Source organism: Anopheles ziemanni, chromosome 2 (genome assembly GCF_943734765.1).
Source record: "Anopheles ziemanni chromosome 2, idAnoZiCoDA_A2_x.2, whole genome shotgun sequence".
NCBI lineage: Eukaryota > Metazoa > Arthropoda > Insecta > Diptera > Culicidae > Anopheles > Anopheles ziemanni.
This window is the reverse complement of record NC_080705.1, coordinates 78,880,439-78,984,966: the sequence shown is the minus strand read 5'-3', so window position 1 is coordinate 78,984,966 and position 104,528 is coordinate 78,880,439. Positions and strand designations below refer to the sequence as shown.

The following is a 104,528-nucleotide window of genomic DNA, read 5'->3' as shown; positions in this document are numbered from 1 at the left end:
TTAAAATTTTCAAATATCCTCCATTGTGTTACCGGCTGATGTTGAAGGGTTAGCAGCAGTTAGTATTAGTTTTAATATAATAGTTGTTAGGTTAATGAATGGTTGCGTTTTCTTGTCTCGTTTTAGTTTCCTGCGCAGCACATTTGCTGTTGCTGCGCGTGGTAAGATCATTCATCGTACGCTAGCCTACAGAGGAGGATGAAAAACAACGTCTTCGATGTTACCTCGGCAGACCGACTTCCTACGATCATAGGATTTCGTTTGTGTCTATTCCCTATCGTCTAGTTTACCTATCAGCTCGAGCTTTGTCCAACAATAGCTACACCTATATGAAATATGTACAAACAAATGTTTTCCTTTTCCATTTTCAACAAATTACCTACGGGAACAACGGAACCGGAATACTGCTTGCTTCGACTCTAAATCCTTTCCAAAACCACTACTGCAAATGCAATTCATCCGTCATTGTAGGACCTACACACGTCGGGGATTAGTAGCACGTTGGTACGGGTTTTACGGTTGATAATTTGTTAGTTCGTCTGATTTCGTCTGCTCTACACGTGGCTTATTTCCTTTCGTGTCTTTGTCAAACCGTTCATGTATCGTGTACTTGCCCGGCGCATGTAATATAATTTACCTAGTTTTTGTTTTTGTTTTAGTGTTAGTTATTTAATTCCAGGTTTGTTCATAATACTTTTGCAGATACCATACATCTTGCCAGGGGGTACTTAATTTTCTTATGTACTCTATCATTACTATGGTGTCTCGGATCGCTTGCTATGGTGTATGGTCATACAATTTTCGTTTGTTTGTTTGTTTGTTTACTTTGCTTTGCTATCAACATCCTGTTATGGTTTGTTCAAAGTTAAAGAAACCCTAATTTTATATGTATGTATTTATGGCTTACTGTACTGTATGAAACGGTTTAGTGAAGCAGAGACCCGATCCGTTGGCTTCCACTGACTGCAATCGTAGTAAAATATACATAATTTCCGTTTTCTTCGAATATTTTTTTTTCTTTACGTGAATCCCTTTCCGACACTTGCTGTTTATTCGCTATTTGAAGACAGGTAGATTTTCGATTTCATTGTTTGCGCTAGATGCTAGGTTCTTTTTGTTATAATTTTGCAATCACTTGCAGTATTTATAAATTTCACATTTGATCTCTAGTAAGAAGATTGTTGGAAAGGTAAGTAGCATTGTGTTTGTGTCTGTTTGTGTGTATGTGCGTGGGAGTGTCCATCATGCCCTATAATGAGATTTGTTTAGTAAGTTTAAATACTGGAGAGGATTAGTTCTCTATGCAAAGGAGTGTACGAGTTTAGAACGGGCATTTTTTGCACCCAACTGCCCCGTTTTCCTGCACCTTCTTCCTGTGAACGCCGTGATCGGTCGATTGTTTGCTCGTGTTTTCAGTTTGCAGGTAAATTGGCACTTGATATAGGTTTTTCTCTTCCTCTCCTCATCGCCAGTATCCGTTCAATACTCGCTTGCAGCGTACGGCATCTTGAATACCTTTTGACGTAAGATTGTAGAAGAGCTTAAGAGGTTGAGGAAGTAAAGAATCGTACACATTATCAGTTCTTTTGCTAGCTAAAGGTAGGGAAGGCAAAGGCAAACCGGCGTTTTTTGTTATCATCCGGGAAACGTTTCTAAACAATCAACACGCGGCAAATAGGGGTGAGATATGTGAGTGGTTAGGGGGTGCAGATTATTTCCTAGGCGGAAGCCAATTTAAAGTACTTCAAAGATGCTACCAGGAGATGCAGAAACAGTGAAGGAACTCTAGCACTAGTAGTAGGATTAAAGTGTGGAATGCAGCTTCGTTTGGAGGCGATTAATTCTATACAAGCTTTCAATCTGATCTTTCAATCCAAACAAAGAACGCACCTCAATGAATATGAGGTAAGCTCTAATGAAACGAGTGATAAGAAGGGGAAGGGTCGACCTTAGTGTTTGTGTGTGTACGTGTGTCTGTTTGTATGTACGGCAACGCTACCTTCTACACCGCCATTTCACTAAACATTCCGATAACTGCGATTTATATTTAAGTAGATTTAAAAATGGCTCTAAAAAGGATTCCCAAACGATTTATCAAATTGCTTTTTGCCTGGATACCTAAACCAATTGTGTGTGGTGGACACAATTGTTTCCGGTGGCTCCGTCAGTCGCGCTTCGGTTGGTCATATTTAACGATAGGTTTTACATTTGTAGTTTTTGCAACGCGATTTCACTCTTGATCGGTAGTTTGTTTTTTATGCCACCTTTTTTTCTCTCGTCGATTAGCATTATTTATGGAGATGATTTTTAAACAGTTTTAAATACAGAGGTAAATACTAGTGCACTAGCTAGTGGAAAGCTTAGAGGAGAGGGTTTTTCATTTTTTTTCCCAAGAGAATTGGATACGTTAACGAGATCGTAACGAAAAACTTAACGGTTATTCGAAGGCTTATTTAATATCAATTATGTTAGAGCATCCTCAAACACGCGTGAGCTGCAAACAAGAGTAAGCAGAGCAGAGTGGTATTGGATAGCGCTAGCCGCTTGTTAGCGAAAGATTTTGTCGACCTTGTAAGTTTCATATTTTGATCGCATCCAAAGAGAAGCTCGTTCTTTAGTTTATTAAAGCATGCCCGCATGGATCTAATGATCGGTTCAGTTTTGCTAGTAAAGTCCAACAAATGAAAACTACAAACAAACAAGGGCAAGGCTACCCCCGAGCTGTAGTAATAAGAACACAATTTGAAGCCCGACGATATACTGCGGTGCAGAATTAGTTTGGGGTGAGAATTGGAGTGTAAAAATGTTGAAATATGTTTGAGGCGCGTATTTGAACCTCCCGGCATAGTCGAAGATGATGAGGGTTTTTTTTTTCTTTAGTGGTCACGTCACTCGTAGCATGTTCTCACTATCCTCTATAACAATATTTATTTTTTTTTACTTCAAAAGTTTACGTTAACTGTTTTTCACGGTTCACGAGCGCAGTTTTTAAGACCCTATCAGACACAACTGAAAAACTCCCCCGAGGTTTCTTATATACTATCTTATGTTTTGTTATTAGCGATTCTTAAAAGAGAAACTTAAAGGTTTATTTAAATAATTCCCTAAAAATAAAAGGATATTGAAAATGAAAAAAAAACCTCAAGAAATAATATTTGAAAAAAATAGAAAAATAATGATTATAATATCGTTTATTTGCAACCATCTGAAAATGATAACATACAATTTAACACACACTGACCTGAAGGTATACAGAAGCATAAGCAAACTAGAGTAATGATTGATGTCCTCCCAATAGAACACACCATGTTTACTTCTGTTGGTGAGGGTAACTTATTTGGGCTTTGTGAGAGCCTTCTGCTGTGTTCTTACAAACTAAACACAAAATAAAAGACATTAGTAAAACAGAAAAATAAACCTTTCACAAAACACACACATGACATTCCTGCAGGGCGAGATGAGATTCCTTATTAAAAAGTAAACAGTTGCATACCGTTGCAAAAACTTATTTTTCGCGAACGTTTTGGCGGCAAAGAAAATGCACTTGTGCCCGGGCTCGGATAAACGTTTTTAAAAAACGATAACAACACATCATTGAGAACGTAAATTTCCATTACATAGTTAAGAACGTCCGAGGGAGGTGTCGACGGGGATAAACCCCTTTTGCCGTTGTTATCAACTTAAGCAGCCAGGGTGTGGTTGTGCCATAAGTACGGGCTTAGTAAGTATTAAATAAAACATTAGCGATACAAAACCTTGAGCTTACGGGCAACCCGTAAATATTTCCGGTCGGTGCACATGGTTTTAGTACGGCAAACAAGTAGAGAAAGTGAGGCGTTTCTTTACATTTTGCGGGGTGCGTCAGTTTGTGCTAGATCGATGGTTACGAAACGAATCTCGGGCCATTAGGTTTTTTCTTTTGTTTTAGGGATGAGGATTGGAGGCAGGTTTCACAATCGATGGCCGACGGTTTGTCTCCTGCTCGGTTTTGCTGTTTTCATGTTATCAAACGTTTTGCTATTGCGCTTAGTGTTATGTGTTTTGTGTGACTTTTGCATTTTTGTGCGCTTGTAGTAATCTTCTGTCCGTTCGGCCATTGTTCATGGGTTGAAGAAATTGATTGTTTTGGATTGTGCTGCACCGAACCCACTTGTTACAACCGTTGCCATCCTTGGACCGAGGATGAAATCTGCTCAGCTCGTCATAATCCTTCTATCTAACTTTCGATTCAATCGTTATTCTCTATCATCTGCTGTTGCTTTGAGTTTTTTTGTTCTCCTTTCTTCACCTTCCATTCCGTCTGCCCACCGACGGTACGACGAAAGGACATTTTATCCTGCGTCTTTTGTTTGTTTTCGCAACCACAAATATCGCTGGTCGTTCGTCTGCGGTCTAGTAGCAGCTAGTAGCCGTGTTGCAAAGTCAACCATTCAGCTTCCTACTGCTGACCGGTGCTCCCGGGAACGCCCAGCGAAGCCTCGAAGGCGGCCTTCTTCTGCTTCTTCGAGAGTGCGATCTCGGTCGCGCTGTACGTTTTGCTTTTCGGCGGTGGCGCCGGCAGATGCATGTACAGGGGGTCCCGCAGCCGGCGTAGATCGTGTTCGATTTCCGCGATCTGTCGTTTGATGTCATTATATTCGGCCAGATTGATGCCGGCCTTCTTTGCCGCCTTGTGCAGCGTGATCAGATGCTGGCGGTCTTTCACGTCCGGCAGGAGGTACTCCTAAAATGGTAAACCACAGAGGGGTGGGGGATCAATCGAAAGGGAAAAGATCGACAATTTTGTACTCTATCGAAGCTCGAACGATCGTATTACCTGCTTCGTGAGAACAAAGTACGCGTACGCAGCCATGGCCGTACCGTACGTCACGAAGTACGTCACCGGTTCCATAATATCCCAGGAGTACTCCCACCACGTTAGCCGGGCGAGCACACCGAACTGTACCGACATCAGTCCCAGACCGACCCAGGTCAGAACGTTCGTTTTCCGTGCGGCGATCTGGTCCAGTTCGTTCTTTTTCTGCAAAAAAAAAAAAAAAGAAAATAAATGAATTGGACCTCATTGCCAAATGGAGTCTTGCCCATCACACCCCTCTCCACCTTACCTCCTCCAGTGGTCCGAGTTTCACGGTCAGCTCCTCCAGCTTGCCGTTCAGTTCTCGCTCCTTGTGAATCTGATGTTCGCCCACGTGCAGGGCCTCGTAGAGCTGGTGAGAAAAACGGACGAAACGAAAGAATGAAATTGAGTGAGGGTAAACATCTTGTATGCGTGACCCTTCGTCCCGTCCCAAGGGTGTTTTAATTTATTCGATAGAGAACGATTAATTAGGAACCGATTAAAGCAACGCCCGGGTGCTATCAGCCGCGTCAGACCCTTCGTATAACCCCTGAGTTCCGGTTCGTCTGGGTATCCACTCAGAGCTTCGAGGTTCAAGACACGGAAGATGTGGTACAATTCACACGATCCTATATTTTACGGGTCACTACAAAGGGGGAAAATGAAGCAGCCAACATCCTCTAGCTCGAACCCGGTTAACAACCCGATGACCCACACAGCTCAGGAAGGCAGGATTCTACCCGTTTATACACGTGCTCGCTCGCTTTCCGTCCCTTTATCGGGCGGGTCCATTGTTTGTACAGTAACGGCTACAAATTGGAGTTTTTGGTGTACTTTCCTTCCACCGTTGACTGTCGCCGTTTGTGGCCCCCCACCTTTTTCGGGGGGGAGGGGGCATTGGGTCGGAAAACAAAAGGGCACAAAGTTTAATTGGGAGAAAGGTGTTGTGTGCACGTGTGTGAGGGTTTGATGGGTTTATTTTTATTATGGTGTTCGCCTTGCTGGCGTACAAACAAAGGTATTGCAAGCGCGGTACGTTTACGAGCAACGAAAGCTGTACCGCTAAAAGATATAAATTCATGAGCCTTATATTGTAGCACGGACGCATTAAATATGGGAGCTGCTCGGGGAATACTTCCTCTTTAAAGCGGAAATAATTTTAACGCTTATTTTACACGACCTGTAATAGACGTTGGGAAGATCGTCCACCGAGAGACATTGATGACGCGGGGAGGATTTAAAAACAACCCACCAGGCAAGGCAACTGCCTGAGGCGAGTTGACAAGTACGAAACAAAACACTCATGCATTATTCCGGAAGTGAACAGAGAAATGCACTCGTTTTCGGCATCCACATGGCATTAAAATAACAGGTTTTCAAGTATCATGTAAAATGCAAACGAACCGGCGGCACGGTATTCCAGGAACGCCAGCTTAACTTCTTCGCTCGCACGCGGGGAGGAGGACACTTCTGTTCCATTTTTAACCATGCAAAAGTGGAAACCAGTTTCTGGCACACTTCATGGAGAAAAGAAGGACAGGAAACGAAAAGCCAATTTTGGAACGCGAATGCGAAACAAAGCGCATCCGAATATGACCCGCCTCACTTTTCCGATTTGGAGGAAAACAATCTGTCAACCTGACCAACCTTTGCACAATGTGTTGTGTTGCATTTATGAAATGGATTTTGCATTCGTTTGTATTGCTGTATGTTCCACGTTTTTGACCGTTATTGCCTTCACGTTTGAGGGATTAGCGCTGGGAAATGAAACAAAACGTAATACTTTACCTGCGCCACGAGTGCCTGGACGTCCCCTAGTCTAGTGATTTCTTCTGAGGTAATTTTTTCACGTTTCGGTGGCTTAACGTAGTATTGTCTGTCGTTCAGATGCAGCCTGTAAAAAGGTGGAATAAGAAAGGGAATGCTGTAATTTCAATATCCACAGAATTCGTGAGAGCAGAGGTAGAATTTTTGTAAAGGAAGGTTGTTGAATTTGAATTTTTGTAAAGGAAGTTGAAATTCTATTTTTACCGGTGATAAAAAAAATTATTCCACGTGGGAGTGCTTTTTTTAAGACATTCGATCGAAACCCCATTAGCAATCAGCTGTTGGGCAGGTTCCGTATTGCTGTTTATTTCTTTCTAAACCGGAACCAAACACATGCTCCATACAATTAAACAATAATCAACTGCTAAAACATTTCACCCGAAACGAAACGGAAATTCCTACCCTTGCCTGGTACCACTCCGGACACTCAAAACGTGAGACGAATACCCGAAACTCGTGATGCTTCGAGTGAAACGCTCACGTTAGTGATTTATTTTTAATCGCTTCGGCCGAAACCGGTCGTGAGCCACCAGGCGCCTCCATCGGGATTTGTTGCACAAACAAATTCAATCTGTCGCTCGCTCGTAAGAGCTTTTCTCTTCGTTCGTGGTCCATTTCCTGCCCGGTGTTTCCTTAATGGACACAGGTGAGCGGTTCGTTTTGCCCAAAAACTTTTCGCTTCCGGCGCTTGATGCCGAAACTCTTGAGATAATTGTTTCCGTTCCGCCGTGAACCGAATGCGCTATGATTCTTTTCTCGTTTTTGGATGGCCAAAAATTGTTCTACAGCTTTCGGAAAAGTCCCATAAAATCGATTGCAAGTTTTAGTGTTGTACATTGAAATAGAAATACGTATCGATCGGAAGTTTTTTTTTCGTATATTGTGTAAGTGTGGGGAAGGGGAAGTGTTTGCTTATAAAATTTGAGACTTTAAGACAATTGTTGACGTAAACAATATTTCTTCATAAATTGCTTTTTTCATTCCATTTCATTGCGTTTTGGTTGTACACATAACAGAAATTGTCAATAAAAAATCATCCAGATAGATTTTAACTCTGTTGCAATCAAACAAGCATTAAGTGTTTTAATTGACATCAAAGTCCTAAAAGCACCCGAGATAGATTGCTTTAGATCACACGCTACCCAGCCTAGTGCACGTTCTCCTCCGAGGGCCAAAACTGCACCGAATCGTACCCGAATCAGTCAATTATGTACCACTTTTCCGGCAATCAATTACGGGTGGCTCTTGAACCGATCGATGCAAAAGTTCCGGAAACGGATCGAACCAATCGAAACGGAACCTCAGACGGACAAATATGCCATTCGGAAGTTAGCATTTGTGCCCTCCGGTGTGCAGCTCGGCGGGATGTTTGAGATTTATGTCCAAGGAAACCCCCCGCTTGTCCGTGTGCAAGGTTCTTGTTGGATTTATAAAAGGATGGACGGGGCGAAGAGTTCCATAGGTAATTACTGGCATGTGATGACGGTGGGGTTCATGCAATGATAATGACTTCGAAGAATCTATATACAGGAAGGATGGAGTGCAATTTTAAATCATTGCCATTCCTTCTACTAGAAAGAGCAGCAGCAAACCATCCGCTTCCTAGAAGATGACTGTCAACATATTGAATCATTTAATTGCATTATCGGTTGGAGTGTGACAAAAAAGGCAGCAGCATGCAAGGCAGAAACAGATCTATGTCATCAATATCCTTCGCCAACGACATGCCGTCGGGCAAAAAGGGAAGTAATCGATCAAGTGGAGTGAATAAATGACCCTCAGCAAAAGTATGCACAAGCCGGCCGGGTCGGGACGGGATGGATGAGGGGAAGGACGGATTGCCAATGAAATGAAGTGAAAGATTAGCCAGTGGCGTTGACAGCTAATTAATACATGATTGAATTTGGAGCCCGGATGCCGGGCTCGTTAAATAAACTCTCATCCAGAGGACGAGGGAAGGAAGGGAGGGAAGATTATGGCACCGGGGAACGTTCAAGTGTCACTTGCGAGTGAGTATTATTGCAGCTTATTATCCGCGTTGATGATATTGCCCATTCTGGAGCTTAAATGGATTCATCGTTACATGGCATTTGAATTGAGCGAGAGTCGAAAAAATGAACCATAGGACTTAACGATTTAAATGAGTTCATTAGCATTTGATTTGTAGGGATATTTGTTTTGCTGTCAAATATGAAAAGCAAATGTTTTGATTTTGATTTTCAATAGCTTTTAAAGCTTATTTTGAGTTAACAGAGCATAAACATTATTAATTAAAAATTCTCGTTCTACTTTCTAGAGTCTATTCAATATGTAATGAGTATAATAAATGTTGTAACAAATTTAATTTAAAAAACTAACCAAGTTTTATAGATAGACTAACCAAGTTTTATTGATAGACCAACCAAGTTTTAGTGATAGAATGATTTTATCAGCAGCGATAATTTGAGGAATTAAATACTTATATTTAATTTAATAATAATCTGGATAATGTTTGCACCATAAAAAACAACCTCGAGGGTAAACTAATTTTCGCACTCGATCGAACGCGAACGCAAAAACAACCTTTGACGGCCATTTGACGGGCAGAAGCAACCGGGGGCCGTGTCCCGTGAGGGCACGGACAAATTACACAAAACCCTGCGCGCCCAGCACGCTCGAGCAAGGGATTGTGGCGGGCGAAAAACGAAGTCAAACCGATAACCGGTGGGGGGTAAAAATACCCGTGAGTCCTTATCGAAAGGCGGGATCCCCCACACCCCTCCCAGGTCGTGCCCCAAACGTTTCGATATGATGGGCGTTGCGGTGGGCTTTGGAGTTGGATACTCATCGTGCAATCGGTGCCGACGCTTTTCCGCGATAAGTTCGAAATTAATCCACCCTCGAACGAGAGGGGTGGTCGGTGGTTGGGCTAACTAACCATGGGTCCAATCAAAAAACCAATCTTATTTTGACTTTCACTCCCACCGGGGCGGGGAAAAGGCACCGGGTCGGTGCGCCACGGTTGAATTATCCAATTTCGGTCGTCGGTAGAATTTCTCGATCGATCGATCTTGGCACAATTTCTTGCCCGGTCGATCCTACCTCCAGTGCTTTGTCCCTCTTCTCACTCCGATCGTTATGTACACTTTTGATGGTTCGCAGTTGAAATCTTGGGGGAACGTTCTAAATTGAATGGGAAGGATAACGCGCCGGTTCCGGAAAATCTTCCCTCTTTTTGCGGAAACAGGAAGCAATATAGAATCACAATACCAGAAATGCAAACATTCTTCCATTCTGTCCTTCCGGGGCCTCCCGGGGGATCGATGATACTTCCATGCAAACGACACAGATCCACTCGATTGGACGATAATTTCATGGTCCGGAGGTTGGCATACACGGTGGGCATGAAATGGTAGAAATTCCCAGTTTAAATGCAAACAAATGTCGCCATTTTGCTCCATCCGGCGTCCTTCCATGTGTAGGTTCGAGCCCGCAGCACAGAACCGAGGAGCAGATAAAGAGATAGACGGATAAAAAGATTCCCCCTATCGGTTAAAGGTTGATAAAATAGGCTGGATTTCGTCGATCGATGGCGTGGATTCTGGTCGGATTTGAGGTTGTAGTATGTTCATTTAATTCTTTCAACTGGATTCTATTCCATTTGCTCAACGCTTGATCGTTTGATCGAAACAGAACGTTTTAAAGCGGAAAAAGTTTCCTACTTTCCAAGCACTCCAATCGATTTTCAATGGCCTTTGTTGTTCCATTGATTCCATAAACTATCCACCATACGTCATGGATTCAAGAAGTCTCTAGCGATTGAATTATCGATCCTATGTCTGGCAGCAACTAAGTTGAGAAATTGGATCGTTTTTCGTGAATGTGAGTGATGAAAGCAATAAAAAAGAAAACACACAGTCAATCGAACAAAAAACTAAAATTAAAACTCAAAAAACTAACGAAAACTTACAACACAGTGTTGTAAAACAGGACGAGGACTGCCGAAAAACTACTAGGAATGCATTGGAACGTAAAAAATCGAGCGTTATCATCTTCAAATTTATACCTCAAATCGATAGCTACAACTATTTTAGTTTTTGCTTTACAGACAGACAAAAATACAAACTTGTAGAAAACGATAGATCCCGATAGGAAAGTACAGAAAGCACCAAAAAAGCTTGAACATTGGTGGTGTCCTTGCAATCGCTACTTGACACGAGCGACCGACTGGAGGATTGTTTCGAAACGAGATAAAAAGTCCCATTCTCGTGCAATCGAACAAGACGCAGCCGATCGAACGGATAAGCGATGGCACGAACAGCACACACAACTGACGTCCCCTCTTGTCGATGTCGTTTTGCGTGAAATTTAATCAACGAAATGCACTCGAAGATGTTTCGACAGGGAAGCACAAGACTTCCTGCCGACCAACTATCACGACGCCACAAGGACACTTTAACATGGGTGGAAAAAAAAACAGAAGACCCTTTACCGATGAAGACTCTATTTCTTTCTACATTCGCTGACCCTACCGAGGAGAAGAGTTTGCGTGCGGCTCGCTTACCAGAAATCGTCGGCCATCAGGTTCTCGATGGAGCAGGCGGCCGCTATCCGGACGCCCTCGCGGTTCAGCACGGCCGCCCGGTCAATGCCGCGGTCCTCCACCTTCAGCATCTCGAGAAAGTCGCCGACGGAGTGCGTCACCGGTCGCAGCGTGAACTGGCAGCGTTCGTTCCGGGATGGCAGTGGCACGGTGACGTTGGGCAACCCTCGATTGTACCGGACGGTTACTTCTGGAAAAAAGAGCAGGGAAGGGACAAAACGAACGCATGATAAGGCGCATGTTGACGAATGTACTTAGATAGATTGAAGTAATTAACATATCCGGGGAGATATAAATAACATTATTATTATTTCTGTATAGTTTTGTCTACTTTCCTGTTAAGCTATTGAATACCCACTTCTTATAACGTATTTTTAATAAATGTTGTAGACTAAAATATTCGTGAAAGTAATAAATAATTGCGTTATAGAAATGATACCTTACTTTTCTCCTGGGAACGCTTTCAACACATACAAATATAAAAAGAAATCAAATTAAACGCATTTCATAATAAAATTCCTTCCACAAAACCATTTTTGAAAGGAATGCCGCACCAGAACAGTTTCCGAACTTTAATCGCACCGCAACCATATCCGGCATCATTCATAAAAAAAAGGTTCATTTTCACCTTCGTGGGCTCGTAAAACATAACTTCTCCACCTTCTAAAGGTTGGTTGAGAAGGACCCACCCGGCCCCCCCTTGCATGACTGTGACACACTCACACAAAAAAGACGCAAAAAAGCGATGCGAAAGAAAATGTGGAACCCCTGGAAAAAAAGGTTTCCCTTTCAGTTCGTATTTACACAAACCATTTTCTTACGCTCACTTGCTCACCCACCCATCCTCCAGCCGTCGGGGTTAGTTGTGGAAAAGAAAACTGATCCAAATCAGAAGCTTGGGATAGGTAAAAAAGAAAATAATGCCTATCCACCTGAAGAATGTTCCCGGGCTGTTGATGGCCGCACGACATCAAGGGTCATTTTTCATTTTTTCACCATCGGTCCCGTTTGCCGGCATTCCAGTCATTCGAGCCATCGCCGGGGACCGAATGCGAAACGTTTCCCGACCTGCGTGACAGGAGAGCAACATTGTGGCGTTTTTATTTCCTTTATCAGGCAATCTAATCTGGTGGCTATTCGGCTGATTAACCCCGCCCGGCGAATGGGCGATCCCGTTTTCTTGAGGAGGTTCCTTTTAAAAAGAAATAAGAGCTCTAAGGAATGAAGAGAGGTGAAAACTTTTTCCACACCCGTGCAGACTGGGAGCGATGGGGAGTAATAGCAGACAAAAAAGGTAACCTGCCTGTACTGAAACATTAATTTTTGTGCCGGCTTTCGAATGTCCAAAGAATTCTCTAACCTGGAAGTGCACGGAAATAAAAAAAGTAATTCCTTAAAAAATTTCCTAACACCCTGTAGCTCAAAATTTCTTCTAATTTCGATGGAAAATTGTCCGCACAACATCGACCCATGCTTTCCGACATTAATCGTGTGCTGAAATTAAACTTTCTCCAGCGTTACTCACGCCCTACCGGAGTTATAAATAACGTGTTTCGGAGCATAAATTTAGCACTTTTAATGACGCTGCTACCGGTACTGGTCGGTCGAGGTACCTTTCCGGCCTCGAGCCGACAGTCGCTTTTTGCCAAATCATCGTAAAAGTGGTGAAGTTTGAGAAAATCCTTTACGCCGGCAGTGGTTTATTGAGTTCTGCGGTCAGCAAGCGCTGGGACCGAGCGAATTGTACGACATTATTAATCATCCGGTAAGCGGACCCCTTTTTACCTTCCAGGGAGAGGGGGTTGGGGGGTGGGGATGTGGGACAGATTAAAATGCGGTAATAAATCAGTGCGCAAAGCCGGGAGGGCTAATTATCGGCGCTGATTAGGAAGCGGTTCGTAGTACTTTCCTACCGATGAGCGATAGTGCAATCAACACGGCTATCAACATGGACATAATTTTATTGAAAAGGAACATAGTGTTTGTGATATAAGGGTGGAAACACTGCGAGGAAGATGGATAGGAATTTAAAACTACGGTAAAGAACGTTAGTATCAAGTGGAAAATGCTAACGAGACTTATAACTATCAAAGAATTAGGTGGTTTTAGTTAACTTTGAATGAAGAGTTGTGTAATTCAGACTCAGATTCATGAATCTGAATGATTCTTTGCGTTTGAGAAAATCCTTTATCCTATTTAAATCTTTCGATGAGAGATTCATGAAACCCAAAGATAGATTACCTGGTGAAAAGTGATGAGCCAAACATGGGTAGAGAAACCCCCTTTTTTGTTTTTGATCGCATGATCCACGCTAATGAAAGAATCGTGGTGATTCGTGAGAGATCCATGAAAGTTTCATGAATATTCATTAAGGTTTCGAAAGATTCATTAAGGTTTGAAGATTCGAATCCCTGAAGATTTATTAAACCTTCATAATTAATCGTAGGTGAAAGATTTATAGGAATGAATCTCGCCAAAAGATTCATTAAGCACAACACTTTATATGTTTTTATTATGAGAAGCTCCTATGTAGAAATGTAAGAAAATGATAGAAAAGCTAAATATTTTTCCACTTCCACATTCCAAAAAGCAAAGGATTAAAATGATGCTTTCCTCATACATTTTCAGAACGTAAGGTATGTAAAACATCGCCTCACCCTTGTATTTTTCTTCGTGATAAATGTATCGTCAAATACTGAAAACCGTAACCGCATACCCTAAAGGATCATAACTACTACGGGGAGCAAAATGGCAGCAGATGGTAGGCACAATGACTCGAAACTGGAGCTTGTAAGTTGTCTTCCCGGATGGGCGAAGGAGTGTGTGTGTGTGCTCTTCGTCGTCATGTACGAACATCGGTGGTTATGTTGAGGCACGAACGTGCGCCCCATAGCAAGACACTGACGCCAGAACGGACGGTTTGCGATTATGGGCCTTTTTCGGAGACGAAGCCCCCCCTCTCCCCGGAGGGCCTACAACAGTTATTCCGGAGCAATTTTGCACTATCCTCAAACTACCTTCATCGCATCGGGCGTACGAAACCCGTACGCCCGGAAGCTGGAGAAGATAAAACTGTCACCAAACAGGGGACGGAGTAAGAGGGTGAGAAAACTTAGCACATAAGTGCGCGACTGGTGCAGGGGGGATGGGACGGGGGGATCTGTCGATGTACCTTGAGGTAGGTGTTTTCTTCTGGCTCCGAAACACATGTAAATGCTTTTGCAGCAGAACAAGCTTCCACACTGTCATCGCTGGGACGTGAGGTAGAAAATTGGAAAAGTATGACGAGCGTGTGCTTTTCCCTTTTTTTCTTACGTGCTGCTTGCGGAAGGAGGTGTTCAATTATTAAATTAGAAAGTACGACACCACGAGCCGACACTAACGTGGAGCATCGAGTTAAGGCGAGTGGTAGGGCGGATGTGTAGAATAATTTTTAATAAAATTGTTTCAACAGCTTGAGGTTATGGGGGCACTTTTGCATAGTGGAAGTTAGAAACCGATCGATGCCATAACTTAAAAATAAATAAAATAGAATGGGAAATGTGGAATGTTACATACCATCACATAAAAATATCGCAAGTTAATGAATGTAAAGCAAAACATGTGTAAGCAGATGAAAGATACTTGGTTAAAAAGATTAGCTAAAAGTCAGTTCAAAATTTCCTTTTTTACTGTAATAATATATTACTTGTTTCTATAACAATGTGTGATTTGTTTTCTTTGAAAAACTACTCCTCGCAATAGCTGCATTTGCAAACATTCCCAGCGCCGACAAGGAAGACGAATTGATAGCAATAAGGCAAGGCGCATCAATTAAAACATTATCCGTACGTTACTGTACTTGGTCGGGATCGGTTTAGGCATCGTTTCTTCTCGCTTTTCCTGTGATTTTCTTTTCTTTCTATTTCCACTGTTTACCAGTGCATGTAGGCCCTGTTCAAGGGCGGTAAAAAGCTTCCCTCATTTGCGGGCGAAAGCATTTGCAACAACAAGACGCACACATTTGCAGGAAAAGTGTATCCTCTCAAGAAAACGAGCAGGGCGGAGGGGGCCCCAAGTTGGGGGGCGGTGATTATTGGATGTGAATGGAAATCAGAATGAGCGATCGTAAAGATAAGAGAGAAGGAAACAGACTGCTCGAAGTTAGTGAAAGGGCAAGAGCTCTTCTCCGTACCGGACCCGGTTCGCGCACTAGGGCACTGGTGTTTATTTGATGTTTTACCCATAACAGCAGTGAACGAGATGTGCATGCAGCATGGCGCATATAACACACCCATGCATCGCCACATATAAACCGTAAGCGAGGCCCGCTTTCCACCCTCGGTGCAGCGTCGGTTTGCGAGGCGCAAGGCGATAACGAACGAACGCACGCTGCAGCCGCAGCTGCAGATATTATCAAGTGATGATGCTTCGGTATGCACGCCGCGTTTCAGCCTTGCAAAACTGTGTCTCACTCCTCCACCTTTCAGCCGGTGCCTTCTTCAGGCGGATAGAACGGGATGTGTCTTTCCGAACCGGAACCGGACGGCTCGAGCGGGACTGCGCCTCAGACGGCAAGAGAGTAGAAGACGAGAGGAAGCGGCACCGATTATGGCCATTCACAGTAAAACCAATGTGATGGAAAAGTAAATGCAAAACATCGGCAGAAACCTCGACGGGCAATGCACCATTGAGTAACACAACACCATTGAACAGGAAGTGTAGGCTGTCGAAATTGATTTGAACCATGTTTCTTTTAAGTCACATAACGAAGGGAATATTACAACACGATAAACAAATAAAGAACTAATGAAAGGTAAAGCAAACTTAAAGGAGTTTTAACGATTGCCTCTATCACTTATCAGCAACTGTCACACACTCATTTAACTCTTGTGAAACCCAACTTAACTTGTCTAAACGCGAAATAAACAAGCAATATTTGTTGCGCAGCTAAAACTTCATTTAACGTAACCAAAAAGGCTCAGGCTTTCACAGCAATGAAATTTGTTTGATAAATTGCTCAATTGACAGCTATAGAAGGAGTAAACAGTATAAAACCATTTAAAATGATCATTAAACGAAATAAACAACGTCGATTTATGCAATTTAAGTTCACACGCATTGTTCACAGCGCTAAATGAGTAGAGTTGTGTAAATCAGATTCAGATTCATGAATCTGAATGAATCTTTTAGTTTTAGGGATTCATGAATCAAAAAGACCATGTTCCACGCCGATGAAAGAATCCAGGAGATTCATTACAGATCCAGGAAGATTCATTAAGGTTTCGAAAGATTCATTACCGTTTGAAGATTCGAATCCGCAAAAATTCATGAATCCATTTGAATGAATCATAGGTGAAAGATTCATATGAATGAATCTCATCGAAAAATTCATTAAGCACAACACACTATAAATGAGCATTATCATAAATTTTAATGATAAATATAGCTCATTTACAGTTCTGCATAGTTTGTTTACCGGCTCATCAAAGCCGGTTGACAGTTAATTTGTTGTGAACTGAAATGATGAGTTTGGAAACTTTCAGTCAACTGAAATGAAGCCGAATGAATGTTTCTGAATAGAAGTTGCTGTCATTATCATTATCCAACATTAAGTTGAATGAAAAAGCGAAAATGAATAAATCCTGCATGCAACATGAACGAAGTGAGGTAAAAATTATTCAAGGATAAAGAATAAAGTTTCCAAATTAAATTTTAAATTGTAAGAACCATATCTCTGGCTGTTTATTGAAACAGTCAAAGCAAACAAACTACTTGAACGGACACGACCGACCCGTCTGCCGTAAAGACAAATATTCCCGTTGCTGTCAAGTTTGTCTGGTAAACAATTAAAAGTTTTTCCCCATTGAAGGACTGCACTTGATTCGCTGTGGGGCCGGTAGGGCACCGGGAAAAAAACTTTCCCCGACGGACAGGACAGGACGAAAGTTATTCTCGTGTGTGAAGAAATATTAGCTCAACGCTCACCAGCATCGGGTGGTGTGCAACACAATACAACGGAATTCAATTGCTGTCTCCAGCCGTAGAGTTATTGAAAGATGGTGAGAAAAGCTTCCTACTTCACGATGGTGCTCGACGCAGCTAAGCGCCCTTCAGGGGGGAATCTGTGCGAAATGAAAATTTCCACCCCCGGGATGGGAAAATACCTGCAAGGACGGTAGTAGGCCTCCCTGCTGGGGCGGTTGGAATAGAAATGGGAACTCCGTTGGTTGATGCAACGGGACGCTGATTTGTACCGGGTGAGTGTTCTTGACCGTCTCTAAGCGATCCATTTCTGACGTGCCCTTAAACGAAGTTTAGTTCTTCATAAACACACAGGGACTTGAGAGTATAACATGTGAAGATTTTATTGTATTGAAAATTTTATTAATAAAACGGGTGATTGTAATTTTGGTTTTGCTTACCACAAAACGGTTCTTATATTCCTCTAGCCTGTTCCCATCAGCCAGACAAAGCGGACCACGATCAACATATTTGCTGCTAGACTTAACGGTCCTTCCCTCCTAACAAGCCATGCCCAACCTGCGCCCGACCAGAACGGCATTCTTTCCGGCTATTCGATAGCAGAGAACGGCCGCAAATACCCTGCCAGCCAGCCAGCCTCGGGATGGATAACGGATGAACGTTCCGACCAAATGCGCCCTAGCGTTGGGATGCACAAGGGCACTTCTTGGGGCATCCGGGCATCCACTAATCACATCCACCGGGAGGCAAGGCTTTTGCGATCGGAATTTACCGGTTCGCATTTTGTTCTACACTCGCTTGCCCACTCTGTTTGCCGATGGAAGGATCTTTTGAGGGGAGGTGGAGAGAAGGACGTTCTATTGGGGTGTGCACCGATGCACACGTCAGAGCCGTACTCACCCAGATTCCGAAATCGGTGGCGCTGATGCGCAATGCATTGTACAGGCTGGCTGGTGGATGTTTGCAATGCCTCGGTAAATAGTTATGGCTTCTCTTTTTTCGGGGAAATCTTTTCCATCCAAAGGAGGCAGTATTCGGCATTGTTTAGGGTTCCTAGTTTTGCATAGTTTAAGCTCTTTGTTGGTATTTGGTTGGGGATACCAGGTGGCCTAGTTCAATTCATATATTTATTATCAGTAGGTTCTAGCAAGGAAGAAAACGTATGTATGCTTCACAACACTCAGCACAAGTTGTTGAAAGCATTGATTTTTGGGATTTTCTGATGAACTCAACGCTACGAAGTATGTTACTCGATGTTTACCGGCAACTCTGTACAACCCTGAAGGAGAGCAGATGTCTTCGGACCAAAGCCAACGTGAACACACCATTTCTCAAATCGCAAGTTCCATTTCGTTACCAACCGGAGGACCCATCCGTGCCGTTTGCGAAGGATGTCTAATTTATCTATCTGTCGCGGCCATTTGGCGAAAGCCACTTCCGGACAACAGTTGGTGGAATGCGCCGATGGCTTTATCCTTTCCAATCGGGCGAGATTCTAGCTTCAGCTGGGAGTCAAGAAACTGGCGCTAGATGCAAGTTGCAGCACCGCGCTGCAGGAACACATTTCTCATCCTTTTGTGCAAACCCAGGACCGGGACGCAGACCTGAAAGCGCAGTAATAGTAGTTTATCTCCGGACGGTTCCTTTCGTGGGCGGTCACAAGAAAGACGGTTCGTTTCCGCCGAATTCCATTACATGCATTCCGCTTATGGTATGGGCGGAAGTGAAAGGCATCAAATGACAGCAAACGCTGCCTTCTTGCATTGCGAGAACGAATAATGATCTAGCGAGAGTACCATTGACATTCCATTGTTGAAGCTATCCTTATTCAGTGGAACATTTCTTGCGGCTTATAATGCTTAATGATGTGAACCCGAGGAAATAGTTGCAATTTTTGTGTCAATAAAAGACTACTTCGAAAGGTTTCACTACGTTGCGGACATACCATTGCTTTGCTATATTCTGTTAAATAAATAAACTACAGCAACTTTAAATCGTCTTGTTAGAATGATGTCAAACGATTGATTAAACTTAAGTTATAAGTAATCTATCAAACATGTTTCATGTTTAGATTATTAAAGGGTATTTCTCTCTTTTCGAGTAATTGTGGCATCGATTGTAATTTTTTAAGTAACTAGTAATTAATGAAAGAGAAATTGAGAAAATATTTATGGTTGTAACTCTTTATTTGAGAGTTATATTTTAATTTAAAATTTGCAATACCGACATATTTAAAATGGCTGATATTTCATTGATTTCCCTGTGTCGTATAAACCTTGTTTTATAACTATGATGGATACACCTTGACATATGTGTACATGCTTGTTTTGTTTGTCTCCGTAAAACTTAGATCCAATAGTAAAATTTAGAAGATTTTATATGAAAATAATGATCAAACAAATCTTCAACAACATCTGCAGTGCTTAAACTTAATATGTGAAAAGTTTTAGAATCGACTTTTCAGTATTGTTCGAGTTTTTAGTGTACACAACAACTCCATACAAAAAAAAGCTAAAATATGTGAAAGATTGTTAATAACAATTGTATTGTGTGATTTTTGCATGCTGTTCGAGTATCGATTGTAATTTAAAGATGGAGATCGAAAGCACAGCTGACATATAATTGTTTCAATAATAGAGCTCACGTGATTGTTCGATTCTGTAATTGGAGCTAGTGTGGCCATAGTATTTTTTATTTTGGTTTATATATATTTGGACGGCCAGGCCGTATTGTACAGGCCATAGTATTCATAATCAAATTAAATTGTTTCTAAGAAAATTCGCTTTTTGTATGTATTTTTAAACAAAATTTTAAGAAAGATGTATACCATTGGAACATACAACCCAAGATCACAGCGAAACAAAACAATGTGCAGCACTGCAGAACGCTTTTGGCTGACGATTTCTTTTCCCTAGCCTCCCCGGGAGCAAACGAACGTCAAAGAGTGGACCACTTGACGAGCGAGTGGTCTCATCCGAGAGCATTTACCACTTTTCCTGCGCGACCTTTGCCCCCGGGGGGGGTGTGCCCGTAAGTTGCCCGGAAGTAAGGCGCTAATCGTAAAGTAGGTAAAGTAGCTGCACGTAGATGATGCACGTTCAACGAGGGATTCTTTCAAAGGAAGCGCCAAGGATGGTCCTGTTTATAGAAACAGTCAGTGCCGTTTCCTGCATGCAACGAAAGTGAGAGAGAGAGAGAGAGAATGAAATCGAGAAAATAATGCAACAACTGGTCGATCCGAGTGCAGCTCCACATCTGAAGAGGCTGTTATCAGAGGAAGCTCGGGCTCAAAAACGGACGGTCGAGCAATTGGAGCAAGTAAGTTCCGGGGGGAAAGGATTAAGTCCGCCCGGCGAAGTCAGCAAACATTACTCAAAGCCACATGGGATTGGAGGACGACTCCACCAAGGGAAAAAACAACTGGACCCCAACAAACAGACACACAAAAGGACCTCGATCATAGGAGCTCCATTTTAGCCCTACAAAACCGTGTTGTGTTATTCGTTTGCCCTGTTCTTTTCTAAAAGGATTCGACCCAATTTTGCTTGCGTAAGGAAAAGCACAAAGCGGAACAGTCCATCCATCTTAAGCCCTTTTGTTTATGGCGTTTCCGTTTGCTTTCTTGAGGTTCCCGCCGTACCCGTAACTTCTGGGGAGGGTAAGGGGGCCTTCGCTCTTATCGTGCCTAGTTGTATGCATTGTGCTTAATTTTCCTTCTTCTAGCAAAACCTTTATCCAGCAGGCTACGGAACTGACCCGTTTTTTCGCTCCATGTTGATCCAACGACTTGTCTGAATGCTGGATTCTTTTTCCTTAAGGTGCATAAGCAGCTGGATGATAATTTCTTTGTGTGCCCAACCAAACGATACTGCATATTCCCCATGTTTTGCGTTGTGTACACTGAAAGTAAAAGCAAATTCAAGCCATCGAAAACTCTGGGAGAGGTTCGCTTATAGCGATTTGGCCACATTTTCATTACGTCCACAGGAGCGTTTCGGTGCAGGACCTTCTTCTCGCTGCGGTGCGATATAGGAAGCCTTAAATCAACAAAAAACTTCGATGACAACTGAAATTAGGTTTCCACCTATTGCGACCGGCAGACCCCTTGTCGGAGGGAACCGGACCCTACCGGTCTGCTATCACGATGGTGCCGATAGAAAATAGTAGCACATAACGGCACCGGGGACGCCAACCATTGTGCCGAACCGGAACACACCGGGACGTGTGGGCGGAAATTGGGTCGAAAAGTTGCCAAAGTTGGGCCAAAGTTTCGGTTAACTGCGTGCAGATTCGCTGCCTTTGCCACGTCTTTCTAGGCTTGAGCTCAACGTAGCGAGGAGACGATAAAAAGTACTACAAACTTATGTACTACCAGCCCGCATTGTGAGTTACTCCCTCGACAATGTGGTACATCAAAGTTAGATGGAATAAATGCATTATATTACGGTAAACAGCTTAATTCTACAAGTTCTTCTTTATTTAAAGTTTAGCGTTATCTGATCAACCATAATTTTAAATTAGAACACAACCGACCGCTGGACTCTTTTCAGCGAAGCCTCACCGATTCCCCGGAGAGGGACTACACTCTTACTCCCCAAAAAAGGATCCAGATATATCCTTCATTCTGCCCCGGGCCATGGTGAACCTTTTCCCTATCGACCGACGACCGCCCGGTCGGTGCTGAAACGTGCTGACCCGTGCGGATATCCTGTGTCATTTGTTTCCGCCAATTCTGGGGCACCTACACACCAGATGATATCGCCTTTCGGTCGCTCCCGTCGCGTTTCCGTTTTAGTAAATCCGGCAATGGGGTCCCCGGGACTGGTGCGCGAAGTGGTTAACGAATTGATCCTCCGAAACCCTTGAAAAAGGAACGACGGACGAATGGAGGGAGAAAGAAGTAGTAAACCGGAAAATAGCCCACTTTAACACTAAGCGAAAACACGGCTCCGGGGCGTTCGGTTGTTAAACGGGACGATGTTACAGATTTACGCTACAAATCCCGACGCGACGGAGAAGATGTTTTGTGTTTCGAAAAGGGAGGTAGAAAACTAATTACGGGATGAAAGGAAAGGACTTATCTTTTGCTGACAAGGCGAGGCCTTCGTTTGGGCTTTCGATCAAAATAGTGTGCATTAACAAATTAACCAAATTAGATGAAAATCAGACCAACATTATTTCCCCTACGGTTAAAGGTTTTACCAGGGAAATATTCTTTCCTTCCGCTGCCAAGAATTTAATCGTTCTGCAACTTTACCTCCCTGGCTAGAGTATCGAGCTGATTTTCCAGCTTGTGCTGAAACTTAATCCTAGAGTCAAACATAAAATGAAGTCTTTGGATTGGCGCTTGATGCGGTTTCTATTGTGTCGGTAAATAGTTTCTAATTAAATGAGATCGGTCGGCGTGGAATTACTTTTCAAAACGGTTTTATAAAACCCGAGGACAGGGCCAAAGAAGCTTGGGAAGATGGGACAACAAACGTAGCCTGCGGTGGGTTGCTTCTTTTCAGCTGGCTGTGGTCTTCTTTATCATGTTCAGTCACTTCCAGAACAACTCTACACAGCCGTCGTCGGACATGTCTGTCCCATGTTGAAACTTATTTATCTGCCTACGAGTGGAAGAAACGGTTCAACCGAACAGCTTTTCATGTTGGACCACAAGCCGGCTGTCTCTCGTCGAGTCTCGTCTTTTTTACCCTCGACGGGATTCAACGAACATTCAGCAACAACAAAAAGTTCCGTCAACAGCGAGAAGAACTAATTAACAACTTTTCAGCAACGGCAACTACCCGGCCCGAACGGTTTTTAGTAGTATTAGCAGAAGCAGTCGCGGATGGTGAATAAACGAAAACTCTAGGCCTAGAACTTTCGGTGCCAACATACATCCATCCAACCCGGCGAGGATGATGAATCGCCTACGCGTCGATAGGAACCGCATATCAATCGCTTAAGTTGGCCCGGCCGGCCGGAAGGACATGCGGCTGGTTTGAAGTTGTTTCCTTCCGTTCGCGTCCCTATCAATCCAACGGCATCGCGTTTCGGACGAATACCCAGACACTTGACGGTCGAAGTCGGTGATGCCTCTCAGACGAGGAGCTTTGTCGGCTCAACGAAGACGTCACGTGTTGAAAATCGCTGATGGACAGGCAAATTTCCTCATTTTCTTCACCATAAATCACAATCGCTCCTACGATGGGAGGAGTATTGCGGAAGGAGCCCAATTTCCTGCGGATCTTTGCGGCCGAGAACATCCGCCTTGCGAGACAAAAGGCGGCCCTCAAAATCCTCAAGCAGGATACTTCATCAAAGACGCCGGGGGTTTTTGGAGAGAGAGAGAGTGTGCTTAGAAAGCATTAGCCGCGTCGTGATTTTCACTTCAATTTCGGTTTAATCTTGGTTAGATTGATAGAGTGTTTTTCGTTCATCGTCCCACTCCGGGTTGCGTGTTAATTAACGTTGAGTAGAGGCGAGCTGCTGACACGAGATGACAGTTGATTCTATGACCTCGGATGGGCTCAGAACTGGGACGTCGATGGAATGGAATAGAGTTTTTTTACCTAATACTAGGTTAGTCAATAAGTTTCGAAAGCGGGAATGAAAATACAGCTTTTTTTGGAGGTTTTCATTTTTATCGCTCATTATAGTCTCCCAGAAGATCAATGCACTTGGTCCAACGATCTCCCAACTTTGTTATGCCAACACCAAAATTATTTTTTGGCAGGCCCACAAAATACTCCTTGACGACGGCTATAACCCGGTCGACGGTTTGTTGAAAAATGCCTTACGCGAAGGAATTATTTGAGGTGTGAAAACAGCCAGAAGTCATATGGACGATTAGACGAATAACGTGGATGTTGCAAAAATCCGTAGCTCAATTCACTGATTTTTGCGATGATCTTTTGAGCTGTAAGAGCTGGCGCATTGTCTTGATGAAAAATTTTTTTTTTCTTTTACAAACCGGATCTTTTTTCACGAAGTTTTCCATTTAACTGGTCCATAAGGTTACAATAATAGTCAAAGTTGATTGTTTTATCAGTTTGAAGATGATAACCTACCAACAAAATCCCCTTTGAATCACAAAACACTGACGCTAACACCTTCTTGGCTGATTTCTGAACACAAACTCGCGTTCGGACACGAAAAGCCTGGTTCCACCACTCCTTTAGCAGCTTGTTTTGATTCAGGATCGTGATGATAGATCCAAGTCTTATCCATAGTGATAAATAGGCGTAAAAAATCGATTTTATTCCTTCGAAATCGCTACAAATGTTGCTCAGAAACTCGCATATGGTGTCAGCTATCTAGTGTTGTGCTTAATGAATCTTTTGGCGAGATTCATTCATATGAATCTTTCACCAAAGATTCATTCAGATGGATTCATGAATCTTTCGAAACCTTAATGAATCTTTCATGGATCTGTCACGAATCTCCCCGATTCTTTCATAGGCGTGGACAATGCGACAAAAAAATAAAAAATAAGGGATCCTTCAACCCATTTTTGGCTGGTGACTTTCCATCAGTTGGTGTGTCTTTAGGATTCATGAATCTCGACGAAAGATTCATGAATCCCTTATAAGGCAGAGATTCATTCAAATTCATGAGTCTGAATCAGATTTACACAACTTTACAGCTATCACATTTACACTCGTTCGATGATCTTTCATAACCATATCTTGTATTTTTCCAATGTTTTCTGGAGTTGGAGAAGACTCCTTTAGTACTTTTATCATCTTTTCATGGATCTCAGTCACCAATAAACCTTTCAAAGCCAAGAATTTAATCACAGCCCGATTTTCAGATTGTTCCATCATTGCACAATGCTTCAACGCGTCAACTTCAAACCGTTAGTATACACGAATGAGATGAGGGATGACATTAGGAACAAGTTCATATGAAAGATAAAATATGAAAATGGCATACGAATTTTGAAATGTTTTACTACTCCAAGGCTTTAACACTTTTTGACTATCCTATTACTCTCTACAAGTGTTTCAAACGATTCCTAATTTCGTTCCATTTGTTTGACAATAAACATCAATTTCACACCAACAAAAAAAAACAACATCGAGAACACTTTGTAATCTGGGACAAAAACGACATCCAATTAAAAGAAACAGTTCCCGACCGGCCCTTTGACACGCAAAAAGCGTGTAATATTTAAATAGTTTCGATCATCATTCCGACCAACATTAACATCGTCAAAACACATACACACCCTTTTCTCCCGTTTTTCTCACGACGACGACGCCGAGGGGAAAGCGACATACGTCTCTGAGTGGTAGGGGGAAAAGGCTGGCTAATTGAACCCGTACCCCAGAGCAGCTCTTTGGGGGGAGCCTAGTTGCGGCATAAACTACAAATTTGTGTAAATTTGCCATCACTGATTGACTTTCGCTAAGTGCACGTTTAGGCCCTCGGAACTCGGTTGAGGCGCTACAGCTTGAATCGTCTTTCATGGCGGAGGCAGCTAATCTTAACCGAACACATACCATCGTGTTGTCGCCCGGTAGTGTCGAGCCGAAAATTGCGGTACTGGGGAGCCGACATATCAACCGGTGAAAGGAATTCATCTCCCGCCGCATGATGAGATGCGCTTTCGTGAGCACTTATGACGTCGGTTGAACACGGGACGCTTACGGGGCCTTCTTCTGACGGTCGAGCACTTGTCGTTCGATGCTGTGCTTAATTGTGTCATTACCGGCAGCATGGTTTGTCCTCTCTTATGGTTTAAGTTCCCTAAAGCTTGTCTTTTCAATCAAGCTTAGTGTGCGATACGTTTAGATAAAACCTAAAGTGGTTCCCATATGCGTTTTCCTATCGCTATTCTATTTATTATTTCATTCGTGTCTCAAATAATTAAACATACGTAGTAGAAAATGCACATTACCCTTTCTACGAACATTCGCCAAAGATGATGGCCACAGATTTATTCAAACGTGCACAGAAAACTAACATTTGCACATGGCGTTCCGATTTTTTTTTGTTTTTTTTTTTTGGTGCAGTGAACAACAATAAATAACTATTTTTCCTCTCCATTATCGTGCATCGATCTTCTGCAAGGCCGGCCATTAAGAAGATAAAAGATGTTTGGGCATGTACAGGCCAACGGAACGACACGAAGCGGCATATTACACGGCCGAATGGGTGTTTGTACCGGTTCATCTGCGGGCCGATATTAGCATTTTAATGTTTGTTATTTTGAGAAACAAAATTTCACTCCCCATTTGCCGCGAAGTAGCGTGCAGAGGGTTTTTAAAGCTGCAATAATAGAAGAAAAAGAAGTGATTGTTTTAATGGCTTTATGTCGATCATTAAGGCACGAAATAAACACAAGATGCTTGTGTCTTGAATTTGTTTAAAGCGCGGGGCAAGTCGGTAGCCTCTCATCAAAGAATAACATTACAAAGTTTAAGTTGTAGCAAAAAGTTAGAAATCAAGATATAAAAATCATGAGGAAATAGAGAAGTTTTCCGAACTCCAAGAACATTTCTAGATAGAGATCCAATAGACCAATTCTCCAAGTTCTAGACAGATTTTTCCAAAAGACCAAAGAGATAGCAAAACAAAATGATTCAAACAAACTGTGTGTTTTCTTTTTCATGAAGTATTTGTGTGATAAATCAGATGAAAACCTAGCTTTACTACTTCCCCGCGAAGCTGGAGCGGTCTTGTTTAATGACTTTCTCCCCTTCGAACGGTTGCTGGATTGATTTCTGATACCGATGCAATCATTTACAAGTCAATAAAACATTATACGACGTCTTCACTCTCGTCTGCAACACTAAAACAAAAAAAAAGAAGCGCCACACTCTAAAAACCTAACAAGCCTGATCGGGGCCATAAAGAATTGGCCCACCAGAAGCGGTGCATCCTCGATGCGCACCGACTGTAGGATGCATCGCCCATCCAGAAATCTGCATTTCTACAACACGTTCGGTTGCTTTTTCATTTGTTTTTGTTTTTTTTTGTTTTTGCTGCAAGAGAAAAGCTCCTCGCTCCATATGTGTGTGGCGCAACGGTAATCGGGCAGCTGAAGCGATAGAAGGGAAAATAAAAATGATAGTGCCGCCGCGAAAACGTTCGCTCGCTGGGTTAATAAATTAAACGATCGAAGAGGCGCTAAGGCGGGTGGGTGGTTGCTAAACACGCCTCCATTCTCCCTCCCTCTCTCCTCCCCCCATCACATGCCATTTCGAAGAGTCTGGACGAATCCAACATCCGCCAGACGAGACATAGAGATCCGTTTTCGGAAGGATACGGAGAAGAAGATAAGTGGCCAGCTAGGAGGAGGGTGGGGTGGGGCGTGTGTTGTGATGTATGTGGGCATTTTGCTGTAAAAGTGATACCACCACCATCGAAAAACGAAACGGTTTGTTACAATGCACGGTGATGGAAATAACAAAGGCAATTTGTTGCGATCAATTGAAAAGTGTTTGGAAGAGAATACGCTTTGGAAAATACTACATAAAAAATAACGTAAAAGCTTTGAGTTTGTGCCACAAGAGGAGTTGTTTTCTTTAAATCGTGCGGGAATAATAAACTACGTTCAAATAGTTTTAGAATTTAATTTTCCATTACTCCAAAAACACCGTTCAACGTAGATCTTGTATCGCCCACGGGGGTTTTCTTCCAAGCACACACATTAAACTTACTGATTTGCCAAAGTTTGACATGCGAGTGCACGATCGACGTCTGTCTCGATCGGTGTCGATGAAGAAGAAAAGCAAAACCTCCGGTAACACGAATTTGTACGCGAGAAAGGGAGCCTTCGAAGGGAGTGAAACAAACGGTGGAAGAGAAAAGCGTACCGTCGAACTGGGTTGGGTAGAAGAGGTGGCGGGAAGTGGGCCTAGGAAAAAGCGTCACTCGCGCACGGAAGACAGACCTCCTCTTCCGTGACGGACGCTTTCGCACGCGGCGCAAGTAGTGGCCGCATATGCTCGAGCCGGCCGCCGAGCCGATGCGCGGTTTTAGTATATGTTTACTATTCGATCCGATCGGTTCTCTCGGTTCTCGCCCGCGTGTGTGCCGCGCACTCGTGAGTCTCGCGCTTTGTGCTCGTACGATCCTTGTTGGCGTTTGGTGTGTGGTTGTGGTTGCTTACGATTCCGAATCCGGTATTTTACTAAAAGTGGACCTTTTGTAGTGGAAGAGTTGTCAAATCATTTGTGGCAGAAGTTCAAATACTTCGGTGTAAATACTTGGTGTATTTATATTTTAGTTGGGGGTGGACCACTTTGTGATATGTGGGGTATAGTATAGAACCTTTACCTGCTCCCAACGACACTAATTGTCCCGCAGGCAAAGTGTCATCGGAAGGACTTCAAAAAAAGTGCAGTGTTCATCCGAAACTTGTGAGCTCAATGGACTACAAGTGACAAACGTGGTGTGCAAACAAAAAAGTGACCATCAGAGTTGTGACCGATCCTCAATTATAAACTGTATAATACTGAATACAACAGTTAATTTTTGTGTAAGTATTAGTAAAGAATGTGCAACAAAATGTGTTCTTCTACCTTCCATCAAATTTAACTTGTTATAAGTAGAGAAAATCAGAACCAATTCAAAATGTGTCACCGAGCCTTGCCAACAAGAGCAAATTGTCTTCCGTTGAATGCAAACCTAGTTTCGGCTGGAAACGGCTGGAGGAATGACATATGTTAGTAACTGTGTTTCTCGTATCGTGTGGTTCTATATATTCTGTATTTGTAACTCACAAATAATTAATTTTGAGAATTTTGTTTTGAGAAACGATGGAGAATTCGTTTCATCAAAACAATTTTTTCAAATTGTATTTGGTGTTGCAAGCTAATTTAATTAAATAGAAAATTCTTTTGAACAAAACGACTTTTTACAATTTTTTTTTGAAGTTGGAATATATTAGGAAAGATATCAGAGAACCAAAGAGAGAGCATTTCAAGTGTATTTCTTGAATGAACTGCGAGAAAGTAATGTATTTCGCTTTATGTTGCCTCACCACCTCACCAAAGCTTTTCTTGCGACAATAATTGATTGCATTTTTCCTGAGTAAACCCGCAGCCTCGGCCGCCTTGCGCAAACAACAAGGGACTCTTTTTCATAAGCCCCGAGAACCAACCAGGTGCATTGTAAACGCGCCGCCAGACGGCTGGTGACGAGGAAGGCTTCCATTCGAAATTTGTTCTATTCTCCGCACACCGAGAAAGGCGGCACACAATTTGTCGACAATTTTTTCATAAATCAACCCCCGGGGGGATCATCCGCTTTCCCGGGGGGGGGGCATGGATGAGGACGGTCGGTCCTTATCTTGAGGAAGGGTGGTTCGAGAGAAGCTGTCCGGTATGAAAAGAAGCAAAGCCTTCAATACATCCGGTTCCCATACTGATGCCGCATCCAACGGCGCCACGAAAGCGGCCGTCTCCGGTGGCCGAGCGGTTGTTGGCTTTCATCGAAAGCCTTGATTTCCCCCCACCTCACCGCCTGCACAAACCTTTCGTCGCCACCCCAGGGGAGGGATCGCTCGATGGACTCGGTATAACTTGGCGCACATAAATTAGATCCCCGGGAAGATATTGTGCGAGCTTGTACCGATCCATGTTCCCCGGGCGGGTCGTTTGCGGAAGGATAATAGCTTTCCTGTATCGTTGGCAAGTATTTCAAAGGCAGAGATTTGCAAACGTTGAGCTTCAGCCAAGTGCATATTATTTCGAGTTGGATAAAATTATTATTTGCCTTCTTCATCGCCCGACAAAAGCCTTTCAGCACACGTCCTACATCGGGCTTAAATAATGTATTTTCACTTTCCACGTCGTAAACTGACCCGCATCTGTAAAAAAAAACAACCTTAAACTTGAGACAAAAGTAAACGCACTATCAAAAACATACGTCGCAGACAACGAATGGAAACCACTTAAGACGCCGTCACGTGGTGCGCGCGCGTTCATCCGTCCACATCCGTCACACGGTTGACCCAATTACTGGTTGGCCGGTTGGCTGGGCATTTTCCAACATTTTCCATTTCACACCCTTTTTTTCCCTTCCTCCCCCTTCCCCGCGGGTCTGTCTAACGTTCGCCTTTGAATCGTTCGTTTGTTGGCATCGGTTCAAAAGTGATTTTTCCAATAAAACAATCCTTCTCTCTTTGGGGTGCCCCTCGTTTTCCGCTACATTTCCACCGGTCCATTCCAGTGCCCGGAGGTTTCGTCGCCATTCCTGGATCGGGGCGGGCGAAAATAACCATAACCTGCGTGCAGCAGCACCACCGAAACACGGTGGACTTCTGGGCGCGCGCCCGCGTTGTTCCTCATTTGCTTGGGAGCCCGCTCCCCCCTCCCCACCCACCATGGGGGAGGGTGCATGGGTTTGTCGTTGCCGTTTCTTTCCTCCATCGTTGCTGCACGCCATCATCTGCGCGCCGCGAATGAGCGGGTTTCCAACGGGCGTTCGCGTTCGATTCCGTTTCACCCTAATTCGACGCACTTCACTGACCAAACGCAACGCAACGAAACGGGTTGTGTGCCGTGCTTTCCGTGCATTTCGCCCCAAACATCTTCGCCCGCAAGCCCGCCTCCGGGACAGTGTTGTTTCCTTGCCCGATGGCTCCACATAGCCCGGTATTTGTTCGTTCTCTGCGAGCTTCCGAGCATAATTAATACATGCGCCCGTTCAATTAGGCGACCAGGCTTTTTTTCTCTTCCTTCGACTAGTTTTCCTTCCCCCGGGGTGGAAAACCGAACCCCTGTTGTTGCTACCAGAAGTGGATTATGGCAAACCACCGGGAGGGATTTACGAGATTTTCCCGCCATCCACGCGCAACGAGGGTGGTGCTTATGGTGGCGCAAAGGAGAGTTATTGGTTTGCCGAAGAGAGTAAAGCTGATATACAAACTTCTGCTCAAGAAGTTTCGCAGCGGTTTACAGACTGTTTCGGATTTTAAAATGAAGCTAAAAGGAAATTGCTTGAATAAACTTTCCTATGCTCCTGCCCAAGCTTAAGCTAAGCCATAGAAAAACTATTCTCATTTTGGCATGAATCTTTAACATCTTCCCCATCTACCGAAGGCATAATGCTGATGCTGGCTGCTGCGTTGTTGCAGAATTTTTCCGAACTCATCCCGTTTTTCATCCCGGTGGTTTACGGATTTTGTTTTTTAAAAAAAAAAAAAAACATTCCTTTCAAATAAGTCTGGAAGCACGAACGGTATTCGTGATTTATAGTTTCCATTCGCGAGCCATGAGATATCGGTCGAAAGCTTCCTGATATTTCCCGGCAACGTTCCCTCGCTAACGGTTCGCGCTGGAAGAATTTATTCCCCGAGAAGCCCCGGGAAATAAGGGATCAAATCGGTAGCAAGCTGAGTTCGTTTTTCTTTATAATTATTTTTCCATACTTTCCGGTGGAGGAACTGATTTTATATCAGCAGGATTAGAGAGTGAATCTACGGCACACTGGTATTTACATTGGCTAGATGCAAATGGGAAAAAGAAATCGAACCAATTTTTAATTTACGATTTGTGAAGGATTTCTTTCTTTGAACTCTTATAAAACGAAATATCAGTAAGAGTAAAAAGTTAGAAGCTGTTGCTATAGAAACAAACAGTAGATTAAAAAGATATGTACACAATGAGATGTACTTTTGTGGTCCATGAAAATAAATTAGAAAACCAAAACCAACAAAATGTAAAAATTTGTATCGGATGTTTCGTGAAAAATATAAAAATAAGGAAATAATTTTGCTCAAATAGACTACGGTTTTGGGTATGCGTGAAATCCTGTTTTAGAATGTGCGTTGTAATAAAGTAATTTCCCATTCGCTCATAGCATCATAAATTTGAAAATACTCAGAACCTTGATCTAACTCATCTGCATTTGCAAAAAAAAAAAAAAAAAACAGAAACCATCGCTGCCATCGCTTTATAATCCGATTGTGGACTTATTTAAAAATTGATCGGTTTACTTTTATTGCAACTTTTAAATCGTTCACGACCGTCCCCCACGGCAGCATGCTTCATCGAGCAGCGTGTTTGGTTGCCATTTATGATCCACACTGGAGAGGGCGATTTGGTAACCACAAACACGGACCGGACGGCCCCATATAGCACACGCACAGGATGTGATCGATGGCCGTATTTCGTTGTAAAAGATGGCCACGGGGTAATAAAATCGGACACACACGGTTCCTTGAGAGAACTTTTACGCCAAGATGGCAAGAGTTCGCAAAGCAAGTGTAATCGTCGTTGGTCTAAAGGAAAAAACAAAACCGCTCAAACAAGCTGCACAAGAGTCTCAGTAAATGAAACGTTCGTCAATCTCATGTTATTCCCTGGCTTGCAAATTGCGGCCGGAGTGGGTGCTGCGTTGGATATATCAAAAAACCTCACAACATGATGTCGCCCTATCGTAAAACGTTTGATTTTTGTGACCAACGAGCTCACGATCATATTTTACGAGCATTAAAGACTTTGATGGGATCGGTTGTTGCTGAGTATGTAAGAACTTACTGCCGAGATTTGTCGATAAAAAAAATGACCAAATAAAAGAAGAAATCTAATCGAATATGAAGGAGTCGATATTCTATTTTTCCTTATGTTTTGGTTGAAATAAATTAAATTGGGGAAGCAGTTGTTTATTTGCACACACAAGAAAGTAGAAGGACACTCTGACGAACTAAAACCTCTAAACAAGATAATTAAATTTGGACTGGATTTTGTCGGGCTTAAATATGTTCATTACTATATATTATCCATTATGACAATAACTTTTGAAAAACGGTTTTCGTCTGATGGTATAAGTCAAATTTAAACGACCTTTATTTATTTTCTTTTCCAGGAGGAAAAATAACCTGAAGGTCACCAACCCGCGTCCGTTCGCTGCCAGCGGGACGCCGCCGTAAAAGAATTTCTCTCGCTCCCCCACACCCCACCGAAAACCCCCCAACGACGGCCACAGCACACAGCAGCAGCACAGGCAGCAAAAACACAACCGAAAGCAACCGCCAGCATCAAAACGTCAACGACGACGACGACGCCGCGAACACGAGGCAGAAAAAAAGAAAGCGAGACCGGGCAGAGGCGCGCCGCGCTGCTCTCCATTTTCCGCGAAAACGTGCAAAATTCGGAGAAAACACAAGAAACCGTACCGACTCCATTTCGGGCTATCCTGGTTCAAGCGGCGGCCGCTCTTCAACATAGGTTCTGGCCAGAGTAACTCGCTCTGCCATGGAGGAGCTGGAGTGGGAAATCTACGCGGCTCCCAGAATAAAAGCCGACGGAGGTAAGTGGCGAGCGGGGGGGAGAGATGAACAGAAGTTGGACCGAGCGGCGGGATTCGGATGCCCGTTTTCTTCGAATCGCCCCAGGCCGCACCGACACGTGCATTTCCCTGCGCGGTCGGGAGGGTACTGTTTTCCCAACTTCGCAGCTTCCCCGGGGGCTGCGGAGTAAGTTAGAGGAAGGAAAAATGAATGGAGCAGTAAAACATTTACTTCGGCACCTAGCTCGGGCTATATTTGATCGAAGGGCGCCCTCTGGTTCGGAAAGAGGTCATTCGGTCTTTATCCCTAACACTCCTTGGGGAGGGGAGCAGAAAATGAAAGGCTCAGTACCGCGGGAAAACGAAAAACCAACCAACTGGACTCTGCAGCTTCCTTCGGTCAGCACCTTTCCAAGATCAATTTTCTGGTTCACTGGAAGCGGGAGGGGGAGAAAACCGGGAGCAGGGACCAACGATTCCCAAAAGCCGAACGGCCGTAGGCATCATCGAAGGGTTGTTCTCTTTTTCGTTAAATATTTGATACCGTTTCGTAGAAACTAAAGGCTGATTCTGCGTTCCTTCACTTGTAACCGAAAGGACCTAGGCAAGTTAGTTGCTTCAGAATCGCCGTCTCCCTCACAAACAAAAAACACCAACAAACCAAATCAGATTAGCGTTCGGGTGCCCAAGGTAATAATGTTGTCGCCTTTTTGCGTTTGCCTTGCGTGACCTTCGCTTCACAAGAGGCCATCATCATATGCGTACGAAGTTTTCCCTACCGCACTACGCACGAAACGATGCGAAATTAAGGGAAACGGTTAATGAAGATAAAGGAGCAAGGATGGAGGCAAAGGATGGAGGCAAAGGATGGAGGCTTTTCCAGACTCCAGGATCTGCTCCAGAAGCATTCTTGATGCCGTAATAATTCCCCCGAGGAGAATTACTTACGAGCGCGATTATCCTGCGATTACAGCTCAGGGCGCACATTCGGCGTGGGAACAACCGAAGATGACAACTCGATGGGGGAATTGGTATATTGTGAATATTTGAGAGCGAATAATATAATAACAAAATAAAGGATGTGACGTTAGAAGGGGGTCCGCGACAGCCGAGCGGTAGCGCCGGTTAGAAAATCGTCCCATGAGCGCCGGGGCTCACCACCTCGACGGCGTGGGTTCGAATCCCAACCGAGACCGGACCCTCCCCTGTACGAGAGGGACTGACTATCCACGTACAACAGGGAAACAAGTCTCGTAAGCCCTTAAACGGGCAGGCATGACCAAGAGGTCGTTACGCCAAGAAGAAGAAGAAGAAGACGTTAGAAGGGTAAAATCATTAAACCATTAGACTTCGAACAGTAAAAATAAGGAAGCAACATAAAGTCCAAACTCAAAACAAACCAAGTCAAACGGATTTAATGTGATAATAAGATACAAAGAAAAAATTCTATAAATCAATACAAAAGGCGTGATAATGAGTTTATGAGATGATTGCTTCGCAACGGAAACTGTTCAATCAACCGCACAACTGCAAAAACAATCGAAGATGTCAACTCGTTGGGGAAAATGGAGTATTATGAATACTTGAGAGCGATTAATAGAATAAAAAAATAAGGGACGTGACGTTAGAAAGGTAAAATCATTTGCCCATAATCCTTCGAACTGTAATAATAAGCAAGGAACATAAAGTCCAAAATCAAAACAAAAAAAGTCAAACGGATTTAATGTGATAATAAGATACAAAGAAAACAGTCTATAAAACAATACAAAAGGCGTGATAATCAGTTTAAAAGATGATTGTTTCGCACCGGAAACTGTTCAATCAACCGCACAACTGCAAACACAACCGAAGATGTCAACTCGTTGGGAGAATTTGAAATATTGCGAATATTTGGGAACGACTAATTGAATAAAAAAAAAGGACGTGGCGTTAGAAAGGTAAAATCATTAAACCATTATCCTTCGAACAGTAAAAATAAGGAAGCAACATAAAGTCCAAACTCAAATCAAAACAAGTCAAACGGATTTAATGAGATAATAAGATACAAAAACAAAGAAAAAAGTCTACAAAGCAATACAAAAGGCGTGATAATGAGTTTATGAGATGATTGTTTCGCTTCGGAAACTGATCAATCGTAATCACATATTGATGGTTAATGCGTCGATCGATTCATCAATTAATCTTGCTCAATCATCTTCACAAATGCACTGCTTAGCCCAAACGGCATCGATATGAAAGCAAATCGATTACGTCGCCATCGCTCTACAACATTTCGGTAGCATATTTCAAGCACAGCATCAATTGCTTTCTTTTACACCAAGCAACCCCTCCTCCCGACGTGTGTATGAAAAAAAGCCCAGTAAAAGCGTCATTTTTAACCCTCCTTTCCCTCCATTTTTATTTTTCACTCGGGCGAGGCACGAATGTCGGACGAGTGGGGGATGCTCTGATTGCTAATTAAACTACCGATGGTACATTACGTTTCGTTTCGCTCGTACACGCGCGCACGGTGTGAAATTTAGCTCTTGGCTGCTGCTGCTGCTGTTACCAACCCCTCCACTACCCTCCTCCCTTTTACCCACGAAGATCGTGATCTTCACCGATTTATTAAATCAACTCACGTGCCAATTCTGGCGCACACTTTTCATGCGAACGGAACGGGAGGGAAAATGAAAACAAAAGCACGCGCCCGCAAGGGTGCCGCCGAGGGGTTTTTCTAAGGCGGCACACACTTTCAAACATCAGTCCTCCGCGCTCGTGTTGGCCCCTCACGAGTGACTTTTTGATAATTTAGCGCGCACAATTCGTCATAATTTTTCAGCGCCGTGCTTGCGGCGCCGGCGAGCCTAAACTCTGTGTGTGTGTATGTGTCGTGCAAAAAGCAACTGCACCAGAAAGCGTGTCGCACAGCTTCGGGCGTGCGAGATGATGATGAGGTCCGGTCCAGAGTCCGCCATTTTGGGCCAGGGCTCTGTGCTGCTTTTTTGGGCCGATTGTGCCGCGGGGGATGAAAAGCTTATTAGACGGCATGCACACGGACGAGGCAGACAAACGCACGGTCAGGTTCGTTCGTTACGCCGGCACGTTTAGTGGGACCATTTGTACGCAGTTCATGCCCGGCACGCACCACCGTTCTCTCCGGAGGGTCTTTCGTTTTCATCAACGTTCCGGAGCCGAACGGGAGAAACTGGCCTACGGGTCTCCAGACGAAGAAGAAGAGGAGGAAGAAGAGGTAAACATGCTCGATGAAGTGATTTATTACTTCGGTGGCACCCGGGTTTCCCCCAAAACGGTTTCACTATCCTTCGGCGAGGCACCGACAAATGTTCCCGAAAATGAGTAGGGAACGCTTCCATTGTGTGAGAACTCGCTAAGTTATTACTTAAACATAGAATTTGTCATTTACAGGGTTTCGAATCATGTAATGGAACACTTGAATCAGTTGGTGGATTGTTTCAAATCGGTACTGGACCAGTACATGCCAGCTCTGGAAGTTTGCAATCAAATAATGGAATGTTGCATACAGTTCCTGGATGTAGGCAATTCTTCTCTGGATCATTGCAAACAGTGACGTGAAGTTTTACGTAGTGGTCTGTGGAACTCTACGAATGTCATGTTTTAACAAGCTATAATATTGTATCCGGGGTCCGCGACAGCCGAGCGGTAGCGCCGGTTAGAAAATCGGCCCATGAGCGCCGGGGCTCACCACCTCGACGGCGTGGGTTCGAATCCCAACCGAGACCGGACCCTCCCCTGTACGAGAGGACTGACTATCCACGTACAACAGGGAAACAAGTCTCGTAAGTCCTTAACGGACAGGCATGACCAAGAGGTCGTTACGCCAAGAAGAAGAAGAAGAAGAATATTGTATGTTTTTATTGCGTCAAAGTCGGTCGGGTACAATTTCATACACGGGAAGAAAGAGGGAATTAAACTGAATTTTTATGTAATTTTTGCGTTTGCTGTTACCATTTCGATCATTTTTTACCGACCAAATGAAGACTTGTTGACACATTACAATTGTAGAGGTCTACAGAACCTTACGTAAACGTAATCTAGAGAAGAAATGCATACCTCCAGGTCCATTATTTGATTGCAAACTTCCACAGCCATTCCTGTATCGATTTGAAACATTCCACCAACTGATTCAAGTGCTCCATTAAATAAATGATTCGAACCCCTGTATTTGTGAGGTTTAAAGCACACATAGCTCACGCAACAAACCGTTACGGGAAAAATTTGCTTCGGTCTGCTCATCGATCACTGCTTTCAATATTTACCATTTGCTTGAAGAATTTCATTTGTCATCACGGCGAAGCGCATGATCATGTGTAAAATAATACGGACGTGTCGAAGCAATAAAATCCACTTCCGCCCCGCGTGACTAAACGGAAACGAAATAAAAGTAACAGTGCGACGTCGCGTCCCGTAATTACACTAATAACACCTTATTCTCGGTGACTTTCACTCACTCGGCGTTGTTCCACCGGGCATGCGGCACCAAAAATGGGTCGCGATGAAAATGGAACTGTCTCTGCCCCGAAATCGTTTCCCAACGGGGTTGAGGATTCTTCCCCTCCATTTTTCTGTTTTACTTGTACTGCTTTGTTTTTGCTACCAGAAATGAAGAAAACAAAAAAAGGGAGGGAAAAACATTTCCCGTCACACAATTGTGCCACGGAAATTCGTCAGCGCCACCAGACCCCGACATCACTTTTCGACATCTCGCGCGCTTTCCGGCAACAAACACTTTGCGGCGGCCGAGCGGCTTTGGTACACCTTCCTTCTTCTTTTTCCATCCCCACTTCCCGTCCACCTTGATTATCGGGATGGCATTCGTAACCTTCGGGGCCATTAACACGTGAACTCACGGTTTCACTCACTCCAAACCCCCGTTGTTGCCTTCCACTCCCGGGACCGCTGATGGAAATCATTATGATGGCGACAAAATAATGTTTTCATCGGAGCGCACGGGGCACGAAAATGAAATGGAAATGTCAATTGCTGGCGTTTGGATCGCAATGGGGGTCACACGCCGTTTTGAATAATGTAGCCAATCGATGGCATAATTTGTGGGAAATGTGTTTTTGACACGACGCGTTTTGGGTAGGAATTTTTCGTTCTTATCGAAATATTAAAATCAAGCTATGACACATAAATTGCATTGTTGATTATTTGGTTGCACTCGGACTTTAATAAAGTAGAGCCCAAAAACTAAAGAAAATTTTGTCCACGAATATATAACTAAAACATCTTCCAAACCATAAAAGTTCGGATGGTAATCGATAGATCTTCCTGCAATTATCGGAAAGCGATGCAAAGCCATACATCGCGAACATCAACCTAATCATGAAAGTTGCGTAATCGGCAGAAATTGGGTGGCATGTGTTCGATGCTCCGTTCCATTAAGTGCAGCATTAGCTGATAAGTTGATTTGTACACAGGATCTCTCATTCTGCATGGGGAGACTATGTTTGTGTGTGTGGTCGGACGGATTTAACCAACTCACATTTTGCCAATTAGTGCACGTCTCGCAGGCGCCGCCACATCACGTACGACCGAGCGTGAACAATAAATGCAATAATTCGACATGACGCTAGAAATTTCGTACGTATGCTTCGTACTACCGCCAGCATCCAACCACCATTTACTCAGAGGCCCGAACGGCTTGAGTGTGCTATGATATGCACTAATTGACAATTATTTAAATGCACCTCCCGGTGTCCCACCAGCGCCCTTAGCAAGCCCTGTGTGATGCTTCGGTGCGCAACTAGGAGACGGAGTCCTGGGCGCGACCCTAGCAGTCGGGGGGGGGAAACGATGTTACATGAAACTTTTCACCCGTATCGGAAGGATTCTCGAACAATGTACATCGACATTTTGAGAAGTTTTCGAGTTGGTCGCTGTTGGAAGTAGTTGTTTACAGAACTTTTTGATTAATAACATGTAGGCGGGGTGTAATAATTGGACCGAGAAATATAAGTATTTTTGCATTCAAAATATCGGCAGTTTGTGTTCCGTCCAACCAAAACTATGCTTATGTCATGTATAAATACGAACTTCAATATTTTTTGATTGATTTCCACTGCCAGTACAACGTAAGAGAAGCTTACACAGTGTCAGAAAAAACACTCATGATAATAATTCATCATAAATACAAGCCCATCGATCGATCCATCAACCACCCCATGGAAGGTTTTATGCTCCACACCATATGATGCCCCCGGGAAGGCCAACACAATCGAAATGACCATTAGCAGGATGATAAGCGCAACATGCCTCGGGGGGGGGGGAGGGAGCATAGACCATCATCATCAACTGTGCCCCGTAGCTTTTGGAAAATCACGGCCACATTTTACACCCGATGGAAAACTATTTCCAGCTCGCTGGCGGGAAACGACCTCCACGGTGGTGTGGTAGGAAATAAATTTTCTCCGCTCGGTTATCTCCGTTCGGCAGAAGTTATGCATCCCGCAAGGCACGACCTGGTACTCATATGCGCCTAACAGTAGGCAACTGGCAGCGCACTCGGAGGAAGCTCGCGATGGAAACTAGCAGATCGATCAGCAGCGCCTCGAAATCGATAAATTCCTCTCCGTTCGTTGTGGTTAACCAGGCCAGATGGAAGTACAGCGAGCAGATTTGAGATTCAAATGCAGGTGTGAATTTCAAATCTTCCATTATTGACAGCCATCGTCTTGGCAGGGCGCATTGAAACTTGTCTTCCACGTTCCAATCCTTTCAACGTTGTCTTAAAGGTGTATGAATTTTAACATTTTAAGTGGAACTTACAGCTGTTGCGCCTGAAAGTTTATGAACAACGATACGCAGCATTTGAAATCCATACCTGGAAATAGAAGAAAAGGAAAACAATTACCAAAAAAGTATAAGTGGCAGAACGTGCAGAAATGTAAAAAGTACTATAAAAATGGCAACCCATAAATCTAATCTGGATAAAATACTTCATCGTTGAGTTCAGAAGTGGTTACATTGCATTAAAATAAAAATCATACTTGTATTAAGTAGCATTTGAAACATATTTTATACTTTTTACTGTTGGTTTAAAAAAGTGGAGCCGCAACTGTCACGATGTCAAGTACTCTTATCGTGTACCCTTTTCGATTCTCGCTTCATGTGTAACGGTGTATACATGGTGAAACCCGGCACATTCGTAAGGTACTTGCGCATTACCGCCCAATTATCGACAGGAAATATGTCATTCGAGTTTCACCATAAAACGTCGATTGGCTTTTCACAACCGGCACACTCGGAAGGGACTCTTCAAGCGTACCCACTGGGGCAAGTGGTGAGAAAAATTCAATTTTTCCACACATGATTGATTTTTGCAGATTTGAAGAAGCATTAGAACGGCAAGGCACCACCGTACCGTATTGGCAAACGGCGATAAGCAATCGCTTGGGTGTAGAAAAGCTTCCCCTCTCGGGGAAAAACGAAATTAGCTTTCCCACCCCCTCAATCGCTCAATTTTCCGCTTGCATACCCGCGTCCCCTAGTGCGGATGAGGAAAAGCTTGATTGGTATACGTTCGATTCTCAGCCATACCAGCTCGAAGGATGCTCTCTGGAGTGGTCCATTGTGGCACATACCCGGAAAATACACATCGTATTCTTCCATGTTGCATCGACGACGAACGTGTGAAGCCCGATAAGTCCTATCGCGTGTGGGTGTACGTGTATGTGTTTGGGCTTTGCCGGCTTAATTGCGACACTTCCGGACGGAAAGCCTCACCGAATGAGGATCCCAGCGGTTCATCGGCGATAAAACACGTCACGGTCTACAATAGCACGCTTGTAACTTGGTCCAACCAGGGTGCGCACGGTTCACGAAGTTCATCATGTATTGGATTTGAAAAGTTTTAACCCATGCGTTGGATAATAATCAACGGGGGGAAGCCACTTGTGCGGAGGCACGTGTGACTTCCACCATATGAGAAGAGGTGCCCAAACGCGGTGGCATGTCCTCGCGTTTGCCAGCAGAAGAGACGAAAAGAATTGAAGTTGAACAACTTGTAAAAGAAGGGTAACACATTCTAACCATTGTTTAACCAACCATCACTTGACGTTAGAGCATAGGCGGGACAAGTAGAACCGGACGAAAAAGTTAGATCACGAACATGGTAGCTTGTTCGCATTCGATGCATGTGCTCGAGAAGTTGATTACGAACCGGCGATAAGAGAGTACTACCCTTTAGAGTACAGGAATTATTGTACGCTATGTAAATGTCTTCCAGCGATGTGTCATTAGCGAAATTGCGCAAGCGATGTATCAGCATGAATAATTCATGTTATCCACTAGAAACCATAAGAGGAAAATCTTGAACGCGAGGGAAAACCCTAAGAGGTTTACCAAAGGACTTCATTCTCCGATTTGCGAAGGATTTTAACTTCGACATTGGAAAAAAAGACGAACATTTTTGCGAGAACAAAGCATATGAAACCGTTTGCCAACAAGAATAACCTTCAGCAGACGTGCGCTAGCTCAATATAACATCGAAATTCAAAGTTATTGCTTTTGCTACAGCAATTTCATCGCAATCTTTTGATGTCGCTTGAAAGGACTTGACGCAGGATTCCGATGGTTGTGTAACAATAACAAGCAGTGGTGTGCGTTTTTGTTCAAGCAAGGTTTCACCGTATGGTTATTGATGTAATAAAATTGTGTACAATATTATTATCATCATTATTATTATTATTATTATTATTATTATTATTATTATTATTATTATCAGATGTATTTGACAACTTAAGACTACCTTATATTAAAAAGTAACTTGAATGTAAAATCTATACGAATATGATTGAACAAGTCCTTTTCAAAAACTAAAAGCAATTTTGAACTGAAAGCAACATAGCAATATATTTTAATACTTTTTGTATTTTTTAATTTAATTTAATAAAGTTTACTGGTTTAATAAAGTTTACTGATAAAATTAAACCCCACCAACAAAAAAAGCTTGCACTTTAAACCAAAAAATAAATTTACAATTTAATTACATCCTGAAAGGATTAAGAAGTAGATATTCAACCCCTTGTCTTCCAGAAAAAAAACTGTGAACCATAGCAACACATCTCTCCTTTGGATTTGGGAAAGAAAATGCGATAAAAACATGAGCCAATGGCGCATAGGAAAGTGTACAAAAAAACAAATAACCGGTCCATTCACGTAGTTATCCCGTTGTTGGGATGCTGTACCATGGTCAGCATTTTGGCCAAAATGATGCAAAATTAATTACACACGAGTGTCTTCATTAGAAACGTTTAAGGCAGGGTTCCTACCGCCCGCAACGCTCTCGGAGGAAAAGAATGGTTCGTTCACAGTTTCCCGCCGCCATTTTCCCCCGTCTAATCACTTTTTCTAATTTTCCACCACCAACCAACCGAAGGTGAAAGCAAGTCGGAAAAAGGCCACATAAATTGTTCTGGCCAGTGCCTTTCTCCGGACACATCTCATACGGATTGCACCGGAACAAACCGGAGCATCATAAATTCCTCTAACCTCCCGTCACCCTTTGCCGAGAGAGAGAGAGAAGGAACACAATCTGAGCTCCACAAATTTCCCAGACCGGAAAATAGAAAGAAATTGAAGAAAAACCTGGGGGCTTACCTAGGAAGGGGGGGTTAGAAATGAGACTCGATGCGCCGGGGAACGGGAAAGGGGGTTAGAGGTCAGTTCGGAACTGTACTTATTTTTCCTTTGCCAAAGTCGGTCAGAAGCCACATCGAACCCGACCGGAGCGTTTAAGGTGATATTATCGGGAGCGTCGAGGAGCGAAAGGGAAAAATGTGAAACATGCAGGGGGAGAGTTATGTGCACCGTGCGTCACCGGCCGCGCAACATCATCCCAGATTTATGATTCAATTAAACTAATAGTTTTAGCACAATAGACACCATTCCCACACAGCCAAGTACGAGTATGTGTGTGTGTACGTTTGCTTTTGTTCTTTATGTTCGCTCGATCATGCTCTGGGAGTCCTGAAGAGCGACCCGGGGCTGATAACCGTTTATTGCTTTTTTATTTTCCTTATCGGGAGAATTTATGGCCACGTGAGCTGTGGCATATGAGAAGGGCGCAACAACAGAACGACAACTTTTAGTGGCTGCTGAAATTGTTCCAGTTGACGGTTTAATGTGCAAAATGGCACAACAATTCTAATTCCCAGACTCATCTCCACCTCCCAAAACTCGCAATGTCTACATTGAGGTGCAAGATTAATATTCTAGGAATCATGAAATATGGCGAGTAATTTGTTTTGGCATCATCTGTCGATAGTAAAGTATGACCATAACTAAATTGAACCAAAGAAAGCGCGCTACTGTGGCGCCTCTAGTGGCGTCAGCCGGAAACTAATATTTTTAGTAGTATTAGTAAACAATAACAATGAAGTTGTGAAAGTTTCAGACCTGTACTATTTTTTTTCGCTAAATGCCGTATAATGGAAATTGATCGACCAAAAATAGCTCCGCACAAATAACTGGAAAACCAAGGCAATTGAGCAAATTGAATAAGCCGGGAACCCATAAAAAAAAAACAATAAAAATGACAAGTATTTTTCTTTTGTACAATTATGCATAACGATTGTTATAAAAATAGGTTTTTAGTATTCTAGTGTTCACTGTTCTTATAAATTCACGTATTTTGTGTTTTGGTTCCTGCATTAGCGCTCGTATCGTGGAAAGGGACACCGTTCGCAACGTCCGTTCACTTCTTCTTGCCAAGAACATCTCTAACTGTTCCAACACTTCGTCTAAAATGAAGTTTTGTGATTGCCCAGAGTTTTTCGATGGGGTGAAACTCTGGGAAATTTGGTTTTGGTACCAAGTGGATCTTATTGGTCCAGTACCACTCCAAGACCACCTTGGAATAATGGCAGGTCGAAAAATCAGCAAAATACTTCATGTGAATTTATAGGAACAGGGAACATGTAAATAGTAAAAACCTATTTTTAAAACTAACCTTATGTATAACTGTGCAAAAGAAAAATACTTTTTATTTTTCTTTGTTTTTATTATGGATTCCAGGCCTTGTCAATCTGTCCACCGGCGCTCCAGTGATTTGTGCGGGCTCATTTTTGGTCGTTAAATTTCCATTATTCGGCATTTCACGAAAAAAAATAGTACAGGTCTGAAACTTTCACAACTTCATTGTTATTGTTTACTTATACTACTAAAAATATTCGTTTCTGGCTGACGCCACTAGAGGCGCCACAGTAGCGCGCTTTCTTTGGTTCAATTTAGTTATGGTCATACTTTATTTCCCAGCAGGGTCAATGCTGATGACAGTTAAATAAAGGTACCGGAAATTAAACCTGCCACTGGCAGATAAATCATAGGAGATGTCATTGTCACCTTTTGTTGACGAAATTTAAAAAAAAGTCTTTTCTGCTTATTTTTGCCATCGCGCTAACGTGTTACCCAAAAAATAAAAAAATAAAATATCCTGTATATTAAAAGATTATCCGAATGAACATGTCCACTGCTTACAATGTACCAGGCACGTTAGTGGGCTTCTATCGGGTGCAGAAGCAACCACAATCGTGTCATGTGCACACGGTGAGTGCACTTGTGCATTTTCATCCGTGGTGCAATACCTTTTTTGTTCTCTTTCTCTCTTTTAAACCACATCGCACTTGTGATGTTTTTCCGCCATCATATTGGTGGTTATGAGGCAACGAAAAAAAAATAGGCAGCCTTTTCTTGACAGCATTTTTCACCCCATTGTTCTACGGGCGGGGTTGTTGGACACTCATTGTTGCACCGGTCCACGCCCTCCCTCCCCCGCTCGATTGCATCAGCTGGCAAGTGATGGGCGTTTTGTATGTCATGGGCTCAGTTTTCGCGCGTTCATCGACCAGATGCTTTCATGTAATTTGACCAGGGGCGGGCGAACCGGTTCGGGGGAAAATGGAGAAAAATCAATTCAAGGTACACCGACCGAGGTCCTATTGTACGCAGGTGATGAAAATGAGGTTCAAAAATAGATGGAATAAAAGGAAAAATTGACCGAGAGCAAGAATCCATCGCGTAACAAGTGAATTAGAACTGATCTGTTGGAAATAAAACCAACGCAGATGATCTCACGAACCATGCGAAGGTACGTTGCTTTTGCTCAGCTAAAAATGAAGTTATTAGAACGGTCTAATAGGTTGAGCTAACAGACTTATGTACATAACAACGGCAAACCTTACTCCCGCTAACGGAGCAGCACCAGAACCGCCTTTGGAAAATTCCATTTAAGAAAAAAAAGGTGGTAAAGGTAAACTTCCAACGGTTCTCTTTATGTACGTTGACGAAGTGGCGCAACGTTTGCCATTCTCGGAGCTCGAAATAAAGCAGCTCCGAGGTTGAAGTGTTTTTGCCACCCTTTCCCGCACGAAGTAAGCGACAAAGCTAAGGAAGTTCCAGCAAGCTTTTTCACGAAACTCCTTCCCACTTGTTCAGGATTTCAATCAAAAACTTTTCCTGATGACGATGAAAAGGTTGACAGCGTAAGGAAGTGGGTGTTCCGGAGTCGTTGGGTAGACATTGTTCGTTGAGCAAAAGAATTTCCGTAGGCTTCGGGAAAGTGTTTGCATATGTGGCTGAGACCTCTTTTTTCAAAGGACTTTCGCTTGGCCGACTGGAGTGGGATATGTTCAGGTGGGTAAGGTGCATTAACATCGACAAGAAAAGATCAGTGGAGGAAGGTAAAGGTACGGATAGAAGCAAGCTTTCCACGCTTGCATCTGTACGCCACGGAAAACACATGCACAACAAGGCGAGGCTGAGAAGTGTGGATGAGTGTATTTTGAATTATCCTCAGCAAAAAACCAATATTTACCCGCCGAACGTTGATGCTGGCGTAGCATCCCGGTTTTGAACGGTAGCCTTAAAGCTTCGTAGAGAGGAGCTTGACAATATGGGAACCACTACAGGGAAAGTAGCACTCACTCGGTCACCAGATGCCGGAAGCACATCCTTGCAGGTCGACATGGGTTCTACTTGGGATGCACCGTTGGCAGCAGCGTGTTTCGCCAACCAGTCGCCAGGGCAGAGTAAATAAGACAACCGTGTGTGTGTGATTCCAAGCCTTCCTTCGCTGGCTTCGTACCACGGTACGGATGTATCGACTAATGTCCCCGAACGGGGACACATCCTTTCACGTACTAGGACACCGGGGATGTTCAGAAAGACTGATGTCAAACCGATGCGGAAAGCTTCAACAAGTTCCCCCCGCACAGCCCGGACGCGTTTTGGAAAACAAACGTATTTTCCGGTGCGTGAACAAGGATTTAACGGACGTGCAATGCATTCCGTGTTTTACCTGTTTTGCGAATGTCACACAACAACGTCGACCTGCAGGAACCTACGCCACCATAGCTGACAGTTGCCCGTCGGATTAGATGACTCGTTCTGTGAGAGCAATTGATTCCGGTCGGTTAGCAGGTTTTTAGCATTTCCGGTGAAATGTTGACGCGTTCAGTTTGGCACATGCTATTCACCTTCGATGGCGAAGAGTTTTGAGTTCAATTCGTTGGGATTGGACATGCGATTAATCGGTGCTATCATAATCTTGTTTGGAAGAAGCTTGTCGACCTTGTCCCGTTGGTCCTGAACAGAGGCATAATTGTTTCCGGCAGAACGTTTACAAGCTGTTCTATCGGAAAAAAGCCAACAAGGGAACCTTAAAGAATCTTAAAGTGGACTATTTTGTATTCGCTAGTTTTTCCCGCTGCTGACTCAATTATAATTAATTAATCGCTAGCCGGTCGCAAATAATGGGAAGTTAACGTCGGCCATTGCCGAACGGTACACTACGGCGGGTAACTTAATAGCCACGGTGGAGTCGAGTGACAAACGGTGTTCCTGGTGGTCCCGGGTATTTTCCGTGCCGTGAAAATTAAGCTAATGGAGTCCTTCCCCCCAAAAAAGGCCAACCAAGACGGGACACTTTTTGCCGCGTGTAAATTGAGCAGTAAAAGGGACGGATTTACCCACCAACGCTGGGGCTCTGGACAGCGACTTGCCTGGTACTAGTGCCCGTGTACCAGGCAAAGCCCCCGGATAACCGCCATCTGTTTGCCATAGCGACTGAAGACACCGATTTTACGGTGCACAACAAAATGACGCAGTTCATAAAATTTAAATGGGCTTAGGAAGCATTCCGGGACTCCTTTGCCGGGCGAGCGCGCGCCGTGTTCAATTTGCGGCCATCGCACTGGAAAAAGTAACACCGGATCGGAATGACTCCTCTTTCTCTCTGTTACTCGCAAACACACAGTAGCGCGCAGTCAGGACGAAAATCGGCCAGGGATTTACATTTTATTTCAATTTCAATGATTTCAGTCCAGAAATGCGTTTGCAGTGTTTCAGGGTTCCGGGCCGGGCCGACGCTATAACGGCACTGGATATTCATTACAGTCAGCGCCGAAATTTATTGGAATATTATGCATAATTCTACCCACGCCATATGTCCATTACTGGGGAACCTCTCCTCCGCCGGCTTTGGTGTGTGTGTTTGTTGAAAATTTATTTATATGCCAACCCCGGGGAAAATAGCGGAAGCCGAAACTAGAAGGATGATACCAGGGAAAACACAATCAACAACAACAGTTACCTCGCTCCCCCCTCCCCGGGGAGGGAATTGGAGGGATAGCAAGCAGATATAATGGCGTGCGAATGAAAAATGCCTCCGTCAAAACAATCTAGACGAATGTAAAACGCGGCCAAAGATGACACCGTTCAGCTTCGGTTTGCCCATTCGCGCGGAAATGTTAAATGTGTCAGCATGAATAAGATCACGATTTGACGGAGGGCTCTCTTCGTGAACTGCAGGTGACGCCCAAACCGAGCACCGGGGAGGAAACATTTTGGAAGGCGAAACAAAAAAGACACAGAAGAAAGCGGAAACATCTTGACATAGTCAAATTTTCCGACATGCCCAAGACAAAGACTGTGAAAGCGTTGTACAAGTAAACGTTACAAACACACCTGATGATGCGAACGAACCTGTTTTTTTCCCCCATTCCGAGCGTGTAGTAACGTTTTGCACCGGCGTAGATTCACGCGGTCGGATTAGGAAAAAATGAAAATCGCTTGTACTTACGCAGCGAAAGCGAAAACGGGTAACATCATCAGAGTCCGGAGTCAAAAAACATGCGCGCAAGCGCGCGATTTAAATGCGTCAATTAAATTGAGCCATAATCCTCCTCGCCAATCGTGTTTCGCAATTTATTACCGGGCCCGGACCGTGTCCGTGCGCAGGAAGGTTTGAGAGGAAAGGCGTGCAAAATAATTGGATGGAATGCTCGGCTGGTGACAATGATCCCCCCGTTTAATGGTGGCGCCCGTTTTTCACGCCACCATTTTTAAATGTGTGGGGAAAGACCCTTTGGAAGATTGTCTGCCTACAATTGAGTTTGAAAGTGAAGAGAGTAAACATTATTACTTGATGCTAGAGCAGCTTAAGTTACCTCACACCAAACACAACGGCTAGGAAAACATAGTTCTGCAAAATTTAGTTATACCTGAGAAAGTAACGCACTCTTCAACGGGTTAGAAAGCCGATGAAATATTTATCAGATGGTGAGCGGTCCGGAAATGGACACTTTTAAGCTTCGCTACTAACGAACCGCACATGTTAAGCGGTACACTTTAGTTACACTCCGTAAATCAGGCACACTTTTGAAAACAACCCCCCGTCCGTTACCATGCGGCACTGAAAACACATGAAAAACGATTTTCACAATGACGTGTGGAAAGGAAAGAGTAATAATTCATCCATCCGAGCGGACGGCTCCAACACCACACCTTCGCTCCTCGGTTTATAGTTTCCGTTCGTATACACACACACGATGCAGGCGTGATCATCCGGCCATCCATCCATCACCTATCACCAAACAACATGATCACCAACAACATGTGATAGGAAAACGCTAGGAAAAAAACGACGACCCAACTCATCAGCTGTGCATGGTTTTGGAGGCGGGAATTAGCGATGTTTATGAGCGCCCTTTTTGTTTTCCATTAGTTTGGAGGCTTGCTTCACGCGCATGATTTTTGCGTGCTGCCGCCTCTGCATATTCAGGGAAACGTTTTTGTGTGTTTCGTGCATCTGTTCCGAAACAGTAACTTCTTCCTTCATTCGCCGAGAAGGAATAGGGCTTTCACTTTCGGCGGCGCTGAGGCGTGGTGTGGCCGTGGTTTATTGTTTTTAAACGGGGTTTAAGCGTTGTGTTTTTGCCTCTTCTTCGTGGACCTTGCAGTAACGTTACTCCACGTGTTGGTTCCGCTGTCATATTTCACCGTATGATTTGCGCACGATCGGTATCGCTAGGGCACGATCCGGGAGGGAAATAAACCACACGTTTGATAGCTGGTTGCGGAAAATTGATAAACGGCATCAACTGTAGCTCGTTGCCTCGTGAAGTACCAGAACGAAACGAGTTTGAGAAACGGTAAGGATGAAAAACCAGAGCAATATTTTATTTAAAGTATCCATGGATTGGTTTACGCATAAAGAAACAAGTTTTCTATAAACGAACTCTCTTCTCTATTCTGATATTTAAAGGTAATCACCTTAAAGTTGGTCACGGACGATCCAAATGGCATTGTAAATTGTAGGAAAAATATTTTAATTTAAAAAATTCCAGTTTTTGCTGTAATTTGTGTCCTTGTAATTTATTTTCCTTACCGGGAGGAACGGTTACATCACGCTTCTCCTTAAATATTGTCTCCATTTCACCCCCTCAACAACACCACCGCGGTGTATGATTGGCCGTTTTTGCGAGTGGCTGGCTTAGAACAATGCGCCCACTAATCATGACACCCGCGACAAATGGAAATGAAAATTCGTTTCACAAAAGCGCGCCACTGAATAGCAGTAGAAAAAGCCTTACAAGGTAAGGCTGACATAAAATCTGGAGAGCAGCGAAAAAATTAATCCTCCATTTTTCATAGCTGCAAGCGGCAACTTTCGTTGGAAAAACCGGGCACCGCGGCTGCTTCCTTCGGGTCAGGGACACGGGGGAAAATTACAGCGAAGCATAATTCTTGCGTTACAGCGGCGGCTTGAGAGTGCTAATTAAAGAGAAGTGTCTAAAGCGGAGGACGTTGAAAGGAAAATGCGCAACGGAAACGGGCCTTCTTTCTGCAGCGGGCCTGGTAACAGCGACGTTAATCCTTGATCCCATTTTCGAAGGCGTTCAAGTAAACACTCCCAGAAGTCTGCCATCTTGACCTACCCGGGTAAAAAAAAAGAAAAAGCAAAATATAGCGAGCCAGCTGAAACTTCCAAGCGAGAAAGCTAACAACTTCTTTAATTAAATCAATCCCGTTCCATTTGCAAACTGATTCGAATGTGTCACATGGTTCTGAAAACAAAAATTGCGATTATTTTTGAGTAGCAGTGGGAAATAAGCGAAACTTTCCTTTCGTATGTCTTATTTATTTTCCCTCAGTTGAAAATGTTTTATATTGACTCGAGAGACTAATTAAAAGCTCCCTCTTCATTTGGAAAACAGAAATCAAATAAACAAGTTGCGGAAGATCATACATACTTATGGAGAAAGTAACGAGCAAAGTAGTATTGCTCCAATTGAAACACACCACTTTGGAAATTCTGTCTTCCCGTTCGAAACCCAACAGAAGAGAAAAGTCTTGTTTCATTCCTTAACAGCAAGGAATGACAGCTGAAGCAAACGAGCGCTGGGGTGAAGGGAATGGATGGGAAAACTTTTGGGACTACCATTTCAAGAAAACTATGCACCATTCAACTCCAACAACGTGTTGGATCCACTCGAACGGTAGACCAAACCATTGCAACCCGGAAGAAAGTGGACCATATAAATTTGTCCGAAAAAGGGTCATTAGAAAAAGTTAGAAGATTGGGACCGCCCGCCCGCCCTGGCGAAGGGAAAGCCCAAACTGAACCCCAGGTTCGGCGTTTTCCTTCTTGCGTGACTTGCGAGCACTATCGTGCAATTTTTCCTTTCGCCGTAACGAGAGCCACCCTCTGTTTTACCTTCAGCGCAAACGAAAAAGGAACCTCGAAATATGAAAGATCCTTCCAATTTGTGTATGTGTGTGTGGGTGCACCGATTTCGAGCTAATGGTTGTTCATCCATCAAACGCACGACGTCCGGAAGGGAAACGAATCCACTAGCGAAGGGCTTTGCACTGCTTTCTGCACGCCAAAACGGAAGCGGCCGGAAGAAGGCTGGGGTTCGTGCGTGTCACTACATTTGCTGATGATAAATGGCGAAAAGTATTGGATATTGTTATGATACAGTCGTTTCCCGGTAAGCATCGCACATTCAATCAACTCGCAACTAATTCACTTTCATAATTTTGGTGAAACCTTTTTGGTGGGTCGAATATTTTTCAACCTCGAGGAATGTTCCGTCTAACGAGAGAGGAAAACTCGAACCCCCCGCTGTTGAATGTTGTTGCATGTCGGACGATAATTTCGTAAATTTTGATTTGGAATGTGGATGACATCACCGTCAACACCGAGCGCGCATGAAACGCCAATCAGCCGGTGACGATAATTGCCCGAAGTGATGTAAACGACGGCAAGACGCCACACCATCGTCGAAATAAGATTATGCTCAACGGAGCTGCTGCTGCGCGAGCTGGGAAATTAAAAGGCGCCCAAGGTGGCCGTACGTTGCCGCGATCGATTTCATTGCCATTTCATAATGCACCACCGGCCATCAGGCAAGGGTTGGCCTTCCGATGTTACACCTGTAGCTAAGGTTTGGAACCATTGGTTTCTGTTATCGGATGTTGTTTCAACGTGTCTTGGCCTATTTAGGATTTTTTGGACTAGCTGAAATATAATAAAAATACGGTTGTATGAACAATTGCATTAAACAATTTGAGTAAATATGTTAAGCTGAACATTAACAAACCACAGAATTGCCATCGAGCATGAATAAACAATTAAACCATTGAACAGCAAACCAAACATCCTTTCTAAGCGGATATGTTCGTCCCCGAAAATAATTAGCACCTAATTTATGGAGGTCAAGAAGGGAAGCGAAAAACAACCAACCCCCGCTGATTGATGACCTAACGAGCGCCGAGGCGTTTTTACAACCTCCTCCATTCATTTCGGCTTGGCCATCGATTGAAGCAACGATGACCTTCCTTGCTGGCGTAACATCGGGCACTCTCTATAAGCTGATTTATGTTACCCGGAGAGGAAAGAAGAAAAAAAAAAACCAAACAAACCCCCCAAACACCTTTCCCCCATTGATGAAATCGATCGATTGAAAATCTGATTTGCAGATTGATCGGCAATGGGGAAAGGAAAATGCGCGTTGCAGAAACTTGATCTCGAAGGTGGTTGTTGGTGGGCTTTTTTTACCATTTGGTTTTGTTCTTTTCCGATTCGTGCGACGATTGCCGCGAACATAAGCAATTTATTTTTTTACGACGGAGTGCAAAAATGTTATGCGCTGTGATTTTCATCTTTGCGTTCAGTAGGGGGTGAGGAAAACGGGAGAGGGTCTGTAGTTAAGATTGTCATTGAGTTGAAATTGTATCAGATGAATATACGTTTAAATTTGATGTGGATAAATTAGCATTTTTGTAAAGTAATACTTTAAAAACTAGACTTTTGTGACAATCACGAAATCAAATATTTAAGACAAAATCCCCCAGAATCACATCTTAACTAACGAATTTTTCACATGAATAAAATGTTAAATGAGACAAACTCCAAAACATGGTTCATGAACACGATTGTTTCCCCTAGCAAGTAACGACCGTCGTAAAGCAAGATGAAATATTATTGAACTTCCTTGGTTGCAACGAAGCGCCATTCGTTAGGCAGCGCCCTGAATTCCCAGTGCTGCATATCTATGCCGGAGTTGCCCGGTTTGCCTGCATTCCCTGGCATCAAAAGCGTCACCCATATTTTATGCAACTTTTCCTTTCTGCCCTCCTTGGGCATTACACATTCTAGAGTAAATGGCGATGGGAAGAACCGCAACGAGGAGCCAACAAAAAAGGGGAAGGATGGTGTGAAACGGGGTGGAATAAAATGTACGAAACGTACACATAAACATATTCCCAAAAAAAAAAGGGTAAACCATCCTCCTCTACGATGTTGATGATGATGATGATTTGACCGAGCTGAAAAGCGCACCTCGCTCGCAATAGAACAATAACGAACGAGAAATGCGATCAGTTCCAAAGTGGTGAGGCCAGTGGTGCTTCTCTCCTAATCATCACCCTTACACTCCGGAGCCCACACCGCAGGCGGCGCAGGTTGTTTATAAATTATTCAACATCTAATTAAAACCAGCGAGCCCTTAATTACTGCTGTGCCCGACGTCGTGTTTGTAATGGCCCTAGGTGGTTTCAGATGCTTTTCCTTTTTAGATATCCCGCCGACCGGCCGACGGTATGGCACTGGGAGGTGGGAGGCGAAATAAAAAACTGAACAGGACCGGCAGGATCCCACCTTGTGTGCGGGTAACTATTTGACTACCAGCGTTACCCCTCGCTCGATGGAGCATTCCGCCGCGGTTGGGATGCAGTCCTGCGTAACGGCGAAAAGAAGGTCCCCTCGTACGCTTCGATGCATTAAATATGAGTCATTCGCCCGCCGGTTCGATGGCTCTCCCAGTCCCGCGGAAAGCTACATACATTTTTTCCGCCTGGTTTGCCACTGTGGTCGTGAACGGCTCTCGCCGACTTGAAAGCCGCCTGGACATGCGACGGGGGCTTAGTGACGGAACCCTGGGACACTGCGCTCCAATACAGTTACACCTGGGGTTTTGATCCGCACAGCATAAAACCGGAAGTGTTCCACAAATGGCCTCCATGCAGGCCATCGTGTTGTTTTAGAGGGGCCGGGGCGACATTCACCACTATTAAACACTCTGCTCCAGTGTCAAGTTCACGGTCTGGTGATTCTTTTCAAAGTGCGCACCTCTCAGAGTTCATAAGAGATTCCCATACCCATGGGGGGAAGAATGGGAATGGAAAGCCACCTCAGTCGGGTCAACGGTGAGCCGTGATCTTTGCACCGGGCTTAGGTATTGATCTTGGGTGCTTGTTTTTCCGTGTCTATCTCATATAGCATGACGAAGCATGTTTGTTTTGTTGCACGCCAGATTGATATTTCCCCGCGGAAGCAACTCGTATAACCAAGCCATACAGCCAGGGGGCCTTCCAATCCTTATCGGCTGCACAAACACGGTGGGAAACTTGATTGCCGGATATGCGCGCAACCGGCCGTTTTTATTATCGCACCATCCGGAAACCACCGCTTCTCTGGACGAACCTTGGCCGAACCAATAATTGGACCATCGGGGGGGGAGGTGTATTCTATATCCAATCTGTCTCTCCCCCTCATTAGAGACGACACCAAAGGTAGAGCGCGCATTGGCGACGTGAGGCGACACACATCTCTAGCGTTTGCATACGGAATGGCCAATAATTACTCCGACGCGAACATCCGCCGTGTTGGCGGATAAGATTCCGGCAAAAGATAAGCGCACACGAATTGTTAGTGTGTGACCTACAACTCTTCCTTTGCTCGTTTTTTTTGCAGCTCGTGTGACTAACCGAGCACTACCTGGATGTGGCAGTATGTGAAGGTTTTGCGGCAATCTAAAAAAGGAAAAAACAAACATTAGTAGTTTTCGCTGTGAGTCAGATTTGTCGGCGTGAAAACTTCGTTTACCCGATAAAATCTCTTCCATCTCTTGGATCGTCGTAATAAAGCGCATTAAAAAGTCATAAGAGAGTCAAGTGTTCTCGGCCGGCACACAATTTCCGTTACGACGCTTTTAATTCTTCGCCTTTGTGTGAGTGACCGTGCGTAACGATTTCATTATCCTCTAATTAAAAATCATTTGCCAGTTTGATCGCGCAGTTTATCGTTGATCGCCCTCCGCCAAAAAAGGATCATTATAAATACAGCAATGGGGGGGAGGGAAATAAGATTTAAGACCACTCTGGCTTTCGTCCATCGTTCCCGTAAAACTCGTTAGCAGTTAGAACGATGATGAGTTTATAAAACGAAATTTATAAGATTCGTACAAACCGCGCGGCTGCAATCGCAATAATCATCACATCGTTCGAACGCGAGTAATAACCGCTTTTCACAGTTTTTCCACCGCGAGATGGCGTCGTCAATGCCGCGACAACACACATCCGACGAGATTTCCCGGTGTGTTGGTGTGTGTGTGAGCCTCCATCATAACAGTTGCGCTATCATCTTCACTCGGAGTGACAATAAAAATTGTCATAAAACCTCGTTCCCGCCCGGCGCCGAAATGCTTGCTGCGCGAAAATTGCTTCCGCTGCGGGACACTGCTGCGCCATTGCGATCGGTCTCCGAAAAAAATGAATTGGTGACCCGCACACACGGCAGTGGGAAAACAGCCCTTCCACGCGGTCGTCGGGAAAAAGTTGGCAGTGGTGGTAAAAGATTGAACGCTCGGACGAGCGCAAGAAATGGAACCGGGCCGAAGTCGTAGCATTTCAAAACACGAATGGAGGAAAAGCGAGACATTCTGCTACGTTAGAAGCAATTGGAAAAAAACAAGGGCGGTACTGAATTTTCTTTTTATTTTCCAACTGCATTTCCGGTGGCTCTTCGAAATGTTCTCCTTCAAAATGCACTTCATCCAATTTATCTATGTTTGTGTGTAAGATTGTTTTACGCCGCACTGGTTTATGGCACACTGGATGCTGGAAAACAATAGGCGGTCATCTTGTTCTCGAAAACCTTTCCACCAGAGTTTGGTTTGGTTTTCCTGTTAGCAAAATAATATTATAGCAAAACATTGCCAAACGCCCATTTCCGCCGTTTTCCACCGGGGGGGAAAAGGGATTGTGACCGAATGGGATTTTCAGTCTACAACCAGGGCATGCCGATGTTACCAACAACATCACACAAAATAATAATGATAATAGAGAGATGTAGTGGTACCGGGAAGCTGACGAGCGGGATGTGGTTAACCGGCCGCAAGAGATTTTCCCTGTTAGCCGTCGCCTTTCCCCGGCTCCATGATGTGTTCCGGCCGACAACAAACGGGGATCGGTGTACATGCGATTGAATTAAATTAAACTTGCATACCGTTTTTGTCACCGATTGCCCCTCGGTCGGTGCATTCGGAGTCGGGGTTTTTCGGGATTGCACTTGTTTCTGCATACATTTACGTTTTATTTTCATCCCCACAACTCGTCATCGCTTTGCGAAACCCTGGTGGCACATTTCAACCAGGGTAAGGGTGGGTGGAGTAGGTGGATTGGGTGGTAGAGATTTGATATACTGCAGTGGGTAGCATCCTGCAATGTTCTGCGGGAAAATGCCTTGAACCAGCGTTTTGGATATTGCACACTCAGACCATTCGGCACATTCTCGAATCATAGAAAGGCAATCATAGCGACTTTAAGAGGGTTGATATGTTTTAGAGGTTTTCAGTAGTGGATATTAATTGTTTATCCTTTTGATTACATTAAACAGATTCGTAACTGTTGTGGAAAATTTGGTAAAACATATCCCTATCAATGGGTTTGTAAAATTGAATGTCCAATTAAAAACATAACAGATAAAAATAAATAAAAATTGGAAAAATATGTTATCAAAGTAATAAGTTTAGTAACAATAATCAGACAGAAATGCACGTCTTCAAACGAACTGATTACTCCGTTTAGCTATGAGAAAATTAATTATTCTGGTTGGTATGATTTAATATGACGCCAGGACATGGATGGATTGTCTGTTTTTCTTGCAAGAGCTTTTATGATTGCAGGTGCACTCTTCTCTGCAGAAGCTTCTTCCCTTCGTTCACCAAAGCAAGGGTAATCTTCCAGCGATGACAAGCACTATTGACAGATCGCAGCGCAATCATGCTACATCTTACCGAAAAGGCAGAACATCTTTCTTACATGCTGACGAGTACGACACCAGATAGACGCCATTATTCTCAAGATGGAGAAAAAAATCTACACGTCTTACTTTAGGCTCCAATGTAGTTACCCTTGAACGAAAACCTTTTGCTTGGGAAGTGACAAACTCGGGAAGGGGAAAGCGAGCACGACGCGATAGATTACCATAATCTTCCGAGGTTGTAAACATTTGCTTTCTGATAGCAGACGCGTCTTCAGTGCGGCAAACTGGCGCAAAATAAATATGCTTGTGCGCAAGTGTAGCAACGTCCAACGGCGTGGCGCAATGTATTCAATGTTCAAATTTAGAGTATGAAAAAATGTAGGCACCATCCAATGCTAGTGTTATTTTAATTATAATTAGAAATTAGACAGTGAACTGTGTCTACCGCTTCCATGATTTATTTTGTTATAAATTAAAAATTCTTTTCTATTTCAAAAATTTTCACAAACTTTGAAAAGTAGTTCCACTTAAAGAATGGCAAGGAGAGCAACTAAAACAAGCACCAAAGCCGCTAAGTATGTTCTGAGGTGACGTCTTGGTGAAAAAAATGGCTTCCATTCGAACGAACACGAATACAAACAAAGCATGTTCCGAGCGAAAAAGGCTTTAACTTCAAATTGATTTTAACGACATTTTAAGAGCCTCGAGCAGAGCGTCGTAGAAACGTCTTGCCTATTTCTGCCTCGGCTCGGAAAAATCGAACCGAACCTATGTTTTTCCCTCCCTACATTTCCCCCCCGTTCCGGTAATACATGTCTCGTATGGTTGGTTTTTCTGCCACCGTTCGTATTTTATTCCTTCCCTCCACCCACCTCACAAAAGAAAATCAAAAACGACCGAGTTGAAGAATGTCGTAAACTTTTGCAGTCCTCTTTTCCGGTTTTGGCAAAGCAGCCCTTCCTGGTGTACTTTGTGGCGTTTGTTTTTGGATGTGTTCGTTTATTTTTGGCTGGCGAACCACATCGGCTCCCTGACGCTCGTTGAGCGAGGTCGTTCGCTCGTTTTCCATTTCGACGGAAAAGGATCGATTTTTCCACCACCATCGTCGTCTTCCTTATGGTCTCGTGCATCGTGGAAAATGAGCTTTTCTTTCCGCTTGATCTAGCTTCTGCAGAATTTTCTTCCTTCCCAAGACACCAGTGTTGGGCCGCCGGAATACACATATAACCACTAACACCGAGGGGGTATGATGACCTAGGGTACGAGCTTCTTGGGTCACGTGACGCGGCTCGAGCGCATCTTGCCAGCTTAAACCAAGAATGCCGCAGGCCAAGAGTGTGGAGAAAAGTTACTTCGTAGATTTACGGTTTCGCAATCGGTCCACCCCACATGACACAGTGCCCAGTGGGGAAGTTTTCTTCTATGGAAATCTTCTGGCTTGGTTGAGGCGATAGACGACGGTAGGGAATATATGATGGTATTAGATGTTTATCGGAGTGTTCCGTAAACTGTGGGAAGCGTGGCACTGAAACGGGTGATCAAACATCCGAGAAGTTGTATGGGAGAAAACAAACTAGATAAGAGATGTTGTTTTCAAGACTGATTGATTTACATAGCACCGTTGATTTTCAGGTGAAGATAAGCAAACTTGAGGAAACCATCGTGGAAGTGTTATTGAAATTTATGGGAAATTGACAAACATATTCAAAAGTGGAAGTGAGAGTGAAACAATGTTTTTATTAGCAAAATGTGACATGTATTAGATGTTGATAAATGTAACTAGCTAAGTGATAAAAAAATGCGATTTGAAAAGCACTAAATCTAAATGATTGTATCAAATAACGCAACAGAACGAAAGAAGCCGCGTGTCATGCGACAACCAATCATTATTCGAAAATAACTGAACATAGCATTAGTTGGCCATACGTTGACGTACTTTATTATTTTCCTAACGAATTAGAAATAACAATACCTGCCCTGGCGAAACCACACGCTCACATGGATTCGTTCGGTGCGTATTCGACGACCTAACCTTCCTAACGTGCTATCTAACGTTCTGGAACCGGCGAGGGTGAACCGATTCCCCTCCAGCGTGCGACGGTTGTTGAAAGGGTGGCCCGGAACGGAAACGACGACACCTGACCGCCACCACCTGACGGACGTTATTGCGGTCTTTGTGTGTGTGTGTATTTTTGTTTGTGGGCATAAATAGTATGAGAGAAAATGTAACCAAGCGACTTAAATGTCCCTCCTTTTGAGACAGTAAGCTTCGGGTTTTGATGAGATATGTTTTAAAAAAATTATATTTAAATTCGATCGACGAACATATTTATTTAAAGTGTAAAACAAATGCTCAATTAGTTTGTACAGCCCATATAAAGCTGATTTTAAAAAAAATGTAGCAAATTCCAATTTTTTCGAGAATATAAAACAATTCGAACGTGCGTTGATCTCGCTCGTGCTCGTTCATCATGGTTGTTCATCTCTGTCGCCGTCTTTTCAATTTGCACGTACGCGATACACCGCATAGGGGTGGTGGAAAATTAATACCTTCCCCACACACCGACAGCCGAGCGCACGGAGCGAGCGAGAAAAAAAAGGGCCAGCGAGAGAGACCTTAACCATAAGCGGGACTATCAAAAAATCACCCCTCTAGGCGCCGGTCCGTGCGCACGAGCGAAACGGCCATCGGGTTGTTTGGCGGAGGTACTGGGGGTGGAGCGGGCTTTAAGCTGCGCCAGTGGAACGTGGGCGCCGTCAGTACCGGATCAGCATTGCGCGGCAGCGGACCTACACAAGAGGACGCGCGCAGCCTACACAAGACGTTCGGGGTTCGTCGCGTCGGAAAAACGACGCTGAGTTGTAGTGGACGTTTCTCGCGGAAAAGCGCCGATAGAGAGGTTTATCCAGCGTGTAACCGAAAGTGAATCTCAACTAACCGGTGCGTTTAGCTGTGACTTTATCGGAAGTAGCAGCTTGTGTCGTCGTAGCAAATTTGTTGGGAAAATATATTGTGTCTGACAAATCAAATAAAAAAAAACAAACAGAAAATAGGGCGCCGTTCTGGAAGAAAACAGCGGGTGGAAAGCCGACAAGCAAAGTGCCCTGTTTGTGAAAGTGAGTATAAGTGCACGCGCCAGAAAGTGAGCTAGTTTTTGCGAAATAGGAAAAATTAGCAATTACTAACCTCACACTTTTAGTACGCAAAAAGCAACGAAACACGATCGAGGTATTGGGAAGTATGAAAAGGGAAGGAAAAGCGTGTGTCCTGCGGTTTTTATGTTTCGTGCGTTTGTGTGTGTACTTGGTGTAGGACGTCGTGCGCCCGTTGTCAGTGGCTATGATGATGACCACCGGCACCCGCTACTTCATAAGCCCGACACGCCGAAACATGGAAAGTGTGCGCAATGCGCAACGGTGAAAACGGCCACGGGAGGAAGTGCATTGCTCCGGTGCATCCGTGCGTGAAAATACATACACACACACACAGGCGGTCCACCGTTTTTTAAATTTTTTTTTTCGAAACGGTGAACAAGTGAAGTCCCCTCCGCGACCGACGCAGCGGTGCGAGTATAAAAGCAAAAAAAAAAAAATGCAAACGCAATCCCCCCGAAAGCAGAAGGGTTTTTGTTGGACAGAGGAAAAACTAAAAAAAAAAAAAACATAACAAAGAAATAAAGTACAGGAACCAAGTTTTCACGCATGTGAGTGAAAGGCTGCCGCGATTCTCTTTCTTCCGGCGAAGGGCGAACGAAACGAAAAAAAAGATTTGCCTTTACCAATTTGTCCGAAGCCGACATTTCGATGGACCGTCTAGTGCGATCTCGTAGTGAATCGATACATGGGGAGCATACACACTAACACTTGGTGCATCGCGTGCACTAAGGGACGACTAACGGTGCGAGTTTAACTTTGCCATCCATTATAACATTTCCCACAACGCAAAGCCCTTTTGCGCGATCGTCGCCGAAAACCCGTACGGTTCGCCGCTTTTCTTTTCCACTGGGACGCAGAACTAACGGAAGGAAAATTTCGCTGGAAAGCTGCGTCGTCTCGGAACATAATGGAATTCTTTCGCCCATTTACCGGACGTTGGGAGGGAATTTTTTTTTGAGTGAATTAAAATCAGAAGGATGAAACAAGAAAATCGATGCAATGCTGCGCTTGCTTTTAATTGTAATGCACTCTCTCTAACAGCATGTAGCGCACGTGATTTTGTGGTGAATGTATGGAAGCATTTTAATTAGTCCTCAATGATGCACCGTGCGTTCGTTTTTATTTAAAATTGCTTGCACTTGAAGAATGTGAATGAACAGAACCCAAACCAACCCGAATTTAAGATAACTTCATTAATTAAAACAGTTCCATGCAGGCATTGCTATTTTAAAAAAAATAATTCCTTTCATTCGTTCATCTAGTGAAAAACCATGAATTTTATTTTTTGCAATACAGCCTCCAGGCTGGGGAAAAAATAATCAATGAGTCACGTGTAAACATGATTATCACCGGGGGTAAAAATGTTGTGAAAAAAAACAACTGAAAACACAGATCATGGTCACGGTTCCGCCGATTGGAACTGCATTGGAGAACCACACTTGCACGAACGGCAATCATGGCAACATCCATTTCCACCTTGTGGTTGTCCCCCCCAATGGCGGGGGATTTCGCGACGTAAAAACATTGAGACAGCGGCACAAATGGAAAACGAAAAAAATAAAATAAAACGAACACCACCAAACGCACCCGTACCTGTCATTATTAGAAGAGGCGACATGGCATGGCGATCGTGGAAAAAATACCCCCAGTTCCAGTAGTAATTTGACTCGCATAGGGAGGGGGTCGGGGGGGATGGAAAAGCTAACGGAACGTCACCATCGAACACCGGCCAATTCGAATGCCGTGTGAAAGCAGCCAGAATGGAGAACGCACTTTGTACAGCAGCAGCATTCGGACAGAACGCAAGTGAAAAAGTGAACAAAAACGTAATGTAGGTTGGTGCGGTAATTAACGAACTTTTCCCGCGGGTTTCGTTTTTCCAACCGCCCTCGTGCGCGGGAGGGGTGGAGACTTTTGCAAACAGCACACAAACACACAAACGTTGTGCACGCGCGTTCTGTTGCACCTGCTGTGCAAAGCCCACCTTTCCGCTGAATAAGCTTTTCCACCGCTCCTCTGCCGGGGAACCCTCTCCGAATTTACCCTTGGGTGGCTTTGGGTAAAAGCCATGGTGACGCTGGTGTTAACGGTCGACTTGGTCCACCGGTGGTTTTCCTTTTTTGTTTTGTTCTCTTCGAACCGTCAATGCAGATTTTCCGTTTCATCGTTTCGGGATTTTGGGCCACTTCAATATTTGTTTACGGAGGTTCCTTTGGTAGGCGCTTTCCCGTGCACTTTTCCGCGCGTCCGCAAGGTCAGGCCACAGTGGGGCCCAAGAGCTAAGCTAAAGCCAGCGTTAGCCCGGTTGGGGGGATTGAGTAAAAACGGCGCGCAACCACCATTTCCAATGCCATGGCGACAACAGCAAAACCGCGAACGCGTGGCCCGTAGAATGGAAAACCAACCGAACCCGGCTCTTTCCGCACTGTTTTGGGTGGAGAGTTAAATCTATCCAGTGCAAAATAATTGGGCGCGAACGGTACCGGAAAACCGTGACGACCGGCCACCCGAAGCTCAAAAATCGTATAAACCGTTCGATTGAAAAACTGTAGCGGATTTGGTGCTGGTGCTGTTAGCTGTCCTGTCCCGTTTCCCCATGGGGTGGATGGGTGGTGACCGGGGGTTTGTTGTTGGATAGTGCAGTTTTGTTTATTGATAGCAGCAAAAAAAAAAACACCAGGGGCTCCCTCTAATTTATGGTATTCCAGTTGCATCATCCACCGTGAACGGATTTCGGGGGGGTTTAGGTATCGATCGGTGTTTGGGTATGGCCTATGGAACCGGTTGCAGCCGGTTGGTAAATTGAATGCGATTTTGAAATGCTAAACCAATATTCAATTTAAACCACATCCAAATAAGCGTAACCCAAGTCAAGCGGATAACCGCTTTTAGATGGTAATTAATTTTCGCACGAAACCGATTGAATTCTCATTACAGAAGAGAGGATGCATAGGCAGTCATCTATGAGTGGAAATAAAAGCGCCTTACAACCGGTATAGGTTGAGAGATACTCATGGCGCAGTGGTAGCGTGAGAACCCACCACACTCTAGAATGTGTAGGTTCGAATCTCGAGTCTGATATAACAAAAACAGGCTGACCTAACAACGATCTAGAATATACCATCCTTCAATAGGTCACAGTAAATCTTCACCTCTCCTCAGACCACAATCCCCAAGCCCAAGTTCGACTAGAGGAGATGTCGTTTACGTCGTAATGTTTCATTGCGGATCCAACACACAACCTTCAATTATAGTTGCGAGACTTAAACGTAAACGTCTTCTCGAAAACTGTCACGATAACCTTTACTAATGTCCGATCGACAGCGAAAATCCCCTCCTCTCTGCCCTAGTGTTTTTGTCATGGTTGTGCATGTTTTTTTTTGCTCGAGTAACGTGTCCGGTTCTCGAAGACGACTAAGAACAAGACCCTTTCGGTCGGGTTTCGTGCGAAAGTGTGCAATCACGTTCCGCCGTTTGGACGATTTTTTGACGTGCGCTGGTTGCGCTATCAGTACCTTTTCGCGTTCCGGGTGCTTCCTTACGGTTCCATCGTGTGATGGTAGGGGGTTATGAGCACGTCCTTTGGACGGAGCACATCACTTGTACGGTTACCGTCGAGCTCGCCACCTGACCCCTGACGACGTTGACAAACACATTTGTTGCACAATTCGTCTTGTTGATTCGTCTTCGGTGTCTTCGCGAGGCACGTATACGGAACTAACAACAGGTCAAGGAAGAAGGTTAAGAATTATAAAACGACGAAAACATGTCACAAAAAGGTTTATGAAAGCCATTTGATTACATACGAGCGATGACAAGAAAGAAACAATATTCATTCTCATAGATTTAAAAAAAGCACAAGTCTAGGCTCATCAAGCAGAAACATTGTCGAGAAAAAGTAAACAAAATATATTTCAATTTACTTTCCTATCCTATCTATTTATGACATCGAAGCATGTAAACCCCGTAATAGATTGCAAGCCTCACTTTTTCTGTGTCACTTTCTGGTGTACTTTACCCTATATTTTCGCATCCGCTGAGCGCAACTCAATTTCAAGTAAATTACCATAAAATCGTGACCATCCACGGCGGCAATTCGAGTCGTTTGAAAAATGAGTTCCAAGAAACGTGCACCTTGGCAAGCAAAAAACAAAAAAAAACCACACACACAAGAATTCATTAACATTTCATCTCCGGCCACGCACGGGTACGGGTTGTACAGGTGTCATGTAATCGGTGCCCTCTAGAAGTTAATGAAACGACACCTCGCTCGCGTTCGACGAAGCGAAATGAGACGTTTTTCCTGCCTCAATAATTGACGCAAAGCTCGGGATAAGCTCGGGCGGGGAAAAAAGTTGCATCAGCAATTGGAGATTTTTCACTTTCCCCCTCTGCGGTGGTTCCTCCCGGAGGCGACTCTGGAAACGCTCATCCACAAAATATCCCCTCCCGGTTTGAATTGATTATGAATCGTTTTCATTCGAAGTTTCCACTATGCTTTTTTCAACTCATTTTTTTTATTTTTGTGTGAAATGGGGCGACGAAAATCCAGTGCCAGTGAAAAAAACCCCATCTGACCAGTCCACTGGCTGGCCACGCTATTTTGAGATGGAAAATTCACTCGCTTGTATGCCGGTGGGTGGTAGACACAACAAAACCCCACCAACCCCGGGCCCCCTTCCCGCCCCCACTCTGTGGTCCAGGAATGTCCGCTCGAAATGCGGAATGAACCGTTTTGCCAATCCGCACATCCGGATCGAACGGATGCGATTGCATGGTGAATAAGTTCCGATTTCGATGCGGCATTCCGGTATTTTTCTGGACGCCGAATGCCCAGACTGGGCGAGGGGTGGGATGAAAAGCGTTCACCCGCAACGCGGTCGATTGCGTGCGACTCATGTCGACGAAGTCTCGTGTGACAAAGGATAAAATATAGGAGAGCAAAAGGCAGAAATAGAGCATTTGGAAACACACTCACACACACAAAAAATAGATTTTTGAACATTGAACAAGAAAAACGAACAAACCACTGACGCTCGACGAATGGTTTCGTGGTGAATTGATTGAAATGGATCGACCGGCTCAATATTCAGGTCGCGTATTGCACCACACTCTCCACAATTTAAGACCAATCCGTGATACATTCTTTGGAGGATGCTAAACCTAACGTCACGCAAAGCCATCAGCCAGTGTGGTTGAAAATGACCATGTTGTTTACCATTTCGTTAAAAGGAATATAATAGCTAGATGAAAGAAATAAAAAAGCTTTTGAAGGGACAGAACAAAATCAAAAGGAAAGGTCTGTTTCTCGAAGAAATTGTGAGACAAACTTTTATAATTATACTGAGTGCGAACAAAAGGCATCGCAAAGAGATTACAGATAACAAACAATTGTTTTCCGCGACTTGAAGGCTGAAGGACAGTTGGGCAAATTATGGCCGAACTCAAAAAAAAAAAGGACCAAGTACGTCACACTAAAGTCACATAAATTACGACCCGTCAAAATTTCCGCCCATCATAAATATCGGATTAATACGAAAAGGACCTAGAAATAGTAAAGTGGCAAAAGAAAAATCCAAAACAAAAAGAAAAACTGAAACGCCACAAACAAACCACACCGAAACCTTCTTTTATCTGCTCAAAAGTTATTGCTCAACTGTTTGGACCGTTAGGAAGGACAGGAAGATAAAAAAAATAGCGACGAACTTTTCCTATCATTTTTACCATTCGTTTGACGTCGGGGCAAGTGTGGAAAGTGGAAGAAAGCCGGAAATAGATGGAGTGATTATTGTGCACTTGTAAGGTCAGCCGGGGAGCGAGCGCGCGTCGGTGGAGATGTTGTAAAGGCGCACCAACACAACCAACCAACCAACCAACCACCGTTACACAAAAGTATTCGGTTGAGAAGTTCACTTTGGGAAAACCAGAAGCGAGCCGAAAGACGCCCGGAAGCGGTCTTGAATTGTCCCAAGGTTGCTCCGGGTAACGGTGAAACCGAGAATAACTTGCGCGTCCCCTCGGGAGGACACCCTCCCCCGTTGACCAAATGGGAGGGGGGGGGGGGGGGGGGGTAAGGTGGAGTAGTTGACGTCGAAAAGTTTCCTCAAGGATCACCGTTCCCGTTCCGTAATCAGCTTTAACGAGCCATATACCGAGTACCATCGTAACGGTGCAGCTGACTTTCCCTAAGGGCCAAAAACGGGAGGGGGAGGGCCAACATTGCCCGGGGGCCCTAGGCGAGGGTGGTGTCCATGTCCGAGGAATGTGGAGTAAAATTTGGAACGTACCGAAATATAAATTATCTCCCCTCCGGTTTTTCCTCCTTTGAGTTTACTAACCTCCCTTCCGTATAGAGCTCGCTCCGGTGAACTCGCTCCGGAGTGGAGCACGAGTTGGTATCTAAATTACGTTCGTCCTTTACGTCCATTTATTATGGGACACTGGGTGGTCGCTTGACGGCACAACTAACCCCCTCCGCATGCGCTAAAAATAGATGGCCACCGAAAGGGTCAATGAAAGGCAACCCCCGGGGGTGGTTGAGCTTTCCCATCTTTCATTGGGAGAAGGGCTCGAAAAAAAAGGAAAAGCCTCCACACCGTCGGGGAAAATCGTAAAGGTGAAGCTTTTTTGAAAATTATCATCATCTTCGCAGGTTAACGAGAGTGAACCCGTCCTCCGTTCGGTCGGTAGAAAGATGACGAACGGCTGATGATAATGATAACGATCGCCATCAGGTCCGGTTAGACATACTTTCCCATCCAGCATCCAACCTGTCTAACTCCAGCCAGAGGAGAGAGATTTTCATGTTTGATCTTGTCATTTGCATGGCTCGGACGTCGATGATTAGTGTAATTAAGGTGCGCACTCCAACCTGACACCTTGGCTCACGGTCGAACGAGTGAGGAAATGGTAGAACGAGATAAGGAAAGGGAATCCACCAGCCATCCGTCAGCAATAACTTCTTTAGCTCGGCTTCGTGACGAATCGATTATGAACACGCCGGTCCGGAGACGAACCATCCGAGCTCCGAGTCCGAAGGTTTCGACAAAACGCGCGTGATAAGACGACGACGTCGGAAATGTGTGTCACCGGCTTCCAACGCCGCGCACGTCCGAACACGAAACCCGGTGAAACCCAGTGAAAGTCATATTTTGCTGCCGTGCTTCATTTCTTGTCAAGCCGGGGCTGGCTGGCAAGGTGGCATTGTGTTTGCCGGTGGGATTTGTATTTGTCCCTTTTTTTTCCTTTACACAAACATATTTCCCCCCGGCATTCCACGACGACGGAACGCAACCACTTGTTAAATGGTATTTGCAAATGAAACAAAACGTTGAAAAACAACATCCAACCGAGGGATGAGTCAAAATAAACATTCCTATTAGCATGCATACAGACACACACATAGACCGGCCAACCTCTTTTCCGCCGGCTTGGAGATACGGTTTTCGTGTGGCGCAATGATCACGGAATGCAAAAGGCAACCATCCCGAGCGTCCGGCGGCCGAAAAAAAAGTCCCCGTTCCATATTATGCATTTTATTTGTTGACAACGAGATGTTAATCGACGGTGTGGGTGGAGAAAAAAAAGTGCATGCACAGATTGCGTGTTCATGTCTTGTGATTATTGTTACATTGAGTGACGTACGGTTGAGGTTAAAACATGAATGTTTTGTATTTTTACAACCGGTTCACTCGCATATCGCGTGGGAAAGTTCATTCGTTGAATTTGGCTTTGGTTGGGAGTTGAAAAGCAAATGCCATTAAAAAAGTGTCGTAAAGTACGGAAACTAGCCCAAGAAACTAGCAGCCCCCCCAAGACCTGCCCTTCTTCGTCTTCAGGAAAACAACAACACCGTCCTCCACTAACATTGGAGTGGACATTACAAACAGGATCATCGTACGCTCAAAGTATTTGCTCAAGTATGTACTCGCCCACTCGCCGCGGTAAACAAAACGCAAACGTACATAAACGCCACTTCATATGGTGGAGCATAAATTCACAACCATAACGCGCACGGTTTGCACCGCCGCCCGTTGATGACCACTTTCACTAACGTCGCCGAGCGGCCCCGACAACACAACAATCGAATCGGGTGGCTTTCGTGCACTTTATATTCCGTCCAATTAAAGCCCGGCCACCGCCTCCGGGCCGGGTTGGAGTCGAAGACCGACGGAGGCGCCACCAACATAATGTGCATACCCGCTCCTTGTGGTCGATTCCGGTGCAGCACCCGGTGGGTGGTAGTTAGCATTCCCACCCGAACGTGATTAAAAGCAATCGTACGCCGCGCGGCACTAACTGATGGACGTCGATGCGCACGTTCGGTTGTCGATGTGGTCAACCACCAACAGCCACACACGGCAACCACACGGAGGAGTTCAATGTTTCGAGAAGGATGTGTTGATGGTGGAAAAGGAAAGGAAAATTATGGAACAACAGCCCTTCTTCCACTGCACAGCTGACTGGGAGAAGTGCATGATAAATGTTGCCCAATTCACGGAGGTGGTGCACCCCGGTTGTAGCACCCTCGGTCGCAAGTGATCGCGTGTCAAAATGCACTTCTTTCAGCGATGTTGCAGAGCGATTCCCAAGCAAAGGTCGTTTTCCGAAAAATCACGGCATCGTGCTTTAATTTTTCGGTGGATTGCAGACACACAGACCGATTCCACGTCATTCAGCCATTCTGTGGCTGGTTCTTCACAAACTCACCATCTCACGATGGGACAATATGCGGACATTTGGGAAAACACATCGAAGTGTTTGTATATTAGTGGTTGCAAGCTTAAACGATAGTCAGATAGTTGTCTCAGAAAAGCCTAATTATCAACTCAATACATTGCTCAATGTTCTAGCTGTGATATGCCAATGTTGAAAAAATCGTTTTTTTACATTACATACAAAAAGCATCGTTTTTTACATTTTACCACAATTTAAAAATATTTGTGGCCAATTCAAAACGAATTAAAAAATTTCGTGGATAGAATTGCCGAATTGGAGAAGTCTTATTATCAACTCAATACATTGCTCAATGCTTTAGTTGTGTTATGCCGATGTTGATAAAGTGACAAAATTATCGTTTTAAAATATATGTTTAATGAAATACGTATGGAAATATTGGAATGACTGTCACTTTCAACTGAACTGTCATATTTTACTTCATTTCATTTCATTCATTTTCGTAACATTGTTTTCGTCTTCTAGCGATGAACAGTTGCTAGAACTTGAGTGCATACATTTCTAGTATCAAGCTATTTACATACTAAATTGACGTCATCTGGATTTCCAATGGAAAAATTGATTCTTTAAATGTTTTCAATCAGTTTCGGTTAAAAACAATCAACATCGTCGAAACATTCATCAATATTGTGAAATGTTCGCTTGATTGTGCTACCTTAACCCACTGTGCCTTAGCACGACGTTTGCAAGCATAGGCAAAACATAAACAATTGCACCGACGCTGTCTGATGGGACATGATCTGAACCGAGCTTTAAAAAACAAATGGGAGGGAAAACAAACCCCTAGCGTGTCTTGTGAATGCATTTGATTTGGTCACAGTGTTCATGTTTCCTCCACGAGGACGTTCCCGTCCGGTGGCTGCTTGCGTGCGGTCTTTTGTGTCCGCGATGACGGTTGTCTCATTTTATTGGTGTGCTTTTGGCGGAAGGGCGCAATTTCGAAGCCAGCGTCGGAAGTGGCTGTATCGTCGGTGTCAGTTAATCGAGAGACAGCCGCCACTGTTCGCTACCGAGAGCTTGGAATGCCGAGTTCGTGTGTTTTTGTTTCCATTTCAATTCCGCCACAGAGATATGAGCAACCGGGTTTTATTATGGCACTCCGGTTACGTGTGGAAGACCTCGCCGAAGGTCGATGGGAGGTATTTTGGGACAATGTTGGTGACAAAGGGGAGCAAATTTGCATGTCAATCTGTTTGTCTTTTGCTGTCAGTCCAAACAACCAGTTCATCATCATCCAAATGTTGATGAGCGCGCGAACCTAAAAAAGATTTTTGTTGAATGAGTTTAGCTTAATCCAGACACACACCGAATGAATCTAATGTTTAAATATACTCCTCTCGGGTTGTTTGCAGAAATTCCGACTCAGCATCGAACTACGTGGACCGCGTGCGCATCCGTGACTCGTCCAACTCGTTCGGAGGGCCGGGCCGAGGATCCGGGTGGCGTCAGAAGTCCCTGTCGAATATAGATCTGCCGACGAGCTACCGTGGCATCGCCGGCGGCGGCATCACTGGCGGTGGTTTGGGTGCTGGTCAGTTTCGCTACCGCGACTATGACTCAGGACTGTACGATCTATATTCGCGCATAGACAGCCGCCGGGAGGAGTACGAAGATCTGTACGGCGTCAATCCGAAGGCGGCACGGGCGAACGGCAGCACCGCCCTCGGAGGTGGCAACAACGGGCTCAGTTCGTCCGCGGGCAGCGCTAACGCTGGTGGAGGCACGAACAGCGGTGCCTCGGTGAACGGCGGCAGCAAGTCCGGCAGCAAGAAGCGCCACCATCGCAGCCAAGAGGTGGTTGCATACGACAAGAGTGCCTCTGAACACGGCCACAGTCATCACCATCATCACCATCATCATCACGGCTCGAGTGGCACTCAGCAGCAGCAGCAGCAGCAACAACAGCAGCTGCAGCAGTTCTACAATCCGGACAGCAACGAAGCGTGCAGCCTACGCCGTACCCGCAGCCTTGCCGTGATCCGCGAGGAGTCGTACAACGATCTGCACCTACCCGGACGTGGCGGCGCTAGACGATCTCAGCTTATTCCGAAGGCGAAGCTGATCGATAGGAATTTTTTCAAGGAACGGTAAGCGAGCGGTTACAATTCTGTCCATCACCCTCCCCCACTCAAATACTAATCGGACCCTTTATTCCAGCTTTAGCTACATCTACGACGACAACGGTGACGTCCCAGAGGCACCGGAAGGTGACGCCAACTATACGCTCGCGAGACGGTTCTCTTCCTCGGCGCAGCTGAACGGCGGAGGTGGTACCGGAACCCAACAGCAACCATTTCCGTGGCACACGGACAAGAGCGACCTCGACTCGATCGATTCATCCATCTTCAAGCACTCGCTCCATCAGCAGAACAGCTTCGACGGCAGCCGACACAACTCGATACGCAGCGACTCGACGAAGTTTGTGTCGAAGGTTGAGGTGCACAGTCAGTACTCGGGCGTGTCCGGTAGTGGCAGTAAATCCGACACGGGCGTCGACGCGGACCTGAAGCTGCTGGACGATCTGTCGCTTAAGGACGAAGCGGGACCCCCCGCGCGCAAAACCGGAACCCTTGATACGGTCAAGAAGCGGACGGTCGGTGCTGGTGAACGCCACGACGAGCGACGGGGAAAGTACGGACCGCGGGAGGAGGACGAGAGTGGCATTACGATCATCGAGATCAAGGACAGCCAGGTGTCGCACAAGAGCTCCAGCGTCATCTCGTACGACTCGATCTATCTGTCCTCGGAGAGTGACGAGAAGGAACTGTTGGATGATCCGTTGCTAGGACCACCGCCGTTACCGGAGGGAAATAGACGTCGGCGCAACAAGAACGCCGAACATTGCGACGACGACGCGCACGATCTGATCGACATCAAGTTCGACGAGTACGACGCACTGTTCCACCCGGACGATCTCGATCACGCGGAAAGCACCATCGACACCCTGTACGGGCAGGTGACGAAACCGAAACCAAAGGTTGTAGCCGTCGAGCCGAAGGTGCACCAGAACGATTCGCTACGGCGCTTCATCAAGAACACCGGCCGGAGCACGATCGAGCGCCTGTCGCTGATCTCGAACCTGAAGCTGAGGCAAGAGTTTGGAGCAAACGATCCGACGCAGTCGATCCGGAAGGACAAGCAACCGTTGCTGCCCGCCTCGGACGCGGACTACCAGTACAACTCACTGCCCGATGCGGACGTGTGCAAGATCCTGCGCAACTCGGAGCGTATCGACGCAAAGCTAAGGCGCATCGCCGACAACGAGCACGCGGCTGGTGGACACGACGGACCGGGGGGAGACGCGTCGGGCCGTGTACGCGACTTTGATTCGCTGCCAAGACTTCACCACAAGGCGAACCTAAATCTCACGCGACACCCATCGGACGAGGAAACGTCGCTTGAGGAGTCGGACAAGGGAGCTCCCTCGATCGAGGTGGTCGAGACGCCCACCAAGGAGGTGCTGAGCCAGGCCTCGAGCAAGGTGTACCTGAAGGACCTGGGACTGGAGTTGGACTACGAGAATTCGGTCGTGACCGCCAACAGCGATCAGGAGAGCGATATCACCATCGTCGCACCGCAGGAAGACTTGGAAGTGCCAACGCCAGCGATTGTGGTGACTCCAGCTGAAAAACCTGGCCGCAGTGCGTTTGTTCCTCCACCAAGCAGCAAGCATCCGGCTAAAGAAGTCACCGGCCGACATCGGGGAGACGACACGGACCATCGGGAACGATCGTCATCGCCGTCGGTGATTTACTCCACGTTCGCAAGCACCGTTGGCAAGCATACCACCAATCGGATCAACTTCGAGAGCAAGGAACGCCAGAAGCCTGAACCGGACGCCTTAAGAGAGGTACGCACCAAGCTCAAGCCGATCCCGGTACAGCCCGAAACACCGCCCAAGGTTCCGCTTGCCCTTGCCCCTACGGTAAAACTTGGTGGCAAGAAGGTGATCGTGGACGAGGTGGCCGCAAAGGCGGCCAAGCGTGAAAAGCAGGAGCTCGAGAAGCAGGTTGACTTCCCAAAGATAACTCCTCCAGCGCAGACGCTCGCTGGAGTCGTGGAGCAGGTCCTCAAGAAGGCACCACTGAAGACAGCGACAGTGGTTGGCACTGACATAAGCAAACCAAAGAAAGAGGCTTCGGAAGCACCGCTAGCGGCCGTCAGCAGACAAGTGCCGATTCCGATCGTAAACGCAAAGCAACCGATAGCTGAGGGCGATTCGGACGAACAGCGGCAGTCGGTGGAGGAAAAACAGGGCAGCCCTAAGGTGGATCACTCGAGCCTGTTCAAGGAGACGAATCCTTTCAAGGAGGCGGCACGTCGGGAGATCAAGAACAAGGTGAACGATCGGCCACTGTACAAGGGCGTACGGCGGTTCAATAGCACCGAGAACATCTACACCTCGACGCCGATCATCGTCACGAAGACGTTCAATAACTGCATCAAAACGAATGAGGTAAAGACCAAGTCGTTCGACTCGCTGATCGTGGAACCACAGACGCAAGGCGACAACCGCTCGAAGATGCCGCGACCACAGGTGATCCAGATCGTCGACTCCAGCAAGCAGCAGCTGCAACAGCAACAGCAACAGATGGCACAGACCGCCCTCAACGGGGCCGACACGCTGCGCAAGACGTCCCGGAATGGGCAGCAGACGCAGAAGGAGTTCCTCCACAAGGTGGACTCGGTGCGCAGCTACTGGTCGAAGATGCTGGACGAGGTCGATCAGCTCGAGGCGGACGGCGGTGAGGCGGTCCGGGCGGACGATGACACACTGCGGAGGAGTTCAAAAAACGAGCTGGTGGCGGGCAGCGGACTGTGCGTCTCTGCGATCGCTGCACCGGGCGCTACCATCCTCCAATCGCAGTCGCAGTCAAAAAACGGTAACGCCGAGCGGAAATCCAGCATCGGCTCGGCTACCTCGGAAGCATCGGACAGCTCGAAGACGACCACCTCTACCAAGGCGGCGTCGTCGACGAGCAATGGCAGCATCATCACCAGCGCAACCACAACGAACGGTCAGCAGCAGCAGCAGTCGCGCCACACGTCGGTCAACAACAATGCGTCCCGCAACAAGTACTCCACGTACCAGATCGACGACGACGACGACGAGCTGCACTTCCAGAGCTTCAGCCCGACGGTCGAGATCATCGAGCTGGACGGGCACAAGCAAGCGGCCCTGGTCAAGCCGAAAAACGCCAAGGATCTGGACTTTGACCACGTGCGCTACAAGGTGATGAAGTCGGAGATGTTTCAAAAAAACTTGCTGGTAAACCATCGGAAGGCGGCTCAATTCGATGGTTTAATGCAGTACCTACAGGATTACAGCTTCCAGGAGCTGCTAGCTCACAACAACGTTGTAATCATTGAGCCGGTCCGTACGAAGATCGAGAAGATTTCGGACAAGCCACCGCAGATGCCGGCCGGCATGTGCAAGATCACGAACGGGGCACTGACGGCCGCTGGTAAGCGCCAACAGCTCACCGGGTCCACGGCGTCTGGGATCAAGAAGCACTTCTTCTACCATCCGATACGCGTCAACAAGGAGCTGCTGGACGAGGAACTGCCCAGTCCGGACACGGTGCGCAATGTCCGGAAGTTGTTCGAGGGTACGCTGCGCCTAGGAACTGCCGCCAAGCAGGCCTACGAGGACGCGAAGGCCAATGGAACGGCAGGTGAGTGTTTTTTACGGAGCCTGGAGTCTTGTCCTTGTAATACTGAGAGATCAGATAGTATGTCCGAGATATCGGTACGCTTGTAAGATATGACCAAACACCTTGTACATCCAGAAGAATTGAAAGTCCTCACGAGTAGTCAGCGGAACTATAAAGATCAAGATATTCCGTTTGACCCCGAGTCTTGAAGATAAACCCCCTCCAAGGAACTACGTCCCACCCCCTCCGTATCCCACCCCTTGCATCAACGCTAACCTCACATATCTTTTCTCTCTTTCTTTCATTTCCACTTTCTCCACACGTTCGCCTATGTTCCTTCTACACTCTTTGGTCCCGTGCTTATTCTTTTGATCTTCCAAAACTCCACTTGACTACCTCCTCCTCACCCTTCCTCCCACCCTCCTTCACACAAATTCCCCCACGCTGCCCTCAACCCCACCACCCTGTGTCCCTGTAGGCATCCGCAAGTGGGACTCGGCCAGCCTGTCGAGCGGTGTATCGTCCAGCGGTGACCTAAGCTCCCCGTGCGACTGCGACGAGAGTGCGGCGCTGCGGGCGTCGGCGGTGGGTGCGGCGAGCGCGGAACACCTGTACGCCAGCGCCACCGGGCACGAGGGCGACGAGCTGGAGTCGCACTACGTCAGCCAGGACGTGCTGGAGAAGATACGCGAGTGCGGCTCGACCGTGACGTACTATGGTGGGCGGGTGCTGGACAAGCGCACCGAGCACATCAGCACGATGACCCGCGCCATCATGCGGGAGATCCGGGGCCAGGATCGCCAGTGTGGCGTCTGTCAGCCGCACGGTTGCGCCAGCGTTGTTGTGGATGATGATGATGATGATGATGAGGTGGAGGATGAGGAGGAAGTGGATGAGGAGTATGGTGAGGAGCATGCGAACGGGTGCCCGGGTAGCCGACGGTCACTGGTGTCTGGCGAGCGGGACGGTGGACTAGGTAAACTCGATGTGTTTCTGTGTTGATGTGGTTGTTCTGTGTTGTCATCCAAGGGTTGATGAGAGTAGTTTCGTCCATATTGCTTTAGTTGCTGACCTTAAGGGTAGTGTCTATAGAGTGTATAACATAACGGAAGTATAATATCTCACTCGAGGCTTGTACACCAGAAGAAAAGTGTCAGCGTGCTGTACCAATGTTTGAATGTAGTTAGAGTCGACAATTAGTTTCACACCAAACCATATTAACTTGTGACTAACAACTATCGTAGGTTCGAATGTTCTTTACAAAAGTCCTAATGGAGCGTCCGTTTCGTTTGTCCGCAATCGTTGCAGGTGTTAAATTTAAGCTGGTCAAATCGAACAGCTGCAGCAGCCGGCTGGAGCTGGCCGGAACCGGTAAGACTCCGCCGGATCTGCTGCGACCGAATGGTCGCATGCGCGGCCGCCACATCCTTGAGGAGAACTCCCGCTGCACGGCCGAGGCGACGATGATCGAGGAGCCGGAAGAGACCGTACGGGACATGGTCAGCAGGCTCGAGAGCCACGCCACCCTCACCACGCGCAGCAAACCGCGCATCATCGAGTCGAAGTGCATCGAAAAGTATGAGCCCGAACCGGGTATTACGATCAACAGTCAGGCGACGGCGACGGTCGAGGTCGTTGGGCGGAAGTCCCCCGCCATGGTGGAACCCGGCTCGGGAGCGGATGATCAGCTAGGGCCGGTCACGGTCAACAATCACATCAACTTCGTCCATCATGGCGCCACGATTCCACAACCACCGCCCATCCCGGGATCACCGACAGTGGTGGTGAAGGGCAAACCGGTGGCCGAGCAGCTCACACCGATCGGTACCCCGGTGTCCACCTTCAGCACCACCTCCGCCGAGCGGCCGCCCAAGGTGTGCCGGAACCGGAACGTGGATCTAGCATTTGCTGCCACCATTCGACAGATTGCCACGCTGAACGGCAACGGTACGGTGGTGAGGCCCCCGTCGGCCGTGCGCAAGTCGGCGTCCCAAGTGTCGGCGAGCGGTAGCGAAGGACTGCAGGATCGAGCGCAGTCACCCCCGCAGAGTGCGTCGTCCGTCACCAAAACGGTCACCTTCAACTTCACCACCACCACCTCTGAGGGCGATGGACAGGTGATGGCGGGCGAAAAGGGACACAAACCGACGCAACAGCCGAACGGGACCACGGCGGTGGACCAGAGCGAGAACCTCCGCCCGAGCGCCATCGCCGAGCAGCGCAAAACGGACGAGCTGACGTCGCCGAAGCTGGTCAACTGGAGCACCGTTGGGCGGTTCGACGAGCGCCAGTACTTCGCCAACGACCGCAAGCTGATCGAGAAGCGCAAGTACGACGACATGGAGTTCGAGGAGTTCGAGGTGCTCGATCCGAACGCGCCACCCTCGACAGAACACTACGACAGTCTCAACAGCAGCAAGTAGTACGAGGTGCCCGCACCTCTCTTAGTTGGTATTCCTGAGAGACGCTTATGCCGCCGAGCAGAAGATGTTACTAGTAGTATTTCACCAGCGATGGTTGAGTATGCCCTCTCCGACCGGGATGATCCCACGCAAGATAGCCACACACTCGACGCACCCTTTGGCCATTTAGTCAGTACTTTTATTTCACCGTGCCCTGAACAGTTACATCTCTATACCCATTTTATTCACCCCGGGGCAAGTGTCCCGGTTTTATCCTATTTATTGTATCCAAGCAGTGGAGAGCATGGTTGGTGATGTTGATAATACCTGCCTCACTCGTATGTTTTATCCTTATCCCTACTCCAAACTACGCAATGCACGAAAGCGGCCGAAGTTGTTGTCTTAGATTCGCTTTAACTATTTTAAATCTCCCATTTCATGTATATACTATGTTTTACCCAAAATTTGTTACATTCCCTCCAAATGTACCCGTCATCGGAAGCCAATGAGTGGCCAATGAAGGGTATTATATGTTCACGAGACAGTTGAAACGAGCAGTAGACGAACGTGAACTGCGTGCTTTTGCTAAATGCTCCCCGAGAGAGCAATCTTCAGCGGGCGGCACACACAGTGGTAACTTATTCGTAAATCTTCCCCGCAATGAAACACAACCTAAACGAGATACAACAGTGCATAACGAAAATAGAAGATGGAAGAGAAGGACCGAAGGACGTGCAAGTGTATGTATCCTTGGACTCGCAAACACGACGTAACAATGGATTTGCTAAAACAAAGACGAGCCAAATAAATGGTGCTATCGGTTTGTTGCGAAAAACAAGAGGCGCGCTCTTGCCTCTAACTATTTCATCCAAAATAATCCAAACAATGTAGCGTTGTAGGACCCCGTATGACATGTTATCAAAACGAAAGTTATCTGAAAATAAAGTACATAATGGTTAAACCATAAGCTTTTTCAGGGGCCTCTCGCTTTGCAGAGTTTTTGTAAACAGCAGGTTATGATATTATCTGAGAAGAAAGAAAGAAAAAGCTAAAAGTACGCAATACATTTGTCATGCTGGTCGGGTCGACGAGTCAACAATCACTGGGTGGGAAGACGGAAAAATACATAAACGGATCCATTTTCCACTTAGGGAAGGACAACCACTACACGGGCACTTTGTGTATGCCGAGCAGCTGGGCCGGTTGATGATGGCGTTTCCCGGGCGTTTGCCAAGTCCGCTGCGTCGAGCGCAAACTAATTTAAAGTGAACAGACAAAACTAGAGGCCAGCGGTCGAGGTCGCATTTTAATAAAGCGATCAGCCCCCAACTTCCGTGGCTTTTCGATGGTTTCGGCCCCGTTCGGAAGCATTTGCATTTCGCCTGAAATGCGGCAATGTGCAGACGTGCTGCCGTTGCTTACCTTCAGGGGAGATGATGTCGGCTTTGCTGGTACCGGTGCTGGTGCTACTGAGGTTGCTGCTGCCGCTGCTGCTTGCACTGCGGCTGCTAGAGGTGTTGTATTCGCGGTATCCTACTCCGTGGATTATGCTGCTTTTCCGGTTGCTTTTATAGCTCTTATTGCTGTATCCACTGGCTGCGGCGGCGGTGGAGAAACGACGGCTTACGTCCAAAACCAGTGGTTTCTGGAACGAAGGATATAACCAGGGATAGAATAAATCAAATAGTCCACTAGCAATCGTAACAGATACTTTCTTATTACAGATATATTATATACAATAATCACACGTAATATTTTTACTTTGAATCGATCTATTCTGATACACGTTCAGAACCGTTCATATTCAATCTCTTCTTCTCTTCTTCTCTTCTTCTCTTCTTCTCTTCTTCTCTTCTTCTCTTCTTCTTCTCTTCTTCTTCTTCTTCTTCTTCTCTTCTTCTTCTCTTCTTCTCTTCTCTTCTCTTCTCTTCTCTTCTTCTCTATATCTATAAAAATGAATGTTTGTATGTTCGTGATGCTAAAACTCAAAATCGGCTAGATCAATCTTGATGACATCTTCGTATGATTTGTTACTTTTTACCCAAGGAAGGTTTAGGAAAAAAGAGAATATGAAAATTCCCAAAGAAAAGTCGGAAAATGGGAAAATTCGGTAAAAACGGCTTTTTTCCATATAAAACAAATAAAATTTACCTTCTCTAGCGAAAACGGTTGGACATATCCCTACGAAGTCTTCTGATGCTTTGTTTCTTTTGGCCCAATAAAAACAATGCAAGTTAGAAAAATCCGTATGAAAAGCCAGAAACTTATAAAAATGAGTGTTCATTTGTCTTTAACGCTAAAACTCTAAATCGACTGAGCCAATCTTGACGATGTAATCAAATTATTTGTTCATTTTTATTCATGGAAACAAGAAAATACAACTTTAACATTGCCTAAGGAAATTCCAAGCGATCGCCTAGATATAGGTTCTGATAGACGTTGAATGTATTTTGGGGAAAATTTTGAATAAAAAATTAATGATCTACAATGAAGCATTGGTGTTGATTGAAAATGTGAGTTTGCATATGAGTAGCATTCTATTGACTTAAATGCAAATGCCAGCACCAATCGTCCAATTAAAAATCCTCTGCTTCGTGAATAGTAACATGGGCTTGCAACCTGCTATTTGTCAATTCACTTCAACTAAAAATTATTTATCACAAATGTTTATGTGAACTATGACCCATAGTATCGAAACTAAGATTGGTTGAGTGTACGTACAATTTTAGCAGCTCCTACCTATGCTAATGACTCCGGTTGGACCATCGCGCTTATATAAATTGATTAATCGTATTGAAAATGAAAACGAAGCCGTGAATCGTTCACTGGAATTTTAAAACATTCTTTGGATTTGCCTGATATGCCGCGACTTGAAGATGGATCTGTTATTGTTATGTGTCGACATCTTCAGACACCAAATCAATGGGGCTTTCCTTGAATTGTAATGCTTTGTTTTATTTTCAATATTAGTGTATTATTGGACGAGGCGAAGTTCGTTGGGTCAGCTTGTTCCATATAAATATTCCATGTTCCTGCCAATGCGGGAATATTAACATTTCACGACTGTTATTTGTTTACAAACTAAGTTTAACTTTCCCACTTATAAACGTCATCCTCGTAACACCTACACGGAACCCGGAGGTATGAAATATTGATAATAATTACCCTCTCTATGATCGCTACCCACTGGCGCGTTCCGTCTTAGACCGACAGTTCCTAATAGTGATAAATTGGAGGTTATTGTTCAAGGAAGTCTGGTATCGAATTTGGAAAGGCCAAGTTTTGATGACACACGAAGGGTGCTCAGATCAGTGAACTATGGCGCTTTCGGTCACTGGAAAGAACACACCAGCGAAGACCGGTTCGATGGTCACCTCTGGTAAGGTAAGCTCGGACTTAATCGACCATAAATTATTCGTTATGCAATTGTTTTCCGTTGTGAAGCAATTACCATAGCACTTTTTAGGTATAAACATAGATTAATGAATCGAAGTAAATTATAAATGATATTTTACCATAGGTTTACGTGCACTAGTTTTACGAACTTTTGGTTGGTTTTTTATTTATATTCCCTATTCAAGCCTAAAAGAACACCCAGGATAGCTTGTCAAAACATCAGTGGATAAAGCAACGTTGTTATTTTCCTACTAAGATGGAATCACTGTGGGGGCCGGATTAAACATGGACTACTATGGCTGTGACGTGGGGGGGTCCTACCCACCAGACAATCACGACTATACATTATTTTATTTTATAGAAAAAAATATTATGCATCTTCCGTGACAGTGTTACTTTCATGCCAAGATGGCAACACTGCCGTGACCAGGATTCGAACCTGGGTTACTACGGCCACAACGTAGGGTCCTAACCACTAGACGATCACGGCTGTAGATGCTGACTAGCAGAGGTCTCAACAAGCCTGCAATTTCCAGAAATGCATCGAAAAGCAAAGCCTGAAGTGAAAGTACCCCTTCCAAAATGTACCTCCGCACGTTTTCAGGGGTCACAAAAAAGCTTGTGGAAAAAAACACTAGATGAACGCCAGATGCCGGCTTGAGGTCTCAACAAGACTTTGCACAAATCAGTCGAAAGACAAAGGTTGGAAGAGGAAATATTGCTTCCAAAAGGTTTGATCGCACATGTTTTGGGGTCATAACAGACTTCTGTAGAATAATTTGATAGAGTAAATTAAAAATGTAACAAAAAGTGAATACTTTTGATAGCTGCATTTCAATATTGCAATAAGAGAATATATTATAGGACAAAAAAATAAACATACATCTTCCGTGACAGTGTGATTCCCATACCAAGATGGCAACACTGCCGTGACCAGGATTCGAACCTGGGTTACTACGGCCACAACGTAGGGTCCTAACCACTAGACGATCACGGCTGTAGATGCTGACTAGCAGAGGTCTCAACAAGCATGCAATTCCCAGAAATGCATCGAAAGACAAAGCCTGAAGTGAAAGTATCCCCTCCAAGATGTACCTCTGCACGTTTTTAGGGGTCATAAAAAGATACTGGCTTGAGGTCTCAACCAGACTTTGCTCAAATCAGTTGAAAGATAAAGGTTGGAAGTGGAAACATTGTTTCCAATATGTTCTACCACACGTGTTTCAGCGTTAAGGGTCTTCTTTTTCGTGGCGTAACGACCTTGTTGGTCATGCCTGCCCGTTAAGGGCTTTTTTTTACCCTATGTGTACGTGGGTAGTCAGTCTTCTCGTACAGGGGAGGGTCCGGTCTCGGTTGGGATTCGAACCCACGCCCTCGAAGTGGTGAGCGTTAAGGGTACGGGTACGATTTTCAACAATACACCACAAAATGATAGCCGTATCTTCAAGGAATGTTGCAACTTTTACCAAATTGCAAAACATAAACAAAGCACAGATGACGCTTGGCCCAAATATCGACGATAAATGAGAAACCAGGGATTACGCTGCCGTTTACCGTGCCCTTTATAAAACAACTTTTGCAGAAGAGTTTGATGAGCTAAATTAAACATGTAACAAAAAGTTGACACATTTGATAGCTGCATTTCAATGTATCAATAAGTGAATAAAATATGTATATGGTAAAAAAGATTATGCATCTTCCGTGACAGTGTTATTTCCATACCAGGATGGCAACACTGCCGTGACCAGGATTCGAACCTGGGTTACTACGGCCACAACGTAGGGTCCTAACCACTAGACGATCACGGCTGTAGATGCTGACTTGCAGCGAATAAAATTTTGATAAACATGTTGAATGTGTAACCCCGCTGAATGGTGTAAAAGAAAGAGCATCGAAGTGTACCCGGCAAGAGCAGGAGTGAAAGTACGTTGAACGGTAAGCCCAGAGTTTAGCGGTTTCACGATTGAGAGAGCAAAATATAAGAGAAACGTAACGTCGAGAGCTTGGAGCTTACGCCATAATTGAAATCGGTTGCGCGGGATGATTCAGTTCATTTAGGTTCCCCGCTGACAGAGTCTCTTACGCTCTCTCGATTTCATCCCGTCATCCCTTTCCAACATTCGAAAAAAAATTTTCTTTCTCCCTTTTCTGGGTGTTAGTTTTTGGACGCGATCAGTTTTGCTCTAGTACACCAAGTGCACTCTCGGTTGCAAGTCCACTTTGAGCGAATCTGTCAAAGCAGCCAGCGTAGGATTGTAAACAACACGGGAAATGTTATCCGATGTTGTCTTCAACAAATTTCGTGATTCCACATCTTCAAAGGTGTAGTTTTGTATTCTTAAAAGTGAATTGAAGTAGTGAAGTGTGAAAGAAGTGATTGTCAGGCGGCACAAACAGCAGCTGATGTATGAAATGGACCACGGCGAAGATGCGGCTTCGAAGCAGAATGAAGGCTTTTCTGCACCACCATGGATGGAATGGCGATCGTGGTAAAACTAACGGATAAGTATTTAAACAATATCAGCAGTAAAATATTGTATTAATATTGTATTGTATTTGATTGTTTTAATAAATTGTCATCCTCGCGATTTTATAAGATACCAAAACCACATGCTTTGATTTGACAAGAAAGAAATGGGGTGGGAGAAGAAACAGCAGAGAGCAAGCGAAGCGTGAGCGAGGAAGCGCAGAGAGCGATGACGTCACAGCGTGCATTCTCTTCTGGCTTATAGTCTGACTGTCTACAAGCCAAGTTAAAGCCGAGTTAAAGCCGTTTTTTTATATGGACTTCTGTCAGCGGGGTTATCGGCCACACTTTTGCTTCACAAACAAAAATTGAAATGTGTACTACTATGATACACGAACACTGTTTCATATTGCTTTTGGTTTAGGTTTAAATATAAATACTAACTTTAATCGAACAAAAATATCAAGTGTTTCCGCCCGGGATCGAACCGGGGGCCTTCCGCGTGTTAGGCGGATGTGATAACCACTACACCACGGAAACGGTTGGCTCAATTCATCATTTCGCTTTATAAAAATAAATTTCAAAACATAAAAGTGTTCTAAAAAATATACTAAAACACGTAAGCTATGTTCATAGAAGAACTCAAACAGAAGCTTAAACGTACGCTTTCCTATTAAAGTAACTATAAAATTTAAGTAATAGCAAATGCGGTGGTTACGGTAGGTTTTATTTTTATTGCTTTTTTCCCAACCACTGATGAATAGGGACATAAAAACGGTGTGTCTATGTCGTCAACAACCGTTAAAAATGATACACTACCGAACGATCGAAACAAACTTCAACAGCAAGGGAACAACGTGATATGGCAGGATACACAATTCGCGTCCCGAGATTCGCTGGGTTACCGACCCAACATGACAACACGGAGCTGGCCAAAGATGGATGTAGCAGCCAGACAGCCGTAAAGCCGACAGAAATCATTCCGACCGCGTAAAGCGTTCTGACGAGCAAGAAAATAAATGATGAGCATAGAGTTGCTTTGGACGAGTGTTTGTTATCTTCCGTGAAACATTCTGACAGTTTGGTCAACAGAAGTAAAAAACTTTTCGCCATCCCATCACATCAATGCACATTTATCTTTGGCAATCCTTTCTGGTGTACAAAGAAATATTTCTTGATACTTCTTTTCTCGAAACAAAGCCACAATGGGACGCCGTTTGAAGCTCCAGCTACCACAACTACCATTAATCAATCTTTCAATGCTTCTCCTTAGTTGGGTAAGTTCTTTTGGCAACACTTAAACATCGATGGCGAGGTATGTGTTTGATTCGCTTTATTCAATCTTTCTTTATACAATATTCAGCCTATCTTTTTTGTGACTATGCTGTTGACGAATTACGCAAACATTGGGAAAGAAAGATTTCAATTTCAATATAGAGTCACAAATGTATGTATAAAGAGAGACAAGTTGATTAAAAACAAACGATTGGATACATTAGATTCACAAAACATGATTGTCACACACCTCGTTTAACCATGAATAAACAAGAATGTCGCTTGCAAATAGCGCGACGTGCCAGGAGGCGAAATCAGAAGATTATAAAAACCACCGCACCCCGTTAAAAGATGATTACAGCTGCCTCCCCAGAGGAAGGTGTGAACCATAAACTGTATTTTTTCATCGTATTTAGCAAGCTGTACAACATGAGATTATTTGGTAAGCGCGAAAGTCAATATTTGCAGACAAAATTGGGTTTGAAGCTCACGAGAGCAATTGAAACGGCCATTTGAAATCACTTGTGATTGTTAGCGGCTCCACGGAGTACCACCCGAGGAGCAAATATCAGAAAGTATAAGAAGAAGTGACACACAATCCTGTAAAAACATAGATACTTCTTTTGTTTGTCAAAAATCTCAACATTTAAACTTATGAAAATCTTCTAAGGCCGTGACCAGGATTTGATCCCCCGCAGCAGAGGTCAGAACGTCGAAAAGAGTACCTGTGTACGCGCACGGCCATTCTAGACCTCAAGAAACATCGGTGTGATTGGTCTTCAGTTGAAAACGAACATAGTCAACATCTTTAACACTAGAATCCAAATTGTTTCAACCCAACGTAATTTTCGGTTTTAATATCTCGAAAACGGTTGAATATTTTTCAATAAAAAAAGGTTTTTCTCAATATCCAAAGCTACATCTAAAACACAAATTTCAGATTTTTCTGTTAAAACAGTTCAGGTTACGGATTTGGAAAATCTTCAAAAATAATAAAGTTATAGTGAAAAACAGGGGTCTAAATTACCCCCAAAAAGCATTCGGGCAAGATTCCAGAGCAATGTATTCTAGTGTTAAATCTGATTTTCATGGTAAGCATGACTGACCGATTTTGTAATAATTTTTTGTGATAAGTAAATTTTATTAGTGTTTGGCTGCTGCTTAGTAAGACATCTTTTCCGTCAAGTAGACGTAGCACAAATATAGAAAAGCATGGCGAACCTCAAACCTACAGTTCGAGCCATTTTGAGCCTCAACACGTACACAATACGAAATCCTTCGAGCTCGTTTCACTTAGGCATTGCCTGCCAGCTAGTAATACAATCCAATCTAGAACGTACTGTGCGGTGGCCATAGCGGACAACCATGGTTTGCTCGATGCTGGCTTCTACGGCGTATACTTTAGTGGCAGTATGCCGGGCACGTCCCGTTGTATTAGCCCGATAAACTTTTGCTACATTTAACGCACCGGCTCTACGCGGCACGGTCGGACCGGGCATCGACATCCTTGGCCACTAACACTAGCATACATTGAGGTTCCATTGCGGTTAGGATGGTGCCCATTCGCCAGAGTTCTAGGTGGGGGATTAACTTTGGACGTTAAGGGTTTTTGAGATGGTTTCTGCACTGTTCGCCAGCAATTCAACCAAACTCAACACAAAATTCCACTTTCCATGAGAGTAGACGTATTTTTTTGTGGTCTTTGCATACAATTAAAAGCGCTTAGTGGTGGGTTCCTCTATAAAAATGAGTTTTCTATCAAGGTGGACAGTTTGTTAATGGTCCAAGTCCTATCTACCGAACTCTTGGTAGTTTATAGGGCTACTTTGCGCAGTTGAAGCGATTGTATGAACATCTATAGCGGGGTCGAACACATCTGTTATGACAAGCACCACCGCCAAACCAAAATGAAACATCACGGATGAACCAACGTTTGCGGAACGAGCAGGCATGAACCATATTTCGTCAGCCCTACAACGATTGCAATGCAATGGTATGGGAAATACGAGTTCGCTATCTCTGAGGGAGGTTTGCTGGTTTGGTTTGCGCGCTTGACGCATACATGTTTCGAGCTGACGCGCGATTTTATTCGAGCGAAAGCAGAAAGGCCGCAACTTGTGAACGCCATCCATAACAGCCTTCGATAGCCGTGATCGTCTAGTGGTTAGGACCCTACGTTGTGGCCGTAGTAACCCAGGTTCGAATCCTGGTCACGGCAGTGCTAGAAATAACACTGTCACGGAAGAAGGTTGGTAAACTTTTTTTCAGTTACTCCAAACAACTCGTGCTCATCGCAAGTGTCAGGCTGCGTAGTTTTGTCAAACGGGGAGGTATTTTGTTTTGTGTTGTCTCGCTTTCCACCTTAGTTGAGAGAAGGTGTAAATCCAATCAAATACATTTACCGTCCATAACGATTTTTCTACTTACATCATATTAATTTACTACATTTAGCTTTTCAGCTACACACAATGTTTCTATCAAACGAAAATTACTGTACGAACTCGCAAACACCGGTTTAAGCGAGGTGATAACTCATACGCTTCATTTATCTTTGCTGACAGATGTTTATTCTTTCGGTGTGCTAGTATGCACGCGGAATATTATCGTCATACCCGTGTTAACCCACAGCAATCGTAGAACGAGCGAACCTAATTATAGAAACCAGCTCATTAGACCGATTTTTGTTTTTTACTTTTTGTTTCGACAAAGAAATTATTTTGGTTGAACCGAGAAAACCCGCCAAGACGGACTGAAAAAAAATTGCAGAAAAATTGAGGTATCCATTATGCTGAAAAAATAAATACCTTTAGATAAATTGCTTGGAATTAGCCCGTGTTAAGTTGAACACGAAGGCCATGCCACAATGAATGAACCTAATTTGCTGATGATATGCTTCATCGCTTTTTTATAAATCTACATGTTCTTTTGAAAAAAACAAAACCGTTTGCAAGCCTTATAATTTGAATAATATACTGATATATAATATGTAAAAAGTACTTTGACTAAAATTACCCACAATTCTTGAATAATACCGGTGGATACCGAAGTAAAACGAAACAAACCAACTTGGCTATGTCGCCGTAGCCAATCCACCTGCATCATAAAACATTCGCTTACGCGAACGGATTACTGGAAAATTGGTAGGGATCTGGGTGTATATTACTTCTAAAGCCCGACATAATTTTGTTCAAGGCTTACATACAGGGTTTATTCAAAATTCGCTTCTTTGATATGATATAAGTATAGCGAAAGCGCAGGAAGAGGATATGGGTTTATGTTTAAAATAATGAATTATGCAAAAATAGAAATAATAAACTTGTCGTTGGTAAAAATCTTCTTTACCATATAGAACAAGAAAAAACATTGATAACAGTTTCATAATTTGTTGAGAACTTTTCTTAACCTTATGCGATGGCACAAATGGCGCCCACTAATCCGTTTTTTTATGGCACAAAATACTGACCGCAATGAAGCAGAAGAAAAGATGTTACTGTAGACTGCATGCTACCCCCTAACGACATTGAAAATGTGGAAGTAAGAACGCTGTTTCACAATTGCTCAGGTCAGCTAGTTCATTTGATTCCGCGCGACCGGTTGGAGCGAGCGAAACATAAAACAAATTACGGTCACTAATCTAGGCGTAATCGTGATTAAAACCAGTCACGCGTTCTTCGCTGCCTCGAGGGCGAAGCCCAGAACTGCTAGCCCCAGCTAGTTTGAGGCTCACAGCGAGGAGTCAGCAAATCCTTTTGAACATACGAGAGCAAGTGGTGGGGGCAGTTTTCGATGGGACGCAATACGCTGAAGAATACATCGTGCTCGAAAGGTTTGCCAGGCGCCATACAGCCCCCCGGGGTTAGCCGAGCCTTTTTCCGTGCCACCATCAAAGGATCGACGACGAAAAAATACCCCCAAAGGGACAAAGACACGTCATAAAAATAAGATCCCCCTCTTGGAGACGAAGCGGCTGGAAAAGGCAGTAACAAAAACATATGCAGACCAGAGCGGTGTGGTCCCCTTTTTTTTGGCATGGACTCCTTCCCTTTTGTTACCATAGTTTTGGAGTTAGTATTCATGAAGCACGCCTAGAAAACGAGATGACCATAAATTAGCTTTGCGAAAGGCTCCTGTTTGGGATTGTTGATAATAAATGGCTGTAAATCACTGTTCACGTAGAAGAACATGAAACTTTACAAGATTTTTAAATAGACGGTTCCAATCATATCCACTTCTATCAAATACAAGTTGACCCAACGAACTTCGCCTCGTCCAATATTAATAATATGCTAATATTGAAATAACAAAGCATTGGAACTTAAAGAAAGCCGCTTATATTCGGTGATGTCGACACATATCAAAAATAGATCTATCTTTAAGACACGACATATCAGGCAAATCCAAAGAATGTTTATAACAATATATTTGAGTGCAATGGCCCTATGGCATCAATTGTTTAAAGGCATTCGTTTGGCTCAAAAGGAACAATTGATCTCACAGCATCGTTAAGATTGATTTTTTTAGTTTTAGTTGTAAATTATATATTTGATTTTAATATATGGAAATAAGCCGTTTTTACAATTCTTCCCATTTTCTGGATTTTTCTTAGGGAATTTTCCCTCTTCTTCTAACACTTCTTTGGATAAAAAGACGCATCATCCCAAGATATCTTCAAGATTGGCACAGCCGATTTTGAGTATTACCGTTACAAACAAACAAACATTAACTTTTATATGATTTTTTTGTATGTTAAAAGCAATTTTTCTGGTTTTCTTCCTTTTTCTTGAAATTAAAAAAAAATATTAATTCTTATAACACTTTAATTAAGTCAAATGAAACAAACCATCAGAAGACTTAATAATCAAATAAAACAAAAGGAACAAATCACCAGAAGGCTTCGTTGGGATAAATCCAGCCGTACCCTAGTTTTCAATATAGATGGTAAATATTCTTTTTGATATGGAAAAAAGCCGTTTTTATCGAATTTTCCCATTTTACTTGGGAATTTTTAAAATTCTCTTTTTTTTACTTTTCTTGGGTAAAAAGGAACAAATCATACAAAGACGTCATCAAGATTGGTCCAGCCGATTCTGAGTTTTAGCATCACGAACAAACAAACATCCATTTTTATAGATATAGAGAAGAAGAAGAGAAGAAGAGAAGAAGAGAAGAAGAGAAGAAGAGAAGAAGAGAAGAAGAGAAGAGAAGAGATTTTCATAACTAAAAGTATGGAGAAGTGAGTTATACATGAACATTACGTCAGAGCAAACATCTTTACGAAAAGTTAAATGAATCTTTGTGGAACATACAACAGAAGAGAAAAGCAAAAGTTCGTCCAACAAACTATCGTCATTCAACTAAGCGCAAGTAGATACACTATCCATGACAAACAAGATACTTCAACCGACCAGCGTTTACCTACTGGGCAATCAATAATGTAAACAAATCGGCCAAGAAGGAGCGTCTCCCTAGCTTTGCTTATCGTGCCGGACCAATCTCCGAGCCAAGATAAATGTTTATCAATCTTTTTCCCAATAGCCGACATCTATAAATCTTCTGCCCGAGAGTTGTGCTCGGTTGGAATTGACACAAACAAACACTTTGGTGTTAGCGAGCGGTAGAAGTTAGGTACGAGGCAAGTTTGGCACAATCGGTCATTTGCGTGACACACGCTCAAGCGAGCGCTCGGTTCCAGTTGCAATCGGAAATATTGCATGGCTTTTACGTTTGCCGATAAGATCGCTGGTTTCCTCTCCAGATTCACTGAAATGCTCGAATCAATCCGGTTTAGTAAATGGCTCTTAATTTTGGCAGATAAGATTGTTAACGCAAACACCGGGTATCTTTTTCAATGCTTGTTGCTTTCAGGCTTGTTTACTCATTAAACATACAATTCGGCTAGTGATGTTTTATTTAAGACTAAATTTCAGTTGATCATACGACGGACTTTAAACTTATTTCACAAAAAAACAAAAAAAAAGTAAGCATGATGTCGAGGAGATCATAAAAGCATATTTGCCAAGCCGCAAAACCGAACCGCAAGGATAAAAATGTTCGAAACCAGCATAAACCGAGAGCTGATACGGTATTTCAGCTATTCGGGCAAGTCAATGCACATGTTTTTCCGACGCTGCCTTTGGTCCGATGGTCTACCTACTGGTTTTGCCCTGGAAAGGCTGAGCGAACCCGTAACCCGTCACACCGGTATGCCGCCCCATGCGTCTTGTCACACTCCCGAAACGAGCTATTTGGCACGAACCGAAACATAACATTTTCACTTCCGAATGAGTAAGCTTTCCGGTCGGCAAGTGGCCCACACAAACACGTTGGCGAAAATGGGCCATCTAGCGATGGGCGGTAGTACAGGGTGTGGTTAAAGGAAGGGGGAGGTTGTTTTTTTTTATTTTTTGCTTTATAGTTTTGGAAGTTGTGTACAACGCTGTGATTTGATGAGGAGTCAGTCAAGTTGAAAACCAGAGTCATGAAAATGAACAAATAGTACAATTGAATTAGGATCTTTTTCAACGAAGGATATAAAAGAACGCTTCTAAATAACAGTTACTATAAAGCAAATTGGCGTACTTATTTCTTGTTAAAATAAGAGTAAATCAATTAGTTTATCAATTTTGAAATACAATGCAAAACGTGAAACACCTTCGCGATGTGTATCTATTATATATTTTAGTTTTTTTTTATGTATGGAGTTTCGTGTACACTAAAAACTCGACCAATACTGAACTGTCGCTTCTGAAACATGCCACACACTAAGTTTAAACACTGTAGATGCTGTTGAAGGTTTGTTTGATCACTATTTTTTTTTTTATAAAATCATCTAAATTTTACAATTTAAACTCAGTTTTACTAACACAAACAAAACAAGCATGTTAACAAATGTCAAAGTGTATCCACCATAGCTATAACAAGGTTTACACATCACGGGGAAATTGATGAAATATCAACCATTTTAAATATACCGTTATTGTAACTATTAAATTAAATCGAACTTTCAAGTAACGAGTAAACCCATAACTCTTTTCTCAACCTCACCGAGCAACGCCGGGGCGTCAAGCAAGTAAGAACTATTGATAAACGAGTTAGACTGACATTAACATAAAATTGATTTTCCAAAGCATCGAAAAGTTTTAGCTACGCCCCGGGATTCGATGTACTAAAAGCCAATTGCTTTTTTGCAATGCGCCAAAAAACACCACCAAACAATCCATAATGCCTTATGCGTCGCGCACCTCCCACAGGCTAACGCATAAATAACGGAAGCTGTCAGTAAAACCGACACCCGTATCAGATCAAAGTGCAAATTGAATTTTACAATCCTTACCGACCGAAGGTGGATCGAGATTTTCCATTTACGGTCTGGGGCTTTTGATCGAATGAAAAATCGTACCAGCACAAAATCGATAGAAATGTTTGCTACGTCAAAATAAGCAATGGCAGACGAGTTTTGTGGACGTGATTCATTTATCGATCAGCAGCTTCTTGTATAATCAATAATCGTTACTTTAAAAAGGTGTTTATTAAGACAACAAATTACGTAACTAATTTTTAACAAGTGTTGTATTATCTTTCAAGAACACGAACGAGAATAACTAGACCACTCGAAAGAGCAGATTGTAAGTGGCCCATCGAAAGGTCAACCTCAACGAAATGGCAACCAATAAGATGGGGCTTACTTTTCCCGATTGTTTGCGCACCAAGTTTCCCCACGTAAAGCCCCCTATTATATCTTCCGATGAATGGGCATCAAGATGGAGATACTTTCTTGGGGCGAGTCCAAAAAGGGGAGCGTACTCTTCTCCTTCGACATACGCATTTTCCCCGGGAAGCTAGAAACAACAGCAAGAAAAGGCACACAGCACACAACACAGCGTATTGTCTCATGTGCCGGGATACACACATACCGTGGCAGCTATATCGTTACAGGCAATGAATAAATTTAAATATTTGAATATCAATAGCCGGCGCCATCGCACCTAAATTACGCCCGCAGCGTTCGTCCTTGGCGCACCCTTCTTAGTGGTGGTGGTTATGGTATTGGTGGGCTGCATTGTTTGCGCTGATGAGGTGAATCCCTTTCGGCACAATACCTGGCCTGCGAGAATGCCAAAGTTCTTTCGCACTTCCCTCCTCGTCGTCGGACGTCGGGAAAACATGTAAGCGCTCGAAAAAGCTCTCGATCACCGCGCATCCGCTTTTATTCCCGTCCTTTTCGGGTACGGTATTGGACTAATTGGACAAAATTGAAATTAACTAGGTGGAACGGAATAAGTCCTTCGATGGTTCCGCTACCAAGCACCTTCACCACCTCTCCCCCCGGCTGATGAGAATTAATTCTATGCGTTTCCGGAAAAGAAAAGGGCCTCAAGTAGGACACTTTGGTACAATTTGTTGAACAACGGCGTTTAATCTAGGTCGAATTCGCCCCACAGTTGGTGAGAAGAGCCACACCATGTCATGCAGCATGTTTTGTTTCAGCCGAAAGTTCCGTCGGATGAAAAGAGTTACGGGCCTTTATGGAGGCGCCTAATACTTTGTGGAAGAGTGCCGCTGAAGGATGCGGGCTTATTTTCAAAGCGTAGCAGAAGCAGATGATGGAACAATATTCAGGAATATATTTTCTTTAGATTTATAAGCAGTATCGATTTATATTGAAAGTACTACCCAAGTAATCTTTTTTTAAAGTATCATGTGCCAAAGTTTAATATTTGTATACAAATACTGATACTTATTTACACTGCGAAAAACCACATTAACACGTTGACGGTCAAGCGTTTTTAGCACACCTTTTTAGTACAAACTTTTTCAATAAAATTTATTTCTAACATTTATTATTCCAACGATTTTTGAAGACTGAACAAACTTAGCTTCCCAAAGGAATTGATATTAAATATTACTATACTTTTTATGTTGTATTTTCACTTATTTATGGGTCAAAAACTTTTTAGAACTGATTTCTGCTGTCTCCCACTTTTGGGTGACATGGCAGTCATCGTGTTAAATGTATCACGGGCAAGACGATGGAGTCAAATGAATGGAAATATTTGTTAATTTATTGCTCGAACTCATCGTCAATCTCGCCGAGATCGAAGACGCCGAAGCAAGTAAGTAAAAATTCGCTCAACTGAGAGAAAACCGAAAACAATGCAACCAAAAAGAAATGCATGAAAAAAACCCAAGCGATTTGTTTGAAGGTGACACACGAGCCAACGATATATTCTTCGGGTGGATATTTTTCTGCTCTAGACCGGTAATTTTATCACCTTTCCCTTATTGTTAATCTTTCTTTTGGGTTGGATTTTCTTCGGTCGTCAAAAAAGGTGCCTCATAAAGCTATCTCCACAAGCATACGAAAAGGAACCAAACAAAAAAAAAACGCTATCATGGAATGCCACATACCATCCGACGCTCCATTTTCTGTCCCCCCACAGATTATGTTGGAAGAACCGGTCTGCGCGCGCCCGGTGTGCCGTGATTTGCCGATCGTAGCCAAAAGTACGGTTTTATTTTCGGAGAAGCTCGGATTGTTTTTTTTTGTTATTTTTTGGTTTCGTTTGTCTTTTTTCGAACGAGTGTAAGACTTTATGTCCGTGCCTTTTCTATCATGCGTTCCGCCGAGTCGAGTTTGCACAAGAGCAATACAGGATCATCCGAGGCGACGAAACGGAGGCGAACATCGCAAAAGGCACGTCGCGGCGGCGGCGGCGGCGGCAGTCGTAAAAATGGGCCCGAGCGTCATTGTACGTTTTATGTATTGCCCATTTAGCGGCAGCGACGTGGACGAAGAGGAGGAGGAGGGAGGTCGGACTGTTTGATCGAGATATTTTTAAGAAGGTACTTCGGCAAGTCACGCAGTTCCCACCGAGGGGTGGGCGAGGAGGAGGGCAAACGGAATTACCTTCATTTGCCCTAAGTTCGAAATTCATTGAAAATCGAAATAAATAATGTCAACATTGCCTTTTATCGAGTTCTTGCATCATCGCTTGAACTTGTCATAATCGATTTGGTGTAAAAATTTTTTTTGGCATAGGAGAAAACCAGTGTACCTTCTTTTCCCTCCCTTCCTACCCTTAAGATAACTTTCAAAAGCATACAAATGGGCGAGAAAACTTCTCTCCAAAGGTATCAACAAAACACACTTTATTTTCGAACACGGCATGATTTGGCGCTAGCAAAACGCACCCGACTGCAAACAATAAAACGATCCCACCAGACTGGATGTCTCCTAGCGAAGACCTTTGGCAAGCACGAACCGAAGGACGACGCCTTTGTCGCAGCCGTGCTCTGCTCTTTGCGCCCTCGCCGCGGCCACTTAATATGGCGAACGGGTGCTCGGATGGCACTAAATGGACGTGGCGGAGAAAATAAAAAAGTAAAATAAAAATAAACGACAAAAAAAGAAAACCATCCTCCGAACGGTTCGGTTTTCCGTGAGCAGCACTTTTCAGCTGCTGCACGCTCGGGGGGAACTGCTGCTCAAACAATCTTCACTTCTGCTGCTTTTATGATAATGAAATCCCAAAAGGATTTCGCACCAGCGAAAGCGTCGAAACACACGCCCGAAGAGAAGTTCATTTCCCTTCGCCCTTCGGCTTGGGCGACGACAACGAGGACGATCCAACGATGTCTCCCTTTGATCCGATCGGTTACAGAATGTCGTCCAGATTACATTTTTCCACCCGAACTGCGTCGAAGTGGCAAAGTGAGTTTTGTCCAACACGGGACCCTTGGGTTTTTTAAACCACTTTTCCAGCACGAACTTTGACTGAAAACAGAAACAAAAGGCTCAGGTTCGGGGGAATGTTGCTCCCGTAATAATATTTTCTACCGAAGTAAAAATAAAACAACTAACACAACAGACAACCAACAGTCTCCCAGGGTGGGAAAAACTATCTGGGCTGAGACATATTACAAATTATTCGCTGGAAAACCCCATCTGAAGCGAAAGCACTCAAAACACGCTCACACGATCAAAGCACAGCTTTGGGCGAACACAATTCCATCGCAGAAGCGAACGGTGTGGAATGTCAACTCGGGAGGAAAAAAAGAACTAAAAAGCTTGTCAAAATACTTTTTCCAAACTTAAAAATGCTATCCCCCGGAGGGGGAAAACAGCATACTTTGGTAAAACTTTGGCGAGCAAAACTATGCCAAGGCCAGACGAAGTTCGCCAAAAAGGTCGGGCGAAAAAGAGATTAGCAAACTTTCGTGCACGCCCACAGATTTCGGGGGCGGGAGGAAGATCAAGAACTAGCAGCTTTAAAACGTGTCATAGATTAGGCCATGCATCATGCGACCCACAAGAAACCGGAGTAGGTATGCCGGTAAGGTTAATCTATGAACGATAAGACGGTCGGTTACGCCTTCCCTATGGTGGAACGTCATCGTACTTATATAATCAAAGTTATCGACGAGACTAGGCGGTGAATTTAAACTCGGAAGACAATCTTATCGGTGCCGTATCTTATCTGTTCCATTTTGCTAGACAACGTGGCAGATAAGCTACCGGTTTAAGATACTGTTGTACGGGCTCATTCATTTCCAGCACGTGTAAGGAAGCACTTAGGAAGATTTACGATAGAATTCACTTGCTTTATACCAACAAAAACGATAAAGGATTTCGATGGGCTCGCTGGCGAATAGTTGAAGGCGAAAAGAACCACACCGCAGCGTCTTCGAAATTCTTCTAACAAAGGATATGATGCTTTGTAGCACATGACCGTTACACGAGGACGAGGACGCAGATGTGCCTGACAGGCCAATTATTAGCCAAGGGGGGGAAGCGTGTGCGAAGCGAAAAGAGCAAGTCGGCCGTACAGGAAGCAAGCTTGTCTCGCGTTAGGAGACGCAACGAGGCATCATCGTACCGTCACGGGCTTACGCTCCCAGGATCACATCATGGCGTACGACGGTGACAGTCGAACAGTTTCACTTTTCAAGCCTAGGATCAACGTGGCGGGAAGGCTGGAAATGAAGTGCGACAAAACAGCACCATGTCAGGCCGATATGTCACAGAAGCCAGGCTCTTTTTTGCTGGCTTTAAGACTGGCAGGCACAACAGCGACTGAAAGCGAGCAATCAGAGACGTTGTTTATGAGGTTGATGTACAATGGAGCTAGTCGTGTTTCTGTTATGCTTTTTTCGTAATACGTCGGATGATGCCTACCAAAACCGTCCATTGATGATATTTGAGCCATATCGCAAAAATAGCCTATCCGCGAAGTGTTGGGAAAAAGGATACGGATATGATTTTGGGACTCGATCTGAAATCGATCACAAATCCGTGCTCCTTAGATCCGAATCCAGCATTGGAATTCAGTTCAAGATTTTGTATTCGGATTCTTTGGGATGCATGTCTAGAGTCCTAGATCCCTTACTATCGTGTAGCTCCCATAGAATCTGAAACTGTCATATTTTAAATCCGTTATTGAGATCCTACGCAAGGTTATTCCCAAAGATGAGTCCTGTAGAACAATTTGACAGTAAACATATCGTCATCTTGGAACTTATGATAACCACACAAACATATGTAAATAACGTTGGAAATCAATTTTATATAGATGTACCATGCTTTAAAACACATTCATAGTGACTAACCATCCGTATGATATCTGAAAAAAATGCTTTTCATCGAACGAACTAACAAACTAACGAAACTTTCATTGGCGTAAATCATGTTCCGGTACCGTTAGTTCGGAGCCGGTAGTTCGGAACCGGTTCCGAGCTAATGCCGAAGTCGGCTCCGGAACCGTTGCTGTGGAGCCGGCTCCGGAGCCGTTCCGGAGTGCCCATTACTAGTTGTAATGCATGTAATTCATTGATGAAACCTATAAAAAAATTTAAAGAATATATCCTAATACAAATCATGCTCCGGAACCGGTTCCGGACTAATGTCCGAGCTGGCTTCGGAACCGTTGCTGTGGAGCCGTTCCGGAGTGCCCATCACTAGTTGTAGTGCATGTAATTCATGATCAAAAACTATAAAAAAACTTCAACGAATACATCCTAATACATACAATCCTATCCTTGCAACAACCCTATCTGGGTATCTACTTCAAACGTCGATTCTAACATCAGAATTGGTTTATTTTTGGACTCGGTTCCACCAAGATAAGGAGACATAAACAGTTGTGGCGATCTAACCTCTCGATGCAAGTATTGCTTCGTTCCAGCAACCTTGATCCCACGGCACACACACACGGATTCGGATCCAGAAGACCACTCCCAAGTCAGCTCCGGATTGACTAACTCGAGTCCCAGCTGGGATCAGATTTTCTCATCACAACTTCCTCAACCACAATCGCTCCAGGTGGCTCCATTCAAAAGATAAACACAAACGCAAACAAACAAATAAAATACGCTAATCCAATCATGTTTCGCTCTTAAATAAATCACTTTTCATGCACCAGTGGGAGGGAGCACGAATAGAGTCGATCAAATTTTGGCTTCAATTGCACCCCGTCCGGTTCACACGATTGGCTGAAATTAAATTACGAATCCGCGGCGCGGCCAACACGTGCCTCTCCTCCGCCTCAGTGAGTCCACACTACGGCAGAACGAGGAGCGAAAACACACAAACCACTATAGGTGGTGTTGTCTGCCAATAACATCGGACTTCAGCATCGGGGCCAGAGGTGCATTTATTCCCCATAAAAATCCGACCGCTCTTGTTTCGGTGCATGTTTCAATCGATTGTGCACAGCAATGCAATGCGGACAACTCCGGCTCCGGATGGCAGAGGGTTGCGCAAATAATACACGCAAAGGGATGAAAATAACGTTGCTCATTAAAATTCAATCTGTTTGATATACTTTAGCCTGTTAATTAATTGAACAATTTATTATTTTTTCAACAAGATTCATCGATACTGGGACACAATTCCAATTTAATCGTACCACCACCATCCGCAAGGCTTTGCGACGGATGCTGAATGATTTAATTTGCATTATTTATCCGAAAGACATATTTCCAGGTGTGTTTAATAGGAATAGACAAAAAAAAACACACACACACACATTTTGCAATTGGTTTTCTTTACGTTCAACCAATTCATACATTCTGCAATAAGCCGAAAAGTAAAACCGAAAACTATAATCCAGGATTATTTGCAACACCACGCGTCCACAATTCGCCATTGTGGTCATGAATATTTATTAACTATTTCCTTTTATATTTTTATTTGCTACAGGAAAATCACTTCCCGTCAACGCCCACCGAGGGAGAGCTCAAAATGGATGCGTGCGTGAGGGAAAGCTGTACCGGTTTTCCCTTCCATTTGGATCCCCGGGTCCGGAAAACTCCAATAACAAGTTTATCTACAATTCGTCCGAATCCGGCGTACATATGCCGTACACGATACGAGCACGTTTGCAAACACACAACCACCCCTAACGGAGGATGGAAATGCTGCGGAAATTGAAAAGGAAAACTGTTTTGATTTGATGTCACTCCGGCGAAATGATTATACTCGGATCGACGAGCGTCAGAGGGTAAGGTACCATATTTACTTACCATCCTTTCAGTAAAACGTTGTTGTGCACGCAGAAGGCATCATCTTCGCACCGGCTAGGACCGGAATTTTTCCTCGTGCTAAATAAAAGCACCAATGTACATATGCTTGGGAGACTAGCATATGTTGAGATTTTGTATGAAAGTTAGGAACAGAAAAGAGAACCAAATCGAGCCAAGAAATACCATAACGACGATTCGTAACGAGCACAATATTTAGTTCCATTTGAATGGCAAATAGAGTCTCCTGGCGGCTCGGCACACCTGCGGATCGTGTGAGAGGAAAATTGATTTTCCATTTCCCATCATTTACCACTACCCACCCACACAGACAGGTTATTGTAATCAACGTTTTTCGGCTCCATTCATGCCCGGACGAGTGTAATGAATTTATTGATTCGAACGGCTCCCAATTTGGCAGGACATTGAATGTGGTTCGTGAAGAGTGTGGAAATTCGTGTGGCACAGCGCAGCTCGACAGGAAGTCCAATTTTTTTTCTCATTACCATGCGCCCCAAATACCCTGTCACATTGGTTTGCGTTTGGTTCGTCGTGTCATCGTGTGTCAGCGGAAGAGGGAAGAAATAAAACGAACCGATTCGAGCGTAAGGATCCTATTCATGCCGATTGCACGATGGTGGCCATTGTGTTGCCCACCACCGGCCGTCGATTGGGTTCGATTTAACGGTTGGTCATCCCGTGTGTCCTGGTGGTCATCCGTCCGTCCGTCAATCGTCGACGTGGCACAATCGACGGACCAATTTTCCATTTTACCAATCCACACTAATTCAACTGTATCCCCCCGCTCGCGCCTCTGGCGCCCACACGACAAAAAGAACTTGATATAGACGGCGTGGCATCTCGGGCAACATCGCGCCGAGCGTCAGGTTCCGCTCTTCGTAGGGAAGCCACTCCAGTCCGGGGTTTCTCGGTTAGCTACCGGTAAATTCGAAACACATCGATAGCGATCGGTGGACACTTGGGAAGGTTGAGAAGAACGGAAAACCTCACCTCACTTCCACATCCTTTCCCTCCCATCATGTCCTATGAATAATTTATGATTTATTGACCAACCAATGGAAATCGATGGGATGAGAGAAACCTTTATTTCACTTCGGATTGGAGATGGAGATGCCCAGGCAGCGGTCGGATGAAGTGCCGTGTTGTCCTGGAAAGTCTATTTTCGGTGTTTGATCCATTACCAACATTCGCATCGCTGAACACGGAGAGTGAAGCTAATGCTTTTAGAATCGGCCGAGATAGAGTTGACGTTTGCAAGCTTTTGCCTCCACCCACCGCCTGCCAGAAGTTTAGGCATTTTCGAAGGAAAATTATCCTTCATCTTACACCCGGGGTCGGACATTGCTAATAAGAAAACTTTTAAGGTGAAGGGATGGATGGAGCTAATTGGAACCATTTTGGTAAAACATTTTAGACACTTTTGTCTATTTCATTTGAAAGCTTTAACATCGCGGAAAAATCCAATATTTTACCTCAACAATCTTCCTATTTTGTATGTCTTTTTATGACGCACAGCATTGGTGCAGTGAATGTGGAAATCAGCGAAAAACTTTGGAATGCCTCCAAATAGTTGCGATGACCGAAAAACATCCATTGACGATATAAAACTGAGTATTCGTTTTTACCTTCCAAGAACTTCCCGGCGCCGGGGCATAAGCATAAGCCAGTGCGACTTTTTAAATCGACTACAAACCCCGGATGGAACGGCCGAGATTTTCACAAGCCGAATCATGAAAGCACTTGGCAAACGGCGAGCGTTGTGAAGAAGTAAAGTGCGGCCCTTGGAACCAGATGGCGCCCGATCTTGGATCGAAAAATGTTTGACAGCAGCTGCTACCGACCCGTGAATAATTCTTCAAGGCTGCCGCCACAGACAAGCGCCGGGTGGCGCCATCCGGACGACGCCGCCATCGCCCAATTGTTCATCCACGGGCGCACTTTATAATGTGGCTTTTCTCCTCGAACAAACGCCAAACGCGGGGCTGACATTTTCAAAAAATGATTAGCTCGTTCAGACAAAAACCACCAGACGTAGGAGGATGTGGGTTTAGTGCATGAATATGCCAACCACCGTGCATCGTTTACAATTAAAATTTTTCCGCTGAAAAAAAGTCGCGCAAATGTGGCCCATTTAATGACCATGGTGACAGGAACCGTCTCAACACCTTATTTAGCCAGAGGGAATGCGGACGTAGCATATAAAACATTCACGAAATATCACTGTCTGGTAACCTTTCCCAGACCGACACCTTCAAAAAGGTCAAACCGCAACCGTTAATCAATGCATGTTTGACCGACCGGTGGCAGCAGTAAAGCGGTAGTAATCTTCAAGGATTAGAGCCGGTGAATAAACAGCAAAGCAGTATACAAACATGTTAATCTTTGGTTTTAATTTCGATAAACGAGCGGGTGAAATGGCGCTTTTCGTCATGGGAAAAAACAAGTTGCCAAAGCCATGGCATCGTTTGAAGCTTCCATCAGCATTACACAAGAAAAGAACTTCTTTCCGCTCCGTTTGATTACAGGTTTAACACATTCCATACCAAAAATAATACTATCATAGGACGAGTCTTGCATCGTTTTTATAAACGAAGAAAGGTGTTAAAGCAACCAATAATTCAGTTGTAGCTGTTAACATTGAAGCCATTTCAAAACTAACCATATCTTACGCAGAAAACAAAAATTATGGAGCATAGAAAAATCTATGTCTAACACAAATAATAGCGTCACCAACTTATGAGTGACGTGGCACGGAACGGTGTGAAATCCATATCTGTTATGGCATCACAATCAAACTTCATCGTTTTTCCCCAGTTCATCTTCTTCCATGCCACGTTGTTCTTTTCTTCCATGCTACAAGCAACTGACGAGAGACCGAAACATCGAAGCATTGTACTGATAACGCAATCACATGTTTCGGACACTGAACGTACGAACTCTGATAGCAAATGTTTGGCAGTCAACAGTGTCGTTCTTCAAACATTTACTCTTTCGGGGAAGTATTTGCTTTGGTAGCATAGCGATCAACAAGTATGTTTTCAACCTGATTATGTTTCGATTTATTTGGCAAATATTTGCTAAATGTATACAGCACATTTTGAAGCTAAAAATGGACACCCCATCATTGAACATGCATTATTTTTTGGGATAACTATCGTTTGTACTGATTGATGCTGAAGTTGTAATTTTTCTTTTAATTATTTTTCAAAAAAAACCAGCAACATAACAAATACCGTGTCGAAAAGTTTAAATTATACTGTGTCCCAAATTTGACACATGCATCGGAAGGAAAAACGATCCAACAAACTCGTTACAACAAAATGTCACTCCAATTTCCGCCACACACTTATCCAGCACCTCGGACACCAAAACGTGGGGGAGGGAATGACAGTGAGGGGGAGAAAACTTCCCAGCGAGTTCCGAATGGCCTCGGGGTAAATTTAGGAAAATACACTAATCCACCAGCGTCATGTGTGTGCTCTTGGAGATGGGTTGAGTGTTGGGTGTTTGCGCGGCCGTATGCTAATTTCCATATGACGCAAACCACCAGAAACCGGAGAAAAGGGAAAGCGATTTTTCGGTTTTGCTCGCGCTAACCAAATGTTATTGAAATGTTGAACATACCGGCAGCTGGTTGATTTTGACAAGTGTTTATGCACGGCGTAGAAAACGGTTTGTTAGTATATATTGAGGTTTTTCTTTTTCTCGTTCCGCCCCTCGAAAGGAGGCTTGGTTTATTTTTATTTTTACACCCTCGTTGGGCATTTGCTTGCACTTGTTTATGTTAGGTTTTTGTTACACGCAGTATTTTAAACAAGAAAAAAGGGTTAATTATAATACACATTAACTAGCCTTTGGGTATCCGAAAGAGAATGTATTGTTATGTAAAAATTAAAAAAAAAAAGTACATAATAAAAAGTGAGATAAGCTGACGGTGTCAGAGGAAAGAAAATGATTTGATTTGTTCGAAGAAAACAGTCAAAAAAACGTTTCACTCCTCAACCGTTCTCGGAATTCCCGTCATCTTTCACAGGCTCGTGAAAGACGTTACAAAAATAGTACTTGCATCAAAGTGTGTAGAAGAAATAAAAGCAATTAGCTCTAGTAACGCATAGAAGCACGAACTGCACAGCAGGTGCACCCTGAACCGTCCCAAGGGGTGTTTTACCCAGGGGTGGTAAAAAGCTTTCCGGATGAAAAGTGAACCCTTTTCCACGACAAGCAGCAAAAAGAATGTACAGACACTGAAAAGATCAAATTCCCTCTCCCTGTCGCCAACGTTTTTTTTTATCCCAGGGTGAAAACGTTTCCCGCCGGTGTCAGTTGACATTCAAGCTGTCGTATTGTTGTCTGTCAGTTGGGTTTGTAAAACGACCCACTTCAGCAGCGTGCGCCAATAGAGCATTTTGTTTTGTTTTGCTTGTCTCGCATCGTGTGCCAAGGAATGGGCCCAAGAATGCTGAACAGGGGCATGCGATTATGGTCTGGTGCTTCATATGACATCATAACCGATTGGAGGCCGCTACTGAAGCACGTGCCAACCGGAATCGCATTACAACAAACCGCTTTACCGTGGACACTTACCTTTTGCAGCAATTGATGTCTAGCTAAGCTGGCAAGCAACGTACTCGACGTCGACCGGCTTGCACCGGCGGCCAGTCGCTCCGGCCAGAACATAAGCATCTGGTTCACGAAAAATCCCCCGGTGGAGGCTACCCTCGGTGCGGCCATTTCTACTTTTCTCGCGCGCTCTCTTCACCTAAAAACCGTACTAAAGTAGTGCTGAAGCTTTGCCGGCGTCTGATGCTTAGTCGGGTTTCTTTTCCTCCGATCGGAAACTAATCACTAATCACGGAAAAGGGGCGAAGGAATGACAGGAAAAATCACGCGCCGTTGATAACAAACAAACACAACACTCTGGTGGCGCACTGTGGCTCCCTTTAAAAACTCACAAAAACTTTTCCCCTCCCCCTTAAAAACACAATTGGCGCCAGGAACACACACACACACACACGCTCACACACTCGCACACACACACCACGCACTTTAGTAGAGTGGAAAACACTGCACCACTAGCATCGGCTGGGAGATAAATGGGTATATTATGAATTGGAAAAGATAAACAAAACGCAACGTGTTTCGTCTACGCGGAAATGACGCGGGTAAGTAAAATATTGGAGGTATGATTTTGGATGGAAAATTGATGAAGGTATTTTATAATGAAATGTTAATCTAATTGAATGTGTTAAAATGTAACTTTTGCACAACAGGGGCTTGACATCACACACGATAATTAGAAAATAAAATATCACTAGAAATTAGCAAACTTCAAATTCCTTCACAGCTTGCTCTTCACACAAAACGTGCACGTTTCATTTTCCTTCGATCCAGCGTTTTGGCCATCGGAAATAACACCTCCGCATACACTGGACCAAACCTGTCGAAAATGTTCACCTGTGTGTGATAACTGCACACACGAACCCCCAACCCCATCCCTCCGCAAGGGCTACCCTACGAGGCGCCAAGTCGCGGTCACCGCTCTGTGAATGTTGACGAAACCGACCCGGGAAGCCGTCTGTAGGAACCTACGGAATCGACACGATGACGGAA

The 104,528-nt window shown here is 44.4% G+C and overlaps 1 protein-coding gene and 5 non-coding genes across 6 annotated transcripts; 1 reads left to right on the top strand and 5 right to left on the bottom strand.

The window, feature by feature from the left end:
- Positions 1-3,617: 3,617 nt before the first annotated feature.
- On the bottom strand, positions 3,618-103,764 carry LOC131288769 (calcium uniporter protein, mitochondrial). The gene is made up of 7 exons (XM_058317946.1): positions 103,503-103,764; positions 78,665-78,887; positions 11,208-11,436; positions 6,626-6,731; positions 5,106-5,207; positions 4,817-5,020; positions 3,618-4,723 (listed from the first exon to the last, which is right to left on the bottom strand). The coding sequence occupies exons 1-7, from the start codon at positions 103,647-103,649 to the stop codon at positions 4,439-4,441; spliced, it is 1,296 nt and encodes a 431-aa protein (XP_058173929.1). The 5' UTR covers positions 103,650-103,764; the 3' UTR covers positions 3,618-4,438.
- Trnah-gug (transfer RNA histidin (anticodon GUG)) lies at positions 81,057-81,128 on the bottom strand. Its single transcript has one exon. It is a non-coding gene; the product is annotated as a tRNA-His (tRNA).
- Positions 81,564-81,635, bottom strand: Trnah-gug (transfer RNA histidin (anticodon GUG)). Its single transcript has one exon. It is a non-coding gene; the product is annotated as a tRNA-His (tRNA).
- On the bottom strand, positions 82,375-82,446 carry Trnah-gug (transfer RNA histidin (anticodon GUG)). The gene has a single exon. It is a non-coding gene; the product is annotated as a tRNA-His (tRNA).
- Positions 83,573-83,645, bottom strand: Trnav-aac (transfer RNA valine (anticodon AAC)). The gene has a single exon. It is a non-coding gene; the product is annotated as a tRNA-Val (tRNA).
- Trnah-gug (transfer RNA histidin (anticodon GUG)) lies at positions 86,527-86,598 on the top strand. Its single transcript has one exon. It is a non-coding gene; the product is annotated as a tRNA-His (tRNA).
- Positions 103,765-104,528: the final 764 nt, after the last annotated feature.

Coding starts and splice junctions, on each gene's coding strand:
- LOC131288769 (XM_058317946.1), bottom strand. CDS start 103,649: ATGGCCGCACCGAGGGTAGCCTCCACCGGGGGATTTTTCGTGAACCAG. Junction 6,732..11,207: donor CTGATGGCCGACGATTTCTG/GTAAGCGAGCCG, acceptor ACCTTTTTACAG/GCTGCATCTGAACGACAGAC. Junction 5,021..5,105: donor AACTCGGACCACTGGAGGAG/GTAAGGTGGAGA, acceptor TTTTTTTTGCAG/AAAAAGAACGAACTGGACCA.